The sequence below is a fragment of the Balaenoptera ricei genome, chromosome 16 (assembly GCF_028023285.1).
Source record: "Balaenoptera ricei isolate mBalRic1 chromosome 16, mBalRic1.hap2, whole genome shotgun sequence".
Lineage (NCBI taxonomy): Eukaryota > Metazoa > Chordata > Mammalia > Artiodactyla > Balaenopteridae > Balaenoptera > Balaenoptera ricei.
This window is the reverse complement of record NC_082654.1, coordinates 64,431,003-64,556,925: the sequence shown is the minus strand read 5'-3', so window position 1 is coordinate 64,556,925 and position 125,923 is coordinate 64,431,003. Positions and strand designations below refer to the sequence as shown.

Here is a 125,923-nt window from a genome sequence, read left to right as displayed (position 1 = left end):
ACCAGGGAAGTCCCAGGATCTGTTTTCATATCTCTGTCTTCCCCGTTACAGGAGGATGACCCTGGGCAGGGCTGTGCTGTCTGTAAGGAGAAGCAATTGCCAGGCTTCAGTAGCCGTGGTTCCCAGTTGACCCGCCCTCGAGAATCAGGCTAACCCAGCGCCTATAGGTGTGGGCCCTGAGTTCCAGCATCCCCGGGGTCAAGTCCCAGAAATCCCATTCTACCCCTATTAGTCGTGGGACTGTGGATGAATTACTCTCTTGACCTCAGATAAAATGGGAATAATGATAGTACCCACCTTGTTGGGCTCAACATGGGGCCTGACACATACTTGCCTCTTAATGATTGTCAGTTGCCGTGGTGATGATGATAATGATGATGACGTTGAGTGGAAAAGGCCTTTGCCCAGTTGCATCCGGCCACGTGAGGTCCTGGAAGAGAATGCACATCACGCACTGAAGGCAACACGGGAATGTGGCTGAGGCCGCAGAAGGTGCTCGCTCCCTCCCGCTTCCCTCCCTGCCCTGCTGGTGGCTAAGTCATTCCAACACTGACTTAAATTCTGGATACCTTTGTACAGGACACGGGGCTCTGCACTGCAGGATGCGAAGCGGGTGAGCTGCATGCCTGCCCTCAAAGAGGTGATGGCAGCATTTGCGGTGGGGTGGGAGCCCTCAGGGGGAACCCCAGCTCTCTATGCCTCGCTTTTGAGCATCGGAAAGGCCACTTAACCGTCCCAAGAGAAGTTTCTACCACAGTGATGCTAAAGGAATGCCGGGTGCTGCTTTGCAGGAAAGGGGCAGTAAACCGGAAGGGCCGTGGCCCTTACGAGAGGCAAGAAGGTAGGGCACGCTGGACACGTGGACACATCCCTCAGTTCTTCCTGGAGCCACCCTGCCACGCATGCCCTTGCTGGAGCCTCCGCTCCTTGTCACAGCCCAGCCAGCCTCTCAGCTACGCCCCGGCAGATTCCTGTCCACCATCAAGGCGGCTTGGACGGTCTCTGACAGCAGCTAGTCTGACTGCCCACTTCGTACCTCGTACACCTCACTTCTTCCTCCCGACCTCTCTCTGAGGTTAAGACTCACACGACCGTGTTTTCTAGATGAGGACTCGGAAGCTCAGAGCACTCCGCTCAAGGATACAGGGTTAGGGAGTGGCAGGGTTGGGACCTGACACAAGCCCTGAAACGTCAGAAGTTACTTGCTTCTAGTGTACATCTTCCAGCCACCAGAGTGCTCCCTGAGAGCAAACTGAGGACTTGGCAATGGCCACAATCTTGTCCAGGGAGGTGGTGTCAGATAAGGCTGGAGGACATTAATTAATAATGATAACAACATGTATCGAGGGCCTACTCTGTGCCAGGCTCTGTTATAAGCGCTTCATCACATTATCTCATTTAATCCTCATAATTACTTTATGTGGCAGTTACTATTATTATCTCCTTTTTACAAATGAGAAGGCCCAGAGAGGTTATGGAATGTGGCCAAGGTCACAGAACTAGCGTGTGCTGGAGCCAGAATTATTTTAACCCGAGAAGTCTGACTCGGAGCAAACCAGAGCAGTGTCAGCATGCAGACTCGCTCTCCCTCCCTCTGTCTCTGTCACTTTCACTCACTCAGTCACTCAGCAAACACTGGCTCTGTGCCGTGCCCTGTCCTCAGGAGACTCAGAGGAGCCCGCAGTCCAGGTGAAGGGATGCACAGGTAAAGCAGCAGTTGCTGCAGAGACCAAGGGCTCCGGGGCAGCCCTGCAAGGGGGGGCAGGTGGGTGCTCTGCGTGAGGCAGTCCAGCTGCAGTCTTGGGGTCACCTCTGTGAGGTGGGCCACAAGCAGGGCGGAGACCGATGCTGTTGATGGCGGCCTGCACAGCTGGCATTTGTACCTAAGGCCCTAGCCCAGGGGGGTCAGAAGAGACCCAGTAGCTCAGCTGCACCGGGCTCCTTGGTGAGAAGCAGGAGAGCCCCCCAGCTCTGCACGAGGGGGTGTGGCAGAGGTTGGTGGGAGCAGGGGAGGGAGAGAGGAGAGGATTCCCAAAGCGTCTGGCCCTGCAGTGGCTGAGTGGCAGCAGGGCTGGCCCTGGGCCTCCCTGCTCGTTCTTTCCAGCTCGCTTCGTGAACTCCTCTGCAGCCCGGCACTCCTTCCCGGCCCCTCTGGCCTTTGCCGTCGGCGAGTGTGTGGCAGGTATGCCAGGCAAGGCAAGTGGGAATGTCTCCAGTGGGCGGCGGGTGCAGCGAGAGGAGCCGGGGGCGGCTGGTCTGGCGCCCCTGGCACCGCATCCCTTGGCAGGCGAACGCCTCCGCCTGGTGGAGACCCTGGGGAGGCTCGTGGGAGCTGGAATGAGGGTCGAGCGGGCAGAGGGCTCCGGCAGTGCGGCCTGCCGCTTCAGCCAGCCCAAGTGGGGAGGAAATGCATGACCGCCTGGCGTGGAGCCGCGGGAGCGGGCCCAGCAGGCGTGGGTGGCTGAGTGGACGCCAGCTCTCCGCATAGCTCTGCGCACAGTCACGGGGCCGCCTGGCACACGGTGAGGAGGCCGGGGCAGGTCCCAGACCTCGGGGGGCAGCGTGGACAGAGCAGGGGGCCGTGGGCTCCCAGCATGTTGGCGTGGGGGGCTGTCCCAGCCGTGCCTCCAGGCTCCCTCCCAGACACCTAGGGCCTGAGGGCTTTGGCGGCCGGAATGTCCTCTTCATGGCCCTTCAGGCTTAGAAGCTGGTGCCTGTCCTCCTTGAATGAGCCTTTCCTCTCCCTCAGGCGCTCATGAGTCTGGACACTGTGGCCGCAGGGCCATTGCCACGGCCTCACCCAGTCATGGCGCCGGCGCTGGCTCCGATTGGCGGGCCTCCGTGTCGCTATAGTTCCCAGTACCTGACGGCATCACCCCGGCTGCTTCGCTCTTTGCTGATTGGTGCTCAGAGGTGTTGACCAGAACGTGATGTTCTGTTTTTACCTCAGGGAGTGGGGATGAGGAAGGGGCAGATGACTCACTGGACTGAATGTACGCTCAGTCTGAGAAACAACGCTGGAAGTTCACGGAGTTGTTTTTTTTTTTTTAATCTCTATCATGTTATTCTTTTGAAATCATGTGCCCTTGACTCTGGAAAGTCTGTTCAACTCTAGAAGAATCTGGCTGCCAAGTCTTAACAATTATAATCCTGGCATCTACCAAGTGCTCCCCAACTTAGCTGAGGAAGGAGCAGGAGGGGCAAGCTGTGCATTGAGAGAGGAGAGCGAGGAGGAGCCTTTAAGGTATGGGGTGAGATCGGCCTAATTCTGGATCCTGACCAGGTACGGAAGAGGGAGTTCCTGCAGGGACGGAAGGGGGCACATCTCCTCCTTACAGCCACCAAATCCAGACCTCGACACCAAAGGGACATCATCAGAGGCCACCTTGGGCAGGGAGGCAGCGGCAAACCCTTTCTTTGAAGGAAGCTTCCCTGCAATCCAAACTTTACCTGTCATGTAAACACAGGGGCAGAGCCCCACAGGTGGGATCGGGGTGTCCCACTGGTGACCCCTCCAGGTAGCTCGATGCTCTAGGAGCAGGACTCAGAATCCACCGGTGTCCTCCAACCTGTGCACTTTGTAGTTGGGGAAGATGAGGCTCTAGGAGGAAGAAAGGAACTTGCCCCAATCTACGCAGCCAGATGGGGAGTGGCCGCGCTCTCTCCGCCATGTCTTGTCCTCCAAACGGGTCCCCAGGGGCACACCTGGGGCCACAGGGAGAGAGAACTTTTATGGAAACTGAGGCAAGGCGAAGGACTGTAAAATAGCCCAGTGGCCAGTGTCGGCCAACACCGTAATGTGTCCTGAGGCCAGGAGCTCCCGCCAAGCTGGGTATCTGGTTCCGGATTCATCTGTCCATTAGACAGCCTGTCCTTCCTGCCAGAACAAAAGATGCTGTCATGTCCCTAAAGCTGATTGGCCCCTGAAGCCACCACCCACCACACGACTATTTCCAGGGATGAAGTCAGATCCAATCTTCTCGACTCCTTCCCTGGGGCATGTGTCACTCACCCTTCTTGCTTCTGTGGAGGGCAGTAGGTTCCTTGAGAATTAGAAATCAGCCTTGACTCTCACTTCTTCTCCATCCTCTCTGCCCATCTCCTTGTAGGGTGGACACCTATGGCAGTAGGATCGTGTTTCTATAGAACAACAGACTCAAAGATTCTGCTAAAAAAAAGGAAAGAAAGAAAGAAAGAGACATACAGAGAAGGAACAATGAGATGTTATTATCCAAAGTAAGCTCAGGCTGGGGACCCATTTCTGATGTTCATTTTAGCAGCTGTGTGGTAGGGCTGGATGTACTCATAGCATTTGCCCACCTTGACAACCCCTGTGGATATGATGAGTCACTCTCTTGGTCTTGGGAAGCTCCAAGATCCCCCAGCCCTTCTCCATTCCCGTATGACCCAGTCCTTGTCATCCAGCCAGCAAAGGAGACCAGGGCCCTGTGGACTGGTTGCCCCTGGGCACTCCATCCACCAAGTCCTGGGCAGGGCAAGGTCTGCCCCTGCTCCAGGGCATCCAGACAGCCCCTTCCTCCTGTTGCAAGGGGCCACACATCCTGCTCTCATCCCTCCCAGACTCGTGTCAGAGCTGGACAGGCCTAGACAGGATCTAGTTTGAAGTCGGGCCTTATAGACAGAGTCTAAGACCCAGAGAAGGCAGGAGGTTCCTTCAGCCATGTGTGGAAGCATCTGGACTAATGAGTGGTGGGATTGTCTGCTGGCTGAGTTCCAGGATTTGACTGTGTTACAGTTACTGGGCAAGTGACTTAACCTCTCTGAGCCTCAGCTTTCTCATCTGTAAAATGGGGATAATGACACCATCTATCTCATTGCACTGCTGTGGGCACTGAGATGTAGGTAAAGCCCTCGGCACAGTGCCGGGCACAGGGGAGGCGCCTACGAAATGGTATTGAGCTGCTGTTACTCACCTCTCCTGAACACCCACCCAGTACTCTTTTTTTTTTTTTTTAATTTTATTTATTTATTTAATTTTGGCTGTGTTGGGTCTTCGTTTCTGTGCGAGGGCTTTCTCTAGCTGCGGCGAGCGGGGGCCACTCTTCATCGCGGTGCGCGGGCCTCTCACTATCGCGGCCTCTCTTGTTGTGGAGCACAGGCTCCGGATGTGCAGGCTCAGTAGTTGTGGCTCACGGGCCCAGTTGCTCCGCGGCATGTGGGATCTTCCCAGACCAGAGCTCGAACCCGTGTCCCCTGCATTGGCAGGTGGATTCTCAACCACTGCACCACCAGGGAAGCCCACCCACCCCGTACTCTTTTGACTGCCCACATTGCCTCTCCTCCTGAGCCTCTGAAACACCATTGCCCTGGGACCAGCCCTTCCAGAGGAATCTGTTTGAACAGCTGCCTGTTGGCTGCAGCAAATGCAGAAATCTCCATTGAGCCCCTGCTGTATACAGAGCACCGGGCACTCAGGTGGATACAACATTTGTAAAGGCTTCAGATCTGCACTGAGTCCTGGCTCTTGTGAACACGGTGTAGCCCTGACTCTCTGGGCCTCGGCTCCCACATCTATAAAATGGAGCTATGACAGTCTCACTGAGTGAATCTCTCAGTGAGTTCATGTGTATGCAGCTCCTTTGAAAGCTCAAAAGTGAATTGCCATTTGCTGCAAACATACCAGTTGCTATTTTCATAATTTACACAAAGACAAGCAAGATCTTGTTCCCGCCTTCTAGAAGCTCGTCTCCTGATTGGGCCCTAAGCAGTGTCCACAAGAATCATTTCACCACTTATATCCTGCAATGTGTACATGCCAGCTGTGGCGTTTAGAGAGTGTGGTGGTCTTAGAAGCCTCTCCGGGGCAGGTGACCCCTTCATTCATTCATTCTCAGGAGCAGGCACTATGCTAGGCTCTAGGGATATAAGGGTCAAGTTGACTGACAGGCCTTGTCCTCCTGGGGCTTCCAGTCTAAAAGAGAGAGCTAATAAGCATATAAAGAAATAAATAAGAAAATATCCATTGATTATTATGATGAAAATGAATCAAAGGCCTATTTTCCATGGAGCCTGGTGGGGGTGGGGGCAATGGTATCTGTTTGAATGTGGGTCAGGGAAGGCCTCCATGAGAAGGTGACATTTGAAATGACAAGAGGGACCCTGCCTTGTGAAGAGTTAACAAATGATTCAGAACTTGAAAAGTGCTTAGACTAAGCCTGGAATAGAACAAAGCACTATAAAAGTGTCTATTAAATTAACTAATTAATTAATTGACTGATTAATTCAGAGGATGGGGTGTGAGCATTCCAGTCAGCAGGAACAGCATGTGCAAAGGCCCTGAGGTAGAAATGAGCTTGGTGTGACTGAAGAAGAGAAAGAAGGTCAGAGTGGCCTGATGGAGTGAGTGAAAGGGAGAGAGGTCCTGCCGGCAGCCCTGAGGTGCCTTGCATGACTCTGGCCTGTGGGGTTTGTAAATTTCATCATTAGTGAACCAAGAAGCCACTGGAGGGTTTTAAAAGGGGAGCCACACACTCAGAGTACAATTTACCTTCTTCTTGGCGTTGATAGAGAATGGACTACAGAGGCAGGGTGCTGAGGTAGGGAGAGAAGATCCTGCTGTGGGTGTCCAGGCAGTGGTGACAGAGGAGATGGGAAAAGTGGAGAGGCTTGGGCTATGTTTTGGAGGTGACATTGGCAGGCCTTGCTGCTGGGCTGCCTGTGGCAGGGAGAGAAAGAGAGAAGCCAGGCAAGACTAAGAGCTTTTTGGCTGGAGCCATTGCCTGCCTGGCTGGGCTGTGCAGGGCGTGGGGCTGGAGCATGGCTGCAGCCCAAGGTGCCAGGTTCCTGGAGGCATGGCATCAGGCCTGGAAGAAGAGGCTGAAGGGACAGTCAGCAGCACTGAAGGCGCTGGTTACTTAGGGGCCCTATCATTTACACGCCCCCCAGCTGTGGCATCTGTTGGCTAGAGTGAGAAGTCGGTTGAATGGCCTAGTTTCACTTCCAGTTCATAAGTTCATGCCCGGTTTGTTAGGTGCAGAGAGGGGCCTGGGTTTGGGGAGAGGGAGAGACGGGCCTGTCTGCATGGCTGTGGGCGTACAGCTTGTTGGCTGATGTGATGCAAAGGGCCCCCCGGGTAAAGATGTCCTGAGTTCCCCTTCCCACCGCACAGCTCACGGTGTATTTCCTTCAGCATTGACTCCGGACAGGCTAGGATGATAGGGCCCCTTTGAAACTTGAGCGAGGTAAGTTTAGGACAAATTAAGGAAGTCCTACTTCTCACAGTGACTCAGGAGCTCAGGGGACTGCTTACCCCTCGAGGTGGTCCAGGCTGGGAATGTCACGGGATCCCAAAGGGATCTGGGGAAAAGGACAAAATGCAGAACCCTAAATGGCTCTGGAGAGGAAACCTGGGATCTCTGTGACCTTTAAGCTGACGTCAGGGAGGAAACCAGTCCCTTGAGGCTTGTGCTGGCAATGGAGTCAGGAACCTTCCTAGTCTAGCTTCGTACCCGCCCGGGCGCCAGAGCTGGAGGGGCCTCAGACTCTGCCCCACTCAGTCCTTTCCTTTTACCCAGGAGGACACTCCTCTGTCGTCCATCTGCCAGAAAGCCCGCAGCGGCGCCAGCGCCTTGACGACAAAGTCCAGCTCGGTTCCCATCTGGCCCCATCTCTCCCCACTGCCCCCCGCCCGCCTTGCAGCCTCGCTAGGGCTCTCTCCCCCTTGCTCTGCCCTCTGCCAGGAGCACTCTTGCTCCATCTTTGCCTGTTAACTCTCTCTTACCCTTTGGATTGGGCCTTAGTTGTAATCGCCATCCAGGAAGTCCTCCCCGACTTCCAGCCCCTTTCCCACCGAATGCTTCTGCTAAAAGCTTCCTCACAGCCTGCTGGTCCCCCAAGCAGACCCTTACCCCACTGCATCATCATGGCCTGTTTAAATGTCTGTCTCCCTCTGCACAGCCAGCTCCGTGCCCTCCCCAGCACCTGGCATGGGGTAAATACTCTACAAACCATCATTTAAGGAATCAGGCCCAGAGAACAGAATTGCCTTGCACACAATCACAATAGCATCCTTTCGGACATTCATCTGTGCACGCGTTCAACTCGTGTTACCTAGCACCTGCTCCACGCCAGGACTTTCCTAGGTGCAGGGGACCCGAGGGTGTGCAAAGTAAGTCCCAGAACTTACCGTCTAGTGAGGGAGGCACCTCCATTGATCGCACTAGCAAATGTACAATTGCAGTGGTGACCAGTCCTACCAAAGGGAGTACAGGCTTTCATGACAAGCTAGAAAGAGTTCTCAGGGTCAGGGAGGTCCAGGAAGGTTCCCCTGAGGAAGTGACACTTGAGGAGCAGAAATTGACCAGGCAAAGAGGGGAGGGAGAGGGTTCGTTCCAGGCAAAGGGACCGGCATGTGCAAGGACACTGAGGTGGGAAAGAGGGTGGCAAGAATGCGGAACAGGAGGAGCTGCATGGCCAGAGCAGGGAGCTTGAGGGGAGAGTGGCATAAGACGAGATTTGGAAGGTCGGCAGGAGCTGGAACATGGCTTGTGGACCATGTTAAGGTTTTTGCCTTTATCTTGAGAGCAATGGGGAGCCACCGAAGGGTACTGAGCAGAGCCATGACCTAATCATATCGGTGCGTTGAAAAGCTCAGACTGACTTCTGTACAGAGCAGGGACCAGAACCTGGGTGTCCTCACACCCAGTCCCTATGTGACATCCATATTCTGTACCCCCGCCCCTCTGAGGTCAACGCGTCTCTCAGGATTCTCTTCCCCTCTCCCCTCCCACCTCCCGAGCATTCATCTGCCCGAGCTTCTTTGGGCACTAACATTATCCCCACCCCGAATGCTGGCTTTCCACTGCACCGCGGTCTCTACCCTCTTGTCTCCAGCAGTCACAGCAGGCTGTGGGTGCCCAGAGGCTAACCCCAGTGTGCTGCCAGGGGACCAGTGTCCCCAGCAGCAGCCAGGGGGCAAGGACTGCGTCACTCATGGTTTGCTCCTTCCAGGCCCTACTGTGTGGGGGTTTCCGACAGGGGCCACAGTGATTGGCTAGTGCCATTTGCACCGGAGCAGTGGCTCTCACAGGCCTCAGGTCTGCAAATATTGGAAGTCGGTGCCAGGACTAAGCAAGGTTAAATCTTCCCCATTGCCTGGGCTGCAGAAATGCAGTGAGAGTAAACTGTTTATATTCTCCAGCTGCGGAGCCTGTGACCAAAGGCCTCCTGCAAAGAAATCGTGGCTCGTGGGATGTGAGTGCCGGGGGATGTGGGATCATCTCCTCCAGTACTCACTGTCACAGCAGGAGTGGAGGGCCCCGGGGAGGCCCAGCGTCTCACACAGGGCAGTCACACTGCACAAACCGTCAGAGGATTCGACTGGTGGTCACAGAGGCCACCAGCCTGAACTGGAGCTGGTGTGATGATGCGAAGCTCCTCCCAACCGCACCCACAATCTGGGGCTGAGAAAAGGAGATGCAGTTAAAGCCTCGTGGCTCAAAGCATGGGTTTGGGGCCAGACAACCCTGGGTGCAAGTCCTGCCTTTATCACTTGTCAGCTGTGGGGTCTTGGGCAAGTTACACAACCCCTTCAGTCTGTTTTCGTTTACACTGAAATGTCCATTATGACTGCCACTAGCCACATGTGACTATGTTTAAACTAATTAAAATTAAAGTTTAAAATTCAACTCCTGGGTCACACCAGCCTTATTTCAAGTGCTCATGTGGCTTGTGGCAGTTGTGTTGCACAGCACAGACATAGAACACTTCCATCGTGGCAAAACATCCTGCTGGACAGCTTTGATCTATAAAACGAGGGTGATGAGGAGACTTATCCTATGGATTTTGATAAGGATTAAATGAGATAATGAATGTGAAGCAACCTGACACAGTACCCTGAGTAGAGTAATTGTCTACCGATGTTTACTGTGATGGTGAAGGTGGCGACAGGGTTGGTGACAGTCTGTTCATTTCCATGTACATTCTCAGCAGCGGGCTGCATCCACCAGAGAGGTGTTGCCCTCCAATAAAAAGGTGCTGGAGCTAGGCATCAATACACCTGGGTTTATCTATCAATAAAGTGCTGATCCTTTGCTCTGGGCCAGGCTCTGTGATAGGTTTTCGATAGGTCACAAACTGGAACAAGAAATGGTCCTCATCTTCCAGGAGAGATGCCCACAAATAAAGTATAGAATGTAAAAAGCACCCAAGGAGAGTCAGAAGCAAAAAGAAAGGAATAGCAAGCCCTGAGGGCTTCCCAGAGGAGGCATCATTGGCTCTAGGTCTTGAAGGAGGAGTGGGGCTTGATTTTTAGAGGGCAGGAGGGCAGCCCAGACCAGGGAGCAGCAAGTGCTAACACATGGGGCAGAAAAGCTGTCTGTGCAATGGAAATGATGGACGACTCAGCATGGCTGGTGCGGAGGGCATGGGGCACAGGCCCGGTACTCAGATGCCAGACACCCAGGATTTATGGAATCAGTGATCCGAGGGAAGCTCGTAACTGTATCCTGCCCCGCTGGGCCTCACATCTGCTCCGATTACACCTCCTTCTCTACCTGGATTTTACTGGGTCCGAAATGAAATTCCCCATTTTCCTCTTGAACCAGCTTATTTCTCTTGTATCCTCAGCCTCAGGGAAAAGCAGGCCGTACCACCCACTACCAAGACTAGAAACTTGACGCTGCTTCCGCCCTCTCCCTCACCCCCCAGTCCACCAGGCACCATGACCTATGGACTCAGCCTCCTTGATATTCCCCATTGTCTGCCCACCCCCCCTCCCCGCCCCCCAGCTCCTGCCACCGTCTTACTCCCACCCTCAGCCCTCCTCCAGATCCTCGCCACAGCATGCTACCAATTGCCCCTCCTCCATTCTGGTCCCTTCCCGCTACCCTCCACTTTGCAGGTAGAACAGTTTCTCAAAACTGCCAACCCAATCAAGACCTCCCTTGCTGAAGACATTAAACGCCCCCGGGATGCTCCCGAGATATCGCTTCTTGCTCAGCCTGGTCTTTTTCTACGTTCCAGCCACACCAACCTAGGCATTCACCAACCCGCAAGCCTCCTTCAACCCTTCCTCTCTCTCAGCCTGCCCACCCTGCCCAGCAGAAATCAGCTTCGGGCCACCGAGTCTGGAAAGCTTTCTCTGCTTCCTGCGCCCATCCCTACACCCTTTCTCGGCACTACCCCCATGCAGATAGATGCCCAGGGCCCACACCAGACCTTCAGCATCAGAATCTCCGAGGTTGTGGTCTAGAACGCTGCGTTTAGATAGGCATTTCCAGGTTTCCTTCTGCCCACTGAGTTCTGAACACCGCTGCTGTCTCTACGGTTCATTTTAGTGCATTGTTTTGTTCTCATCTCTCTTTTCCCCGCTGGACGGCGCATTCCTGGGGACAGGAGTTAGGGCAGGGACAGGAACGGTGCCTTGCTGTTTCCCCAGTGCCCGGCACAGGGCCTGGCCCAGAGCCCGTGCCCAGGCAGTTCTGAATGAACCATTCCTGGACGTGGCGCGGATCCTGTGCCCCCCTCCTTCCAGCCTGTGCCGGAAATAACCTTTTATGAAGGCTTTTGTGAGTGGTTTGTGATCTCTCTGGGAGACCATGCAGGTTTCCCTTGGTTACAGGGGAACCTAGATGAAGGGTGGTACAGCCCTTGGTGACGAGGGGCTGGGGGTCCCCCCCAGAACAGGGAGCCTGGATGAGGCAGGGGTCTATCATGCTAGAGGGGGGTTAGGGGAGAGTGTCCTGGTTCCTAATCAACAGGAAGGGCCTTCTTCCTCCAGGATCACTTTTCAGCCCAGCTGCTTGGACATAACCTGAGCTGGGGTTGGGACCGTGGGGGAGGGGTAATGACAGACAGGCTGATAGGGAGGCCAGCAGCTGGACAGGCAGCACGTGGCCCTGCAAGCCTGCCCAACTCCCGCACACCCCCAGTTCCCAGGGAAAGGCCAGTCCAGGGAGAAGGCTCAGCTGGTAAGCACATAACACCCTCCTGCTCCCCTCCCCCAGCCCTTTCCTCCCCTCGTTCTGCTCTCTCCAACCTCAGGGACATTCAATCCTCCCTTTGATGGACAGCCAAGAAAAGACTTCTTCCACATCCTAAATTTGTTAGCACCAGCTAATCATCTTAACCTTCCTCCCTCCTGCGCTCCCAACAGGTGCCTCCTTAAAGACGCAGGGTGCTTTTTTGAATCTCAGCAGGGAGCCCCAGGAGGGACCAAATCCCCCACCCCCACCCCCACCCCGAGACGTCCCTCCTCTGTGCAATGGCTCCTGGTGAAAGCTGGTGTGCAGGCATTTGGAATGGGGGCAGTGGCTGCAGCTCTGCTGCTTGGAACCCTCTGGTTCCCCCTCCATCATTCTTAGCTGGGGCTTCCCAGTGGGAGCTGCGGTTCTCCTTAGGGGCTCACCCGCAGGGTGCTGCCGGAAAACTGAAGCCAGGCAAATCCCAGGCAAGCGGGTAACTTCTCTTGCCCAGACACTCCTCCTTACCTCTCTCCTATTTTCTCCTCTTCTCTCATGCCCCTCTCTCCTAGCCTCTTCCTCCTCCTCCTCCTCATGACAGCCACCGTCTATCTACTGCAGCTGTACAGTGTGCCAGGACCCATGCTTGAGGCTCGGCTCCAGCTCCTCTAGAACTCCAGGAAGGAGACATTCTTATCCCCATTTTACAGATGAGAAAACTAAGGCTCAGAGAGGTGAAGGAATGTGTGTATATGAAGTCATCCCTTAAGAGTCAGAGCTGGAGATTGGACCCAGGCCTGACTCAAGAGCTGTACTGTTGACCACTGTACCATCCTGTCTCCAAACACACATATCCACACTGCTCACACGTGCACTTGCCTCAGGTATAAGTGACCTACTGTGATCTGTTCAGTCAAGTTGCCCCTGTAAATACCTTGTACAGGACCAGGCACATAGTAGGTCCTCAACACATGAGTGCCCCTTCCTCCATCCTGTCCCCGCACCTCTCTCTCTCCCCTTTCTCCTTCTCTCCCTGCTTACAACCCAGGTGAGAAGAGCCAGGACAGAAGAGAATGTGGCCCTGACCTCATCCTGGCCCTAAGCCTCCCAATAAATAATGGGACTGTGTATAAGCCTCTGGCTCTGCAGCATCTCAGCTCAGGAGGACAGGCGTTTGCAGGGATTAGGAGCCCTGGGAGGGAGGGACACGGGCTCCTGCCTAGGTGGAGGAGGGGCCCTGAATCACTCTCCCTTTACCCTCCCCATCTGTGGCCCATAAAAGCAACCAGGCAGGCCCCACAAAACCAGCCAAGAACTTAAAGTTCAATAGGTTCTTCCCCTCAAGGTCCTCAGTGGGGTGGGACTGGCCCACGGGCAGTGGGCCGGGGAGGAGGCCCTCTGCCTGCAGAGGCTGCATTCTGACCCACAGGCATGAGAGCACCTTCTGAGAGCCAATGTGCTTGGAACTCGGGCAGGAAGCACAGCCCTTCTTGCCCCCTGGCTCCACCCATCTTCCCCTTCCTAGCCTGTCTGGGTTCTAAGAGTGGGGTTGTCTAGGCCTGATGGATTCTAGGATCATTTGCTCAGGTTCTCTAAGTCGGGAGGTGAGGGAGCCCCTGGGAGCAGCTGAGACAAAGGACTCTGGGGGAGGGGGTCAGGACAAACGCAGAGGTTGCCAAGAAGGTGGGTAGATGGCCAAAGAGTATCACAAAGCCGTACAGCTGAGGTTGCTGACAAAGTGTGAGCGAACTGTGGCCTGAATTAAATTAAAATCAACCCATAGCAAACATCCTGACCCACAAGGTGGCCGAGTAACAAGAAGTAAAGCTGCCATTTACCGAATGCTTATTCAGTGCAAGACCCTTGCATCCATATGTCCTGCCCTCATGACAATCTTACAAGCTGCTACTACTAGTTCCATTTATAAATAAGGAGACTGAGGCCCCGAGAAATTAAAAGAAACTTGTGGGGGGCTCCATAACTACTGAGAGTCACTGGGATTTGAACCCAGGTCTGTTTGGCTCCAAGGCTCCAAGGCTCACGGCTCCCAGTGTTATAAGAAATGCTGAGAGTGTAAACAAAATCCCCCTCAGTGAAAGAGGGAAGAGCCCGACAGGTGTGGACTGATCTTCTGTCTCACGTGGTTGGCATCTGATTCACCTGTCTTCCCCACCCCAGACTTCCGTTGTGTCTTTCTGGGGACAGATGGACAAGGATGTTTCAGTGAACAAGAAGGGGATCCCCCTGCTCTTATAAAACCCAAACGAAGCATCCCCCACAGAAGAAACAACCAGCACCAGTGGGGAGCTTAAGGGCAAGAAAGGCTACACCACCACCCCTGACATCCCCCATCCAACAGCTCTCCTTATCCCTACGTATCACGGGCAGTGCGGACATCTGCACAGCTAAGGGCTGCCACATCCAGCCGGCATTTGCCCCTGCAACACCGTCCCCAGGGGGTATCCTGCTGTTGCCATGGTCCCCAGCCGCCCAGGGTACCGTGCCCCACTTCTCTGCCTGAGTCACACAGGCAGTTCATCTCCATATTCCCCTCCGGCTCAGATGGACTGAAATTGCCTTAACAATTTTACCAAAAACAAAGAGAGGGAATTCCCTGGCAGTCCAGGGGTGAGGACTCAGCGCTCTCACCCCGGTTCAGTCCCTGGCTGGGGAACTAAGATCCCGCAAGCCACTCAGCGCGGCCAAAAGACCCAAAAAAACAAAGAGAAATATTAAGACCATTTTTCAAATGTCTTGGAATGTTAAAAGGTTCTTAAATCACAGTGCCTACAAGGGACAGGTTCCTGACCCTAAACCCGCAGAAAGTCACGTGCAGGCCTCAGACCCATTGTCCCACCAAAGACAAGATGGGATTTCCCTCCCCTTGAATTCCTTTCCTGCTTCCTCCAGGATGGCAGCTGGGGGCTGGCACAGATGCCCTGGTCACCTGACCAGGTGCTTGAGGGGGACTCGGGCAGCAACGGTAACTCACCATTTCCTTCTGCCCCAGCACAGAGCCCACGGGCAGGGACCAGGCTCGGCAGCCCTTCTGCCCCGTCTTTGGAAAGGGTTGTGGAATTATTGCCTCACGATGGTAGGTTTCTCTTCTTGTTTTTTTTTAACGAGAGGAGAGGATGTTGTTTCTCTTTTTTCACATCTCTTCTTGATCCTGGCCCCAGCCCTACCAGCACCCCTGCCACCAACCCCAGCCCCTATTCTGCAGACTTTCTGACCCTACTAGCACGGGGGTCCTGTTTCTTCAGAAGCCAATGGTGTAGTCTTGCATCATGTTCAGGGGCTACTGACAAGGCTGGTGTCTCCTGACATCTTCCCAGGCTGCCTCAACCTGTCCCCAGGGCAGGTCACCACTGTCATCCCCAAGTGACTCTTTTATGGGTGTTTTTTCCCATCTGCTGAAGTCACAATGTTCCTGGCCTCTTTCCAGGCCTTGCCCACTGTGCACTGCCTTCAGGGGATTTCAGCTTCCCTGAGTTGTCCTGCCTCAGTGCCTGGGATGTGCCGTGGTCCCACAGCCAGCTCCCGAGTGAGGTCAGAGGTCAGGAGAGTAGCTTAGATTGACCATCCTGGGCTCCAGTGAATGATTTATTAGCCACTGTCTCTATTAGGGGCTGTTAGCACATCAAAGCGGTATTTGTAGAGCCTGGAAAAGTGGTGACTGTGACAGACGTTAGATGGTAGCTGTAGCTATACCATAACCCACCCCCCAGGTGAGGTGGTGGTTGAGAGAAGAGAGTGTCACTTTGGTTCTTGACTACAGCAAAGGTGAGATGAGACCCAAATGTCCACGTTCCTTAGCATGAACTTGTGCTTCAACACGTGACATCCTTGTGTTCAGAACTCGGTGAGTTTCGGCTGCACAGGGCAGTACAGGCAAAAAGAGTGGATTCTAGAATCAACAGGATCTGGATTCGCATCCCAGTTCTGGCATCTGGGAGCTGTGGGAAGTTGGGCTCATTATGGTGTCTCTCAAAGCCCAGGCTTTGCTTCTAGAAGGATGAGGATTACAGTGCTGCCCCTAGAGGCCTGGTGAGGGGCCCTGGGACCACATCTGTAAACCGCGTGGCACAGGAGGGCACTCAGTGAATATGGTTTCTCACCCCTTGGGGCATGTCCAATGTGAGGGCGCTTTGGGGACCTTCCGGGGGCCACCCTCACTCAGAGGAGGCTGTCTTCTGGTCAGGGCTGTGCTTGACTTAGTGCTGTCGACATGGGGACTACTTTATGCTCTGACTCCTCCACTGTCTCCCACCAGCGAGCAAAAGGACCAGCTGCTCTCCTGTGATGCTGAGGGGCTGAGGCAGACTGGGTGCCCTGGAAAGCTGGCTTTGAAACGGGTGACAGGAAGGGAAGGATGCAGGAGTGGGCAAAGGGAGAAGCTGAGCTGCAGTGTAGTCTCAAGGAAGGCCCAGCCCACCCCGGGGAGCTCTGGAGCCGGGATGGCCCTTCAGCGCCGTCCCAGGTTGGGCTCAGGGGCTGGCCTGCTGTGGCGGCCTTGGACAAAGGGCTTCTCTTCAGCCAAGGCAATCCTTGAAAAGAACTGACGGTGAGGGCTCTGTGCCAGCAGCACCTCTGCCTTCCCTAAGGGAGCCACGCATCCCCCAGGGAAATGCCAGGTCCTGGGGAGTTTCTGGGGCATTCCTGTATACGCTTCAGAACTTGTAGATTCGTCAGACTCAGTGAGTATGTCTGTTCTCCTTCAGCTCTGGCTTTGGAGGATTCCTCAGGCTCAGAAAAGGGGAGAATCAGAGGGAGCTCTTCCCGAGCCCAGTCCAAAGTCTGGACACCTCAAGGGTTTCCCAGTACACTTCGGACAAACGCCAAGCTCCTTGCTCTGGCCTTCCAGATCCTTTGAGCTCTGGCCCCTGCCTGCCTTTCCTGCCTCATCTCATGTCAATCTCTTTTTTTCCTCCCAAAGCTCTAGGGCAGAGCTGCTAATAGAACTTCCTACAGTGATGAAAATATTTTATACCTGTACTGTCCAGTACAGTAGCCATTAGCTATATGTAGCTATTGAATACTTGAAATGTGGTTAGTGAGACTGAGGAACTGAATTTTTAATTTTATTTAATTTTAATTTTATTTAATTTTAATTTTAATGGCCACAGGTAGCTAATGGCCACTGAATTAGATATCACAGCTCCAGCTATAAGGTCTTTTTTCTGTTTCCCAGACACCCAAGCTTGTTCCTACCTCAGGGCCTTTGCACTTGCTGTGTGGCTTGATCGGAATAATCATCCCTTGGATCCTCTCACACTGGCTCCTTCTCGTTTTTTAAGTTCCAGCTTAGTATCACCTCCTCAGAAAGGCCTTCCTCCACCATCTAAGCTAAAGCATTTTCTCATTTTCTCAAATTCCAGCCTCTCTCCAGTACATTACCATATTTTAACTTCAGGGCAGTTATCAATGCCTGGATTTTTCTCATTTATTTCTATGTTTGTTTGTTTCTTTGCTTGTTTGTTTTTTGTCTATTGCTTGCAACTAGAAAGAATAATGACAATGTAAAATCTAATATTTACATACCTCTTACTGTATGTTAGGTACTGGTTTAAGTGCTTCACGTATATGATCTCACTTAACTGTCACAGCACCCCCATGGTAGGTATTGCTTTACCCCCATTTTACAGATGAGGATACTGAAGCTCAGAGGTTGACTTGCCCAAGGTCACATGCCAGGACTCTGTCTTTTTCACCTCTGTAACCCCAGCACCGACTTAGGACAGTGCCAGACACAGAAAGCAAGAGCTCCAGAAGCAACCATTGACTGTGGGCTGGCTAGGACTTTGCTGGGTGGGGAGGCTGGGCTCGTGTGAGCTCAGGCTGGCCTCCAGCCCTGGGTGTGGGCACCGGCCCTGCAGTTCTGTGGAACCCCAGGCTGGAACAGTGGGCTGGAGGTGAGGTCCTGGGTGGTGCTGAGTGTGGCCTGCAGTCATACCTACCCAGTCCTGGGAGCCCCCAGTGGGCTGAGTGGGGAGAGGAGTGGGGGCTGGCTGGGCTCAACTTCCAAGCGTTCCTCCTGGGCAGTGTAGTGATACTCTCAGCCAAGGTGGACTCGTGGCAACTGAGGCAGGGGCTGGGCCAGGGACTGGGGCTGAGCTGGGGCTGAAGCTGCTCAGCCTGTGTTTATTGTGCTTTCCCCGTGCCTCAGGCAGAAAGGGACCAGAGCTTTGGAGACCACCCAGCCTTTCCCTGCACAGAGCTCTCACACGGCTTGCCCTCCCCACCGAAGCCCTGGCCTCAGGCTGTCCAGCTGCAGGGGGTGGGGTGGAGGGGCTGAGTACAGGGGATAGAGGCTTCTCCGCTGTGAGCTCCTTCATGCGGATCAGCACCTAAGACAACCTGGGCTCCCGGGGTGCCCCCCCCCCCAAACAGCATCTTCTCTTAATTGAAAATCAGGCAGGGCCTCCTGTCGGAAGGTGACCTTCCATGAGGAGGGGACACTGGTGGCCACCAGAGAGGCTTCACCCTCCTCTTGATGCCGTGTCCCCATTTCCTGTGGGCTCCGCAGCCCACCCCCTGTCCATGTGCAGTCCCCCCACCCCTGCAGGGAGGGCTTATGGGCGTGCAGGAGCTTTGGACGAGGAGCCTGAGAGGCAAGCATCGGTTCCATCGAGGCCTCTCTTCTGCTGGGTGGCCTGGAGTAGCCTTCTTAACCTCCCAGCTGAGGTTCAGTGCTCCAGAAACTCTCAAGAGTTTATACACATGTGAGGTCAAAAGCAAGGGCAAAAAGTCAGAGCGATGTTCATACAAGGTTTCATGTCGACCCAATACTCTCACTTCCTTAGCCTAAGAAAATAATTTATCACGAGAGGTGCTAAATGCACAAAGTTATTCATCATAGCATAAAATACAAAAAAATAGAGACTTCCAGATCTAGTAGCCAACAAATCTAGGCCAATCATGCTATACTGTGCAGCCATTTAAAAAACGTCACTTGGAAGGCAGCACAAGGGTGGGAATGCGATTACCTTGTCATGTTGAGTGAAGAAAGCAGCATCCCCTATTGCGTGCTCGCTAATTTCAACCCTGCCTAGGCATGCATGGGGAGGAGGATCAGAGGGGAGAAGGGAAAATGGAAACAGTTGTGTGAGAGCAGGGGGCTGGGGGATGATGCTTTTCTTTCACGAAATGTCCTTTAATGTTCCTAAAGAGCTGTTTTAACAATAAATACATGTCAGAAAAGCAAACCAAACTTTTTTTAGAAAGCAAAGCCAAATGCAAGATCCAAAGGGTTTTCACTCTTCTCAGCTCAGACGTATCCAGTTCCTTGGCCCCTGTTCATCGCAGTACCCCGCAGCCCCAGCACAGACACACGAGGTCACCCAACTCGCAGTGCAAACCGGGTCTGACCCCCAGCCTTTCTGGGTTGGGATATAAGACCACAGAGCCCAACTTCATCCTTTCTTTTTCCTTCTGCCTCTTCTCCTATCACATGTTTAAGGCCCTCTCAGTTCAGAAGATAGTGGTTTCCATCTATCTCTGCTTGCCACCAGACTCCGGTTAGCATTTCTACATCTTCAGTTTATGAAAGTTCTTTGACTGGCAGTTGTGCTAAGAGCCTGGCCAAGGATGGCAAATATGTTTCTTCATGGGAGCCAGCTGTGATTGATTGGTTGTGGCTGCCACAAGTACGAGAAGCAGCATAGAAACAGATTGGTTATGTCTGCCACGGGCCCTGGATAGATGAGTAGTGAGTGGTACATATCCCAGGTATTTGCTATTCCAGAGTCGTCTGGTACTACAAGTAGGGCTCTGACATCTGGGCTTCCATCTCAACCCTGCCGGTGCTTCCCTGAAGAATCTTGGGTACTGAACAACTTTGTCCTGTATAAGGAAGAGAGGATGTGCCCTTATTTAGGCAGTGTGCTGTGTGGAAAGAGGATGGACTTTGCAGTCTGGTGGACCCAGGAGAGAATGCGACCTCCATCATTTTTAACTATTTGACCTTGGAAAATCTATTTAACCTTACTGAGCCTTGGTGTTTTCATCTGTAAATTAGAATACGTGCAGATAAGATGTGTTATGAGGATTAGAAATAGTGAATAGGAAACGCCCAGTCTACTGTCTGGCACACACTAGCTGTTTTCCTGTTCAGAGGGTTTGGTGGTACCATCCAGGCAGGTGGCATGGCAGAAGGCCCATGCCGGGTTGCCAGGCTGCTGACCCTGAGACTATGTATGTCGTTAGGACTAACTGGCCCACAATTACATATGCACACCTTAACCATGACCTTGTGGGCAGATAGCACAGCTGCTTGAGACATAACTGAGAGACAGAGACAAGCAAATTTTTCACTTGATTATGCTATTATAAGTTAAAACAGCAGTCCCCAACCTTTTTGGCACCAGGGACCGGTTTCGTGGAAGACAGTTTTTCCATGGAACGGGGTTGGCGTCGGGGGGATGGTTCAGGCTGGTAATGCAAGCGATGGGGGTTGGCGACCCCTGAGTTAAAACACTCTGTATTATGACCAAACATTAACATTTATTAATTATTCATCACAGTATATATTTTTAATTGTGTACAATTTAAAGTAAGATTTAAGAAAAATAGATACCCAGGGCAATTAAGCACCTCATTAATTGTTAATCTCAATCACTGCTCAGCATAACCCTGCTTTACCTCCAAGCCTGAGTAGAACTCAACTTTCTAACTCACCTGCCACCCTAAGGCTCAGGTCTTGTTCAGTGCTAGTCGTCAGTTCTGGGCTTCCATGCCCAGCAGCAGGAGGAAGGCAAAGAGGGGAGGAGCGTAAACACGCTTGAAAGTGGCATAACTAAGCAATTCCACACTTGGTTAAAGCTAACTCTCAAACGTAAATTCAGTTTGCAAATACTGTTAGGACACTGTTTCTTCACAGACTTCTAGCTCCGTGATAACCAGTGGATCCAGCCATCCACCCATTCATGTCCTCAGCAAGGATCTACTGAGCACGTATCCTGGCTGTGGAATTGGAACACATCAGGCCTGGAAGATCCCCAGAGATTATGTATGGTGAATTAGCAGCTCAAGGACCAAATGCAGCTTTGTTTGGCTTGCTGAATAGTTAAAAAAATTTTTTTTAATTAGTATCAATGTTTAGAAATCAGAATATTTTGCATAAAATATCCAATTTTGGCTTTTCTTAAATATTTTCAAGATCTGACAATAGTGTGTCTGCATCCCCACCTGGCAGTACTTGGTTGGAACTGATAGGTGGTAACTCTGTTTTAGGCGCCCAAGCAAGCCTTTAGTGCTTTGCCACCGTCTCTACCACTCCCTATCGCACTACACCAGGCCTGCTTCATTCACTTATTACTTGTATGGCTGTACAGACAAGTACAACTCCAGTGCCTGTATTACACAGGCACTGGAGTTGGCAGTATCTAATCTCCCTCAGCTTCTATTAGAGTAGTGACTAAAGAGTAAATGATTGCACCCATCAAAAATCTTATAGTCTAACAGAAAAGACAAGGAAGAAAAAACATGGAATTGGCTTTTTCACATAGAAATGAGACCAATAACTAACTGAATATCTTGAGGGCTTGGAGAGAATTGTGCACAGTACTCAGGGGTCATGGTAAATCAAAGCCAGCTACCTAAAGGAGATGGTGTGGAGCTGCGGTGTACATGCGGTGACCTTTCCTGGAGAACTCTGTGTGCCTTTTGGATGTGGCAAGGGATCATCGCTTGCACACTGCTGACTTCTTGGGGAGGATCCAAGGCAAAGAGTGGGGGTGGGGCAGGAGGTAACTCTTCTTGGGAGGTATCTCCAGAGCTTGTGGGAGGATCTCGCAGCTTCCTGGAGATTCAGTCAAGGATGACAAGTTCAAGTGAGGTTCCAGATCCTTATCAAAATAAGGGTCAGAGCCAGCAGAGTCTGATGGATGCCCCAGCCCTGATTGATTTCCACCCTGACAACGCAGGGGGTGTCTTGATAGAAAACCTCTCCCCATTCCCTGGGCCCCAATCTGTGCTCGGGCAGCCCAGCCCCTCTGCCCTGTGCCGGAGGCCACTCCAGGAAACTGGCGGCCAGAGAACAATGCCTGCCCTTGGCCTCAATCTGCAGAGTTGGGCCTGCACTCTCCATCAGTGAGAACTGTCCTGAGATTTCCTCACTCAGGACTTCTGATTCTGACCCCAACCTGGAAGTGTCGGGGCCCAAGGAAGCAAGAAAATACGTAATTTGTCCCACAGGTTCAAAGCTGTTGACTTTGTACTGTTTTATTCAGATGCTTGCCCAGCCCCATCCATCCTGCTCTGCTTATCTCAGCTTACCCTGACCCCTGCCTGTTTGTTCTTCGTGGTTTCCAGTGTTTTGGGGGCTCATCTGGGAGGCAGTGCAGCACAGAGGCTAACGGCCTGGGCCCTGGAGTCAGCCTGCCCCTGCCAGCTGTGACCCCATGCCGGAGACACCACCTCTCTGTGCCTCAGTTTTCTCATCTGTAAAATGAGGGTCACAAAGGTGTTCATCTTATAAGGCTTGTACGGGCTGAATATGGTCATGTCCATAAAACACTAAGAATGGTGCCTGGCACATGGAAAGAGCTCTCTGTGTTAACCGTACCTGTGCTTAGAACGGAGGAAGGTATCATAGCCTTCTGGGATAGGATGTCATTTTTTCCAAGTTCATAACCATAGTAATTATCATAGGTATCATTTACTGTATGCTAACTCTAAGCCAGGAGCAGTGTTTAACCTTTTACCTGTATTCTCTCATTTACTCCTTGAATTCCAACAAGGTAGATACTATCATTACCCCCATTTTACAGAAAAAGACACTGGAACTCAGAGAGGTTAAGCAACTTGCCCAAGGTCACACAGCTAGCAAGTAGCAAAGTTGGAATTTGAATCTGTGGGTGTTTGGCTTCAAAGCTCATGCTCTTCCCGTGATTCTGGGCAGTTTGATAAGTGAAAAGTGCAAGTCCTCAAGTTTCTAACCTGCTACTTCTAAATAAAGAAAGGAACAACGAAGCCATGAGACCGAGTGTGCGTGTGGCTGGCTGTAGTTCCTGCTCAGACAGGCAGTGTCTCAGTGGGGTTTATAATCAGTCCTCAGTGGGGGAACTCAGGGAGCCAGCTTTAAGAGAGATGAGAGTGGTCTGAACTTAGCCCATGGATGAGGCCATGCACAGTCCTCAAAGGGACTAGAAAGGACTCATTGCAGATTTTCGTTCTCAACAGTCTAGCCCTCTCGCCCTACCACCTGTCTTGCTGACTCTTATTTGCTTTCATGGAAGCGATAAATGTAGGGGTTAAAAAGGAAAGCTTTAGGGTATAACTGATTTCCAAGTGCCAGCTCTGCCTCTTATAGCTGTCTGACTTTGGACAAATTATTTAACTTCTCTGTGCCTCAGGATCCCCCTATGGAGCAATAATAGCAATAATAGCACTGAACCTGCCTGGGTCGTGGTGGCTAGTCAGCAAGGTGATGCATAGCTTTGCAGCTAAGGACATGCCTGGGCTCCGGCTGTACGACCATGGGCTGCTAATGTGACCTCCCTGCCTCAGTTTCCTCATCTGTTAGGTGTGGATAATAATAGTGTCACCTTGCAGGGCTATTGTGAAGAGCAGGTGAGACGATGTATAACAGACTTGGCTCTTGATGGAGGTTGGTGAGTACTTGATAAATATTCGTGTTTATGACAACGATGAGACAAAAGACTCAGGATGCCAGCCTCATAATGAGTTGTCAGTAACTGTGACTTTAATATAAAAACAAAAGCTCATCCTTGGGAGGTCCAGGCCTGGTTGTAAAGACAAGACCTACGAAGCCTGTGGCCTCTCCCAGGCCTCTGGGGGGTAACGTCCCGTGTGGGTCTGACCAGGGTCTCGACCCCTGGCCAACCCCTCCCCTCTCTCCCTCCAGCAGTTGCCTGATGGGGCCCGGGCAGCAGAGCTGTGACGTTTGAGCTGCCCCGAGCAGGGCCTGCCACAGGAACTTCGGATGCAGTGGCCAGATCCGGTGTCAGGAAGAAGGTCTGGGCTCAGAGGTGTGGTGCCTCGGAGGCTTGTCCTCCTGCAGGACCCATGTGACAACCGAAGGGAGAAAGCAAGCCCCGGCTCAGGGCTCCAGTGCAGGGGGGCGGGGTGGGAGGAGGGCGGCAGTCCAGTGTCTTAAGACCACTTGCCGCTTCCAGTGCAGTCAGTGGTCGCTGGGCCCAAGTTTGCAGGCCAGCGGGCTGCCCGGGGGCTGGAGCCAGAGCGGGAGACCGGAGTTTGCTGGGTAGCACTTCCCCTGCCTGTTCCTCAGCCCCCCGCCCATAAAATGGGGCTGCTGATACCTGCTCCAACCTTTCAGGGTTGTTCTGAGGATCAAACGAGTAAAGATAAAACAAGATCCTTGAGAGGGCGGAGGGCTGAATGTCAATGAGACAGCCCAGTCCAGGCACATGGCACCCCAGGCAGGAGCTCGCCAGGTGGGTGGCAGCCAAGAGGGAGAGAGGACAGCATCCCTCCAAGATCCACAGCAAAGCCGGCTCTAATCTGGACGGAAGTCAGGGTCCGGTCCCTGAGCCCAGAGGGGTAGCCGCAGTCTGACTCCGGGGGTTCCTGGCCCCAGTCTTGAGGAAGAAGCTGGCCAGAAGCTCAGGCTGAGGGACAGGGTATCTGGGTGTCACGTGGAGTGGGGAGGCCTCTCCTGCGCTAGAGGAGCCCCTGGGAACGGGGACCGTGTTTGACTTTCACAGCATCCAGCACAGCAGCCCCATGCAGCTGGGGCCGAGCAGATGTTTATGAGAATAAACACTCGTGCAGCGAGTATGAAGGGAACACAGCTCACGTGTGCAGAGATGCGGTTGTCTTCCCCCTCCCAGTACTGCGTTCAGCTTTGCTCTCGAGCCCCTGCCTCTGCTGAGGGTGAGAGAAATAACCTAGAGAAACTCAGCCACTTCCTGTTTAATACTCAGCCCTTCAGACTCACCACTCAGTCAGTTCAGGACAACATCCCCTCCTCTCTCATCCTCCCAGGACTACAGCTGCCGTGGCGCTGGCGAGGGGACACAGGTGTGGCCGGTGGCCATCTTTGGTCGGAGCCGTTGTCCATTCTGTGGGGCCTGGCGTTGCTCTCTGTCCCTGGACAGAGCCCCCTCGGCCAGGTCCCCACGCCCGGTCTCCTCCCTGTCTGTGGCCTCCTGCTAGCCAGCAGCCCTCATGGCCACTTCCTTGAGCCTCGGGGCTGCTTTCCCAGTCACAGGGCATGCGGGAGTCTCGGGTGGTGGGAACTGCGGTAGTTGGACTGGGGTGTCCCCTCTCTCAGCGTCCTCAGCTGTGGCCTTCCTCTTTGCCTGCGCAGACTGACCCCCCCAGAGCCATCTTCATGAGGGTTCCTGGCCCCAGACACTTAACCCTCACCCATTCCCAGCTAGGCCTGGGATTGGCTTCCCCAGCGACATGGGGCTGTGTGAAGAGTGGGTGGAGACTAGAATAAAATCGAGGTTCTGTAGGAAGGAGGAAGGGAGAGTGGGTGGTGGGAAGACGAGAGAGCCTGCTACCCAGACACCCGCTCCACATCCAGAAGTGCAGGGCAGGGCACCTGCGCCTCCCCCATCCCACTGCCTCCGCGGTGAAGGGAGGGGTTCACTAAGGGCAGGGGGCTCCAAGAGCACCTGGAGCTGGCCCAAGACCCCAGCAGGTGGGAAGGCAACTTCCATGGTGTTTGCAGGAAGGTGACCATTCGAGTTGCCCTCTGGTGGCTCCAGATGTGGCAGCAGTAGGTCATCGGGGACCTCCTGGGGCCAGGACATGAACTAAACTGGAGGGGGTCTTGCTGGCTCCTGTCCCTTTTGTGCTCACACCTCCCCAGTCTCTCTGCCAGTCTTGACAACTGGATGGGGACAGGCGGAGAGGGCTGCAATTAACGCTAGTTCCTACCCCTGGCATAAGCTACAGCTGGGGGGGTCCAGGATACCCAACCTCTCCACCTCTGTTGCCCCCCAAGCCTAACCCAGTCCTCCCTGATAAGTCAGAAAATGACCCTCGTGCTTTGCCTACTTGTTTCCCTGTGTCTCACCACCCAGACGGCTCTAGTTCCAAGATGACTAATAGATTTCACCTCATGTGCCAGCTTGTGCTGATTGATAGTGGCCATGTTGGAAAAAATTGTGAAGTCTCGTCAAGGCACATTGTGGGAAGACTAGCTGTGATCGATTAGCGGTGTCTGCCACGACTGCAAGAGTAGAAAGTGTGGTGTGTGTGATTTTAGCTGCTGCCCACTCCTCTCAGGACCTGTTATTCTCCATCAGCCTGAGCTGGAAAGGTCTGGGGATGTCTTATGGCTGACATCATCATGGGACAGATCAGAGTCTCAGTGTGCTGGAAAATGGTTAACAGTTGGCTTTTGGGGTCGGGGTGAGGCTGCCTTGTAGCTTTTGTGAATTTCTGTGGTGTGAATACTCCCACCGTGGTTGATTTCTAGCTGCCAGTGTGAACACAGAGTTGGGAAGAGATGATCATGATCGGCCCTCACAAGACACCATTTGAGTACTTGTATATTTTTTCTAAGAACTATAAAGCCTGCCACCCCTCAAAGCTCTGCCAATGGTGGGCTGTTCCAGGAAGGGCACTGGACTAGAATTCAGGAACCCTTACCAGCTGTGAACCATAGGTGAGTTACATCCCTTTTGAGCCTCAGTTTCTTCATCTGTAGAATGGGAGCTGGATTGTGGTGAACCTCAATACGAGGAAGCATTGGTCACATAGCATGATTTGTGAGACATGCTCCCGTGGCACCGAATCCAGATGCTCTGCCCAGAGGTCTGCCGTGACCCCCTGTAAAGCCAGTATCCCCTCCATGGGACTGCATGGGAGAAGGACTTCCTGTTCTCTTTGATGTGAGCCTCAAAGGGCAGAGGCTGCCTCAGATCTCATTCAGTTTCCCTTAACAGGCCGTCGTGCTTGTCCCTGACAAATTTCTCTCGATGGTTTTTGAGCTACTCGCGTTTCCCTCTTTCACCGCTCCTCGAGGCAGAGTTTGCCCCCTTATTTCACCTACATGTGTGCCTCCTTCCAGCATGGGGGCCCCATGGCTCTGGGAGGCTGTGCCAGGCTGCTTGCACGCCACGGTAGTGGCAGGCCTGGGTTCAGCTACCTGCTGAGGCACATATGAGCTCCACGACCACGAACACATACTTAAACTCCCTGGGCGTCAGCTTTTCCATCTGTAGAATAATAATAGTTGCTACTTCACTGGTTTGTTGGGCGGTACATAAAGTTGTTTGCATAGTGTCAGGCACGGAATAGTTGCTCAATAAATGAATTATTATTTGTCCCAACAAGGTCTTGAGTGGAGGCAGAACAGGCCAACCTATAGAAGAAGATCCCCAAAGTTGGCAAACCATGGGTGGAGTGCGGCCAGGGCCTCGTCCTAGGGGTACAGGCAGGACTACAGGCACAGGGGGAGTCCAGAGACAGGCCTGCTCCTGTCAGTCCACGCAGGATTCCTCACTCTCGGCACTATTGACATTTGGGGCCAGATAATGCTTTGTTGTAGGAAGCTGCCTGTGCACTGCAGGATGTCTAGCAGTACCCCTGGCCTCTACCCACTAGGGACCAGAAGCAGCCTCCCAGTTGTAACGATCAAAAATGTCTCCAGATATTGCCAGCTGTTCCCTGAGGGGCAAAATCGACCCTGGTTGAGAACCCATGATCCCCCAGACAGAGTGCGACAGGCACTGTTGTTAGTCACCCAGGTCCTAGGAGAGCCAGGGTTACAGAGCATCTGTCCTGGCAGGATGGGTGGGTCGGCACGTGGCAGAGCCAAGTGGCAGGTGGTCAGCTGCAGGCAGCCTGGCAGCAGGCACCAGGCGGCGTAGGTTGGGGCTAAGACCCCAGCTGCTGGGAGCCCAGCAGTCAAGCAGGGTCAGTTCACGCCTCATATGACGTAGAACCTGGGCACACTCTGTGGTTCTCTGCTTCTCTGTCCAGGACCAGGACTGGATCCAAGGTCTGGACGGGGCAGAGCCTTCTGTACGGGGGTTGGGGAGGGTGGTAAGAGGGGAAGGGAGAGGAGGGGCCCCACCCAGCCTGATGACCTTGATGACCTCCAGTCTGGAGAGCACAGGCTTCCGGCTAAGAGAGACCAGGTTCAAACCTGTGCTCTGTTGCATGGAAATTAAACCTACAAAAAATAACAGATGCTGCCATTTAAGACAGGGAGACCACCTTAGGCAGGTTGCTTAACCTCTAAGCCTCACGTTCTTCATTTGTGAAATGAGGATAATGCCAACCTCATGTGGTTGTTATAAGGATTGCATGTGCTGTTATAATGACTATATTTAGCATTATGTCTGGCACGTCATAGGCACTCAGTAGATGTTGTTGATTGAGTGAGTGGGTGAGTCCTCACACAGCAAACCTTTCTCCCTTAAATCCTTTTGTTCGTTTTAGTTCTCTTCTCTGGAATTTCTCCAGTTCTCTGACATAGGAAACTGTTGATTTCTCAACGGGAGGAAATGAGTTACTCATCTCTGTATCACTAGAGCATCAGGCCTGGTAGATATTAGGTGCTTAAAAATGAAGTTTTCCTTCCTCAGAGGGCAATGACTGTGCCTTATTCATCTTTATAGAGCCATAGACCAGCACAGCGACTGACACACAGCAGACATTCGTTAAATGTTTGCTGAATGAATAAATGAACATACTAAAAATGGTTCAAAGAAAGGTGTGACATAGAACACTAGCTGGGATTCTTTATTGGAGTCCATCCCTACGTGTCCCTTTAGGAGGAACATGACTGTCTTACTTGGAGGAGGTCAGCCAATCCTTGGGAAGGGCAGCAGTGGCCTCACTGAGGTGGTAGGTGAGAGGATCAACTGCACAGGCCATGAGAGACAGTGTGGTTTGTTAGGAAGACCCCTGGATGGGGGAGTCAGGGGACCTGGGTTCTGGTCCCATCCCTGCCACCCATCTATGCAGTGACCCTGCATGGTCACTACCTTCCTTGGGTTTCTGTTTCCCCATCCATTCAATGGGCGCTTGGTCATGCCTTGGGGTGACTCTATCTTTTGGTGCTTGGCCAGGGTGACCAGTCAGTTAATAGCCATGTTACTGAGCGTGGCCAAGTGACCCACATTGGAGACCAACCGGTGACATCAAAGCACTACTGATTTCACAGTCGTCTCCCCAGCCACCTTAGAGCTGCTGGGCTTTGAACACAGCACTAGGTGAAGCATCTGCTCTGAAATCCAGAGGTCTGATGAAAGCTGTTTGGGGCAGGGCAGTAGTTAGATTTCCCAAGGCGCCTAAAGATTGTCCAGGGGGACCCTTGAGGATTATCATTAACAGGGGAAAAAATGTTAGTGATAGAAAAAGTCTTTTTTGATAATTCCTCTATCCCTCGCCCCCTTCCTAAGGTACAGAATCAACTAACAAACAGGGGCTTTTCACATCCTGAAGTCTGTGTAAGTGACAGGTAGGGGAACACTAGCCTGGAAGAGCTTGACAGAGCCAAATTCCTTTGCATCGGAAAAAGGGGCCCGTAAAAGAGAGATGAGAGGGTTGGGTCCAGAGAGAGGAGCCAGAGGCTGAACACAGCGGGCATCCAGGGGAGAGGATTGGGGAGGGAACAGGTCTGTGGGCGATTTGGAGGTGAGGTGAGCTGCTTTCTGAGTGAGAGGCACGGAGAGAGGCAGTGGGATGGAGTCAGGAGTTCTGCTGGTTACTGGCGGCTTGTCCCTGGGGGAGAAGCTCAGCCTGTCTGTGCCTCAGTTTCCTCATCTACAACGTAGGCATAACAGAATCTACTCTGGAGTGGAAAACACTTAGAATTGTGCCTGGCATGTAGTAAGGACCACAGAAGTGTGTGAAGTGGTAGTGATGGGGATATAAAAAAAACCTTGAAATCGCCAGTAAATTTACATCACTTGGGAGGACCCAGCAAACTGCCCTTCAGGGACTAGGCTGAGTGCCCAGTCTCACAGTAGCTGCCCGGCAACACCTGGTGATACCTGTGCGGCCGAGGCTGCTAACAGCGGGCCGGGCCATCACCAGGGCTCTGCTGTGTCACCGGGGACACCCCACCTCCACCACCACCAAGAATCTGTGCACTGGGAGCCCGGCGGGTGCAGGACATCTGCTCTCCATGTGGCTAAACCGTCCCCAAATTGCCGTGGGCTGAACTTTGTCACCAGTCTGTTTCTCACGAGGACACTTTCCCCCACCAAGAGGCACGGACTTTCCAGCTGGGCTGGCCCCTCTGGCAAGTGCACTTGGGGGATATTTTCAGATTCTGGGTGACATTCCCCTGCCCCTCAGCCTAATAGGTCCCAGATGTCCCCTCCTCCCTCGACCTCCCTCCCTCTCGCTGTTCTGAAACCTCACTGCTGGCCCGCCTGGGGCCTCCTCGCCCAGGCATTACACCCCTTGACTCTTCTTTTTTTTTTTAATTTAAAACATTTTGTTCCCCCTTAACATGACGGCTTGACAGAGGCCAGCATGAAAGAGGCTGTTTCCTCCTGGAAGGGGACCAGGATGGAGAAACAGTCAGATGAAGGCAGAGAAGGAAGCTGGCTTTGGGAACGTGAGGAGCAAGGGGAAACATAAGCAGTCTTTATTGGCTGAGCATAAAAGAAGCGCCGGGAGTAGCAGCTGTCTTAACGTGGCCAGGTCACCAGGGGCTGGGCAGACACACCGGGCCCAGCTGGGAATCCCACGGGCCCTGGGGCTTTGGTGACTCATGTTTGCAGAAATGCCTTTCAGTTTGCTATCTTTCGGCTGCTGCTTTTTCTCTCCCTTACCTCCCCACCCATCCTCCTGCCCCTTTTGCTGAACATTTGAATTTGTAATTCTCGGCTGTCCGTAATGAGATAGGGCTCTTGCTGAGGCCTGTGGGAGGGAGGAGGGAGAGTGGCCGCAAGGAGGAGGAAAGAAAAGAGAGAGCTTGGAGGGAAGGTAGGGCCAGGGCACAGAGGCGGGCAGTGAGAAAGAGGGAGTGGGCAGTGGACCCAGGAGGGCAGAAAGCCTGACTCAGAGCTTAACAGAAACCAGGACAGGCCCGATAGACATCAGGTGGGGAACCCAGTGAAAAACCTCCTTTGGCCCCTGCTGTTCCTGCCTGTTTTCTGTTGCATTTCGTGTGAGCGTGGAGAGACAACGGGCATGCTGATAATCACAGCCTCCAGGTTCTGTAACACTCTGACCCTTGGCAAAAAGCCTTGGTGCCCAGCGCCCTGTGTTCGACAAAGCCACCATGTGCCCCAGCTGGGTCGGGTCCCAGGGAGCCCGTTTTGTGGGGTCGGAAGCTGAGATGTGGAAAGGACAGTTCAGGAAGTTAGGGCCCCAGCCTGGCTGCACCTGGGGCCCAGACCTCTGGATTTCTCATCCAGTGATAAAAATACAGAGATGAAATAAAGGGGGAAGAGATTATATTGGTGACAGTGGGCCAGGAAAATACAAACTTCGAAGACCAGATGGAAACCCCTCAGCTGAAGAATTCTGGGAAGCTGCTTCTGAGCAGCCCTTATGGAAGTGACACTGACCCTGGCATTTTCTCTCTCTCTTTCAGGACCTCCTGTAAGTACTCCCTGGAAGCCTGGTCTCATGCATCTGAAAGGCCTTGGTCCCTGCTGGTAACCGGGCCCTGGGTGGGGGGATTGAGCCCCCTACACCCTCCACTGAAGACTGCAGGGTCCCTCCAGAAGGTTGACACGGCCGTCATTTTGCTTTCCACCCACCTCTGCAGCCTCCAGGGCCAGACCATAGTTGTGCCCCGGACAGAACACATCCCAGTTGCAATCTGAAAGGCTGGTTTGCCCCATTGTTAGCCTGCTCCTTTGTCCCCCAAAGAGGCAAGTGGAGTCAAAGAAGCTCCGGGTATTAGAAAGAAGAAAGAGATCATCTCTGGTCAGGTCTGGTCCTTGAAAGTCCCCTGCCCTTTCAGTAAACAGGTCGGTGAGCGGCTCTAAGTGTGGACTGCTCCTGAGGACGCAGTGTCCACACCGCTGAGTGGGCAGCTCCATCTGGCCAAATCACTTCGGGCAGGTGGTGGTTGGTGGTGGTGGCAGGGGTTTTATGTAAGAGAATGATGTCAGCGGGTTAGATTGGGAAACAACACAAATTAGAGGCAGCCTGTCGGGCTCCTTCCCCTGGCATCACCCTAAAGCCAGAGGCAGGGCGGGGGAGCTGAGCCATTTCCAGAGAACCTGAGAAGAGCCCGAGGAGACCGTCTCCCCGAAGTAATGGATCCAGAGAACAGGGGCATGTCTTCTGAGGACAGCATTCGATATCCCAACAAAAGGCCCAGAGGTCGCTGGGGGAGCTGGGTATTGGAGTTGAAAGGGCCGAGCCCTCCACATCAGATCTTTCTCAAGGATACTGAAAGCAGCCCTATCATCCCTTCCTCGGAGAAGTCATTTCCATAGCTGTTCTCTTGATCTGAACCAACAAGAACAGCCGCCTAAGTTGTAATAAGACCATGATGTTCCATTCCATCGGTGTCCTGAAAGGCACATTGAACCCGGGCTGACGATCCCGCCCAGCTCGATGCTCAGTTACAGAGAGAGAGGAAAATCCTGTCATTCCCTGAAAAGAGGAGGGATGATTTATCATGCATGTTTTGGATGTCAGATCTCAATTCCTGTCATCAATCTTCCAAAATAAACTCTGCCATAGGAAACTTCGACAGACCACCTGCTGGAAATGGGCTGCTTTTCCCCTTCTTTGTGACAAAGCCAAAAAGAGTCCTCACCTCCCCCCATTCCAGGGACCTCCCCCATATACCTCGTTCCCACAGCCAGGCTGCGGGGCTAACCCAAGTCAGCTCTGGGTCCCTGCCTGACTTGAGGGCTGCCCTCACCAGGAATGCAGCATCCTGAGAGCTTCTGCTGGCCTCACCCCACGACCTTCCCCAGCCAGGGAGGGTGCTGTCACTGCTGGCGGCTCTGCAGTGGAGAGCAGATTGGGGGTGGGGGGGGGTGGGATATGAGCGTCTCCTCACAATCCCTACCCGCCCAGCCACCACTCCCATGGACTGAGGGAGACGAGCCCAGGTAGCTTCCCTGAATTCTCAGCCTGACGCAGAAGAGTCCTGAGTCTTCACCCAACTCTGGCTGAAACCGCAAGGCAGGATGAGGAAGAAATTGGAAGCTGGCCGGGGTGGAAATCACCCCCTAGCCCGTTCTCTCTGCTTCCCGCAAAGGAAGAATGCCGCCAGCCAGAGGCAGGGAGAGGGAGATGGCAGCTGGTCACAATGCCTGTCTGCCACCCTCTGGGTGTTTTTTCAGCGGCACCTCTGGGGTGACACTGGTTACTGTGGTCAGTGCCTAGATAACACAACCATGGAGGATAGATTTAAGTAGCAGCAGGAATCATCTGAGCGGTGGGGCCCACCTCTACCCCACAGCTCCTGTCCATGGCAGACATTGCTAATCAATTAAGAGGCTTCTTTTTTTTTTTTTTTTTAAACAATTGGTTTTTTTAAATTTTATTTTATTTATTTATTTATTTATTTATGGCTGTGTTGGGTCTTCGTTTCTGTGCAAGGGCTTTCTCTAGTCACGGCAAGTGGGGGCCACTCTTCATCACGGTGCGCGGGCCTCTCACTATCGCGGCCTCTCTTGTTGCGGAGCACAGGCTCCAGACGCGCAGGCTCAGTAATTGTGGCTCACGGGCCTAGTTGTTCCGCGGCATGTGGGATCTTCCCAGACCAGGGCTCAAACCCGTGTCCCCTGCATTGGCAGGCAGATTCTCAACCACTGCGCCACCAGGGAAGCCCAAGAGGCTTCTTAACAGAATGCTTTACTCAGTCACTACCAATCCACTGGAGTCCGCACTCAAGCTGACAGTTGCTGGCCATCCCTGCACTAGATTTAAGAGAGAATTTCTTAATTACAGGAATTGTGAGACTGAAGCAGATGACCAAGGGAAGTATTCATGTGTCTTTCTCCGAAGGAATATAAGGAAATGTATGATGTCCAGCTGCCAGCCCTGGTTGAAAAAGATCCTTGCTGAAATACTAGCTAACACTTACTATGTGTTAGGAGCTCTTGTGCTTTTATGGAAGCAGTGTAATTGAGTGATCACAAGCATGGACTCTGGAGGCAAGCCGCCTGGGTCCGAATCCTGGCTCTGCCACTTCTAGCTGTGTGACCTTGGATAAATTACTTTACCTCTCTGTGCCTCAGTTTCCTCATCTATAAAATGGGAATAGTAATAGTACCTGCCTCATCCAGGTGTTGTAAGGAATATATATAATTATATGTATGTATATGTATGTATGTGTATATGTATATATATTATGCATACACATATATGTATGTACGTATATTTTTTTCCATTTAGAATGTATTAACTCATTTAAATTCTAAAAACAGAAGACTTCCCTAGATGATCCCCAAAGATTCTGACAAGTCTTTAATTTTCAGGAAGAAGTTATTATTCTTTGTATTTTTATAAATTAATTTACTATTTCATTTTATTTCTACCCCACCTTATTCCAAGAAACATTTCGGGGTGGTTTACAAACTAGATAAGGAAACAGTGGAGGGGAATGTGGAGAGCAGAGGCAAGAAAACAAGGAGAATCCAGAGCTGATGACACCACAACATCCTGTGCAGATGAGCCACAGATGCAGCTTTGAGCTTCTTGGTGGTCAGAGCAAAGAGGGAAGCAGAGCTGTTACAAGAGTCAGGGGGCAGTAAGGTAGGAGCACCGCTGGCTGTTGGGTGAAGCATAGCTTTCCCTGGTGCTGAGACCCTAGAGAAGTTCCTCCCATGTACAGGTGATGTCGGTGTTCAGTACACAGGAGCAGTGGGGAAACTGCCCCTCTGTCCCTATCGGGGTTAGACCCCCTGTGTGAGGTTGGGAACTCCCCACAGGCCCGTCTGCCTCCTGGGACGGGAGGGAGGTGGCGGCCCCTTGTTGGCCCACTCCCTGATAGCATTTAGAAATGACAGGAAGGGGGATTGGCTCAGTGCTACAGCTCTGGTTTGAGGAGGACATTGGGTGCCCGAGCTGTCTTTGCGGAGCTGGGAAAGAAGGGGCTGAGTCCCCAGGTTCGTGGTACCCGCCCTCAGTTTCATTCATTCACAAACATGAATTAAGGAGCTACTAAGAGCTCAGCACTCCTTAAGGCACTGGGGACACATCCGTGAACAAAACAGAAAGTGCCCTGCCTGCCTTGGCAGCTTACGTTTTAGTGCCTGGGGGCAAAGCAGAGTGAGAGGGTGGGCACGGGCTCTGTGCCCACGGGGCCGCTAACCAGCATCCCCTGAGCTTGGTTCTCTGTGGGGGCATCCCTCCACCCCCCGCCCCCGCCTCTGGGATGTCCTCAGGAGCAAGGGACCGGGTGGGTGGGGTGGTGCTAGGGGCATTACTCCTGGTGCTGCCTGCATTGCCTCAGCAGCCCTGAGGCAGATGGACTTGTCTCTGGGTGGGCACACTGAGACCCACTCCTGGCGCCACTGTGGGTGTATGGGAAGAGCAGGACGTCTGGAAGGAGAGAAACTCACCTGATGGCAGAGCCTCTGGAGGGAGAGACCAGGGGCCAGCTCCACGCACCTCCCGGCCAGTCCTCTTCTTTTCTAATGATCGCAGCATTCAGCGCTTGCTCCATGCCGGCCCCTGTGCTGAGTGCTCTACACAAATTATCTCGTTCAGTCCCAAGAGGTAGATATGATTGTTCTCCCATTTACAAGATGAGGAAACCGAGATACAGGGAGGCCAAGCGACTTGCCCAAAGTCACCGACTAGTAAGTGACAGCCAGGCAGGCTGACTCCAGAGCCCTGCTCTTAACTAAAGCCTGCTTCTTTCTCCCTTACCAAGACCGCATCTCTCCTGACCCCAGGCCCTGGCCGTGCCAGGGGGGTGCTCAGCTCCAGAAGCTGTCTGCAGGTGGTCCTCCCGCTCTGCACGGCGCCCCATGACACCTCACCAGGCAGCTCCTAGAGCAGTTTCTCTGCCACCCTCTTGTATCAGATCCATCTGGAAGTTGGGGGCCAGAGTGAAAAACGCATGACTTTCTCGGAAGTTGCTTTGTTCCTGAGCCCCCTCCTGTGCATATTACTATGCGAATATCTATTATGATCAACATTTTTTTGAATGTTTTCCTCTTTTCAGTGGGATTTCAGATCCATCATATGGAGTCTTTAGTCTATACCCAGAACTGTGCTAGGCAGGAGTCCTAGGGTTATAAAAAAGAGTTTGAGAAAGACATGGCTGTGGTCAGTGAAGACAGACTCCTGGAGCCACACAGGGTGGGGTCCAGCCTCCCGCTTCACTGCCAGCGCCAGCTCATTGTAGAGAGGGTGGCCTGAAGCTAGTTAGAGGCGTTAAAGGAGGGAAGTCCCACTGCCCCCTTCACCATCCCAATAGAGGGGAAGAGGCCCCCTAGAGAGGCCCGCACCCTTCCCACCTCCTGCTCCATGGTCATGGTCCATCAGCTCAGATGGGGCAGGCCCAGCAGAGGTGTCCCAGGCAGACCGGCTCCATCAGAGCTGGCGTCTGGCTTCCCCTGTGTTGTAGGACAGGGAAGACCAAGCTCCAGCCCCTTGGGCCCTTTCCCAGGCCAGGACCAGCACACATGAGTGGGGGGCACTGAGGCACAGAGGCTCAGAGACAGGGGACATGCTGGTGAGTCTAGAGCCCTGATGATCCTTGAGAGACAGAGACATGAAGGGACATTCTTGTCTTTCTGTTCCCTGCACCTGCCCTGAGCCTGGCACGGAGGAAACCGCTGCTAACTGCTTTTCTGAATGAATGAATGAATGAATGAATGAATCAATGAGTGAGTGAATGCATGCTAGAACTGAAAGGAAGCTTAGTGATTATGGCCCTCTCTTCATTTTGTTCATAAAATAACAGAGGCTCATAGAGCACAAGTGACTCCAAGGTCACCCAGCTGGTTGGGCTGTGTGGAACAATACCCTGACCTTCCTAAACTTCACTCTTTCCCCCTTTATTTCAGGGTCCTGCTGGAAGACCCGGCCTTCCGGTAAGTAGCTTTCATTTCTTTTTTCCTTTGCATCTCTCTCACCGGCTCTTTCTCAATCCAAGGACAGGAGAGGTTGGGTGGCTGCTTTCCTCCAGGTGTGTCTGGGTGGGAGGCCTCTCTCCAGCGTCTCTAACCTATAGCTGAGGGTGAAGCTCCTTGGCACCTTTCCTGGGGCCCAGGCAGGCAAATGACTGCAAGCAGGCCCATCCAGGGCCGCACCTGACTTCCGTACTGGTGGCCCTATAATGGGGGGCTGGATGGGGAGGCAGTCCCCTGACTTACTGGGTGTCCTCCTTACTGGTATGCACCAGCTCAGTTGAAGGCCACTGTCCCTGCTTTGTCCTATGTCCTCTGGTAAGAGTAGACTCAAAAACTTTGTTTTCCCCCCAGTTACCATTTCTGAGTGCTAGAGAGGCTGGGTCAAGTAACCATGGGGACTCTGGGACAAAAGTATCAATAGTACTAATAGCCATGTCTCACTGAGACCTTCATAGGTGCCAGGCACTCTCCTAATCCCTCTTTATACATTTGATTGATGAAATGGGTAGTATTATGCCCATTTTATAGATGAGGAAACAGAGAGAGGTAAAACAGCTTGTCCGATGGTCCAAGCTTCAGTTGTAGACCTGTTTGAGGTCCCGTGTCACCACACACCATCCCATACTGCTGTTTCCTGCGGTCCGTACTCGACATTTGAGGACCATCTTTAAAGTCTTCAAAGGCATTGCCCTGTGGGGTGTAGCCTGGGGCATAGATGCATTGAGTACCGGATACCGTGGGCCCTTGGATGGGTAGTGGCTCAGGCGAGATGCTGTAGCCAGCCAGAGGGCCGAGGTGGGCGTGGGGGGGGAGCCAGGGCTGGCACCAGGCTGCCCTCTCTCCCTGCACTGAAGGCCACACCCATTGGATTCCAGAGCCTCTGTGCATCCCTCTTTATCCCAGTTACTCCTCTTTTAGACATGAATTATACTGTAACCTCTTGACTAAACCAGCAGCTTCTAGAATTCATGTCCAGCAGTGACTTTTTTAATGAAATGCATGTGGGCGAATGTTTGGCGCTTGAAAATGAAAACTCTCCCAGCAAGTACGAGCCCTGGAGCAAAGGAGGACGGGGGACTCTGTCCCATGAAATCCAAGGAGGGGAAAAAATCAGATGACTGGGAGAATGTGGGCAGACTTTGTTTTTTTCTGACAATGTCCACCTTTAAAAAGCATTTGGGGGCAATTCTCAGAGCAGGGGCTGCCGCACAGAGTTTCCAGCCTCTGGCCATTCCATGCCAGTCCCTAACCCGAGCATTTTATGGCCAGGACTGCAAAGAACATTAGTTTTAAAAAAGAAATGAAAAGAAACCAAAACACACATCCTGCAATATCATTCAGAAGCCCAAGAGTGAGTGGGTTGTTGGGATGTCAGAGCCGACGACCAGCAGGCTTGTCGTCCTCAGCAGGAAGGGTCGCAGTCCTGCTCGTGCTTCCGAGCAAAGGGACCTGGGAGTGACCCACAAAAAGATTTGCTGATGCCGGTCTCTTGTGAAATACGAAAGTGTGAAGTACACACGTGCTTATAAAAATCACTTGCCTGTGGCCGTACTGGGCTCACTACCTGTACATGCAGTTTACACAGCACCCACCAGGTGCCAGGCACCTGGAGTTAGCGTTCCAGAACCATTGTCTCTTGGCATCCTCCCAGCAGTCCCGGGAGAGAGATCCAGATGTTCAGGGAGGTTCAAGAAACAGATCCATGTGTATAACCATCGCTGCAACCCTGCCACTCTTTCCCAAAGTCTGAACGCTTGACTAAAGACACCTTCAGTCTTGACAGTGTACATGTAACAGGAGCCTAATTCAGAGCTGGTTGCTCTTCCCTGGTGCGTCCACATACATCTTGGGATGCAAACCATCCCTCGGGGCATTTTGCCTAAGTGAGGTCAGCAGACACAGAATCACCCCAGAAATGCCCAACCTTCAGGGGAACCCACAAACCCAGCTCGCTCCTGCCGGGAAAAACACCGTCTGATTTTCAGCCCCTGTTGTCTTCCAGCCTTCCAGGCCCCTGGCAAACCCCAAGCCCCACCCCAGATTTTATGAGTCTGCACATATATGATTGCAAAAAAATATTCTCTACCAAAAGAGGGAGGAACAAAACTTAATAAGCAGATTTCCAGAGTGAGAAGATGTAACCCCTGGCTGCAAAACAAAGCAGTTCCCTCTCAGCAGCTGCAACTCCTGTTGTGGTTGCATCCACAGGGCGCACTATTGGCGCGGGACAGGGGGTGGGGGCTGGGCGTGGCGGTGACGAGGGGCAGGACTCTGTTGGTGGCCTTCACAGACAGAGGGCCTGGGGAGGAGCTGGGGGACGTGGGCGCCGCTCCCCAGCTCCAGCAGACGTAGACCAAGGGAAGTGATTCACCCATCTGTCACACGGGAGCTGCCACTCACCCTGCTCCGTGCCTTCAAGTTCTGCGTGACGAGGATGCGACCAGACAGTCTGGGGGACTGAAAGGGGCGGGTTCACCCACATGACGCCTGGGAATCATCCCGAGTGCCCATGCAAACCAGGTCTTGGGTGTGTAGCCAGCCATGGAGTCCTTCACGTGCTGGCCTGGCTCCAGTCACATCTATATGTTTCTGCCTCCATCAGGGGGACAAAGGTGCCATTGGGATGCCTGGACGTGTGGTGAGTTGGAGCATCTGTGCCTGTTTGGGTGGCCATTGCTTGCTTCCCCGTGCTGGCCTGTCCTGCAGACCATGGCAAGGCGTTGCCTACCCCACCCCAAGGAGGGGTCGGACCTCTCCCTTCCCCCACCCAAGTCTGCTTCAAGGAGGAGGGAAAAGTTTTATTCCAATCCTTCCGATCTTGCAATATGGCTTTACTCTCCAGAGAACTGCCATGGCAAAGGAAAAATTCAAAAATGGCATGAATAAAGCTCATCGCCAATCACTACTGAGGACTCCCACCCACTCCACTCCCTGACCTCCCGAGGCTGGCAGCTCACCCCCAGATTTATAGCTGCTCCTGCAACCATCCCCCGGCAAGAGCAGCGAAAGATGGCAAGAAATGCAAACTGAAAATGCTCTACAGAAACTGCAGTGGAGCCAGCTTCCGGAGTCATCTTCCCTAGACAGAGGCTAGTGATGCAGAAGGGGCTTGCTTCCAGGCAGGGCCTCCAAATCCTCAGCAGGAGGCTGGGGGTTAAAACATTCATCGTTTCCTGCTGAAAACAATAAGATGATGAAAGGTAATATTTGATAGGGAGCTTGTATCTCAGAAATGGGAAGGTTAGTGCTAGGCTTTAAGTTCCCAGCACCAGGGACCTGCTGGCAGGAATGGGCAGCACCTGGTGGCAGCCTAAGGCAATGCTTGCCACACGCTGGCCTCGCCAGCCCCCAGCCTAGTCTAGGATGTGGCCCGAGCTGCTCTCCCTGTCTGACCTCTAACTCCCCACGAGCCGCCAGCCTCAACCTCCACCCTGGCTCCCGGTGCCCCAACTTACCCCGTGCCATCCTTCCATGTCACTCACATGCTTTGCCTGGTAACCTCACCTCCTGGGCCGGGTTGGCCTTAGGCCTGGGTATGGCATCCTGTGTGAGTCTGCTGAGCTGGTGTGAACTCAGTGCTCAGAGAAAAGGCACCAAATCATAGGTAACACTTGAAAGTGCTGCCTGTGTGCTTGGCATTGTGCTAAGGGCCTTCCACACATCAGCTGACTCGGTCCTCACGAGACCTGCATGAGGTGGGCCCAGTTTCTACCCCATTGTTCAGATGAGAAAACTGAGGCTCAGATGTTAAGTGTCTGTCCCAAGGTCACAGGTCTAGGAAGTGGCTGATCAGGGACTTTAATCCAGGCAGTCTGACTCCAGACCTGTGCTCTTGACCCTGATAATGGAACTCACCCTGCCCAGGCCCCCCCACTGGCATCACAGCTCTAAGGAGGGTCTGATCCTTAGGAAGAAGCCACAGTCCTAGACCTAGGACCTGGGACATTTCAGAGGTTCAGCACAAGTGTTCATGTCACAGAGCTTTGAGCTCCCCAGGGCTACCCAAGAACTGTCTGTCAAGACATGGAGGCTGGGAACCCTGGGCCACCCCCGCCTGCAACTGTCCAACCACGTCCCAGATCACAGCACCGTGCAATTCCTGCCTGACCCTGTCTCTAGGCTTCAGTTCTCTAACTCCAAACCCTGAGTCCCCCAGGCTGTCACTGGGTCCTTCCCTGTGTAGATTAGGGAGACCACATTCAGCCGCCTTTCTCAGGGGCTAGCTGTGGGTGGGCCTGGGCCAGGCACGTTCTTCACCGTATCCCTCCGAGATCCCGTTTATCAATGAGCATGTTGAGACTCAGTTTGCCCTGGATTGGGGTAGAATTGGGTCTTGTACCCAAGACACCAAAGTCCTTGCTCCTGACAGGTAAGCTTCAGGAGTCTCTACCCGGCCTGCAGCTGCCAGCCTGCAGGGAAGCCTGCAAAGTGCAAAGCAATCCCTCCAGGCCTGCCCCCTCCTGCCCTCCTTCTTGGGCCCTGTGGATGTGTGTCCCCCCCCCCCCCGGAAGTTCCACCTGAGCCTCCGGTGGAGCAGGAAGGAGAGCCACAGGAGGTCTCCCCATTTCCTTCTACACAAAGCTATTTTCAAACCACTTTGGTGCTTTCATGCTGCTTGTGCTATTTTAAATGTGACAATGGACCCATTTGGCTGCCCAGTAGGGGTCCTGGCATGGACCCCCTGAAAAGAACTGGGGTGGCCAGTGGGTGTGAAATGCCTGAGTTGTTGCCATGATCCACCAGAGGTGGCTCCACGGGCTGCCACGAATGAGGGTGGGTCGGGGCCGTCTATCCACTGGTCACTGTGCGCACAGGGGTCCTTGGCCGTGACCCACTTTCCTCTGCATCCCGGCCACATCCTCCATCCCCCAGATGTGTGTGTCCTTCTATCTGTCTTCCCGTGTCCCTCCTCGCATCTTGCCTGGCCACCCCTAACGACTCCTGTCGCATCTATTGGCAGTTTTGTGCTTGGTATTCGGTTGGACCTTCAGAACAACTAGACTCCACCTCACCACACAGTCTTTGGGAAAGTCTCTCCCCTGGCCACCCCCTCCTCAAATGACCCCGGCAGCTGGGGCCACGGCTCCTGAGGCGATTTTCTGACCTGGGTGTGTTCTCCTTTCTCTATGTCTCTCTCTGTCTGTCACACACACACCCACCCACACACCCGCACACACACACACACACACACACACACACACACACACAGCTGGCAAGGGGGCCTTGTAAGGCCCCTGCCACTGTTTCCTTCTTAGTTATCTGGCTGGGGCTGGCGCTCAGGCTGAGACACCAGCCGTCCACGTGCTGTGCTCGTTGGACTCGGGACCTGTCATGTGTCAGCATCTGTGTTTTGTTTTGTCTCTTATTTCACGGTGACTTCCTGTGTTGGGTCGTTGTGCCATTAACACGAATTCTTGCGTATGTGCCTCTCTCTCATCCTTTCTTTTTTCTCTCCCTCCCTGTCTCTTCCCTGCACCCCATGTTGCATGTGGCCGCCACAGGGAGGAAAGGGCCAACCAGGCGAGAAGGTGAGTCCACACTTTCCCCTCCGCACTGGCACCCCAGCCTCTGCCTCCACCTCCTGGACTCTTGGGGGGGCTTCCAGAGGGCCCCATCCCCTCCTCCTGGCACACAGGCCCCAGCGGAGCATGCCAGCCCAGCCTACTCTGCCCTCGCAGCCTCTCACGGCCCAGTTTCCTAACAGCTTCCACACCATCGGGCAGGAGTCTTGGGATTCCTGGACTAAGGTCCCAGCTTCCCTGGCTGAGGGGGTCTCCCCTGCCCACAGAGGCTGCACGTGGCCTCTTCGCACTGATTTCAGCCTTAGGCAGTCACCCTTCCCAGAGGCAAGGAGAGCAGCAACTGCTGTTTTGTGTAGCTGGTTCTAGCCCCTCCCTAGCCCTCCACTGGTCCCTCAGACTTAGACACTCTAAGTGTCTAAGAGAATCCCCAGGGAAACGCCCAGACAGACTCCCGAGGTTATAGAGTGGAGTCTCCCAGGAAGCTAGAAACCCAGGAGACAGTCCTGGAGCATCAGCCCGGGTGGGTTCTGAGGCTTTATAACCAGCTCGCTCTACAGATGAGGCCCAGAGAGCCGGTGGGGCTCGCCCAAGATCCCACAGCCATAGTGATGATTGGGGGCCAGAAGCAGACCTCCTGATACCCAGCTCTGTATTTCCTTGCCTGGACATTGCAGCATGTATTTCTGCAATAGTCTCCGTCTCCAAAATAACAATGACAACAGTAACAATAGCAACTACCATGTATTAAGCATAAACTGTGTCAGGCGCAGTTTGAAGTGTTTTGCTCTGTTCTCCCGAGTAACACTGATATAGCCTTTCCAGGGAGGCTTTAGTAGTCTCATTTACATGAGAGGGAACTGAAGCACAGAGAGGCAAGGTCACATACCCAAAGTCACACAGCAGAAAGTGAGAGAGCTGGCGAGGAGCCCCATGGTGTCTGACTCCAAGGCTGGGGTCCCTAACCACTGTGCTATGCTGTCCTCCAAATGAAATGAAGACCCTCACAGGGGGGCTAAACCACCCAGGAGAAAGATGGGGGACACAATCACTGTATAAGGACAATAGCAGACACTTGCTAGCCCCTTCGCAGACCACGTGTTCTTTTAAGCACTTTACACCATTATCTCATGAGATTTTCACATCCACCCTATGAGACAGGTGCTATTATCCCTGCGGTACAGATAAGGAAACTGAGGCAGAGAGAAGTTAAGTAGCCCAAGGTCAGCTGTCAGGGAGCAGAGCCGGGCTTCAAACCCAAGTGTTCTGGCTCCTAACCATCACACTACACCACCTTGTATAAAAATCCTTGTGTAATTACAATGGCATAAACAGTTACTAATTTGAAATCACTCCTCACCTGCGTGTGAGGCATGACATTTTGCAAATGCATTTCCGTCCTTTGCCCTGTAAGCGCAGCAGAGCCGCTCTCAGCATCCCTTCACAGAGGAGGTATGTGGGCTCAGAGAGGTTCCATGATGGCAGAGCAGGACCTGGAAGTGAGGCCTGGGTGTCTCCTCTGCCAGGAGCGGTGGACTCCTGGTGGGAAGCAGCATCCTGCCCTCCTCCAGCCGGGCACAGTCTGGATCCTTCTGCCAGAGCATCACCTCTCACCCCCACCTGTGTTCCATACACCCTTCATCCTCCTCCTGTCACCCTTCCCCAGCCCCCAGCAGAAACACACACACACACACACACACACACACACACACACAGAGGTGTATCTAGGCAGCTGGACCACATGGTACTTTGAGCCCCCAGCCCAGCATCCACCATCCTCTCTACGTTGAAAACTCTGCCCCAGACTTAACCTCTCTGTGTCACTCTCACCCCAGGACTAGGAGCCAAGGCAGCTCCAACCTTCAGGCTCAGGGCTGCTGGGCCCACACAGCAAGTGTGTGTCTTCTCCCCACCCTCTCTTTACAGCAGCTCCAGCCCGGGGCGGGCTGCTGTTCAGCAGTTACAGGGTGTGAAGCCGTGTGGCCATTTGGGGCTGGGGAAGAAGACCTCAGGGGGTGTGAAACTTGGCTGGGGCTGGGGCAGGTTGGGGACATCCTGAGCGGGGCCCTGTGGGCATGCCTCTGGGGCCTGAGCAGCCATGGCTGAGCTGAGGCCTCTCTCCCTCCCTCCCCCTCCCCCCTCCCCGTGCCCCCTCTTGCCCATCACTGCACTGAATCCTCTCCTCCCGCTTCCCGGCCTGGGGTCCCACCGCCCTCTTTCCCTGGTCCCCACATCACGTGCTCTTGCTCACGTCTCTTCTCTCTTCGTTCCTCCTGCTTCCCCACTGCCCTTCTCAATCCTTCTCGAATGTTCCGTCCATCCCCTTTTCACCTCCTCTCCTCTGGGTCCCTCATCTTCCTCCATATCCTCTGCCCCGCTTTGTCCTCTGGCGTCTGGCTCTTGGGGCCCACCCTCACCCGCTCCGCCTTCCCCACCTGCCAGCTGCTCCCTTCTACTCTTCCCCTCCCACCCCTGTCCCCCTCCCTCTCCCCCTCCTCCCTCTTTCTCTCCCCCACAGGGCGCCCCAGGAGATGCCGGGATGTCCATCATCGGTCCCCGCGGCCCCCCTGTAAGTGGCTTTTGCCCTTCCTTGGGGTGGAGGGATGGGTGAGTTAGTGAGGAGGCCTGTGGGGGGACAGCGTGGGTCCTGGCCACGCCTCTGGGTGTGACGGCCGCCACGGGGGACGCGGTCCGCTGGGCCAGGCCTCAGTGCTGCTGTTGATGTTAAAGAAAGTGGCCTGACGAAACCTACCTCAGTTACAGCCTCTCGGGAGGGTTCACAAGGCCCTAGCCTCTAGCCGTGAAACGACAGCAGCTGTGAGGCGGCCTGCTGTTCACAGGCAGAGGGAGAAAGTGCTGGCTCCTCTCCCGGGAGGGCGGTGGTGGCCGTGCTCCAGCTCTCCCGGGGACACGTTCCAGAAGCCCAGGAAGCAGTTACCCCAGAGCCCAGTTCTCCTGAGCCAAGCACCCACCCCTGCTCTTGCCAGAGCCCAACCCGCCTCTCGCCCTCAAAGGCCCTGTTTCTGTGCTCAGTGCTGGGCCCCAATCCCCTCCACCCAGTGGCTGGGGGCTTGGGAAAAGCAGAGAGCCTTCCCCTCAGATATGCTTCCTTAGGGACCAAAAGGGGGGCGTGGGCGATGCTGCGGGAAGATAGTGTGACTATGGGAAGGAGGAATGGCTGTTTTTCTCAAAGAGCGTCCGACCCAAGGGACTTCGATAAAATCGCCAAATGTCGGGGTGGAAAGGACCTCAAGGATGGTCTAACACAGCCTTCTCAGAAGGGGAAACTGAGGCCTGGGGAGAGGAAGGGGCTTGGCCAGGGTCCCACACATAGAGGCCGAAGCAGCGTTAGAACCCAGGACCCCGGGCGCCCAGGGCTCCCCCCACAGCAACAGGCTGCAGTCTCCATGCTCTGCTGTGCTCTCTTCCTGACCTGCCGTGCATGGTTGAGGGGGGTGGGGACACAGAGGCCTAGCCTCATGCTCCCAGAGCCTAGCCCAATGGGTGATGCAGCCCCCCTACCCATTCCCCTGCCTTCAATGGGAAGCAGGAGGCTCTTACCCACTGCCTAGGGAGAGGAGAGGGGTCAGAGAGCAAATTGCTAAGCTACGTCCAAGGCCCTGTCTGCTATGCAGCCAGGAAGGGGCTATGGTGAGAGCTGGGAGCAGACAGGGAGAGCCGAGAAGGTCAGAGAGGGAGGGTAGCCGAAGGATGGAGCTGGGGAGCAGGGCTGGCGGGCAGGTCGGGGGCCTGGGCTGGAGGCAGGGCTTGAAGGGTCCTGGGCTGCGTGGACAGGCCTTCCCTGCAAGGTTTCTACCAGCTCAGACCACGCGACAGTGCTGAGGGCTGACACTTTGCACTTACTCTGTGGCGGGCGGTATCCTAAGACCTTTACACATAGTAGCTCACTTAATCCTCACGAGAACTCCACAGGTAGGTACTATTAGCACCTGCATTTTATAGATGAGAAAAGCAGGGCACAGAGAGGCTGAGTGACTTGCCGAAGGTCATACATGAGAGTGTGGCCATGGTGCTGGGATTTGACACTCAGCCCGGGCCGTGTGCTCAGAGTCTACACTCTGACCCCTGCTGCTACCCAGCCACGGGGTTCCCATCACCTGTGCTTCTGGCTCACGTGGCCACCGTCCCGATGGGCTGTAAGCCCCCTCGTGTACTGGGGGAGCCACAGTGTGGATGCCCTGAGCCCAGGTGGGGTACCCAGCCAGGGGGCGACTAGGAGATGGGAAGCTCACAGAGAAAGACAGTCCCCCAGGATCCAACGGCAAGGACTGAGTCTGGGGTGGACCTGTTAGGAGGACAGGGCAGTAACACAGAATACAGGCCCTACCCTTTGGCCACCATCTCTGTCTGCCTCCTGGTCTGACCACAGATGTTCCCTCGTGTGGATCAGGCTGGTCCTCTCACACCCTCTTAGCGGCATCTTTCAGCAGTGTCATGTCAGCTGGATACCTAGAAGTGGTTGAAAAGGCCCCACTTCTGGAGAATATGCTCCGGGGGCAGGGTCTGCCTCAGCTCCCCCTGCTTCCAGCCCAGCGTGTATAAATATACCCACTGCGCTGGACATGGTTCCAGGGGTGAAAAGTACCTTCTGTTCCAGTAATAGCAATAGCTTCCCTCTCCTGGACACCTAGGAGACATGCTAGGTCCTACGCCGAAAGCCTGTGTATGTACCAGCCTCCTTCAGTCCCTCCGGCCCCCAGGAAAGCTGCCAGCCCATTTCACAGAGCGGGAAACAGAGGTCCATAACTGGCCTGTGGTCACACGGCTCCTCAGTGCTGGAGCTTGGTTTGGGCCCAGTCGGCCTCATTCCAAAGCCAGCATTCTTTCCCCAACACCGCCTTCCACGTTGTAAGCTCTACTGTTTAAAAAGGATATTTACCTTGAAAAAACAATCCTCCCTGTGAGTGTTGTGTTGATGTTAGGAGAGGCTTTATGGCACCAGGAGGCTTGATCAAGCCCAGTGACCTCGGATTTTGGCCTGTGTGTGTGACCTTCACCCAGATGGCTGGGGCCACCCCTGCTGAGTCCTCGCTAGACACCAGGGCAACCCCCTTAGCTCCTTCTAGGAAGCCACCCGGAGATGGTGAGAGCAGGGGACCGCAGAAGACCATGGGACCGATTGCAATTAAGAGGTAGAGGTCAAGTGGGCAAGCCCTCTGCAGCCTGGGATGATGGGGAACATGTGGCTTTCCACTCAGCCAGGAAGGGCCTAGGACACATGCTGCTAATGAGAACCAGCCTTGTCTCTCTCAGGGGCCACCTGCCTCCTGTCTTGCAGCTTCGTAAACGGTCCGTGCAAAGGGGGCACCATCCGGGCACTTTGGAGAAGGATGGTTCACATTCCAGTGAGGCAAGATGCCGGAGCGGTGGGCCCCATTAAACTGAGCGGGAGGCTGGGACCCCGAGATGCTGGCTGGCCCCACAGGCACTGGGGAGGTCAGCTGCCAGGCTAGGAAATGTCCCCCATCTCAAAGGGAGCTCATTCTTTCCCGGAGACCCCAGGTTCTCTTCAGGGGCCAGGAGGAGCTGTCTGAACTTCCAGCCCTCATTCACAAGGAGACACCAGGTCAATACACCCGTTGAGTGTTTCTTCGTTTATTCATTCCATTAATATTTGTCAGGCACCTACGACATCCTAGGTGCTGGGTAGACGATGAAAACCTGACTGCAGCCCTCTTGCCCCTTTGCAGAGAGAAGCCATCCCATAGTGATTATAGTACAGACAGTCAGCGCTCAGCTGGAGACGGTTAGGGAGCTGTGGAGGATATGCAGGAGGCACCTGACTTGGGGTCAGGGCAGGCAGGGAAGGCTTCCGGGAGGAAGAGGTAACTAAACTGTGATCAAGGAGGAACAGAGGTCCCAGGTAACAAGGCTGAGGAGGAGCGCTGAGACTCCAAGGCAGGAGCGGTTCCTGTAAACTACCGGAGAAATGGGGAAAGTTCTTTCCAGAGCAAAGCAAGAGCAAGGATGGTGAGAGGGAGGTTGGCGAGGTGAGCAAGGGCCCGATCATGAAGGACACAATGTTCAGGAGTCAGGATTTTACCCCGAGGGCAGTGCAGACCCCTTGGGTTGTGTTCTGCTGAGGAGGGACACGATCAGATTTGCAGTTTAAAAAGCTCCCCTGATCCTTCCTGCTCCAGCACGGAGCATGCTTAGAAGAGGCTGCAGGTACGGGGCTGGCTGGAAGGGACTTGTAACCATCAAGGCCTGGACTGGAGCATAGTCAGTGGGGCTGGTGGGAGGGCTGGACTGGCGAGATATGTTGGAGGGGGAATTGACGGAATTTAGTGATGATAAAAATGGGGATTGACGGAGAACGAGGAGTTCAAGGTGACCCCACCTTTCGGACTCGAGTAACAGAGTGCCTGGCAGTGCCCTTCCCCAAAGGGAGAAGCAGATTTTGCGGGGGGAGATGAGTTCAATCTGAAGGTGATAGATTTGGGATGTCCTTGTAATGTTTGGCCCTCCGTTTGCTGCCAGAGGTCAGAGTGAGTGGACGCAGCTCACGAGGGTGAGTCATACACACCCCCTCCCAACTCTGCATTCAGTGACATCACTTTTCAAGCTTAAAATGGGCTGTGGTGGGAGTATTTACAGAATCACAGATTTACAGAAATTGGCAAATGCTGTACAAAGCAGGGCTCTCCTCCCCCACTCTCCCCAACATGATTAAGCATTTACCAGCAGCGTCTTGCTTAAAAGATAGCCAGCACTGACTTGGGGTAGCGGAGGTAGAATAAGGCAGGCTCTGGACAGATCCACGACTGGCCCTCTTTCAAGGGTTAGATAAGAGGGAAGGGAGAGCTCCTGGTAGCGTCCTTCCTACCAGAAACTTCAGTTTGTCTGTGTTGCTTTACTCCACACAAATGCAGGCAGGAGGAAGGTAGGGAGGAGTAGGCGTAGGGGTCCACTTCCAAAAAACAGGGATGCACTTGTCTCCCTCTCTTCCCTGGCCTTGAATTAAAGGAAGAGATTTTAGAGAGCAATGTAAAGCTTATTTCCCTTGTTCTTGTATAGAAGGATATAACATTAATCTGTAAATTAATCTACAAATAAATCTATCCATAATTTTAACATGATCCTAATACCCATGAATCTGGGGGGTGGAGTTAGGAGTCCAACAAAATAACATTCAATTTCATTTGGAAAAAAAAAAGTTATGAGAATTTCAGAAACTTTTTGAAACAGAGAGTAAGCGGGGTAGGGGAAGAAGGGTTTAGTTGTTCTACCAGCCATCAAAACGTATTATAGAAACAGAGCAATTAAAACAACAAATAGAACAGAAGTAAAGTCAAACGCATCTGGGAATTTGGTCCATGGTAAAGGCTTCATTTCACAATAGAAAGAGAAGATAGATTGTTCAGGAAATGATGCTGAGACAACTGACAAACAGTTTAGAAATCAGAGTAAATTTCAAATGAACAAAATACTCAGATGTAAAACATGCAACCATAGAATATGAGGACAAAGCATGAGCAAACATTTATAATTCTGAATTGAGGAAGTCCCTTCAAAACATGACCTAAAAAAAAAAAAAAACATGACCTAAAGACTTCCCTGGTGGTGCAGTGGTTAAGAATCCGCCTGCCAATGCAGGGGACACGGGTTCGAGCCCTGGTCTGGGAAGATCCCACATGCCACGGAGCAGCTAAGCCCATGCACCACAACTACTGAGCCTGTGCTCTAGAACCCGCGAGCCACAACTACTGAGCCTGTGTGCCACAACTACCGAAGCCCACACGCCTAGAGCCTGTGCTCTGCAACAAGAGAAGCCACCGCAATGAGAAGCCCGCGCACCACAACGAAGAGTAGCCCCCGCTTGCCTCAATTGGAGAATGAAGCAGCAGTGAAGACCCAACACAGCCAAAAATTAATTAATTAATTAATTAATTAATTAATTTTTAAAAAAATGACCTAAAACCCAGAAGCCATAGGAAAAGATTGATATGTTTGTCGGCATAAATGTAGAACTTCCATATGGCAGAAAATATACCATAAAAAAGATAAATGCCAAATTGGAAAGAATATTTGCAACACATATGACTCTCAGTTACTATTCTTGACAAAGAGCTTTACTCAAATCAGTAGGAGAAAGATAAACGTGGTAGGAATTATTGGTAAAGAATACAAACAGGCAGTTCACAAATAAATAGGATGGGTCAATAAACATTGGAAGAGATGTCCACCTTCAGTATAGATATGAAGACATGGAAACTAAAATCCATTTCCAAGCCTCTCCAAGTGCCTCACCAAGGCCCAACCTCTCCAGGAAGTAGAGTCCCAGTTTCCATTTGGTCAATGACAACATTCTTCCCAAGATCCCTGAAAAAGCTTTGGTTAGCCCTGGATTTGGCTCTGGGTTGGAGAGATGCGTCCTGCTACCAGGGACAGCTCTGTAATTAGCAAACCATGTGATTATCCCTACCATGTAAACATTACCCAGAGTGGGACTTGAAGATGTTTCTTGGAATCCTCTCCTCCTGACCTTTTCTTCAGGCCTCTCAGCATTCAGCGTAGCTGAAAGTTTACACTGGGTGGTTTCCGGGTTTTCTCCTTAGTGCTATTCTTAGCAACACTTATCCTTGAGGGAAGGGAGGCCTGGGGCCCTTCTGGTACATGAGTGGCATCTCCACCCTCTTGCCCTTTGGGATGCTTCCCACAAGCCCATCCCGGGCCCACAGCATGCTCCACCTGGCTCCCTGCCTGGACCCTGACAGCAGGGACCCCATCCCACCCAGCCTTGTCCCCTGAGCATATCCCCCGAACAGAGGCCTCTAGGCATGCATGTCCACAGCTTCAAGGAAGATCCAAGCAGCCTGGAGGTGTTTCAGGTTTACAGCAGTCGGACCCAGAGGAATCTTCCTCTGGATAAGGTCCAATTCTGAAACTACTGCTTGGCAAGGACAAACCACCATTGATCCTAAGACATAGGATCAAAGACAACCTTGCTTTATTCTGGTGCTCTTAGGTTCAGTTCAGTTTAACAAACATCTGATGATGGCAGCTACCATTTCCATAGGCTTTACAAATATAGCTGAACGACCCTATGAGCTTATACAGTTATCCCCATTCTATAGATGAGGAAACTGATGCACAGCGAGGTTAAGCCATTTGCTCAGAGTCACATAGCCATTGGTGGCAGTGGAGACACGATTAGAACTCAGTCTGCCAGAGTCAAAACCCCAAGCTTGGGAAGAGACTGAGGCCATCTCAGTCAAGGGGAGACTTCAAGCTGAAAGCTAATCGTGTGAAAGATGTGGTGTGTCCACTGAAAGGCAGGTGAGCCAGGGTGCCCAAGCAGAGAGTAGGTAGGAAGATGAGGCAGGAAAGGAGCTAAAATGGTGCATCAGGATGAGATTGAGGCTGACCTTGAATGATATGTGAGCAGAAGAGAACCCTTGCTGGTTCTTGAGAAGGGGAGTGCCAGGACCCAGGCTTCTTAGCTCTCCATCACTCTGGACCTCCTGGTCAGCCCGTCCCAGCCCTGGGTCTGCACAGCCTCAGGCTTCTTCTCACCTCCGCACTTCTCTTTTGTCCTGAATCTGGCCAGTGAACCTGCTTCTAATCTCCAACCTGAATACCGATCTGTGCACTCTGTACCTCCGGAAAAATGGACATGATTGCTCTGCATCCCACAAAGATCGGGGGACCCAGAGATTGCCCAACCAGGAGAGCCCTATTAGCCAGGGCGAGAGGACAGTGGGCAATCTGACCTGTTCCGGTCTGAAAACACATTCCAAAGGCCAATTTCCAATATCCAAACCATCCTTAGGTAGGTGGCCATGAACGATGACTGTGTAAATGAAGAGGACTTAGACGAGCCCAGACCAGGCGTTCAGCGTGCTGTAGGCTGCGTCCCCACTGTCCTTGCTCTCCATCCCGTGCCCATGCCGAGGTTCAGAGCATCCGGGCGGGCAGTGAGGAGCTCTGGGAGGCTACTTCCCAGAAAGACCCAAAGGATGCTGGCCACCTGCTTTTCCCTTCCCCACCCCACTCCCTGGAGGAGATTTCCTAGGATGGTCCATCTCCTTCTTCCTCCATCCTGCCTCCCAGCCTGTGTCTCTCACGGATGATCACAGAGGAGTGGGAGGGAAACCACTGATCCTCTGGGAGCCAAGGTGACCCGGGGACTAAGGTGTGGCTTCCTCTCCTCCTCGCCCACACTCACTCCTCTCCTGCTCTTTTCAGGGTCAGCCGGGCACTCGAGGTTTTCCTGGATTTCCGGTAAGTGGAGAGGACTGGTCAGCTGTGTCCCTGGCGACTCCTGGGCCTGGCTGTGTTAAACTTCAGGCAGGGCCGGCCCTCAAACTGCTTTTGCCATTCCACATTCCCATGGGTAAGGACCCTGTCCTGCAGCCTTTCGTGGAGAGCAACTGAGGAGAGTGGCCCAGCGCTCGGCTCTTAGTGCAGGAGGGGACAGGGACGTCAACATGGAACTAGAGGGGTGGCAGACAGCACAGGCTGGCCAGCCCTGCTTTCCAGAAACGCGCCCTCCACTTTCCACTCGAGGTGAAAAGGACTTTGATACCATGGCGACTGCCACCCGTCAGGTTCTCCCTCGTGCCAGCACGGGGCAGGTGGCATTTCGTTCACTCGCAAAGACCCCTCGTGGGAGATTCTTTTACTCCCCACTTTAGAATGGGAAACCGAGGTTTAAGCTTACCCATGGTCCCATAACAGCAAGTGGTGAAGCAGAGATGTGAACCCTAACTTGTTACGGTGCAGAGCCTGTGCCCTTAACTACCTCCCAGGCTGACTCTCTGCCAGGACAGCTGTGATGCTCGGTCTTTACAGCTGTGATGCTCGGTCTTTACATCTGGCCTCTTTCTCTTTCAGGGTCCCATTGGGCTTGACGGCAAACCGGTGAGTGGACCCTCTCGGGCTGTGGGCTCCCCCCACTCGCTTAGTCCAGGTCACTCACCCGGGGTCTCCTAGTCCTTCTGCGAGACCCTGACTCCTTGGAAGATGCTTCAGATAAAACGAACGTTCTTGGGGCGGAAAGTCGTTGCCAGTGGGAAGGGGAGGAGGGGCCATTTGAATGAGTTGCCCTGTCCCCCATGAGCCTCCCCTGGGCACAAGTCCACGGCCTCCAAGCTGCACTCAGTATCTGGAGCAAGAGCCATCCTAGAATTTGTTGATTCCGGGGCCTCCTGGAAGGGGCTGGAAGGTAGTGAGGCAAGGAGGCCGCGGGGGGGGAGAGGGCTGGAGAGCTCAGCCTGCTCGTTCTGAAAGGAGCCTGGGCTCTAGTTCACACCCTCGCCCCCAGCCCCGCAGGGCACCTTCTGTGTGCTCCTCGGAGTCTCCGTCTCCGTCGAGCCCCGACACGTGCCCAAGTCCACAGGGAGGCTGCTTCCCGTCCAGAGCTCCCCTCTGCTCATCTCAATCCTTTTCACTGGGCCCCAGACGCACACGTTCACGGGAGGAGCCCTGTGTGACTGGGGGGTGGGGCTGGGGTACTTCTGGGGTGCAAACGACTCACCCAGCACTCGTGCTCCTTTCCTTCCAGGGCCGCCCCGGACCAAAAGGGGAGATGGTAAGACCCAGCTTTCCTGCCTTCCCTCGAGGGGTGGGGGGTCAGCCTGGCCCTCACGGGCCACAGAAGCACTGCCCGGCAGCGGGAGTGGCCGCCCCACGGTCACTCCCCGGCTGGGTGCGACGCGTCCCCCTAGGTCCTCGCTCAGCGCAGGGAGGAGAGGCGGCAGGGGGCTTCTCCACCTGAAGAATGAGGAAAGGGAGGTCCAGAGAGCGTCTGCGCTTGGCCAGTGTCACACGGAATTAGCAGCTAGTGTTCCCAAACCGCCACTCTCATCCAGCACTCACGGGGGGCCGAGGGGTACCCATCCAGCACTTCGTCCTGAGCCTGATTTCCGCATGCTCCCTGCTCTGGGCCGTCCAGGGCTCCAGGCGCTCCTGCCCCAGCCGGGCACAAGGCAGACCTGGAGAAGCAGACCTCTGCCCCCACCTTCCTCCTGGCCCCTTCCCACCTTCTGGAGAGCCTTAACACAGTCCGTGCCACCCCGGAAGGAATAGTGATGGCCATCAGCAGGGCACTGCTCTGTAATCCTCCTAACAGCTTATCATCCCCACTCTATGAAAGGGCAGATCAAGGCTCAGAATGGTTGTGTGTATTGCCTGAGGTTACACAACTCCTAAGTAACAGAACAGGGAGTGAGACCCACGTGGTAGGCTCTTACCCTCCACCGTGTCTCCTTCTGCTGCCAGGGCCCTTTGTTTAGAAAGAAAGGGACCCTTCTAGGGGACTCCTCTTTCTGCCATCCCTCTGCCCCACCCCACTTCACCCCCCGTGAGTCTTCCCCATCTGTTCCAGGGTCAGAACTAACTTGAGCAGGGAAGGGTAGGGCCACCCCTTCTCCCATGAGCTCACGTCAGTGTCATAGGTCACCCGTCCACCTCATAGTCATCCGTCAAAATCCGACAGGCCACAGAGCCATTAGGCTTCTGTTTGGCTTGGCACGGGGACCCCAAGCTATTAATTCAACACGCTGTCTAGTGTAATTATCTTGGCCCGCTTATCATCTGTCCGTCTCCCACTCCCCTCCCTTCCTGGATGGTTTACCTGCTGCTGGGCATACAACGTGGGGGGCTGGGGCTCACCCTCACATGCTTATCCTGTGTCCTCACCTGTCAAAAGGGGGTCACCTCTGCCCCACCCACCTCACAGTAGCCCCGAGAATCTGATGTAAGGCGTAGACAGGATCGGGGTCCCCCAAGTGGCATAGAGGAGAACCAGGACTCTGAATTCATGGCTTGTCCCACAACTCACAGGGCTGTCCTAAGGATGAGAGGAGTTAACCCACACCAAGTGCTTAGAACAGTGCCTGGCACAGAGGAAGCACGACAGGTGCCAAGCTGGCACATCACCCTGACCTGTCCTAAAGGGGCAGCCTCAAGAGCTAATCGGTGCCATGTGTTGTTGGACCTTGAAATACTTAAAAGAAACTTGAAATTCAGATTTTTGTTGTACTCTCCTTGCTCTTCAATATTTCAGTTTATTGAAATGAAGCTGTGTGGGATCAACAAAATACCTTGGGGACCACGATTGTCCCATGGGCCACAATTTGGGACGTCTGGACTCAGTCCTCCAAGTCTCTGCAGTCCCAAGCCTTTGGGTTCTTTCTCTGGGCCCCTGGCCCTCCTTCTCTCATCATACTCCTCTCTCTGTCCCAAGAGAGGGTGGCCTGGTCCCCTGTAGTCTAGTTCCCTGCCAGATGCATCATATTCTGCTAAACTTGAGGCTAGACACTTAGTCAACCGCATAGGATGGGGTGCCACATGGATTGTCCCAAAGACCACTTGTCCCTTCCCATGAACCTCCTGGGAATTTCCCAGTTTGGTGGTCGGTCCAGTTGTCAAGTCGGGGACAAAAGAAGGCTATCCTCCCACCCAGATGGATCTGTCCATGGGCATCCTGAGGTCTTCAAACCCCAAAGAGACTGGCCTGGCAGGTGGGTCCTCACAGGCCCTCAGGAAGGCCTGCAGGATGGAAGGGAGCTCAGGGCCCCAGAGGCTGGGACCCTGCCTGTGGCTCCAGCCAAGTTTAGAAGCCCTGCCCCCTGAGGTCCAGCCCAGTTCAGAGCGCGTGGCAGAGTGGACACAGCTGGACCTTCACGGTCCCAGTGCCACCACTCACTGAGCCGCAGGGCCTTGTCTCCGTCACCTCGTCCGGGAGATGGAGTGACGCCAGCGCTTTCCTCTCGGGCCAGCGCGGGTGTGAGCTCAGCACATCCTGAAAGCCTTGCCTCCGAGGGGGTCCTCAAAACAAGGTGTGCCATCCTCCCCCCTCCCCTCCACACTGGCCGGGCGTGAAGCCTCCTCAGCACTGGCCTCTGGTCAGGGTCCTGAGAGACCCAGCTGGACACATGTCCTCCTCAGAGAACTGAGGAGGTCCACCCTGCACCCGGGCTCCTTCCTCAGCTCTGCGAGCTTGACAAGACACCCTGGATGGAAACCCCGAGGTCCCTTATGTTCCTCCGAGGAGCCCAGAATATGGCTTAAGTCGCCCACTTCCTGCTTCCTCTCTTTGGCCAAAGGTTTCTCCAAAACCCCCAAAGCCTGCAGCGCTGCCCCAGCCCCTGTGTCCCCAGAAGCCCTTCTGGTTCAGTGGGGTTGATGCTGAGGCCTCGGAGGGTAGGAGTTAGAAGGTGCTTTTGGCTCCGTGAGGACGTGGCGTGAGTGCGCAGTAGCAGAGCCCTGCCTGACGTGGCCTTGCAGCCTCCTCCGTGGCTGGCCCACAAGATGCTGGCGGTTGCGGGAATGAATGAAGGATGGCACCTGTTCTTCATCGCGGCCGCGTGCGGGGGGCAGGGCACACCTAGTCACGTCCACGGGTGGATGAAGGAGCTGGGCCACACCAGCTGGAACATCTCGGGCACAGGAAGACCTGGCGTGGGTGGCCAAGCCCAGCCTTCGGGACTCCAGGCTTTCCAAAAAGTTTCTTGCACAGTCCCACGCAGGCCTGCATCTCTGATTCTGCCCGCCTTCTGTGTGCCACTCACCTGTGTGTGTGTGTTCCTCCCCACAGGGCTTGGCGGGTCCCCCGGGATAGCCAATTGGTACCTCGTCCCCAGTGTTTCCCAGCAGAGAGGCTTTGGGCCCTGAGTCCTTAGCCTCAGTTTCTAACTGTCTCATTTCTCTTCTTAGGGACCTCCAGGACAAAAAGGAGAAAAGGTAAGCTGATGGAGGTTTTCTAGAATTTTCATCTCAAGAAGCAGCCTTCCAACAGGTAGAAAGGATTATTTTCAAACTTCAGTTTTTAGCAACAGAACCAGGGGAATCCCCTGTACCCTGTGGTACATGGTATATGAGAGAGAGAAGGGAAACTGCCCTGCGTGGGGTTCTTCTTTTGGGGGGAAGGCACAGCCTGGAGCCTGGTCCTTCTCAGCCTCTTTCTCTGCCCATCCTGCCTGCCACCCCCACGGTATTTCCTGAGCACCTCCATGAGCCTCTAGGATTTTGAGGTGTCAGTTTGTAAACCACTGGCCTGGCCCTCTTCCCAGCCTCCTACCTTCTCTGCCTCCTTGAGTTTCTGATGGGGGCTCTTCTGGGCTTGTCCCCAGGCGGATGGTGCAGGGACCTGGCACCCCCGGCTCCCGGAAGGCCTCTCCGAGGGCCCCATTGCCCATAGCCTGCCTTGGTGTCTACTGTTCCCATCCAGGGGCTCCTGTTCAGAGCCATTGGGTGGACCCACCCAGAGGGTCAGCCTTTCCAGAAGATACTTCCAGCCAGGCACGGAGCATAACTCCTGACTCTGCTGTCGTGGCATGTGATGTATGGTGGCAGAGTCCTGCCCTTGGCTCTGTAGGGCCACGTCCGGGCAGGCCCTAGAGGTTACCTCCCTGCTGCCAGCCAGGCTCGAGGGAGGGAATCAGTTCTGCTGCCTGAGAGAGCTCAGCCCAAGACAGAGCGGGGCAGGCGGGTGACGCACGTGCATGGTGCGTCCCCAAGTCCTGAGGTTGCCCCCGAGGTACAGCCCCCCAACAAGGGTCTAATTCCTCCTCTCCTTCCTTCTCTTCCCCAGGGTCAGTGTGGAGAGTACCCACACCGGGTAAGTGAACCCCAAATACTGATCCACCCCTGGGGCACAGCCTCCAGTTTAGCCTTATCTTCTTCCCTACAGAGCTTGGGGACCAGGAGCACACAGCCCCCTCTGCACTCAGCAGCCAGAGTGGTGCCGTGACGGTGGTGGTGTGTTTGGCCAGCCCCCAGGGGTGTGCCTGGTAGTCAGTGTGTGTGTGTTTGTGCAGAGCTGCGCGTCTTTGTATGTCTGCCCCTGTGCTGGCTGGGCCTGCGAGCCCCCAGCGTGTGTGTATCTGGAACTCTGCACGCCTGGCTGTGTGCTCCTCTGCCCATGGCCTTCAACGTAAGGCCGTGCGGCTTGTGCGAGTCTGGGTCTGGCTCCCTACCCAGCGTGTGTGTGTGTGTGTGTGTGTGTGTGTGTGTGTGTGTGTGTGTGAGAGAGAGAGAGAGAGAGACAGCCTGTGTGTGTCCATCTGCCTACCCTGGCGGAATCAGAGGGACTTTTGGGTTAGTCATTCTTTCAGAGGACCCAAACCTCCATGGTGGGAGATAATTGGAGGCTGACTGAATCAGTTCAAGGGTAAAGTCTCTGTTTTGCTTCTTTAAGAATCAAGAAAGCCCCTCCAAGTGGAGTGGGGGATTTCAGGGCTGGGATGGTCTCCCACTCCCCCCTGGCCCCCGCCCAGCTCCTTCCTTTCCCTTGCTTCAGCCCAGGATACAGAGCCCAAAGTCTGCTGTCGTCCAATCGGGAGCCCTCAGATGTGTGTGCCAACATCAGAGAGCCATTCTTGGGGATGGGGCGGGAGTGAAGGTGTGCAGGAGCCCCAGTGAGCTGGGACCAGAGAAATGCCCCTCGTTTTGTGGATCGGCCTTGCGTCTCTCAGTGGAGCATCTTTAGGTGTCCATCCCCCTGTCATAGGCTGCATCGTGCCCACAAACACACACACAGTGTGGCCGCCCTGGACGCCCACCCCTGCTAGGGAGTGGTCTTGAGGGAGTGGAGAGAAGCACAAGCCAGACTCTGAGTCGGCCAACTTGGCTCCAGAAGACCACTGGGAGGGCCTTGCTGGCAGGGTCCGGCCACTCAGACGCTGACCCCTGGTTCCCAGGCCAGGGGGAGGCCAAGGCGGGGACAGCCTTGAACGTCAGTGGCTGGGGTGGGGACGAGGCCAAGACTGGGCAGGGGGCACAGGCCGGCAGCAGCACAGACAGAGCCAGCCTGTCAGCGGCATGTGCTGCAGGGAAGCAGGGGCCCTGGTGTTCCGGCCAGCCTGATCCTGATACAATAATAGAAGGTCAGCTGTGTTTATTTGAAACGATGGGCTCACAGGATTGTTATGTTACCCAAAAGAAAGACAGCATCCCCCAGCACAAAAGACAACACAACTGTAGACGCTTTGACAGTGTGTCATCAGCCCCGAGAGAACGCATGGGGGCTGGCTAGGAGAGGGCTCTCTGCCCTTCAGCGCAGCCCAAGAAGAGGGACCTGGCAGGGAGAGAAGGCTGCACAGGGCCACAGGGTGCAGAGAAGCCCAGGGCGTGACTGCGCCAGTGTGGGTAACGAGTCAGGCCGGGTGAGAGTGGATTTGGGGATGCAGCCGATGGGCAGGGCAAGGCAGCTGGCACCTTCTGTTTATCTGGAAGTGGGTAGGAAAGCAGGGTCCTTCTAGGGCAAGGCGTCTGTTGGCTTTCTGAGGGGACTGCAGACCTGATGGGGGTGGCAGGCCTCCTGGCCCGCAAGATACACGATCCAGGCTGTAGCATCCCCAGGGAGGGAGGGGGAGGAGGGGTGCCCTGGGACGGGGAGCTGGTGTCTGGGCCTGGCACTCACTCTCCCCATTGCCCTGTCTCCACCTCCACCCCTACCCCACACCAGGAGCACCTAAGCAGGTCTCTAGCAGCTCTGCGCTCCAACCAGATAATTACCCTGAAGGTTTGTAGGTTCTGGAAGGTCTCCAGGCCCCTCTGCCTAGAGGCTCCCTGGATGCAGAGCCCAACATTGCACGTCCCCAGGCCCCACAGTGGGAGGGATGGGGCTGCCCATGAAGGCAGCAATGACCTGGAAAGGCCACGATTGGGCTCCCAGGTCCCTAGCTGGGTGCATCCTCAGCCCAGGCGGCCCCTGCTTCCTAATGCTCATCCCAGTGGCCTCATGTGAGTCACAATGCTTTCAAAAACGAGAGGTGGATTATATGCCATCTTTCTTTTCACATGGGTTCTAACCTCTTCCGAAAGCCGTGGAGTGTCAGCACCCATGGGTTGAGAGACTGGAAACAGCAAGAATTTCCAGAAATGAAAATTACATTAGATAACATGATTGCAAGTTGCCTCCCCCCAAAAAAGTGGTTGAACATGCAAGAGACGTCTTTGTCCAGTGTCTTATTTTCCAAGCCCACTAGCTCCAGGGTGAGACCTCAGTAGCACTTAACTGGTGCCCACACTGGCCACACCCTCGGGATCCGGGCTTGGCTCTGCTCTTGACCACCCTCCCCAGATCCGCTGACACCAGCCCTTCTCGTTTAGCCAAAAAAAGAACCCAGAGGTCGCCACACACCAGCCTGTTTCAAGTACCAATTTAGGGTGGTCCTGTGGCTCCCAAGCCAGAGCCTCGGAGTCTGCTCCCCTCAGCCCAGCAGCCTCTGTCCATGACCAGGGACCGGCGGGGCTGGCAGTGCAATGTTGGGCCGCATGTTAGGAGGCCTCTGCGACCCAGCTTGGCCATGGAGGGCAGGTCTGGCCAGGGGGGGCCACTCTCCCAGTCGGGGAGTGCTTCTGGCCAATACCCCGAGGACCCGCCTCCTTCCAGGGATGGGGTGCCATCCAAGGGCAAGCCCAGCGCTGCACCCACAAGCATCAAGTGCCCTGTCCACGCCCTCCCTCCTGTGCCTCGCGCTCGCTAATCTCTCTTCTCTCTTCCTCTCCTCCCTCCTTCTTGGCCGCCCTGCCATCCTGGTGGACTTTCAACCCTCCTGAACCCCTGCGATCTTTGGCCTTTGCCCTCTGGCCTTCCAACTCATCTTTCTCCTCAGCTGCTGCCTCTCCTCAATTCAGTGCGGCTGGCTCCACCCCCAGTCATTAAAAGGCGGACCTTCCAGGTAGACACCTCCCTTTCCCAGACCACGTGGGGCTTCCCAGGGGCTGGCGAGTCTCTGGTCCCTGACGGGCCAGCTGGGGCTATAGGTGAAGCGAGAATCTCACTGCACTCCCGTTACATTAATTTAGACAAAAATGGACTCACGAATGCCGTAGACGTGGAAATACACAACTCCCAGGCCCAGAAGCCACAACTACTACCCCACCATTACTACTCACGACAGCCATCACTGTGTGCCGGCCACTGGGCTATGCATTTTACAGGCCTCGTTTCATTTAATTCTCTCAGTGGTTGTATGAATTAGGCATGATCATCCTTATTTCACAGATGAGGAAGTAAGGCTCAGAGACATTAAGTAAGTTGCCTGAGGTCACACAGCCAATAAATTGCAGAGCACCCAGATTCTCCTTCTCTTATTAGCTGTGTGATTTGGGGCAAGTTACTTAACCTCTCTGCACCTCAGCTTTCTCATTTGTAAAATGAGGATAATAACGGTTCCTACTGCATAGGGTTATTGTGTATGCAGAGCACTGGGAATAATTCCTGGCATAGTGCTATAATTAAATTGAGGCTCAGAGAGGTGAATTTGTACCTAAGGTCGCACAAACAACAAGAGGCAGAACGGGAACTGGCAGCCAGGTCTTCAGACCCCACGTCCAGAGCTCTCTCAGTTGGACCTACACCCTTTATATTTAGAAATGCAGATTGCTTAGCATCTGATCACTTGTAACCTGAGTTTGAGAAGCGAGGGAATTTGCAGAGGAAATGTAGCCCACAACTGACAGGTGTAATCATTGTGAGCAACTGCTTCCTTCTTCCTGCCTAACTAAGCCAAGGAGGCTGGGATAGGACCAGATCACAAAGAACAAGAGACCACAGACCCAGGGATCCAGGCATAGGCATTGCAGCTTGATGCCAGGCCAGGAATTCCATGGCTGCCACCCATGCCCCTAGCCTTCCTTACACTGCGGGTCAGGGGTTACCCCCAAGGCCACAGGGGTGCTGGAAGTGGCAGGGCTCCGAGATGCTCTCTGAAAACCTGACAGCAGGGCCTGGAGCCACCATCTGGCCTGACTCAGGAGCCAGAAGCCCAGGGGCCTGCATGTTCAGGCACCTGACTGAACAAGGCTGAAAAATCACTCCAATTTACAGCTAAAAATACAGAGGGACATGTGACACACGTGCTACCCAAGCCTACATATCCCGTTACACCAGCCAAATCCTTGAGAGCCTCCATGTGCTCCGAGCGCGTACCCCAAGCCTGGCTATTCAGGGCGCCCGCTGGCAGCTCAGAGAAGCACCAGGCCCACCCCGCCCTCAGCCACCCCTACCCGTGTCAGACCCCATTTCAGGAGAGCCGAGTCCTTGCTCTCAGAGTGGCCATTCGCCTCAAGCCCCAGCAGCCACCTCCTGGCCTTAGTTGCATTCGCTGCTATGTGTTGAGCCCTTGCTGGGTCCCAAGCACTGTTGTAAGAATTCTCTGTGGATTATCTCATGTAATCCCACATGGGCCACCCGGCAGTGGAGGTGGCATCATCGCCACCTCACAGACGAAGAAATTAGGAGGGGCCGAGGCATGTTGCTGCCTCCCTTTTCAAGAGCAAGAGGTGGATAAGCCAGAACTTTTTGTGTTGCCCTGACCTGATTTGCAAAGTAGAGAGAAGAATAGGGGCCCCTGTCCTGCCTGCTGCAGATTCTGCCTAGAAAATAAGGTTTTTATGCTGTCAGCCATGGTGGGACATAAAAAGGCTTGTCCATTTCCTATCAATAAACCAATATTGATTTCACAGGCTCTATAAGATGTTTAAACATTGGGTCTAACATTAGTTGAAAGAGGAAACTTTATATGAGATATGATGTGCTTAGCAGACGGTGTTGGAAGTCTTTGCCAAAGTGCAGGAAGTTGGACTGCAAGCAGTTTTTGCTGGGGGCTTATTTGGAATGAATAGGAATAGTCTGGGGTTCTGAGTTTGGGTCCTGGCTCCCCCCAAATTCTTCTTGTGACCTTGGTTAGGGAGCTCAACTTCTCTGAGCCTCAGTTTTCTCTTCTGTAAAATGGGACTTGTGACCCATTTCTGCACCTGCCTTCTCCACCATGGACACTCTGAGCCCTTAAATGGCTTCTCAGAGGGTGTGGCAGGTTGCAGCCCAGGCCCCAGAGTGGCACTGCTGGTGGCATCTGCCCTAGGATGTCCCATCTGAGAGATGATTCAAGCAGATGCTGCTAAAATCTTTGTTCTCATTGTGAGGTTGTACACTCCTATTTGTAATCATCATTTTCCTCTATGGAGTTTGCAGCAAGCATTGTCAGCTCCCTTTTTCATATAGGGAAGCAGCAGTGTCATAGAGGATTACTGAGATCACACTGAGAAGGGTGGGCTGGCCTGGAGTCTGGCCGCCTGGGTCTCCCTGCATCCCAGCCTGGAGCGCTCACACCTGCCAGGCTGTTCTGCCTTAGTCTGTCTGCAGGGCTGGACCCCCCCCCCATCAAGAGCTGAGCCCAGAACCTCCCTGGAGAGGTCACGTAGAAAATAACATAATGACATTGGTCTGCATAGATCTAGGATGACTCAAGCTGGCCCTCAGCCCCAAGATCTGGGTCACGTGGACCAGGCTCTCTCCTCCTCCTGAGGGAGCATGATCTCACCACTACCTCCCTGGGCCCTGGGTCCACCCTGGGCACATGCACGGTGGGTGACAAAGGCTGGGGGATAAGGCAAAGGAATAATAATAGCGACTCCAGAGAGGCACAAAGCACTTTACACTTTCAAAACTCAACTGTCCCCTGAGGTCAGGTACAAATCACATAAGTGACAGAAACAGGCTGCAGGCAGAAAGGATGGGGGCGGGCCTGAGGCAGCTGGAGAGCCCAGTTGATGGCAGCCCCCCAGGAATGTGGGCCTAGGTGGCCAGGGCTCCCAGTTTTTCATCAGAAGCCACCAAGCCAAATTTTTTACATAAAATCTCTTGCCCAGTTATTTGGTGAGCCGAACAAAATTCTGTGGCCTCTGACCTAAGGATCTCAGTTGATCCTCTGGGCCAGATAATCAAAGACAGCAAAAAGCAGTGACAGGAAACAAGGAGCAGCTGCTCTCATTTGATAGTTAGGAGGCCAGCGCGCAGCGATGGTGGACTCGCCACACAGAGGGAGGGGCCGAGACATGCCCAGGCTGCCGGCCACCTGGGCTGTACCCTGGCCATCTGACCAGCCTGGGAACAGGCGTTCGGTTCGGCCGGGGGGCATCTCACCCCCTCCTCTGCCACCGCAGCAGAGCTCTGCCCTGGGGACCAGCAGCTCATGCAGCAAGTCCTCTCTGGAAGCCCTTCCTCTGGGGGCTAATGTCTTGGCCGTCTCCTCCCTGCCACCAGCCCCTGCATGTAGTCACCACCACAGCACCGTCACCATCACGCCACCACCGCCTCCCCCAGAACCCACGGCGGGGCCTCACCGGGTGCATGGCACTGGGGCGGGACCGCTCTGCAGCCTGGGGTTCTCTCTCTAACACTTGTTTCCACGAACCTCAGGGTGAACAGGGCCAGACTGGCATCCAAGGGCCACCAGGCCCTCCTGGACCGAGTGGACCTCTGGGGCACCCAGGACTGCCAGGGCCCATGGGGCCACCCGTAAGTAACTCTCCCGCTCTCCACTGCTTCCTCTCCTTCGAGATTTGTCCCAAGAATTCCCTGGAAGCTTCCCAACCTTTCATAACCAATGGGAACCTGGGTGCCCTCTGAGCAGGTAGAAACACTTGGCGAGGCCGCTGGATGTGGCTGGCCGCTGCAGGAGCTGCCTGTCGCTGTCACACTCAGCTGCTACACTCTGGTTCTGAACACACATCCTGGGACCATGTGTTCCACTCCAGTCATTGCCTGCCAGGGAGGACACCATGAACAGGCGCCCCCTCCCAGGTTCAGCAGACAGGAGCTTGCAAAGAAAGTTCCCAGGGCCATTCTGATGGCTGTCTCCTGACCCCCGGGCTTAGGAAAACCTGAGTTGGGCACAGTGTGTTCTAAGGAGGTAGCAAGGGGGCATCCGACTGCCTGGCACCCCTAACAGACATGCTTTTGCTGGTGTGTGTGGGCTTCCACTCCTGGGCCACCTTCCAGCCAAGTTACACGTCTGGTCGGCCAGGAGGGCCCTGCATCGAGCCTGGGGATTGGACCACTGCCGGGAGGGCCCAGGCGGGCCAACAGACACCCCTCCAGGCAAGACCACACTCAGGCAATAGGTCAGTCCCAGTGTCCACCAGTCATCTGTTTGTAAGCCCTGGCCAAGCCCCGACTCTTTCGCAGCCCAATTTAGTGCAAGAAAGCACCAGGGCAGAATAACTTAGCAGGCCCTTGGACTTCTTTGGAGAAAATGGGTTCTCCACCCAGAGCTAAGACTAACGTCAGCAGTTATTGGAGGGACAGGGGTTAAGGACACAGTCTATTTGATAATGTTTTTTCCACGTGGCTTTTTTTTAAAAAGTGTTTTTCTCTCTTATGACAAAGGCATCATACATTCATTGTGAAAAATTTGGAACATAGACAAAGTCTTAAATTGCATGCTTTCTCATATCCAGAGTTCCCCATCATTAACATTGTGGCGAGTACTTTCCATTTTTCTCCTTAGATCTGCACATAAACGTTTTCCAGGTTGATGAAGTTCTGAATAATATAACAGTTTGTATCCTGTTACTTTTTTCCCTTAATATCGTAAACCATGCCCCTTCCTAAGTCAGGAGTCTCCTGTGATGTGGATTTTAGGACTGCTGGGTCTATCTACAAGGTAGTTAATGAGTTCCCTTCTGTATACTCTTGAACATAAATGTGCACATCTCTGATGCTTTCACAGTGATAGATACCCAAAGGTGGAATTGCTGGGTCAGGGTGTCCCTGCCAAATAGCCCTCGATGAGTACAGCCACATTCCATGTCACTTGACTTCACATCTGGGCCCTCAGCTAACCCAGCTGCCAAAGCTGAGGTTCAGCGTAGGGTCCCCCTAGGCTGGGCGGCAGCTCTGGCAGACCAGGGTAGCCACCTTGGCCAGAAGGCGGCACAGCAGAGTGAAAACCTAACTTGCTGGGAGCCAGCTCTCCTGCTTAGCTTAATCCCCGTAACGAATTTTAAATATTTCCATGATTTCTCCCCAGAACCCTGCGGAGGGAAGTTAGTCTCACTTCCACGGGTTTCTAGCTGCAAAAACAGAAAACCTGAAAGGAAGTGAAATTTAGGGAATTGAACCAAACAAACCAAGCCAAGAAAACCAAAAAACAAGGCTCAAAATTCACTTCTTTACTGACGGCCCTTGCCCAAACACAGTGGGCTCCCGATCACTGAACCCAAGCCAGGTGGTTTTCTTTGTTAGGTTGTTTATAAAGACAAAAAACCAGAAAGCGTGTTTTTAAACCAACTGAAAGAGGCCAGACTCGAGTGTCATGGTTTTCTCCAGCCAGTGTTTGCAGTCCAGACCCATGCCCGGGACCACGCCGGAGCCCGCCTTCCCTTGTTTCTCCCTCGGGCTCCCGCGGGGCCCATGCCACCTCCCCTGCGCTGGCTGCTGTGCTCACTGTGCCCCAGGGGTGGGGGAAGGAGACAGAGGGCTCCCCCGCAGGCTGGCAGGGCCAGAGGCAAAACCCAGGCTCTGCTGGGCAAGGTCGGCTTTCCAGGGAGCGGTTCCAATTAGGAGGTGGGTGGGTGGGAATCTGGACCAAACCACACTGCCAATTTCACATGATGCCACTGACCTACTTTCCAGTGGGCGAGCGCAGCGGAGATGCCCATGGCGCCCATGTGGCTCCAAAGAGGGACATGAGCCTGTTGTCCCCACACGCCCTCAGCAGGTTTCAGATACCCTTCCAGGACCCTCTGGATCTGTTCTTCAACACGTCCAGAACCCTTTACAGCCTCCACTGGAAATGTGACGAGCCCCCACCATTTGCCAGAGGAATCCATCTCCACTCACCTTTTTTCTTGCTTCCGCAGGGCTTACCTGGGCCTCCTGGACCAAAGGTGAGGGCCCTCTGGGTGATGCATCAAATGGGCAGGAGAGTTCCCTGCAGGAGGGAGGGGGAGGCAGCATTGAAGGGAGCTGAGAGGGATCTCAGCTGAGAGAAGGATCACGAGTGGCTCATTTCCAAAACGCCACTCAGGAATTGATTGGGTCCCACCAGGATTGCATTTTTGTGGGCTCAGGCCAAGCAAGTGCTATGGCTGGTATGGAAGATGCGGCCCTGCCCTCCAAGGAGGCTATGGTCTAGTTGGAAACTCAAAGTTGATGCCCAGGACGCTGTCACAACATCCCAGTAAAACAGCATTTCATAAGGGGCCAGAACTGGAAAGGACCTTCAGGGTCATCCGGTTTCTTTGGAAACCTTATCTGGAAGCCCACGATGTCAAACAGAACCTCCCTTTGAAGCTGGAGTCCCTGCGGCTCTAGGGATGAGAAGTAGCAAAGCACTGATCCCAGCCAACCATTTCACAAATGCAGAAGCTAGAGCCCTGGGGAAAAGTGACTTGTCCAGGTGCCACAGAGGGTCCATGGTAGAACAAAAACTGACCCTCAGGTGTCCTGGGCCCCTGCCGAGCTGACCTTTCCCACCTCCCTCTGCCTCTGCAAGGCAAGGACTCATTCTGAAGAGTAGAACAGTCCCTGTTATTGTTCCAGGGATGGCTGGAGGCGGAGATCAGAGGATTTGGAGTCATTGGGAGGAGGGGGGATGGTAATATGAAGGGGGTGGCAAGAAAACCCCTCTAATGGTCTTCTCTTGGTTCCCCCAGGGAGACCCGGGGATCCAGGGCTACCACGGCCGGAAGGTAAGAAGGAGTGGGGGGAGCGGAAGACCCCACCCCCCAGTGACAACCCAAGTGGGGCTTCACCACAGTGCACACAGGGTCCGGACTTGGTCGTGTACACACACTTTTGCACACATACCAGCGGGAGCCTCAAAACCCTTGAGGTGGGCTGAACAGGGGTTCATGTCTCCACCTGGGGGAGGAAGAGGCTCAGAAGGGGAAGGGCCTTGGGCAAGTCAGTGGCCCCGCTGGACCTCAGACCCAGGAGTGTGTCCCCCACCAGCCTGGGTGGCTGTGTCTGCACAGAGGCAGGCCAGGTTCTCACTGGCCCCCCTGAGGACCTAGTACATGGGAACCAGGCAGAGCTTCTGAGCATGGTGGGAGATATGAAAGGGTCCCAACTCTGCTCTCTGGCAGCTCACAGGCCAGAGAGACAGGATTCCTGTACAAATAACCCTGGTGAAGGCAGACTGTGCTAACTGCTACCATTGCAAAGTGCTGTGTCAATATGGGGGTGGGGGGTGTGTGTGCAGGGAGATTAATTCTAGGTTGGGAGGAGTTTGGGAAGTCTTCTGAGAAGGGAAAGCCTCTGAGCTCAATGCTGGTGAATGGGTAATTGTATCGGTTATCTATTGCTGTGTAACAAACAATCTCAAACTTACTGTCTTAAAACAATTAATTCTTTCTCAGGATTCTGTGGCTTGGCCATGTGGGAGTTCTGCATCTCCTCTGGGCTCACTGATGCAGTCACATGGGATGTTGGGTGGAAAGGCTGGGTGGGGAGGGGGCAAGATGGCCTCATCCACATGCCTGGGGTTGGCGCTGGCTGTGGGCTGGGTACCTCTGTTCTCCTCCACGTGGCCTCTCAGCCCCGGTAGGGCAGAGAGGTTTCCTCACAGCATGGCAGGCCTAGGTCAGCTTTCAAAACGGGTGGGTCCCAGTGCTCAAGTGCTTTTCAAAAACATCCCTTGCATCACATTTTCTGAAGTCCTGTTGGCCAAAGCAAGTCACACAGCCAAAGTATGCAAGTCAGTGGGGCTGGGGGACTCAGCCTCCGCTTCTTCTTGTACAAGGGTCCCAAAGCCTTTGTGGCCATTTTTAAACCCCCACTGTGGTCCTTCAAGCAGCAAATTTCAAGGGAAACGGCATTTTAGACAAGAAAACAATTTGAGCAGAGGCCCAGAGGTGGTCATTACAGAACTATATAACATAAAAATCATTTTAATACTAGGCACCACTTACTAAATGCCTACTGTGTACCAGGCTGTTCTTCAACGCGACTTGCATCATACCTAATCCTAAGACCACCTTAGTAGGCTGATACTATTCTTCTCCTATTTAACAGATGAGGAAAATGAGGCATGCCCAAAGTGTCATAAGTGGCAGAGCAGGAATTCAAGTCCAGGTCCGGGTCTTTCACAGGGTGCCACCTGCCATAAGGAGCCCATCCCGCCCTCCAGGCCCCAGCTGGGAGGCTCTGGCGCCTTCCAGGAGAAGAAAAGAGACAGGAAGGAAAGGCAGGACAAGGAGGGGGAGGGATTCTGGAAAGGCAAGAATCACTCTGGAGAAGCACATTCCACACGCCCTGTAGCTCTGTGATCGGGCAGCTGCTGTCACCGCATTGTTTTACGGGTGCTTGGTGGGTGAAATGGCAGGACCCAAGAGATCTTTCATTAGTTCTGCATAAACTGCAAAGTTTGTACTGTGTCAGGAAGTGGAAATTACAGCCCCCGAGGTTGCCTCCACCCACTCACGCAGACTCACAGCATTTACTGCCTCTCCTGATGCAGCACAGCGTCGGCTTTCCCATTAGCAACCAGACTAGCTCTTTCAAACTGTGAAGAAACTTCAGGGCAGCAGTTTCCCCCGGGATCAAGGGGTTGCCCGCAGCTGGCATCCATACTATGGTAGGCGTCTGCACTCTCCTGCCAACGGGAAGTCTAGTTCATCCAGGAAGGAGGTTGGGGGTCTGCTGCCCTGAGGATGGAGAGGCGTCAGCTTGGGGCTGGGGTGTCATGGTGCTAGAGGGCCTGGTTCCATGATTTTGGCAATTCTGGGCTCAGATTGTGGGAGGAATCATTCAGCCCTGGCTGCACTGAATTTGCAGAGAAAACTAGTATGGTCCTGCGGATGGAGGGGCAGCTTCTGACCCCTGGGAAGCCTGCTCTGGGGAGAAAAGGCTCAGGGCTGCTAGAGAAGGCTCGAGCATGGAAGGGTGCATGACTAAGGGTAGAGCAGTACAGATGGCTACCTTGAGAAGGAGGGAGCTCCCCGTCACCCGAGGTATTCAAGGAGAGGCTGGATAACTATGGGTCTGGGATGTGTTAAGAGAAGCTTCTGTATCAGATGGGAGACTGGACTAAAATCCCTTCCAGCTCAGGGAAGCTACAGCTTCCTAAGAACAGAGTTGGCTCCGTACCCGCTAGAGAGGAGCAGCCCGCCACCCCACCCTGGCTTGATGATCAGGCCCCTCCAGTCCAGGCCTTTCTTCATCCGCATCCAGGGCTTGTCAGAAGCATCAGTGCTCTTAGGGCTCTCGAGGAACTGAGAAGGCCCTTCTCCTTCATGCTCAACTCATGCTCCCCACTCTTTCTTTCTCTGCTGGACCACCCCCTGCCCTTCCACAACGGCCTCTTCTCCTGGAATCCGGAGGGGCTGTGAGGCTGCTAGCCTCTCTGGGTTTCTGGAAGGATCCTGCTGCCTCCTCTTCTCCCAGCCTGTCCTTGAGACTTTTCAGTAGGCGCTCCTGGAGCCACTGGGTGGTCTCAGCGCCCTTGTCTCTATGCTGGCCCTCACTCTGCTGGGACCCTTGTCCTGTCATCCCCGAAGCCACAGCCTCCTAGTCCAACAGAGGCCAAAGGGCGTGCACTGGAGACCGATGGCCAGCAGCAAAGAGTCTGACCCCAAGGACTTGGGGGTCATTCCTCAAGGTCAAGCTATACTCAGGAGGCTATGAGTGCCCGTCCCACTGCCCCAGCCCCAGTGATCACCATGCCCAGGCAGCAGTTTGCTTCCTGTCAGAATTCTGAGATGAAGAGTCTGGTGCCCAAGGACAAGGGCAGCAATACTTCACATCTCTGGTTTAGCCAAAGTCCATTCACTCCCTCTCTGACTCATCCTCACCATGGCCCAGTAGTTTGAGCGCATTATCCCCACTGTCTAGATGAGAAGCTCAGAGAGGTTAATACTTTGCCCAAGGTTGCACAGCTGGTGAACAGTCATGCTGGAATTGGAAGCTAGGTCTCATGAGTCCGAACCTGGAAGCCAGTCGTCTCGCTCCGGTGCAGAAGTGAATGTCTGCTCAGGGGGTCTCACCCCAGGCTAAGCCATCTGTGCACAGAGCAGCCTCCCCTGTGGTTTCTCTGGAATGTGGAGGGTTAGCCCCCAGGCTCTTTCCTGGGGCGTCCATCAGATCTCTTTTTCTCTCTCCTCCTCCCTCTCTGCTCTCTGCCTGGAATGAGGCCTGGGGAGGAGGTACCAACACGAAGGGCAGCTTGGTCACGGATGCTGAGAAAATGAGTTTGCTCCCACCCACCACTCCATACTGGTGGGTGGGGACACCAAGCTGGGACGGAGGCCCCAAGACGCCCCTTGCGTTCAGGGCATGAGGGGACCCGCAGGGTAACTGATGGACCCTCCACATCTGCTTCCATTGCTCTGTCCCGGCAACTTGACACACACGCGGGGCCCTTCTTTCAGTAAGGGGTGGAATTTAACTCTCAGCAAAGACGTTTCTCATCCTGTGAGGTTTGCTGATGATTAGTTCCATCCACCACCACCACCACCACCACCCTGGCAGCTGGTCCCAGCCTGGCATCCTCTCAAAGGCCAGCCAGGCCAGCAGGGCAGCATCTCCACCAGCTCCTTGAGATCACAGGCCAGGGTCGCCCGCGGGCCCTGTGCTGCCCCAGCCCCGCGGCCTGGACACTGTGAGTATTGTTGTGTGCCCATGTGGTACCTATTTGATCCAAATTTATGACGCCAATCTACTTTAAATATGTTGCAAGACGCAAAGTGTGTTTAAAACATTACAACCTTGGCTCTCTTTCAAGAGGATCTACGAGTATTGTCAGACTGTGTGTGGATCACAAAACCTGGTGAGAGCTTATATCTAAGCACATCAGAGCTGGTCCGCCCGTCTTGGCAGTGGGGGGTGAGTTTGACGCATGTGGTGGTCTGGGTGTTAAGCCTTGGGGGTTGCATGAAGGACCAGAGCTCTCCTGCAGGCTGCAGGCTGTGCGTCTTCAGACCAGAGGAGGCAGGTTGCGAGAGCCCCGTGCTCACTCAGCCTGTAACTGCAGGTGCTCCCCCTGGAGGCTGCGGGGCTCCCCAGAAACAGGGAGTCCCGGAGAGGAGATCCGATGGGCCCTATGGTCGGCTGGCTAGGGCACTGGAGCAAGGGTGTGAGGAGCAGAAGCACGCCCACCCCGCCCACCTCCTCACCCCTCCTCAATCCTTCTGCAAAAGGGCAGGATCATTCTGACCTGCTAGTCAGAGCAAGGCGTCACGTGGGTGGACACGCTTCTGTCGAATGATAACTAGTATTATTATATCTACCTTACTGGGCCTCTTTGTGCCAAGCTGTACGGGGCACTTGGCTTGCCTCATCTCATTGGATCCTTATAACCACCCTGTGAGGGAGGTTTTATTCTTAACCCCAATTTACAGATGAGCAAACCAAGGTTCACAGAGGTGAATCCACAAAGGGCCACAACTACAAAGCAGTGAGGCCAGATCTGTCTGGCCCCAAAGCCTTGTTCTAAATGACTTTACTACCTGGGTCTTATGAACCTGGGGGGACCCATGATTTCCAAACACCTCCCCTCCCAGACCCCCACTTCCTCTACTAGAAGGAAAGTAAGAGGGAGTTGGGCTGTTTTCCTTCTTGTGAGAAGGTTGTGGCTGGATTCAGGCCCTCCTCCGAGCCTCCCAGGCTCTCTATGAGCAGGACCTGGAGCATCTAAGGCAGAGAACTTGGGGTACTTGGTGTGTTTTAGTCAAAGAACCGAGGAAGGGGAGTGCTTTGCCCATTGGCACTGATTCCACCCGAATGCTTCCCCAGGGAGCTGGCATGGTCCCAGGACCTCCAGTAAAGCCAGGAGAAGGCAGCTGTCTCAGCCCTGCACCCCAGTGGAGAAACCTCCTGAAACCTCCCTGCACCCCAGGCTCCCTGCCACACTCACGTGCAGCAGAGCACTCCATGCAGATGGAAACCGTAGACGCAGGAGCCTTCTGGAGCGGGGACAGCGCTTGCTTTCAAAGCCATGAATTCCCAGTGGGGGCATCCAGACCATTTCAATTAAAGCAGATCAGGGAGCTGAGACACGGGCCCCAGATCTGAGGCCTCGTGGGGGCTGATGGGACTCCCGCTCCGCCAGACTCCAACCCCCAGCCTGTGCTCTCTGGGCCCTGTTTCTCCTGCACTCCAAAGTCCCCAGATTAATTAGAGCTGACTTTTCTTTTTGGAACTAACTACAAAATCAACTGATCTCAAATCGAGATTACAAGCCGGCCGCCCTTCCAAAGCCCTGGCCTTCGATGGGGTGCCTGACCCCGGTAATTCCCCGGATCACTTCCTGCCGGCCCTAATTACCAGAGGACCTGGCGTTTCCGCGGTCCCAGGCCTCTCCAGTCTGGAGCTGGCTAGGGCAGAGAAGAGGGAGCCGAGCTGCCTTTCTCCCGGAAGGGAGTCCTGGGAACTCTTTAGGGAAGAGAAAGACATTAGCCCTCCTCGCCCAGCTTTTCCAACCCAGGAAAGGGCCCTGGTCCAGACTTAAGGCCTGAGTCACCTGCTGGCCTCCCCCCAGCCCTCCACTCCCCACACTTCTCCCCTGCAGAGAACAAAGAGTCCGTGAGGAGCTGCTCGGGCCCAGGGCCCTCCTCACCCGCAGCTGGGCCGCAGCGGGAGCCTCACGTTAGGGAGGTCTACGCGTCTCCCCCTGCTTCTCTGGCCTGACCTTTGCTCAGCTGGGGAGCTGACCTGGAAGCCCCCCACCTCTTTCGAGACTATGTCTTCTTGCCAAGTCCCTGCCCCGCTTGTTCAACAAACAGTAAATCACCAATTAAGAGAGCAGAGCACGACCGGTTTGTGCTCCAAGGAGCTCGCTTCCATCCTGTCATCTGGGTAAAGGATGGGTCCTCCCACCTGGAAGCGGGACCAGACTAGAGAACCTATTGATGCTGGTGCGAACTCTGCGCAGGGGCAGCTGGAGTCAGTGGCGTCGTAAAAGTGGGGGCTTGGATGGCCTTCAAGGTCATTCAGGGCAGCCACCTGTGCTCACCCCAGCACTTTCTTGGCCACAAAGACTGGAGTCCACCCCTTCCAGGGCAGCCAGCCGGCGTCCTTGGTTCTTGGCACCAAGGTTAAAGAGCCAGTCTCCCAGGTGGTAGGCAGGGCAGGGCTGGCCTGGGGGTCGCAGGCCGGGTTCCACAGCAGCTACTACTGACCATGCTCCGTGCATCTGGGGCAAGACCCTTTGTAATGCTTGGAGCGCCCACTTTCCCAGCTGCTGGATGGCCCGGATCCCGTGGCCGAGCTCCCTGCTGGGAGGACAGGAGGTACAGGAGATAAATTGGGGCCCTCGCGTTTTGGCAGACTATGAGCGCTCCCTCCCCAACTAAGACGTTAGTGAGTTAGTGGATCTAAATTTAGGACAATTCCAAACGTAAACCTTTTAAGCAAAATAACTTTTACGAAGTGAAACGGGAAAGAAGGAGCCTCTAGATGTGCTCTCGCGAAGCCATGCCACGAGGAAAAGCTCTGTGCACACGCTGTGTCAATGTCCTCCCTTTAGCAATGGCCCCGGAAATGCTCCCCATCCCCAGTCCCACCACCCCTGCAAACGAATGCCCTGCCCTCAGCCACCCTGGAGTCCTTGATCATGACTCTCAGCCTGCTCTCACCTCTCCCACCGTCCAGAATCAATGTTTTCTGGCGCAGAATGAGCCCAGCCACCGGTTCAGAGGTCAGGCTGGGGCAAGCCCCTGGAGACAAGCCCTGGAGAAGGAGACTGATGAGAGTGGAATGAGCCCGCAGGGTGGGGTCAGCCGGGGCCACCCCTGCTTCCTGCCCAGCAGAGGGGTGGGAAGTGAGGGAGGCCCCGAGATGGGGATCAAGGGAGACTGGGTCACCTAGAGAATTAAGAGACTTGACCCAGAGGGGAGGGAAGGGGCAAAGGTCAGCCACCCTAACGAGGAGGCTTGCCTCCTTCGAGGCTCCAAGGGGCCCAGATTTCCCCGGAGTGTGCGGTTGTATCTTTATATACAAACCAACATGGGCTGAAGACAACCCCGATTAGCCCGGAAACCCTCACTCCCAGGGTTCTGCTCTGCACAGCTCACGGGGAGATTGGAGAGCATGGGCGGACCCCAGCCTCCTCCCCTGCTGAGGCATCCCAGGCTGTCCTCTGGAGCAGGAGGAGACCCACTGAGCCCCTCGAAGAGCCGCAGTTTTACCCAGAGCTAACGTTCCCTCCCCCACGGAGCCTTGTTCTGGAGCTGCCAACACACCCAGTGTCAGCTCCTCAGCTTTGGCCTCTCAGGAGCAGGGGTGGGTAGGAAGTGTCTAGTCCAAGCCCACTTTGCAGACCCAGAGAGAGAAAGTGACTTATGCAGGGTCACACAGACAGCCTTTCCTGACTCCCCGCCCAGCTCCCTCGGTGGAGGTGGGAAGGTGAGGGCAGATGTATTGGGGGAAAGCTGAGGGAAAGATGGGAAGAGGAAGAATGGGGCAAACAGGAGGTCCTTGAATAGTCAGGGACGCCCAAGCTGACCTCCCACCTGTACGCCCCCACCCCAGGGAACTCTGCCTGGTGTCCTCGGTGCTGAGTCAACCCAGTTGGGTTGTTTGGAATGTGAGCAGGGGTCCTCCAAAGGAAAGAGTGATGGGGCCCTCGGCTGGCGCTCTACAGCCACTGTTGCCAGACTGCTGATGAAGTCCTGTGGCGCCCTCTGCTGGCCGTAGAGCAGAACTGTGCTCACAGGCCGGCCCCGGCTCAGCTCTTTTCCCTGGTGCCTGTGGTTAAAGACACAGCCCTGGTCTGAGCACTGACTTTTCACCCCTATGGGGCACAGACCTGAGGGCCATCCAGAAGAGAGGGCTTTGCCCTGCTTTTGGCCTGCAGAGGGTATTTAACGGAAGCGACGGAACACCAGTCCATCTGATGCTTGGGGTTGGCCGAGAGAAATGGGTACCTGCACTTGGCAGACAAAAGACCTGTGTCCAAATCCCTGCTCTGTGTGACATTGGCAATCATACCTGGCCTTCCAGAGGCACGGTTTGCTCACCTGTGAAACAGGAATAACATCCACTCCCTCATTGATTAGAGGGGATTCTTAAAGATTGAATAGAAGAAGGATGTAAAGGCTTAACTCAGTGCCAGACACATAACAGACACAGTAAATGACTGTGCCTTTCTCCACTCTTTCCCACAAGAGGGATTTACCAGAATTTAGTGCCTGGGGCAGACCTGGGGCACCAGCTTGTCTGCTGTGGTCACTCCTGAGTCCAGCTCCACCACCCCTGCCTGTGGCTCAGGGGTCCTGGTGGGTTCGGGTGAGGGAGGGCTCCTGCATTTGGAACTAAAGTTTCTGGGCCTTTTGCAGAATTCAGAGACTTGACCCAAAGAGGATGGAGGTGAAGCCATCCCCAGCAGACATGATTTGTGTATGCAGGTTACATACACACAGTGGTTCCCGCTGCACTGAGGAACCAGCACTGGGCTATGGGGCAGAGCAAAAAGCTTCAAGAGGAGATGGCATTTGACCAGCACCCCAAAGATGAATAAGCTTTTGAGCAGAGGAAATAGCAGAAAGGCAGAGAATTCTGAAAACGGGTGATGTTTTCAGAGAAACAGTGTAGGTGTCGGGATGTGAGGCGATGAGGCCGGGAAGGAGCAGGGGTGGAATGCCACGCTCAGGAGCCTGGCCCCTTTTCCACAGTCAACGCCGGGCGGTGGCAGTTTCAAAGTACGGGAGTGTTACTGTCCAGTCTGTGTGTTGGACGCTTTTCTGGATGCCAGAGTGGAGGCCCAGTCATGGAGGGGAAAGGTTGGAAGTAGCTCCAGCCTCTGCAAGAAGGGTGGGCCAGGGCTTCCTGTAAGATGTCAGGGAAGGGATGAGGTCAGCTGAAAAGATGGAGGCCAGGTGGGGCCATGTTCCCCCTCTGCCTGTGGGATATGCAGCGTGGCCTCCAGGCCACGGGGTCTGAGCTGCTACCACACATGCTGCACAGCGTCCTGAGCCCTGGCTGGGGCTTACGCTGGGACTTCTTTTGGGGTTCCACTCGTGGAGACAAAGGCCTCCTTCCTCCCCTGCACCCCTCCCTCTCTGACACAACAGGTAAGTCTTGGCTCACCTACTCTCGGCCCCCAGTTGTTGCTGGCTGTCACCTCCAGCCTCATCTCCTCCTGGTGTGTCCTTCCAAGGAGGGCAGGACATTCCCTGTTCTTCCTGAGCTCACTCCTCCCCTTAGATTTGGCATTTTCGCCAGGAAGTAAAGAGGTTGCACAAAAAGACAGGACACTGCCGAGATGGTAGAGCAAAGCCCAAGCGTGATATCCTGGAGAAGCAGCCCCGTGACTGGTGCCTCTGGCCAGGCAGGGCCAGGAATGCAGAGAAGTGGGTGGGCTCGGGGGCTCCGGGCCGCGCCCTGCCTCCATCCACAGTCCCCCACCGCCCAAAGCGCAGGCGGACCCTCCCCGACCTGGGGCCAAAGCCCTCATGTCCTCGGGAAGAGTTAGACCCAAGGAACCTGGAAGGAAAAGGACCCCAGGGAAGAGGAGAGGCCGGAGCCCCGTCGGGCTCAGCCAGCAGTACCACCCATGCAAACGTGCAGAGTGAAAATGGGCAGAAGGCAGCAGGCCAGGGAGGGAGGGAAGGTATGCAGTAGGCAAGTGGCCAAGTGGGCGGCTCAGGCCCACGGCCCTAGCCCAGGCCCCCGTCAGGCAGGAAACCTTGTGCGAGTCCGCTTTCCCCCTCCCTGGACGCAGGCTCCTGGTGGGCCTCTCTCTGGGGTTCTTTCCTGCTCTGTGGTCTGTGACTTGGGACCTTGTGCAGGTCCACCTTGCTGAGGAGAGTGGCCCACCGTGGCTGCCGGCAATGGTGGGGGCCTCAAAGCTCCTCATGGGCTGGACGGTCATCCCAAGCTTCCACAGCAACCACTCTCACTGACATCCTTGCAGGCCATGCTTCCAGGGCCAAGACCTTGGGCCCTGAGTCTGGTCCTCTTCTCACTGTTTCTCTTGTTTCTTCCTTCAGGGAGAACGGGGCATGCCAGGGATGCCGGGCAAACACGGAGCAAAGGTACGCCACCCCCAGGCAGCTCCCCCAGCCCCAGCCCTCGCTCCCAGCTCCTCCTCCTTCCCACATCCTGTCTTGCTGTAAAGACAGGAGCCGGGCTGCACATTTCTTCCCGTCCTCTCCCCTTTGCTGCCTGGCCTGTCTTCCAGGCAGGGGTGCTCCTTTTTGGCCCATGTGCCGTCACTCAGCAGTGCCCTCCCGACATGGCCAGGCCTCCTTGTGGGCATCTGTGGGTCATAAAGGTCCTCTCAGGTACGCCCAGCTCTGGCTGCAGTTCTGAGACCCATGTGGGAAAATCACCTTCACTTGGAATTTACTAAGTGGTGTGCTTGGCAGCCTATTTACCTCAAAGTTGGTGGTCTTGGGCTGATACGGAAATGGGTTTCACTCCCAGATGCTCCCCAGTCCATCAGGGCTTAGGGCCAGAGAGCTCCCTTGAGGAGAGTCCCACGGGCACCCTCAGGGTCCATGAGCTTGGTGAACTCAGCCATCTACTGTTGTCCCCCTTCCCTGTGGCTCTCCCTTTCTCCCCTTTCTCCTCCATCCCCTCCTCCTCCCTTCCTGTCCCAAGAAGCCCTCCCCGCATTCCACCCAGGGATGCCCCTGTCTAGCCCAGCCATGGGCTGCCTGACACAGTGCCCTGTGAGTCCCCCAGGAGGGTCTAGGGGCTGAGCAGGTGGGTGGGAAGCCCAGGGAGCCCAGCTGAGCTGTGCAGAGCCTCTTCCTCGGGCCCACTCCCTCTGTGCCAAGCTCAGCAACCCCCTTCCCTGTGGGCCTGGGGGCAGGCAGAAGCCTCCACATCTCGCATCTCTCCAAGAAGAGGCTGGGAGAGGAGGCTGGCCACCTCCTCTGTGCTTCCCGCTGGGTGAGAAAATCCCCATGCCTTTCCTTCTCTCTGCCAGGGGGCTCCTGGAATCGCTGTGGCCGGGATGAAGGTCAGTGGACCTTGTAACTCAACACCTGAGGGGCAGGATGGGAGGGATGGAGAGAGGAGAGAGTTGGGCTTCAGGGGCTCATTGGGTGGCCACTGGACCAAGGAGGGAGCAGACAGGATTCAGAACCACTTCTCTTAAAGCAACATTTATGCCAGATGCACAGATTGAACAACAGATGTTTAACTAAGCCTTGCAAGTAAGTGGCAAAGGTTTACCAGCCTCAACTAAAGGTCTTGCCAGCCTGCCAGTGTGAAAGGAACCTAGCACTTTCCTTCGCACTCCAAAATTCAGCAGATGGGTGGGGACACCCCGGAAGCACAAATGCTCGATGTGGATCTCCCAGCAGGTCACTTACAGGGACACCGTGTCCGAAGCAAATGCCCCTTCCTTCCTCTCCCTCCTCCTGGGCTGCCTCACACCTGCCACCCCTCTCACCTGGGGGAAGAATAAGGGACAGTCCAGGAGGGGCCCGAGTCCTAGGCAGAGGAAAGCCCTGGGCTGGCCAGACGCTTCCCCTACCCTCAGATGCCTTCACTCCTCTGCTCCTGCATTCACTCACTCTCGCTCTCTCATTTCTTTGCCTGAGTCTTGTTTTTTTCCCACACAGGGTGAGCCTGGGATCCCAGGAGCCAAGGTACTGATACAGAGACAACGTTCTGGGCTGCACCGAGCATCAGGCGTAGGGTGGAGGTGGGAGGGGCTGCTGTTGTTTTGCTCCTGGTCCCCCCCGAAGGCTAGCCTGGGGCTGGGGACCTGACTGAGCAGAGGAGAGCCTGCCGGGAGGGGCTTGCTCCTCAGGAATGCTCTGCAGATGCCTCCCCCTTGCCTGGATCCTGGCCTGGGCAGCGGTCTGGTTTGCATTCACACCAGCTCCAGTGGTGACTGTTGCCCCCTGCACCCACAGGGCTCTGTCTCTCTCATCCAGGACAATAAGAGATGTAACATGAGAAAAAGTTTCCATGGTCAAATACGTTTGAGAAATGCGGGGTTAAAACTATTACGCAGGTGTCTTTACTGCAGGCCTTCTCAGAGCCTTTACTGTGCTAAATATAAATTGGGAAACTCTAAAAAAAAAAACATGCAGGGTCTTGTGCAGCATTTTCCAACTTTCTGACCAGGGCATTCTTTTTTTAAGAGGAGCGTCTTACGAGGCAAGTATTCTGGAAACACTGGTCTATGATTACTGCCCCTCGTATCCCTCACCACCCATACCCCATCCTCTTATCAGTGACTTTCTCTTCTTACCCCAAAGGGAGACCCAGGAGCAACAGGGAAGCCGGGGCCCCCAGGTTTGCCGGGAAAGATGGGGCAGAGGGTAGGATCCTGTGTCCTTGAGTGTGTGCTCCCTTCATCCTGGCCTCTGCTGGTCCCCCACTGCCTGCCCCACCCCTATGGCTGGCGTGCTGCTTGCAGTGTACGGTGGGTGCATGTGTCTCCAGGAAAAAGGGAGTGCCTCGATGGCCTGGCAAAGCTTCAGAAAATTCACACTCAAGAGCACAGCCTTTCTCCTTGAAAGCCATTGGGTACCCAGAAGGAAAGCCTAGAAGGAAGGGAAGCTTTCCCTCCCCCCACCCCCATCCCCCAGGACCTCTGTAGGGCAGGACCGCACCCTTTCCCTTAGACCTGGCCTGTTTCAGGGGGTGCCCCAGCTAAAGGCAAAGGCACAGCCCAGGCACAACAGGGCCAGCTGGGGCCTCAGGATTCACATCCCTCTCGTCACCTGGACCCTTATCTGCCCCTCCTCTCCTCCCTTAGCCTGCCTCAGGCCATTTTGTCATTCAGCTTCTACCCAAGGGCAGGTGGCAAGGGGAAGACAGCTAAAGACTTGGTGTGGCATCTTTTGTGGCTCCAGCTGAAAAGTTCATTGAGACATGTGAGCACATTACAACCCTAGGGTTCTCAATTTATATTATTACCTATGAGAACCACTAGCCTTCAGGCTATGGAGAGTGGGGCTTCTCATGCTGACCAGGCAGGGGCCTTCTTGATACTGGACACTCTGAATCAAAGTGAAGTCTTTGTGGTATAGAAGGCAGACCTGGGTGCTGGACCTGGTTCTGTCACTGCTGCAGTGAGGGGTCGTCCACAGTCTCGGAACCCCTTCATTTCTGCAGTGAGAGCAGGGCTCTGGGACTTGTGCCATAAGGGAGAAAAAGTGTTCTTAAGGAAGAAGCTAGTTAGGGAGGGGTACTCGTGTACTAGGGCTGCCCTAACACAGGACCACAAACTGTGTGGCTTCTACAACAGAAATTTATTGTCCCACAGTTCTGAGGACAGAAGTCTGAGATCAAGGTGTCGACAGGGTTAGTTCCTTCTGCGGGGTGTGAAGAAAAATCTGTTCCGTGCTTCTCTTTTAGTTTCTGGTAGTTTGCTGGCATTCTTGATGTACCTTGGCTTGTAGAAGCATCACCCCAATCTCTGCCTTCATCTTCACATGGTGTTCTCCCGATATGCATGTCTGTGTCCAAATTTCCCCTTTTTATAAGGACACCGATCATATTGGATCAGGGGCCCACCTCATAACTTAGCTAATTACATCTCCAATGGCCCAATTTCCAAATAAGGTCACATTCTGAGATACTTGGAGTTAGGACTTCAACATATGAATTTTCATGGGACACAATTCAACCCATAATAGAAGGCAAACTTCTCAAAATATTCCTCCAAAGGAGAAGTTCTGGTTCGACGGTTTTTGTCCTCCCTAGAGGTAGGGGGGAGGTAGATGGAAAGCTCTCCCTAGAGACCAGGGGTATCTAATTGCTAGACATTACAAACATAAAAAAGAGCCAAGCGGTTTAAAAAAGCCTTTCCCAAATACTGGCATTCTGAACTGCTCGCCTGTCCCCAGGAGACCCCCAAAAGTGACTAAACGCTCCTGGCCCCTCTCCCTGCGTAAGTGCTGAGGGCCCCGCCCACACAGGACTGGGAGGATAACGACACCAGTGTGAAGTGTCCCGAGGAAGGAGTCAGGTCCCTGATGGGGTCCAGCAGGAAGCGGAGTCCTTCCGAGAAGAGCCCATGCAGGGGCAGGGAGACGAGAGAGGAAGGCCAAGGCCCGACGCTGGAGGGCTGGTGCCTTCGCCGACATCCTGGAGAAACAATTCCTAACCCAAACTGTCTGCATTTCCTCCGCAGGGTGAGAAGGGGGCTTCGGGCCCCCCTGGGCTGCTCGGCCTCCTAGGGCAGAAGGTGGGTAGCAACCAGCTGTGAATGGTGGGTTCTGTGTAAAGGCCCCAGTGTCCATTCCCACCCACATTCCTAGCCCTGCACATTCACACGGGCTCCAGCACCGGAGGTGTCCCTCCCAGACTGGGAGAAAGCAGCTGGAACACAGCCAGATTGTGCTTCAGGGGACAGAGGCATGGGCTTCCACATGGGAGGCCCTGATTGGCCAAAAAAAATGCCCAAATTCAAAGAATTTAGTAGCTATGACCTGGTCTGATTTCTTTGCACCAGCTCTGAAAGTGTGTTCCACCGTATGTGAGCTCCGTAAGATATTCCACTTAAAAAAAAAAAAAAAAAGACTTGGGTCAAATAAGTTTGGGGAAAGCTATATAAAACAGGTCCCTCAGAACTCTACTCAGTACTCTGTAATGGCCTATATGGGAAAAGAATCTAAAAAAGATTAGACATATGTACACGTATAACTGATTGACTTTGCTGTGTACCTGAAACTAACACAACATTGTAAATCAACGACACTCCAGTAAAAATTTAAATAAATAAAGCAGGCTCCTCAGAGAGTCATGGGCACCTTGGCCTAAGAGGCTCCTAGCACCCTGCAGTGAAAGAGCCTGTGAAGCTTCATTTCACTTTGCCTTTCCAACATTGTTTGGCCACCAGACCCCTTTTGTTGAATATTCCCAACCTGCGGAAGGAGTGTTCCAGGGACCACACTTTGAGAAACACTGCTCTAGATCCTGGTCCTGATGGGTGTCTTGTTCTAGCTCTACACCCGTTCTCCTTCAGTAACCAGCTCCATTCTCTCCTCAAATCCCACAGCCAGGTTTCTGAAGGCCTCTGGTCCCCAGCCATCCTGGAGGCCACAGTCCCTTAATGTCCCCCAACATTCAGCATAGACTGAGAGGCAGTCTGCTGCCTTCAGTCCTTCGAACTGTGAGGGGAGAAAAGACAGGGATCAACCACCTTCCTCCAGAGCTAGTGATGGTAACTCTACCTTCCACCCCCAGGGAGAAAAAGGTGATGCCGGCAACTCCATTGGAGGGGGCAGAGGGGAGCCTGGGCCCCCAGGGCTCCCTGGGCTCCCAGGGCCAAAGGTGAGTCTTTCCCTGGGATCAGTGCTCAAGGCAGATGTCTGCCTGTGGCCTTTATCCTTAGTCCATTTTGGGGACTCCGTGTCCTGGGCTCCTTGCCTTCTCTCCTGCTCTGTGTGGTGTTTCCAGTGGATTCTAGAAAGGTCATTTGGACCAAGCGTCTGCTTCCAAGCATCTCTAGGGCAGATGGATGGTCTCATTGATTCAAATGGCTGTGATGTAACTGACTCAAGGACCAATGGCTGCAAGGTCTTAGGACAACCAGAAAGGCCCCTAGCTTAGGCTCTAAATCAGTTGCAGGTCAGGGATCAGCTGGGCCCACCTGGTGTGGCGCACTGCGGGGAGGTAAGGTTGCAGCAGTGGGACAGCTGCAAATGGGGCTGCCCACACTTTCCTTGCGGAGGGTGGAAGCTGCAGTGGTAAGACTTGAGTTCTGCCAAGCGGATGCCTCCTGCATTGCTCGGTTTATTTTAGCAGCACAGGGAAATAAGGGGGTCTCTTGCTTAGCTTATAAGGAAAGGAGTAATTACTCTGCATGATTTGAGGCAATACCCTCATTCATTCCACCGACGTTTATCAGGGACCTGCTACGGGCTGTGAAGCTGCCGAGAACCTGCCCTCGGCTTGCCCACCATCTAGCAGGAGAAGCAAACCCACAATTCGCAGGAATATAGTGTAGGGAGCCACAGGGAACCCCACAGACAGGCAAGATGAAGTGGCAGGAAGGGTCTCGGGCGCAGCGCCACATTCCCACGTGACTGTGGTGAGAATAGAGCTTCCCTGGCACGAGCACCCAGCCTCCAGGGCATGCCCGGTGCTGAGCCTGTCCCGCTGACCCTGAAGGGCATGGATACCAGGCACGTCTTGGGTCTTGATTTGTGGTTGGGGAAATCTGGTCACTCTTGTCCCTGTATCCTAGGACAAAAGGAAGGGAAAGCTAGAAGACTGTCCCCAGACTCATGTCCTCTTTCCAGGACCAGGCAAAATCTTGAATGAATGAAGTATTTGGAGTGGGCCGCCTCCTACCTCTCCCTGCTCCTCCTGTCCTAGGCCTCCTGGGCACCCCATCCCCACGTGCCCAGGCCCCTCCCGCTCCCCTCTGTCCCCCAGACAGGACCTGATGTGGTGTGTAAGAGTTCCAGGCTCCAAAATGACCTGCCTCCTGCCCCTGGAGGCTGATGGCAGTCCACAGTTAGGGGCCTCGACAGAACTGGGCACGCGTGTGTTAACCGAGACCTGAGGAGGGCCTGGCAGCACAGAGCCCAGAGGAGGAAGGGAGTAGTCAGGGAGGGCTGCTAGGAGGAGGTGAGACCTGGGTGGGGCCCAAGGGTGGGAAGGAGTCAGACAGGTGGAATGGGGTGAGTTAGTAGAAGCCAGCAGGGAAAGAGACAGAGACCCAGAGACACTTACTAGAACATCAATAGCAAGACCATCTTTTGCCCCTGAAGCAGCAGTCCCAGCCGCCCCGTGTGCCCTCACCCATCTCTCTCCTCTTGCCCAGGGGGAAGCTGGAGCTGATGGCCAGGCGGGCACCCCAGGACGGCAAGGAGACAAGGTACAGGAGCCCCCAGATCTAAGAGCTGCAGGATGAGGGTCAGCTTGGGAGTTCAGAGAGAGAGACAGAGAGAGAGTCTTGGCCGTCCTGCTGCTGGGCCTCCAGGCACAGGGCTGACGGCCATGACTCGTGCCTACCATCTCTCCTGGTCGCCTCGGGCTTTGGAGAACTTCCACTGAGACGGCGGCCAGGCAAAGGCAGGCCCAGGGATGGGACGCTGGATCTGGGGAGAGACCCGGAGCCCCTGCTTCTGCTAGCTCCCACAACACTGGTAAAGACGGGGCCCCACTTCCCTCCAGCTACTCCCTGTGGATGGGTCAGCCTGGTGCTGCTGTGTCCTTCGCAGGTGCGCCGTGACTGAAAGGCTGTGGGCTTGGGGAGGTGCAGGGCAGGTTACCTGGAGGCGAGGCTCCTTGAGCCGGCCAAGGGCAGGGTCGGCAGCAGTTGACTTATATTAAAGCGTTTGTTTTCCCTTTTTTTTACTTTCTGTCTTGATTTTCTAAAATGTGTTCAGTGTTCACATTATCCCAGAACAATTGGAACTATGGTTTGCCTTTCACAATTTACACCACGTTTCATTTATTCCCCACAGTTCTGCCCTGTTTCCAACAGGAACAAATCCCCCCCATCCCGACCTGCTCCAGGAGGCTGGGTGTTCTAATGCCTCGCCCTGGCCCCCATGTTTCCTCCCACAGTTTGGGTCTTTCACCAGCAGACAGGAACCACCTGGGCTGTCCACGGCAATTGTCAACCACCCAGGCAATTGGCAAAAACTTTCTGAGCCCTTGCTCCTTGAGCAGGATAGAAGTAAAGAGGGGCAGAGGGTCTGGTCCCTGCTCCCAAGGAGGTGGCTGACTTAGGGGAGGGGGGGGAGGTGGCCAGACGGACATGGGTGGAATCACCAACAACTAACGTGGGACAGAAAGAAGATCTTCCAGCAAGAAGCTGGAGGGAGCTGGGAGGGAGAGGGGCTTGCTGGCCGGTGGAGGTGCGTCCCAAGGGGTGGAGCCAGCACGGGATGCACAGGGAGCCCTGCGCCTCTCAGCCTGAGCTGAGCTGAGCCTCCTGGCCCCCTCTGAGTACCCTAACACACGGCCCATCTGGGGACACCAGATTCTCTGTACCCGACTTTGTGCCCATTTCACTCCAATTTTGTCGTGCAACAGGGGGAGCCTGGAGCAGCTGGAGAGCAGGGACCTGCTGGCCCCAAGGTACGTGCATCTCTCACCCAGAGTCATAGCACCACATCTCACCTCCCTGGGGTCACAGGGTGAAGTGGCTTGTCCCCGGGGCCTTGCGGGGGGTGGGAGGAGCAGGGAAGAGCTTTCTGGCCCCAGATAGGAGGTCTGACATTGCAGCCACGATCGGACTCAGTCTCCCCCAGGTCTGTCTAGTCCAGGGTTCTCACACGGAGTCTTCTCTTTGGTTCTGGAGCCCCTGGGCATCCTCTGAGAGTGTTTGGAGCCCCCAGTAGCCGCCCCAGCTGCTCTGCATCCCCTGTGCAGCCAGTGATGGTAGAGAGCAGAGGCGCTTGTCCTGAGGTCCCCGCTGGCCCAGGCCCTGGGTGCAGGTCTCCTTTGTCTCGTAGGGCTCCAAGGGCGAACCCGGGAAAGGAGAAATGGTGGACTACAACGGAAACATCAACGAGGCTCTCCAGGTGAGCGGGGCCTACCCAGCGACGGGAGACCTGGAGGTGCTCATGGGCCTCCGGGCTGTGTGATGAGAGAGCTGAGCATCCCAACACCCTGACTCATGTCCCTGAGGCCAGGCCGCTGGGCAGAGCTTCCGGGGATTCATCCCCTTGCCTCCTCTCCTTCGGCCTCCCCCATGCAGCCCCCATGCACACGGCCCTCTCATTTGAAATCCAGATGGCCTGGCTTTGGGTCTGGGCCCAGCTGGCCAGGTACCCTGGCTCTGGGTCACCAAGAGCCATAACTGGGGATTCCTGGCGCCTGCGGGGTGCTGGCCCACTTGGGGTTCTAGGACTCCATTTCTCCAGCACACACCCTCCTCCTTCACATGGTAGAATCTGTCTTCCTGGAACACATCTACCTTTGTGTCAATGTAATCATATTTCAGGTTCATAAGGTACCCTCGTTTAAAAGCGGGGCTTCTCAACCTGGGCGCCACTGACATTTGGGGCTGGGTAACGTTGGTTGTGGGGAAGCCTGTCCCGTGTGCTGGAGGATGTTCAACAGCATGCCTGGTCTCTACCCACTAGATGCCCATAGATGCCTCCCCACTCCCAGCTATGACAACCAAAATATGCCTCTGCACATTGCCAAATGTCTCCAGGGGGACAAAATCACCCCAGATTGAGAACCGCTCCTTTAAAGGAATCTTTGTACCTATGTGAATCCATTTACAAGCTGTACCGTTATTTTTTTTAATGCCAAGAGTTGTCCCTCTAATTTATTTTTCCAGTGGTGCCATGTTTTGTTCTATTGTGTCTGTCTGTTTAAAGGGAGGTACAATCAGAACCTTAAACCTGGGTTCTAGGAGAAGAGGGAAGATCAAGGAAGGGTCGCAGTGAATGATTAGAAAGAATGGGAGGAACTTCCCTGACAGTCCGGTGGTTCAGACTCCGCCCTTCCACTGCAGGGGGCATGCATTCGATCCCTGGTCAGGGACCTAAGATCCCCCATGCTGCGAGGCCAAAAAAAACCCCAAACAAACAGAAGGAACAGGAGATGCTGCTTCCCTCCCGCTCTTGTAAAGAGACAATTTGCCGTCCATGTTAGGGCACGTAGGAATCTGTTGTAGGATAGCGTCTGGTGCTCGCGGGGTGCTCCCTGCCCAGTGACTACAAGCCTCGGGGAGGGGAGAGGTGAGGGTGGGACGGGGCTGGAAGGCACAGGCCCCCCAAGAGGGTCTACCTCTACTGTGCTCCTTCGAGGGGCCCAGCGCCCACGTTTCCAGGACTGGGCCGAGGGGACCCTCCATGTGGCTCTTATTTGCCCTTCAACTGATCGCATGGTGTTGGTTTTTAGGAGATCCGGACCCTGGCCTTGATGGTGAGTCCTCCTTCCTGATTTCCCCGGGCACTGGGCTGAGGGCTGGTGGAGGGCAGCCTGGAAGCTAGGACTGGAGGTCTCGCCTCCAGAAGGTTAGGGTTGACCCTGTAGTGCTGGGGCAGGGGCTGACCTGAGCCTGAGCAGGGTCATGGCTGTCGTCTGGAGTAGCTCTTCACCGACCCGGTGGTGCACTCCTGTCACAGGACAAATACTGGTTCTTGTTGCAGCTGTGTCAAGGAAATAGTGGTATAGAGGAGGATGTTTTCATGTTCTCCTTTTACCCAATCTTTTGCTAATAAAGTGCATAATCCTAAAAAAACTCAGTAGCGACTCTCTACCTTTCCCTCTTTCCTAGAAATCAATTTCATTCTCTGCATCTGGAAAACCTGTGAATTCCAAGCCTGGATTTTGCACGTGTGCCTACCAGTGACAGGCTTTCAGTAAATATTTGTAGCTAAAATGATTACCACCAGGTTTAACTTCCAAGGCAGAGAAGAGAGGGGAGATCACAACGTTCTCAAACTAACTCACATTTTATGTCATTTAATATTTTTAGTGGCCATGTGCCACAAAACACACTTAGACAGAATTAAGCACCAGTCGTACAGTGCCCCAATCCCAGAAACTGGTATTAACCACATGATTCTGGAAACAGTGAGCTTCATTTGGAAACATTAAAATAGATTATTTGAAATAACTCTTTGAAGCAAAACTTTCCGAAACATTTTTTTTAATTTAAAAAATCAACCTTGAATTAATCATTTACATGCAATAAAATGTACCCATTTTAGGTGTAGAATTGGCTGAGTTTTGACAAATATATATACCCATGTACCCACCACCCCAATCACTTCAGAAAGTTCCTTCATGCACCTCAGGAGTCAATCCCACACTTATGCCCAACCCCGAGCCACCACTGATCTGCTTTCTCTCACCATAGCTTAATTTGTCTTTAGTTCTAGAGTTTCTTATGAATGGAATCACACAGTATGTAGGTGTCTGCATCTGGCTTCTTTTGCTCCGCATAATGTGTCAGGGTTTCTTCCTTCTATGGCATGGCCTGTGCAGTGCTTGGTTCTTTTTTCACTGCTGCTTAGTATTCCATTGTATGAATATGCCAGATGTTCAGCTGTTGATGGACATTTAGGTTGCTTCCTGGAGACATTTTTAAGTCACTGTCAGGGAAGGTCAGATTTATCTTCTTGGAGCCCAAGGAGCCCCCAGGGTGTAGATGGACAGGGAGGGAGAGGCTGATAAGCGTGGCCCTAGGGTCCCTGCCCCCCACTTTAATCCAGACACACTCAGTGCTTATCTGCCTTACACTGTGGGGTCTCCATATTTCTTCTGCAAAAAAAAGTGTTCCTGCCCCTGATGAAATATTTGGAAATGACCAATCTCTATAAACCAGCCTCCACATACACTTCTCTGGAGACAGGCCACCCCTCCTCAGTTGGAAAGTTCTCCCATGTGTCTTTCTTTCCTTTCCTAGGGGCCCCCTGGTCTTCCTGGGCAGATTGGCCCACCCGGAGCTCCAGGGATCCCAGGCCAGAAGGTAACACTGTCTTGACAAGGGGGGCGCAGACCCTGCAGAAGCCCTGCGTGTGTCTCTGAACGTGGGACCCCACGGCTGCCCCTCATCTGTGTCCTTCTCATGTTCCCAGAGCCACCACCTCACTCCAGCCTTCAATTCTCCCCAAAGCTCCAAGGCACCGCCTGCCCACCGACTTCACCGCCGCTTCACTGCCCCCATCCTCAGCTCTGCCTTTCTTCCCTTGCTGTCTGTCTCGGGCTCCTGTAATTCACAGACCCCTCTGATGTGGTGGGGCCGGCTCTAGACGAGCCCCCGCCCCAGCCAGAGCCACAGCAGGGACCCAACCCGCCATCAGGGCACGTGGCGCTTGAGCCCCTCCCCAATCTCACCCCTCCCTCGATTCCTGCCTTTGCGCCCTTTTATCCTCTGCTCCCCACCCCTGTGATTTTTCCCAGAAGGCCAACACATTTGCCCCTCTGTCCTCTGCTCATGAGGTCCTCTGCCCTGAAGTCCCTTCCCGTTTTCCCTACCTTTCAAAGTCTTCGTATTCCAAGCCCAACTTGAAGGCCACCTCCTCCCTGAAGCCTTCCCTGATCTATCAGGAGGAATTCACTGCTCTTTCCTCTCAGCTTGCCTTGGTGATGCAGCTGGTTGTTTACCTGGCCTCAAAGCAGAGGCCGCACCTCCTTTATCTCCCTCCCTGACTTAAAGAAGGGACTCGGGTTGATGTGAAGTGAAGGGAGGTCCCCGTGTGGGGGCCAGGACTGGAAGGCTGAGTTTGGGGGGAGGGAGAACAGGGAGGCAAGCACCCGTCCCAGGGAGCGCCTGCGCTGTCAGAGGTGCAAGGTTGTGGCTAGAACGTGGACTGTGGAGCCAGAACGCCCGGACTGGGATCCAGTCTTCACTAACTCCAGGCCTTGGGCTCACAACTCTGCACTGGGGTCCTCACCTCCAGAACGGAGTCGGTGAAAGTACATACCTTCTGTGTGAGTGCTGAGGATACCTGACGTAGGAAGTGCTGTATAAATAAGTTATTGTTCTTCTCTGGCCTGAGAGTGACCTTTAGTTGTTCTGGCTACAGGGGGAGATTGGACTGCCCGGCCCTCCCGGACACGATGGGGAAAAGGTAAGGACACTCCCAGACAAACCTCTGAAGATAATCTTTGCCCTGGGAGGGTGAGGGTACAGAAGGCTCTGGAAGGGAGCCTTGTGGGGAAGGGAGAGGGGAGGGGAGGCCCGCCTCTGGAAGCCCAGCCGAGCCCCAGGAGGAGCCAGGCCGACCCACGCTGGGATGGGCTGCGGCCCCTCAGATTCCCACCGGGAGCTGGACAGGCTCTCTGGCTGGTCCAATCAAGCGCCGAAGAGCCGAGTCCTTTGTACCCTCAGCAACCCCCACCCGGCCATTCTTTCTTGTTCTTGCCCCTCGTTTCTCCATCAGTGTATCTAATACGTGTTGTTGATCTTTTCTCCAGGGACCTCGAGGCAAACCGGGAGATGTGGGCCCTCCTGGTCCCCAAGGCCCCCCAGGAAAGGCTGGACCTGCAGGACTGAAGGGAGAAGACGGCCTTCCGGGGAACCCAGGAGAGAAGGGGGAGAAAGGGGAGATGGGGCAGCCAGGCCCACCGGTGAGTGCCGGGGCCCACCCAGCATGATGTGGCTGTGTGCTGTGCCAGCTGCAGCTGGAAACCGGAGCCGGGAGCTGGGGACAGGGCGCTCACCCGTTTTCCCCTCAAGCTTTATAAAGCCCAGTTTCCCACCTCAAGAGACCTGGGTCTTGTTCTGTCATCTCCTATCTGTGTCCGCGGGAAAGTCACTGAGCCTGGCAGAGCCTCGGTTTTCTCATCTCTAAAATGGGGATGATTGGAAATTCGCTGGTGGCCTAGTGGTTAGGATTCCAGACTTTCACTGCCGTGGCCCAGGTTCAATCCCTGGTTAGGGAGCTGAGATCCCACAAGCCGCGTGGTCAAGGGAGGGGGAAAAAAAAAAAGAGATTTCTTAGCTACAACACCAAATGCATAATTCATTAAGGAAAAAAATTGATAAATTTGACTTAACAAAAAAGAGTAAAATGAAAATGGGGATGATAATGCCTTCCCTGGATACCTCACTGAGTTGTTGGGAGTGTAAAACTGCCTCTCGGGACAGCATACCTATACCCAGGAGAGTATAGGGACAGCCCTAGACCCAGGAGAGGTACAAACAAGGGACCTTAGCCCAGGCCAGCTAGGCCTCTGGCTTGACTTGGGAGGCTTCTCTGGGCTTCATGGTTTCCAGGCAGCACCCTAGACACCTGCCCTTGGAGGAAGGCGGCCCCACGTGCATGCCACGGCAGGTCCCAGACCTCAGTGTGATGACCTTGCCCTTGACTAACAGCGATCTTTTTCGATCTCTAGGGTCTAGACGGCCCAACAGGGGAGAAAGGAGAACCAGGTGACCAAGGGAGAGCTGGAGTGACCGGATTGCCTGGCCCAATCGGGCTCCCAGGATTCACGGTAAGGCGAGGGGGCCGAGCATCAGGGTGGTCAGCAGGCCTCTGCTGATGAGGGCAAGCAAGCGGGGTGCCCTCACTGAGGTCACCTGCCTGGCGGGTGCCTGGTGCTGTGATGAAGCTGCACTGGCCGCCAGCCTGCCTGCCCAGCCTGGGGATAGGAGGGTCCTCTGGATGAGCAGCTACTCCCTGAGGGGCAGTTGGGTGTCAACAGGGGTTCCAGCTCCCTCCGCTCACAGCGTGGTGGCCTCCATCTCCAGGGGCCAACATAGTTCCAAGGTGCTAGAATCTTGGACTCGGAATTCTCCTCTTAGAAGTGGAAAGAACTGCAGAGGTCAACCGGTCCCACCTCTGACCCAGTGCAGGATCCCTCGAAGGCCACTGACTGTGGCTGCCCCACTCAGCTGGGACAGGCAGGCAGCTGGTAGCCTCCTGACATGTCCCCTCCAAGCTGGAGGGAATGCTTCCGATGTGGTGTGAGGTACCCTCATCAACCGCCCTCCACCCCCTTGGCCCTGGCTCCGCTTCTAGAGCCGTATTCACTTTCTGTAGCTGCATAACAAGTCACCACAAATTCAGTGGCTTAAAACAACACACGTATTATGGCACAGCTTTCGTGGGTCAGGGGTCCAGGCCCATCACAGCTGGGGCCTCTGCCCAGTCAGGGTGCCATCCAGCTGCAGCCCCATCTAGAGCTGGGGTCCTCTTCCAAGCTCACTGCTACTGGCATAATTTTCAGTTCCTTCTATAGTAGCAACGACTCCCTCAGCTCCTAGAGGCCACCTACAGTTCCCGGCCACTCGGCCTTCCCTCTAGTAGGCAGATCATATTATAGCAGCTTGCTTTTTCAAGACCAAGGCCAGCAGGCATCTCTCAGTGCATCCTAGCAAGACAGGTGTGTGAGTGTGTGTGTGTGTGTGTGTGTGTGTAACATACTTGTAACACAGTCTTAACCTATCATTTGTATAACATGTATAATTTGTAACGTAAGCTTGTAACATAATCACAAGAGTGACATCCCATCATCTTTGCCAATAGACCATATTCTACTGGTTAGAAACGAGTCCCAGGTCCATCCTAGGGCCTCTGCCCTGCAGGATCCATACAGAATATCAGCCTCTCCTCCCACGTGCTAGAACCTCAGATTCAGGAAGTCAGTGATCACAAGTCCCCTGCCCTGGCCTTCGTCCTTCAGGCCAGCTAACTCTGCAGCCTCCCAGGTGGTCCTTGCTGATATCTAGGCCTAGTCTAGTACTGGTCAGGTTTGTCACAGATTTGAGGGTGTCTGTCCCAGGATCCCCTGAGTGCTGGCATCCACGCCATGTTGTTTTGTGCCCACAGGGAGAGAAAGGAGAACCCGGGGAGAAGGGTGACCCAGGAGTGGAGGTAGGTTGTGCCTGCTCTGCTGCTTGTGTCACAGGGATTATTTGACAGGGACCTTGTCACACCACAGTCTCTCCAGTGTGCACATCACTTCCGTGCTCTAGAAAGAAACTCACAACTGCCTGGCACAGGAGGAGTGCAGGAAGCTGAACATTTCCTGGGCACTTCAGGGGTCAGCAAGGACCCACAGGTCTGCTCCACAGTCTTCCCATTAATCAAGTCCCTCAGCAGTATTCACACAGCACCTGCCATGTTCCATTCCAGTGCTAGAGCCTGGAGACAGGAAAATAAGACCATCCCTGTGCAGCAAACAGTGCCCAGTTGTGGGCACTAGAATGGCAGCAGCTCAGGGAGTCGGGTGAGCACCCCAGAAGATGGGTCATTGGAGCAGGGTCTTGAAGACTCTGTAGGAATTTGCCTAGAAGCTCCAGAGGTAGGGTTTCCAGAGAGAGGCATTATTCTTTTGAGAAGTGTGGTGGTTAAGGGAAAAGGGGAGAAGAGTGGAGTGAGCGGTAGTCAGGATGGAAGCCAGCTTCTCATAACATGGGAGGGAATCAGGCTCAGGGTAAGAGCCAGGAAAGCAACAGAGGTCGAGGATACGTGAGGGAGAGGCTATTTGGTGGAAGGGCCTGGGCCACCCAGACACCACCACAGAGAGAGACCACCAAACCCTCGGTCACCCTTCAGTGTCACCAAACCCCATCTGCATTTAGTAACACAGAACTGATTGTATAACATATATGTTATTTATTTGGATAGGCTCCTAAAGAAATGCTCTGAAATTCAGGAAAAGCATAATATGCAAAAATGTTCCTTCCAGATGTACTTAAACTAAAAATTGGGAACAGCCTGCATTTCTAACAAGAAGGAAATGATTAAATAACTTACCACAAAATACTAATGGTAATAATAGTCCCCATGCTGGAGAGCTTTCCTTATGCCAAGCCCTGCTCCAAGCCCTGGCTAGGTAGGAATTCATTTTTATTCCAGTCAATGAATAACACATCAACATTGAAACCAGGCTTGTGGGGAACATACAAAAAATGGAAAAATGGGTTTTGTGTTAAGTGAAAAAGAGAAGAGAACCAAATTTTATATATATATGATATCATCATAAGTATAGCCATACATTCAAATACATTTTATACATCAAAAAAGAGTAGAAGGAAATAAAGCAAAATATTAGCATTACTCAGAGCTATTTATTCTTTTTTCTTCTTTCAGTTCTCCTTAATTTACTAATATGTTAATGAATTTGTATTCCTTTACGTTTTTTTATTTTTTAAATTATCATATAGTAAAATGATAATACGGTAAAATTGACTTTTTGACTGTTCTATGAATTTTAATACATGCATAGATTTATATAACCTCTACCCCAATCAAGATATATGAATTACTTGTTTATAATATGAAAAAAAGCAGTAAACTTTTTTTTTTTAAGAACGTAGAGTTTCCAAAGATTGAGTTCCCTGCAAGGAGACTATAGTATTATGGAGTTAAGAAGTCCACATGTCCCAAGTGACAACAGGGATCCCCTGTCTGCCCAGTGCAGAGGCTCCCTTTATAGTCACCTGGCAGAGGGTCCCCATGCTGGCCACCCTCCAGGGGATTCTGTCCCTGGGAAGGTGAGGTGCCCAAGGAGAGTCCAGAAGCCGAAGTGGGGGGGGGCCAGCAGGCAGGTCTCCTTCCTGCCTCTTGGGTGGCTGACTGTGGACAAATGGATGTCCGTCTTCACCAGGGACAGAATCTACCCTGCGCGGCATCCTCCGTAGAGAGGAAGACCGCCCTGGGTTCCTTCGTGTTCTCTGTCCAGTCCGAATCTCTTTGACTTTAACCTGCCCTCAAGAGAAACGGAGACCCACAGTCCCCATCCTGTCTGTTACAAACCTGGGGAGCTTGAGGAATATTCTTCAGAAGCATCTCAGTCTCCCCCCATTCCAGACAACCAGTCTCTCTTCCTTTAAGCTAAAGGTCTCAAACCCAAATGCCAACCAGGACCAGGCATGCAACAAATGAATGCAAGAAGTCTGGGTTAAAAATAATAGGGAGTGGTGAGAACTGAGGTAAACCGAAGAACTCAAGCCCCACCCAGAAGGGAAAGCTCTCATTGAGCTCCAGGCAACTGTTGCCATGCAAGAACAAGAGCCTGAGGCGGCCAGATTTTCTGGTTTTTCAAAAATATCCAGAAGAATAGACATTTTGAGGGTATTTCATGGCAATGTTTGTTTGTTTGTTTGTTTTTTCGAAACGCTGTGCAGGCTGATGAGTTGCTGTGAGTTTCTGACCTGTTCTAAGCCTTTGTTTGGGAGACTGTGTGCTGGTAGTTCTGTCCTTCGGCCTTGCAGTCCCTAGCCGGACCCCAGGCTATGGCAGAAGGCAGGACCCCTTACAGTATAACAGGGAGTGGGCTAACTGTCTCCCTTTGGCTTCTAGGTTCCTGGGCCACCAGGGCCAGAGGGACCTCCCGGACCTCCGGTAAGTTTGGAGGGCTTGTCTGTGTTTCAGTCCACTGTGATTAGGTCCCTAACATCCCCTCCCCATGGCAATCACTGGGCTTAACCTCAACCTTAGATCACTATCACCTCCTGCTTCCACGGTGGGATTTTCACATCCACAAGCCCCTCCCTGCTCCTCTTCCCTCCCACCTTAAACAGGCATCATCTCTGTGACACCAAGGAGCCTGGCCATCGCCTGGTTTCCTGGAAACAGTTGACTGGCATGGCAGCCCCGAGGTCCGGTCCCAGGGTCTGGTCCCTCCTTGCAGGAGTAGGAGTCATTCTGTCACTCGGTTCTGCCCTTTGCCATCAGACATCTGCTTCTCTCCCTCTTTTATTCCTGCTAACCAGCCAGCAAGAAGACCAGGATTAAAATAGAAAGTGACCCATTTAAAACCAGCCCCACTGGATTGGCCTTTCCATAGTTACAGATGATAAGGCACCTTTAAAGGGACCCCTATGCATTGTGCCTCGAGGGTCCCCAAGCATCCTAAACCAACAGATGCTGGTCCTTGCCTCTGCCGGGTTCACAGTCCCCGTGGTGATGGGCCACCCATTGTCATTGGTACAAGTAGTAGTAGTAGTAGTAGTAGTAGTAGTAGTAGGAGTAATAATGACAGTAGCCAAAGTATATTGCAACTTACTATGTGCCAGATGCTACTCTAAGCACTTTGCACATATTATTTAATTTTTGCTGTGTTCCCTCTGAATTTTGCCTTCATGAGACTCTGAATCTTCTCTCATGAGTCAGCTGTGAGGGCCACAGAGAGATTCTCAGTCCCTGGCTGGGGAAGCCTGGCTCAGACCCCACCCCAGGAAGTCCTAAGCTGGCCCCCCCTTAACATTCCCTTCTACCTCTCCTGGGCAGGGGCCCCAGGCCAGGCTCTGTACCCTAAGCCCTTGCTTTTTTGTGGTCCAACTTGTGGACAAGGAAGTCAACTTAACCAGAGGTGCTTTGTTTTGGTTCCAAATGCAGGGGCTCCAAGGCGTTCCTGGACCAAAGGTAAGAAGAGATCACGTGACAGGTGCTGGGTGAAGAGGTTGGGTGAAGGTGCTGTGTCAGTGAAGGCAGAAAAGAGAGAAAATGCTTCAGAGACAGGGGACCCAGCTGACCCCTTCCCTAAACGAAATCATGTGACACTTCAGCCAGTGGGGTACCATTAGGACAGAATAAAGTCCTGTGGTCCCGTTAACATCCATCATTGACACTGGGCAGGCTTTGGATTCAGAATTTTCCCATCCATCAATCAACCCTACAGAGTGACAGGTTAGATTCTTAGCCAGTGATGAAATCCTTTTTCCATGTAACCTGCCCCAGACCCTTCACTCACCCTGAAGTATAGGTGGCAGACAGAGGGTGTCATAGCAAGGGACCCCTTCCCAGGGCCAAGCCCACTGGACTCTGGCCTGGGACTCTCCCAGCTCCCAACCCCAGCATTTCAAATGGATAAGAGGGGCTGGAGGCTGCTGGCATGACAACAGCCCTTGTCTCCTACACTGGCGTTCTCCAGGGGACTATTAGGCAGTTTCCTCTCCTGGTTAGTGTGGGAGCCTCAGAGCTCCAGTGGTGGCATTTCAGGCATTCGCCATCCAGTATCTGCAGGGTCCCAGTTTTTCTGCTATGCAAATGGTCATCTATGCCAAAGCCTGACCTGGAACTGACCTATGGGTTTGTCTCTACTCCTGCCATCCCTTTTCCCTTTGGGGACCTCAAAGTTACCACAGAGATACTCTGTAGTAACTGACTGTAACTGAGGCAGAGCCAGGCTAAGAATTCAGCAATTCTTGGAGTCCCCAGCCTGCCACCCCTGGGTCAGGCACCTCTACCTCCTCCCTCCTCTATCTACCATCCCTCCCCACCACCCATCCCCATCTGCAGGACCCCAGAATGCAAGAATGAGTTGTCTGGGCCATGCCCTTCTGTGATCTCGCCCATCTCCCTTTCCTTCAGGGGGAAGCAGGACTAGATGGAGGAAAAGGAGAAAAGGGCGTCCAGGGAGAAAAAGGAGACCGAGGTCCTCTGGGATTACCCGTAAGTATCGTGCACCCAGCAAACTGGTGTGAGGAGCCTGGCCGGGTGGTCCTGACGAGGTGCTGGGCAGGGCCCTGGGAGAAGGCGACTGGAAAACTCGAGGTTCTAAAGTTCTGAGCATTCCAGAGCTCCCTGGGGTTTTGCTTTCCCACCCGGACGAGACCGTAGGCTCTAACTCTCTTACTGAGGGCCTCCTCTGGGCTGGACCTGGCCTAGGTTCTGGAGGAATGTGAATCTGAATACGACAAAGCCCCCCACCCCAAGGAGGACCCAGCTGGGAGCCAGAAGGGGCCAGAGAACAGCCTTAGGCCCTACTTGTGCTTGTTTGAGGCAATAAAAATCTGCCCTTATTGGGGCCAAGCTTAGAGGACTTGGGAGCATTGGGACAGTAGAGTATTCATGTCTCTCCTACTTTCCCAGGCAGACCCCAAGAGAGCCCCTGCTCTCTGCTCTTAAGCACTGGCCACAGCAGAAAAGCTTGCAAAAAGTCAGATCCTCTGGTCCCAGCAGGCTAAGGCCATTCACATCTTGGTTCCCTGAGATCTCTGATCTCAGCTAAAGGCTCCAGGTCAGGACGGGGGCTGCTCAGAAGGCATCTGCATCTCCGGATGTCGGGCCTGGACTGGGCGAATTCCTTTGCCCCAAGCTCCAGTGACTGATGGTCTCATCACTGCCTCACCTGTCTCCAGGTGAGCGCGTCCCTCCACCCATCCCGGAGCCCTGGGCTCCATCCTCCCTCACACCCCAGTGAGGCTGGCACTCTTTTCTTGTTTGTTTTTCAAGATCTGGAAGGGACTTTAGGATTCCCTATAATCATTTTATTGGTGGGCCCGGAGAAAAAAGTGAGTCACTTGAGGTCATATGTGAAGTCGATGGCCTGGCTACACCAGAGGCTGCTCCTTCACTGAGGCCACAGCCTTGCAAAGGGCTCTTTCCAGCCACGAAGGCTTCCTCTGTGCTGGGCACAAGGCCAGTTCCCACCCCCAGGAAGCTGTAAAAAGCAGAGGAATGATGGGAAGCCCAGATGCCCCAGCTTGGCAGGGTTTGAAGGTCTGGTTAATGTAATCACAGCAACCAAACAGCAAGAACAAAAGGTATGATTACACCTCATTAGTGCATCAAATGTGGGAATATTTAAGGAGCTGATTCGCTTGACAGACTACAGTAAACTGATGACTTTAGCAGACACTTTCCCATGTCTTAAGCTGTGTCCAAAATGACTAAGTACTTTTTACTATTAAAGCGCCTTCCTGCCCACCCCAACTCAACCACAAACCTCTCCTTGTTCACCTTCATGGCTCCAATAACCCTAGTGAACATTGGGGAATTCAGTCAGGGGTTGAAATGAAGACCATACAGGTAATATAAACAAAGCAAGCGCCAGACGAAAGAAAAAGTACCCAGTCTATCTTTAATTTTTCAACTTTTGATAGAGACATGGGTACAGAGAAGTGCTTTGGCTAGCTTAAGAAAACAACAGAGGAAGCAGTGTTCATAAAGGGCAACTAACGTGGACGTCAGAGGGACAATAAGGAGTGGCGGGGACTGTGGTAACAGCCCTACTCAGTTCAGCTGACTGTTGCTTTGGGGGAATGAGGGTCCAGTATTTCTGCATATTCTAATTTTTCTAAGGAAGCTACACATCTGGCATTTGATGGGATATCTCCTCATTTTCTAATATTAAATCAAAATTATCTGCAATACTGCAACCCGTACAAAATATGTCAGTGGCCCACGTATGGCCCCAAAAACTCCAGTTCATGCCCTCTGCGCCAGACCTCTCAAGATAACTCAGTATTAACGCTGCATAGACAAAGTATATGGATGTTTAGCTAAAGTTCTGTTTTTAGGCTTCCCCTCAGTGTTTTACTTCCTATAGCAGCAGCCTGTGTTTCCAGGCACATCCTATTGCGTTCCTCTTATTTGCCCTACAGAAGTGGTTCTCAGTGCTGGCTGCACATTGGAATCCCCTGGAGCTTTTCAAGTATGCTGTATTTTGTTTGAATTGGGCTGGGGTAGGGCCCAGTCATCTGTATTATTTAACATCACCCCGGGAGATTCTGACATTGTAGCTGGGTTTGAGAACCACAACTCTCTAGGCCATAAGCAAGATTGGTCCCAGAATTATGTGGTCCTAAGACTCAGAAGCGAGGCCCTGTAGGATCCTGCTACCCAACACCCTTCCCCCAGGAGGAAGCAGCTCCCTGCCCTCCCTTACCTGGGGGTATTCCCCCACCTTTAAAATTCTGAGGCCTAGGCTCGTTTCTGAGGCTCAGTTGGAAGCAGATTTCAAGAACTCAGTCCTTACTGGCCTAGGGTGTCCCAGTTGCTCTCTCCCTGCTTTGTCTTATTGGCATCATCAGAGAATTGTACCCCTGTTCTCCTAGGTGGGTTGTAGGGGCAGCGTCATAGCCCAGCATTGGAACAAGAGCTCTAATTCCCACTGTATATATCACTGGATGCTGCATAGTGAGTGGGTCTTAATAGCATCCCACCTGCCAGACAGTTTATTCCAAGGGATACATGGCCTTAGACCTCTGTCCCAGTCAGCTGCCCCTAAAGGCTTTTTCTATAAAAGAGGCCTTGTCTGGGATAATATGAATGGATTGAGTTTGCGTTAAGCTTTGCAAACTGTCAAATGCCAGAGGAATGTCAGGCATCATTAGTATTATCACTCAAGGCCCCAACTCCTCCCACCTAGCTGAAGTTGAAGTAGGCCAGCTTCTACCCAGATTTCAAAGCTGGATGCTGTAATTCAATGCTGAGCCTCCTGGGGTCCCCCAGTGCGGCCTCGCCTCAACAGGTATGCAAAAAAGGCTGGGAAGACCACCCTTACCTGGGCCCCACCTGCCATGTAGGCGTGTCTTCCCCAAGTAAGACTGGTCCCGGGAAGGATGCACTAGCTCTGGTTCCAGACACCTCTCCATGAATTTACTTTCTATATCTCTTTCCCTGGAACACTGCAATCCCTTGGAAGAGAGGTTTCTGAGAGAGGATGAAAGGAGAGAGGGGAGCAGGGGGCACAGAGGATCGGAACGGCCACCTGCACTGATCTCCACCCAGCTTGCTCAGCAGTTGGCCACACTGCACTCAGTGTCTCCATGTTTTTGTTGGTTTTCATGTGAATACATTACCTGTCCTCCCAAGCTTATTTCTCCCATTTTGTTTAATTACCAGCATTTATGTCTGTCCAGAGTCACTGCTTCACTCACCTCTTCCCTCCCTGGTCCCTTTTTCTCCCTCCCATTCCTCCCTTCCCCTTCTTTTGGTCAAACTGTTCCCTTTGTCCAGGGAGCTTCAGGTTTGGACGGCAGGCCTGGGCCACCGGTGAGTGTCACTTCTCCATTACCCCTCAACCCACCCCACCCCCACCCCACCCCTGGTCTGTCCTGCTGTGGCCTCATTTTTTCAGTGAGTCATGCCTTATCCCACCACCAACACCAGAAAGTGCCATCTGTGCTCAGTTCAGAAGTGCTTATTTAGGCCTCTTGACCAAAGACAGCTGGCCAGCTGGCCTTCATCTGAATTTCCCTGTCCGTAGAATGCACCCAGGGTCCTCAAATCTGAATTTCCAGAACATTGGCTGTGGGGTGGGAGGCTGCTCCAGCAGCAAAGACTCTGTTCCTAAAGGAGTGCTGACTTCAGCCTGGGACCCCAGCCCTAGGGGTCTGGGCCGTGACTCATCCCCACCAAACACAAGTGTCTGTATGTGCCCGTCATGCTGTGTTGTCTTCATGCTGTGAGCTCTGTCCATCTCCTGTCTGCCCACAAGGGCTTTCTAGTCCTGTGCAACCACCAGTCTGGTGTGTATGTGGGTGGGGGCCGCACTGATGGGTGAGGGCAGGTGTAGCACTTAGGAGCACACAGGCGAGTCCCAGCTCAGTGTTCTGACGGCATGTCACAACCACACCTTTCACTTCCTGTGGCACCACAGCTGCCCCCCACCACAGTCCCTTTCTTTCCATCCTCCTTGCACCTAGCACACCTTTCCCAGGTGGCCAATCTGGGCTCGGGGCATTATCTGTGGCTGGAATCAGAGAAACCATGACTTTCCTCTCAACTACTTATTTCATTCATATTGGACAGAGGGGAGCGGTGCACATTCATATATTCTGTCCCCTTTGGACCTGAAGGGTTTTGTTCTTATAAAATCAATAACACAACCTTAAAGGAAAATGTTTATGGGAAGAGTGATCCTACCCTGCCAGGACATTTACTGGACACTTCCTAGGTGTCAGGCCCAGCACCAAATGTGTGACATGTATTCATCCATTCTAACCTGGCCGCAACCTAGGAAGCAGACACTCATGCTATTATTCCCATTTTACAGGTGGGAAAACTGATCCTTAGAGAAGCCAAGAAACTTCTCCAATATCACAGTTATAGGCCTTTGAGGCAGGACTTGAAGCTGGCCAGTGACTCCAGAATGCTATTCTGACACTCTGTCGCAGATGTCCACAGCTTTCCTTCTTCCCTCAGAGGGGCCACCGAGAACATCTTATCCTCTTTTTTATTTTCATGTAAAGTAAATCAGCCTTTCCCCACCTTGCTCCTGCCCTGCCTATCACAGCTACATTCGGAGCACCACCGGGAACCGCCCACAGGCCCAGGCCCAGTCCTCATGTCCTGAGCAAGAAATATAATCACCGAGGCAGAGCAATAGGAAGCTTGGAAATACAGACTTCGTCTAGTCGGGCCGTAAATTAGGAACCTGGAGAAGATGTTTAATTATGCCTTAGCAAGCCCTGCTGTGTCTCTAATCAACACAGCTCTGATGCTCCAGCTGCCCCCCCTGGGCTGCAGCCCCGAGTCAGGAGTGCTTAGGACACACCTCCCTGCCGGGCCAGTGTCAGCAGGCATCCGAAGCATACTAATCCACTCTCCAATCCAGCCTGTTCCCTAGGGCCTGGGATGGGGACGGAAGGCCTGGCCGGAGGCTGAAGGCCAGGGCCAGGGCCCACAGTGGGGGCGGGTGGAGTGGGCGGTGGCTGAATGACCCTCCCACGCCTGCCTCTGTGTGTGCGTCTGCATCGGTCTCTGTGGCATGAAGACCCTCCCGCTGCATGTGGAGCTGCGTCAGCAAAGGGGTGCCAGCCCCCGGCCTCCCCACCCCTGGGATGGCGTCGACTCCCTCCCGAGCGCTTCTGGGAGCAAACTAAGCAACTGTTCTGCCGTTTTCAGCCTTGGCAAGCTTGGTTGTGAAACCAAAGGGGTACCTTCCTCAAATCTGGCTCTGAGGCAGGGGGGAGGCGCTCTCTCCCCGAGGCCCCCAAACCCAAACAGGAACGCGGCCCAGTCCAATGACCGCCCTGAACAAGCCTGGCCTCGCCAACCCTGAAAACTGGGCCTCTGGACCTTGCTCATCTCCAGGTGTCGCGCGGGGCTCCCGGGGCTCCCCTCGGCGTCAGGACCCTCACCTCTGCGCTTTCACCTCCCCAGGGTACTCCAGGACCAATTGGAGTTCCAGGCCCAGCGGGACCAAAGGGAGAGAGGGTGAGTGCTCAGCGAGCCGGGAGCCTGGACCACCAGGACAAGGGGCCCTGCTGCCCCTCTCAGCCTCGGGTCCTCAGCCCCTGCGCCTGCAGCCCACAGGGCCACCGCGTCAGCCCAGCCATCTCGGCCCCGATCCGTTCCTCCTCGACCCGGCAAGCACCTCATCCATGTCTTCTCTTGATGATCCTCCCAGCCCATGGCGGGGCAGGCAGGCCTGAGGTGCTCATTTTGTAGCTACAAGTGGACCGAGACTTGGAGAGCTTCCTTCACTCAGCTTCCGGTCACCTGGCATCGGTCCCAGGCGCCACACAAGGCCCCAGGCCCTGCTGTCACCGGACACGCCTCAATTCTGCAGTGATTTAGGGATACGGCATGAAACAGAGTGCCAGGTGGTGTTAGAAAACCTGGGAGACATCAGGAAGCCAGGAGACCTGGGCCTCAGGCCGGCTTCCGTGGGTCACGTCTCCCGCAGCCCGGGCGGCGGGCGGAGGCAGGAGTTCCGGGCATCAGCTCCTCCCAGCCAGGCCCGGTTTCCGCACCGCGGGGCCTGGGGTCGCTGGGGGGCCAGCTCGGGCGCTGGACCTCTGAGTGGCCGTCTGCTGGGCTCTCCGCCTGCGGGAGCAGCTCTCCCTCTTGCCGTCTGCCGCCGGGGGCTCTGTCGCTGGGCTCTCGGATCCCACAGCTGGCGGAGGGGAGGGAGGAGAGGGTGGGGAGCTTCTGGAGAGACGCGTGGGCTTCCCTGAGATCACCAGCCACTTGGGGAACCAGGGTGGCTGCTCCGAGGGGTGACACAGCTTCAAAGAGAAATCAGAGCTCTCTTCCTCTCCCCGTTCTCCCCCGTCTCCCTTGCCCGTTTCCTGCTCCGTGTTCTCCTCCCCTGCTTCTGCCTCTGGCCAGCTAGCACCCCCGCTAGACACTGTCCAGTCCTTCCTAAGGGCCTTGGGGGGCCAGGCTCCGTGGAGGGAGGGTGAGAGAGGCTTCCCAGCCCCCTCCTCGGGGCAGAGTCCTCAGCAGTCACCCCACCTTCACCCCGCCCTTGCTTCCTTGTGGGGCGGGGGGGTCTCTTTGAAGAGACTGGAAAGGTTTCCCAAGTTTTGTATGAAAACAGAAAATGGCTGACGGGAGGTTGTTACCATGTCAGAGAAGGCTTATGTGTTCTTTCTCCGGTTTCAGGGCAGCAAAGGCGACCCTGGGATGACAGGACCAACGGGAGCAGCTGGGCTTCCTGTAAGTCTCGTGGGATCAGAGGTTGCTCTCCACCTGCCCTGGTCCCCCACAGAAGCACTGTCAAAACAGAATACCCAGAGCCTGGGGCAAAAAATCCAGGGCCAAGCGACAGCTCTCAGTTCTGTGGCAGTGGAAGCAGCCAACAGCCACTAGCCCACGCTCTAGGACGTCCCCGCCGGGCACCACTGGAGGCAAACCCTGGAGCACACGGCCCCCGTTAGGGAGCCGTGTCTTCAGCCGTGTGCACCGTCTGACTGGCTGTAGCAAACACAGATGAGCACCTTCCGCGGCAGGGCTCTGTGCTCAAGGCAGCGGGGGTCTCACAGGTGACTGTGCCACGGCCCCTACCCTCGAGGAGGGACCGAACCAGGTCCAGATCACCATGAGGCAAGGGGACGTCTCCTGAGATGGGCAGCTTCCCACAGGACTGGCTTTCCATTTGCAGCCGACGTCTCCTTGCTGGCTTATAGAAGTCGGCTGCCTACGAGAGCCAGGACTTTGGTTTCCCACCCGCTTGAAGGTCACACACTTGTTCGTGGGTTCCATGCTCGGCTGTGCTTTGGCTAAGTAGGCACCTCCGGCCAGTCTGTGCCTTGTGCCCACTCCCCAGCTACAGACAAGGGGAGCAGCTGGCACCTTGAAAAGAGGGGCTCAGGAGCTTTGGAGTCATTTTTCTAGCAAGAGGCTGGTGGGAGAGCCATGCGAATACCTGCCCTTCCAGGAGAGGTCTCTGCGCCCAGACCGTGTCCTCAGCATGAACCATCTAGAAGAACTCGGCCGCAGGCCAGGGCATTGGTGCAGAGTGAGAAAACCAAAACTGTGTTTGACTTGACCCATAACTCGTTATCTGTCTCTAGGTCAAGTTCCTTGAGCAGTTTTCTCCTTTGTCCCCCTTCTGTAAAATGGGGATAATTAAGCCTGTCTCCGATGAATTAGGCACCGGTAAAGAGCTTTATGAGCCTGGAAGGAAGGACTGTACAGCCATCCTGTGCTTTCTCATTAACGTGTCTTCGTTTCTCTGATTTATTGCAGGGTTTACACGGACCACCCGGGGACAAAGGAAACCGGGTGAGTCTGAGTCCTCGTACTTTGGCTCTGTTTACTAATGTCATCATGGTGAGGTGGAATGACCAACTGGGGATTCCTGACCCAACATGGAAATACAGTTTTTCCAGATAAATCATCCTAAATTAAAAGGCTTTATAGTGAGGGGCTTCATCCATAGCATACAGGGAGCCCGGGACCTAATCTTGAAATTGAAGCATGTATTTTTCCGCGTGGAAAAGGGAGGCTGAATCCCAGGGCAGCCATCAGATTAGCATCGCCATCCAGTAACAGGAGTCACATGCCCGGCTCTCTCTAGGTTGCCCTGATAATGGGCCCCTAAATGATACTTTTATATCCATCGTTGCTGAGTCCTAGTCTTCTGACACTTAGTTTTACCAGGCATCCCAGGCCACTGGTGAGAGAGAAAATAAATCCCAGTTCCAAGAACAAGCAGACAGCTGTTGTACACAGCCAATCCTTTAAAAAACCATCCCAGCCATTATTTCTCTTGGGAAGAATCGGCAGGACTATGAAACAAATCGTGCCTTTCGAGGCCCCCAGCTGTCCCTTTGGTTTCTGCCATGTTCACCAGGACGCAGTTACTGAGTGTCCACAGCACCCACAGCCACCTGATGGCACATGACACGTGGCACATTTGTGCCCAGGAGAGATCATCTCACTCCACCTGACCGAGGGATGACTTTTGGGTTCCTTTCTAGAATGTCTCATTGGCTGCCTCATCACAGGGGTTCTCAGTGGGATGCACGTCCCCTAGAAGCCCAAGAGCATCTTCTAGTGGGAATAATACGCAAGGATCTTAGAGGTAAAAGAGGAGTGGGACGAACCGATGGAGAAACGAGGCCCTGAACTATGATAACGTGTTCTGAGTTCCCAGGAGTGTTAGAGACAGAGCAGGTGGCTTCCAGAACCCAGGCCTTCCACTGATCTTTGAACACCGATAGCCGTGTTTATGGCTAGAACATGCCGGAATCTGTACGTTTATATCTGGCATCAATGCAAGTCTCCTCCATTTAAGATCGATTTATTGAACGCTTCCATATTCCTAAATTTCCCTTTCTGGCAGCTGGTCAAAAGCAATCAATTTGTCCCATATATTCTGTGAACAAGAAGGAAGGGGCAGAGCGACCCCTCCCAGACCATCCATGGGGAGCCCAAGTCTAGAAACCCCTGGAATAAACAGACCTACTTCCAGAAATGGGCCAGCCTGTTCAGGCAGGCTGGGAAGCCCACCTTCGTTACTGTGGCATCCAAGAATTTAGGCCACTAAAATAATTGATCATTGCACCTCTCAGTTGACATACTAACCTCCTTTCTAATTTATGTCTGAAGTGTTCCGGTGTTTTTTGTTAATTCGACTAACACTTGTTAAACCTATCTCTTATGACTTTTTCAGTTGGCTTGAGGCACTGGGCATTTGAAGCCTGCAAAGCTAGTCCTCCCAGTGGTGGTGACTGTGCTCTAGAGGGCAGGCAGGTGGACAGGGGGCGGGAGGCTGGTGGCTCTGATGCTCAAGGAACCGAGGTCATTGAATAAGCCACTGAGTCCCCACGATCCAGTGGGGAAATATTTCTTCTCCACTTGCCGTGTCCAAGGTTTTATACACTTCCCCCCAGCCCCACATATAAATCAGCAATATGCCACTTAGTAAAAGTCAAGTCCAGAAAACAGGCAAGGTACCTGAACCTTCCTCTGAGTGCACCATAAAATACCAGTTGACTTCTTCTGAAGGGCAGGTTTCCAAATCAAGGACCAGCTTATTCTTCCGTCCAAGACATCTGACTCTCTGGATGCCAGAACGTCCTAGAAGAGTCCCACCTACATCTCACCTCCTCTTCCAGACCTCTTTATACCACCGGCCCTAAAAGGACTTCTGAGGGGAGAGATGAGGGCTTGGTAATAAAAGCCTCCAAAATGAAGAAAGGTCCAGGCAGAGTCAGCGCTGTGCCCTGACCAGTGTTTTCTGCTGCCTGGAAGCTCAGAAAGCTGACACTTTCGTCAAAGTAAAAGGCCAGGAGTGCTTAGATGACATTCTGGTTGGAAGCTTCACTGTTTCTTGTGGAGGTGAAGCTGGAGATGTTCAAAACCCCCGTGCCCACCGATGTGGAAGGGGGCTCCCAAACTTTGCCCCCATCACACCCAGGGTCGCCGTCAGAGAGGCTCGGGCGGGTGCCCCAGCGTCTGTTATCCTATCTCACAGCCTTAAAGCCATGCTTCTCCAAGTCCCGCCAGAGGATGGTCTTGGAGCCTCCTTTCTGCTCATGGAAGGAGGACGGTCCTTGTATTGATGGCCAAGGCCCAGAGCCCAAGATAGGCAGTTTTCCAAGGGGACACACATGCCAGGGGAAAAATTCTGTCCTTGTCACTAGGGGCATTCTCCTGTCCCTTAACAGCTCTGTGAATTTGGCCCAGGAGCCACTTTAAGGATGAAACAGTCCATCAGAGGATAAAGGGTGGTGTGAATTTGGCAATTTGGGTACCAGGAAAATTGGGTGTAACCGTGGAGCTGCCTGCAAGCCAGCCAACTGAAAGGTCCAAGAGCGTGCAGTGAGGCTCCTGCCACTCTGTGAGAGGTGCCATCTGGGTGTGTGTGTGTGTGTGTGTGTGTGTACATGTGTGTGAGTGTGGGAGAGTGCACGTGTGTGCCTGGGTGTACATGTGTGCGTGCATGTGTGTGCACACTTGTGTGTGTGCGTGTCTTGCTTCCCCAGGCCCCCTTACCTCCTAGCTCTCCCTCCTCTGCTCTCTCTATCGGCCTGGGCCTGCTTCTTCTTTCCTTTACTCCTTCACTATTTCTCCCTCTAGATATGTTCACCCCATTATAATAATCCCGTAGCCTGCATCCTTTCCCTTCCACTCCCCCAACTTCAATTTATTTCCTCTAAACGCAGTTTTGTACATTTGTTTATTTTTTTAAGAAACCCCTGCTGCTTGACTCTCTTTGCCCCTCTCCCGTACCAGCTAGAATCCCCTCTGCACCAGGGCCCTTTTTGTGTCCTCTTCGGGAGAGGGGAGCAGGGAGGATGGAGGTGAGGTTACTACTCTACTGTCTTCAAGGGGCACCCAATGAAGGCTATTTCCTGTGCCCTTGGAACATGACGGGCCAGAGTGCAAGTTTCCCATCCTGAAGGGACCACCGCTGACCCTCTGTTACCCACAGGCACATCATCACCGTCCCCCACTCCCCAGGAGCTTCTCTCACCCTCTGAATTTAGGGAACTTTGCTCACTTTTGCACTGGCCTGACCCAAAGAGAATAAGGGGCCACATTCCTGAGAAAGTTTCCCATGGGGCTTCCCCCTCCAAACAGCTAGTGGTTTTGCTTGTCCACTGTCTGCAGATTAATCGTGCCATGACTTCCTCACTGGTGGGCGTATCTTAGAGCCAATGAGATGACCCCCTAAGATGCATATACACGTTTCCTCTTGAACAGCTGAGAACCAGGTGCCACCTATGAGCCCTGGACACACACATACACACATGCACTTGTACACACACGTGCGAGCACACACTAGTACACGCACACACTTGTGTACACATGCGCAAGCTCATATACACACATGCACAACCATGTATGTGCACACGCCTACACACCGCATTCACATCCACATGCAGACACACACCCCAGGGCTCTAAACAAAATCACCTTGCCTCCTCATAGAATATCAAAGGGACGAAAACCAGTTGGGACAAAAGCTGTCAGGCCAGACCCTTTCAAAAATGAACCCTCAAAGAGAAGGAAGTGGGTCCCCCTGTTCATTATAGATGCACTCTGGGCTCAGAATTAGCAAAACTGGCAACCAGTATCGTCCATCTGCATTTCCTCCCACCTCTGGCTCTCAGCCCTATTGCTCCCCAGCCCCTCCACACCTGCCTTAGCCAAATTCTCAGGTTCTTCGAGGGGTGGGCTAAGGGACTGACCCCTAATCCTACTGGGGAGAATATCCTACTTGAGAGAATCTATTTCTCCCTCTTTCATTTTTTTTTTTTTTTCTGTCTCTAACGTTAACACATGAATTGATCCTAAAGTTTTGATGTTATTTTTTTTTCTTGGACTAAACCATTATTTACAGGGGGAGAGGGGGAAGAAAGGCTCTAGAGGGCCTAAGGGGGATAAGGGAGACCAAGGAGCGCCTGGATTAGATGCCCCCTGTCCATTGGTATGTTTCCATCTATCACTTGGTTGTTCTGGGTTTTTCCTTGAGGTTTGCAAGCTGGAAACAAAGAAGGCAAATAAAAAGATGAAAACCAAATGTCTCCACTGATGCTACCAAAACCAACCTGTTCATGTGACTGATGAAATTCTGCCTGCTGTTGGTGTTGCCCTAAAACCACAGCTGCAAGTAATTCCCGCTAAAGCCCTTTCCTTTGAAGATGCCGAACAATTGATGTGTGGAAACGGAGACACCACGAGGAAAGGGATTTGGGAGCAGGCCTCGGCTCTTAGCTACAGGCTGGCTTTGGAAGCCAGTGTAGCAATTGTGAAACCCACCCCCCATTTGCCTTCTTCGTTTCACGGCCACCTCTGTGGCCAGCAGTTCAAGCTGTCTGAATCCCCACTTGGTCAGGATGCAGGACACCGGGGGTTTAGCGTTTCCTGAGGGCCATCTATGCCCCAAACTGGGCAGAATGAGGCCAGAAAGGGGCTTTTATACACAGCCTCCCAATGCTCACCAGCCATCCGGCTAAAACCTGTAAAGCTGCAGACCAAAATCTGTAGATAGAACCCCACGAAGCCTTCCCAAACCAGCCAGTGAGGAATGATTCTTGGCACATATGCCGGGCTTCTCAAGTGTCCCTCAACCCATTTGAAGGTCCTGAAATTATGATGCGCTAAAGTTGAAGCTCACCTGTGTTTCCTCCAAGTGAGTCTAGATGGAGAGGGGGCTGGATGTACACGTTCCAAAGCTCAACTCTCCCAGGAGCCAGAGAGAGCACAAAAGCTGAACCGGGGAGACGGGAATCAACTGGGATCTGGGGTTTACTTGTAGATGCCTCGAGGGTCCTGCATCCTGGCCAGGGTAGCACTGGGCCTCTCCACGCCACAGTCGGAGCTGGCCAGCCTTGACCTAAATAATCATCGTGGTTGGTTTTGTGAACAGGGACACCGAGGTTTTAAAGGAGAGAAAGGGGAGCCGGGGTTACCAGGGCTGGACGGACTGGATGCCCCGTGCCCACTGGTATGGCATCACCCTCCCTTGCCTGCATGGCCAGTGTGGGCTTCCCCACGTGTGCGGTTTGTGCCTGCGTGCCTCTCCCGCTGCCCGGCACACTCCCGCTTGTCACTCTTCACTCTGTAGACACCAAGGGTCACCCTGCCTTAGCTGGTCCTCAGGGGGCTCCCGCCACGTTCCCCTCTTGCATGCAGTCTGCCGGGATGCTTTCTTGGCTTCCTCCTGCAGCTGCTTCAAAAGCCCATCACCTTGATGTGAGCGGCCCTCCCCACCCGATGCCAACCTTAGCTGCATCAGACCCTCCTTTCAGAACTGCTTCTAGACAAACCTGCCACCAGAAAGAAAGGCAGGGAAGTGGATTCTCAGGACAAGTTATTAGGATTGTGACTTCTCTTCCTTCACACACTGCAGTTAGTTGGAAAAGCGCTGGCAAAACATTTCAGTGAGATGCCTGAGTTGGCCCCATGTCCCTCTCCACTCCAGCATCGCATGATTTAGCAGAGGAAAGATGGGCACCTTATGAACACGGGGCAGAATGAGGAGTTCTAGAACCAAAGTAGAGGAGGGGGTACCCTGACTGTTCTTCCAGCATAGATCTGGGATCACTGCCCCGGTGACACCCCCAGATCCAGGGGATGGTCCAAAATTAGGATTCTAGATCCTGTAGGGTTCATCCTTTTTGCTTAAATCCCAGAAGACACTACAAGACCCTCCCTTAGTTTCCGTTTTTTTTTTCATCTTTAGGTGGTTCACAACCGAAAGGTCTGGAAGAACCTGGAAAGGTTGAGAATGTAGTTAAGGAAGGGAAGGGAGAGACAGGGAGGGAGGGGAGACATTTAGGACCCGCTCCCAAGCATGTCCCACCTAAGTGGTGGCAGTTCTGGTGCCGCTGGGCCCACTCCCTCTCCAAGCAGGGACACCCGAGGCGCCTACAGCAATCCTTTCAACATACTGCAGGGGAAGCAGAAGATGGCACTTCACTCCAAGGCAACTGGCTCGAAAACTTCCTGCTCTCCTAAATTTCTGGAGGAGGTTTGGAGCTCATGGATCTAGTTTCGTACCAGTAATTGTCAGATGAGCATTCCCAGCCTCACATCCCCACCCCAGGGTCACACAGGAATTATCTTTGAAAAGAAGAGAAAAAGTTATTTAAAAAAAAGATGCTGTGTGACCCTGACAGGTGACCACAGAGCCCCTTGAAGGGACTTTTTAGGACCACACAGGCAACACAGAGGACAGCAGAGCAAGCAGCGTCGCAAGCTTCCCATTCCCGCCGCACTCCCCACCTTCCCACGCCCGCGCCCCGCTCGCCACCTTCCCCCCCACCCCGAACCCCCAGCATGCAGCGCGCACCGCACGGGCGCCTTTCTCAGCCGTGGGATCTCCCGCGCCCTCCGCGGCACCTCCGTTAACCAGCAGCCAGGCGTCCGCTCTGCCGTGACCCTTCCCACGATCTGAACACTTGAGTTCTGCCGGCTGCAGCCCTGGCCTCCCTGCTTCTCACCCACACACCGTCACTCCCCTCTGCCTGCCCAGCCCTCCTCTGTCCCCCCCGCCACCACCCACGTGCCAATGGGAATGCCCCTGTGGTCCACGGAGGCTCCTCTCCCTTCCAGAGACGGTGTGAAGTGTCGCATTGTGGCGGGCTGGGGAAAGGGACAGAGGGCTTCATGGAACCCTGGGATGCACCACCTCGCCCTGCAGACCCTCCCCAACCCAAAAGGGACAATGAAAGTTATCTTGATTTGACCTTTAATGCAAACTGGCATTTTCTCCAGTAACATTTGTGTGTTACTTTCGCTGTGGAAGTGTACATGCCTTGCCTTTCTTGTTTCTCATTGTTGCTGTTCGCCGTCTCCTGCGCTGTGTTACTGTGGACGTGGGGCGGGGCAGGGGGGCTGTTGATCAGGAATTTTAGTACAAGGTAACTAGACTTCTGCGGCCCCCGTGCAGGGCCGGCTGTCTGCTGGATGCCAGGTGAGTGGCTTCGGCACCTGTCGTGGGTGGATGAGTAGGCCCAGGGCACAGGGTGCTCCCGTTCCGGCTTCGCGGGGGCTGACCACTTGCTGCGGTCCCCTGAAACCCCGTGTGCATCTCTTTCTCTGCCCTGGAGCCTGGAGTTCTAGAATCTGGGCTGCAATTCTAACAGACCCGGACTGAGAACCAGATCTTTGCCCTGGTTCAACCTCACCCCCCCGACCTGCCTCTCAGTGGTTTCTAGGTTCCCGCAGGGAGTGCCAGAGCAGCCAGGATAGCAGGGCCCAGGAGACTCGGGACGTCCTGAGGCTGCAGGAGCTCCGGAGGTGCACCGGCCAAGGGGACAAGCGGCACCCGGTGGATTCCCATGCCACCACTGCCTCTTCCCCCCAAGTCCCCAGCAATGGCTGTGCCAGGAGCCCTGCCTCCTTGCTGAAGGCACCTCAGGCCCACGTTGCAATGCCTGTGAAATCACCCCTCCTCCTCCTTACTGATCACCAGATGGGAATTGCCTAGATGTCCTCCCCCTGCTGCTAAGGAAGAGAGAAAAAATCAGAGAATGGGAGAAGTGGGGGGCGGTCGTTTCATAGAGCTGCACCTTCCCCAGGTTTTATGGAGGAGGAAACTGAGGCCCCCAAGCGCTGAGTGACGCCCACGGGCACCCCGCACTCAGTACAGCCCGAGGGGAGACCAGCAGGCCTCTGGTCTGTCCTCTCCACAGCATTCAGGTCACCTCTGCTTGCTGAGCCCACAGGCTAGGACAGCCCGTCTTGGCCGTGCACTGTAATTACATGTGAGCTTGGCCAGTGGGCAGATGGGCGGGCTTGCTTCCTGCCTCCTTTCGGCTCGGCCCTGGCGTAGAGAAAAGAAACAGACTATATCAGGGGGGCCGCACCCTGATCAGCTGCCGCAATGTTTGTGGCCCTTGTTCCCCCTGTCCTGCTGCTTGGTGGGCCATCCCGCAGAGTCTGAGCTGTCTGCCTTCCTTCCTCACTGCAGGGTGAAGACGGCTTGCCAGTCCAGGGCTGCTGGAATAAGGTAAGGTTTCCCAGGGTTCTAGTGCCTTGGAGCAGAGATGTCCTTGGGCTCCTTTCTCTATGGTGGGATAAAGCATGCACGATTTCCATTCTGGGCCTTTCTGCAGATGAGGTAGCAAGACATGGGTCAAAAAAGGAACGATCCCACAGGCAGGGTGCCCATTAAACATCCCACTCACTGCACAAAATTGAGAACATTTAAAAATGATTTTTAAGGCATCCGCAAACCCGAGTGTATGGAATTTCCATGTAGCCAGACAGATGACGTCTTTATGCTTTGTGTGGTTAAGTTATACAATACTTCTCCTGCAAGGAGTGCTAAACCATGTTTTAAAATTAGTTATTATTAGCTAGTCTCATAGTGCTCATAAGAGGCCATTTAAGCCCTTATCCAGATATAGGAAATCTAAGTTGTTTAAACTATAAAGTCACACAGATTCTATACCTCCTCCTAGAGATTGGCCAGCTCACCACTCTACCTTGCCCTTTGAACTTAAGCTGTCAGAGCTCCATGCTTCTGCACATGAGACCTGCAGCCCAACCTCTCTTGGGTTCCCAGAATTCCCACAAACAATGAGGTTTCATTTGTTCACACTTGCCCCTGCATTTGCCATCATTAAAGCCATCTGACAGCACTGGGCTGTGCCCTTACATGCAATCACCCCACTCCTCCAGGGCCTCCAAAGTGCAAGGTTCCCCGGCATGACCAGGGCCACTGGTTTGCTAACCCAGAGCCCAGCCTGGTCCTGGCAAAGGTAGCAGCTGCCACGCAGTCTCGCCCACGGCCTCCCTCCGCCTTGCCTCCCGCTCAGAGGCTTCTTGCCAGCCCTTTATCACTGAGGTCTCAAGGTGTGGGTTCCTCCTCCTTAAAGGGCTGGAGTCCACTACCTGCCTGAGAGTGTGCGCTTAGCTAATCCAGTCCTGCCCAGTGACAGCAGTCACACTTACAGTGAGATGAATACAATCCTCCGGCTAAGGGCCCACAATCTCATTAGTTCACGGGACTCAGTAAAAGCAATGAAACCACCCAGGTACCTAAAGCACCCCTAACCAGAGAAAGGGAAAGCTCAGCCCTCAAGGGAGATGCCTCCCCAAGAATCTGTCTCTCTCGCCGTGCCTCGCCCTCTCGGTGAGTTCCTGTAGACCTAGTTAGCTCCAAGAAGAAGGAAAGGGGTGTGTCCCCTAAGAAAAAAGATTTTCTTCTTCAAGGTTGCTGTGGATGGTTAGGAGATGGAAATGGTTGGGCTTAGCAGGGGAAGAACAGCCTACTCTCGAGAGCTACAATGTCTGGGAGAAGCCACTAGAGAGCCTGGTGTCTGTTGGTTCACACCATAAATTCATTTTGGGAAGATGCAGTTAATTCAACAGCCAGGCCTCCGAAGGCAGCATAGGGAGAAAGTGCCCTCTAGTGGCCAGGACGGGGAATGACTGGAAAGAGAAAGTGGTTTTCCACCCTCAGGATGCTGAGAGTCAGCACCAGGGTCTTGGAATGAAGGGGGTTCCTGGCTCCCCCCGTTCCCCTACCCAAAGCTCCCATCCAACCCAGGACAAGACCCACCTCGTTTCCCACAAGGGAAATAAACACTCATAGACCAACTGACACTAACTCCGTGTTGTTTTGTGTTTGTTTCTGTTTTGCAGTGATGCCTCTAACCTGGGATTGGCCTGTGTGTGTGTTTGTAAATAGAATATTTATTTTTATACAGTTTTCACTTTTTGAAAATGCCCGAAGTATGATGCATCTTACAGATTATTAAAAAAAAAGGAAAGCCTGCATATTTTGTACAGAAAATACCAACCTCTTCCCTTTTGTTTACAAGATGTTTTGTATACGTCTAAGACTCTAATACACTTTTCGTTAGTGAGTACGGCTGTACGTTTGCATGATATTTGTGCACACTTATTAAGTATTGAAGCTTAATAAATTATTGTGTTCCAGTGCCAAAGGGGGCCAACCAGCACTCAGGTGCTGGCTAGTTTAAGTGTGACTTCAGAGATACGTGGAGTTCCATGGTGTTTGCTAAGCTAGGTGTGTCTCAGCATATTTTAAACTCTTATGGATTTTCATTATTAAAAAAAATAAACATGGCAATTCTTGATCCTGATTCATCACTAAATTAAATACATTCTTTTCTTGTGAAATCAGGAAGTCCCAGAAGCGGGGGTCCTCAGAAGTTTAATGGTTTGAACCATTAACTCCAACAGAGGGAGGGCCGGGACTATATTAAGCAACGTCTATTATAATGTACCCCAAGTTCATTACAGTGCCACAGGATTGTGTAAAGTTCAGTTGTGCTGAAACCCTCGAAGCCCCCAGGGTTACAAAGGGCTACTTGCTACTGCTTTTGTGTTTTGGTGGTTTTTTGGTTTGTTTTTCTTTCTTTTGAGCTGCAATCACTAGTAGCAGCTATTGCTGATGATGGCCATTCATTTGCTATAGATTTGCAAGGTCTGCTCACAACTAGCAGTTGAAAAGTTTGCCTCACAGCCATTACGCTCCAACAAAGAACGCTCAGAAAACAGGAATCTGGGCAAGATATTGGCAATCTGAAGCTGTTTTTATTTTTTAAGAAGTAGAGTTTTACGGTTTTCTGTACTGTTCTTAGTATGGTGCTTATAAAGGTCTTGCTGCTTATAAATAAAATAAACGTATTTTAAAGACTAGGTAAGTGTTACCTATGGGGCAGCACACAGGTTTACTGTTAGGTGTTACAACATAATAGGTGCTTCTAGAGGGCTTGAAAATAACGAAGTACTTGGGTAATTTAAACACCCCCCCCCATTTTGTTTGCACTTTAATTTGTCTTTATATGTATATCCTTTCATCATCGACAGTACAAAGTCACACTGAAACGGAGACCCTGTCCACGCATGGTAACACAAACTCTAAATTAATGAGCTTCACATTCGTGGGACCCCTGCCACATTGTGGGGTGAGGTCGCACTCACAGACTCTTTTCTTCATGGGACCACCACATGCTGCCCAGACCCCAGGGACCTTACCAGCATGCTTACCAAATATCCACTCAGATATTTTGGAAATCAGACACCTTCCTCCCCTGAGTCTTGGCTTCCTTGTTTGAAAAGTGAAGCAGTTGAATTAGAGCTGCTGTCTCTGGTCATCTGTCCCCTCCACTGGTGGCAGAAGCATGAGGGACCCAGGCCCCAGCCACCAGCTGGTACACGTTGCTCTTCCTACTGAGGGAGCATTCCAGGATGCCGCACTCCCCCGATAATCCTGAGCCCGGGGATGTTCCTCGTCCTGAGCCTGCTCCCCAGAAGCTCCACCAGGCACGGTGAGGGCAAGCCTGGCCCTTTCAGGGGATAAGACAATATTTTAATTTTCATTTCTTTTAAACTCAAAAGAAAAAAATGAATATATAATCATGAATCCAGCCAGGGTTATATTTATCTTTCTACCAGAGTAGTCATAAAATATAATTTTTTTGTATTCTTCTGGAGGAAGGAATCCACACAGGCAAAAGTGCCCAGAGCCCCTGAAAGTCGTAGCACAGCTCTGCCCAGCCTCTGCTCCTGTAGATGTGCTCTTGCCCTGGCTCCACTGACTTACGGCTCCTGCAATGTCTCCCTCCGCACCGTTTTCTTTTGCTTCCTCACCTCCACCCGCTCATCTGAGGTCCTGAGAAATCAGAATGTAGCCTGGTTTTTCTAGACCCACTGCCTCATTCCCTTTCAGGGTCTCACTGGAGCAATCAGAACCCACTGATGATCTCAAAATAGAGTCAAACATAAACTGGAAAGATCCAGAAACTGAGATTCTGTGTTAGCTGAAGACCCTAAATAACTCTGAGCAAACCAAAACCTTACTCTGTTTCCATCCTGGTGTTATTATTCGTTTATTTATTACACCTCAGCTAATAAATACCACAAAGGATTCAAAGTCACTTACAAGAATACAGATAATAAAATAGAAATATGTGTAAAGAAAAGTTTAAACATCAGAGTCAAGGAAAAATAAATCAGAGGCAGTGGCAGGCGAGCCCGGGATAGGCGGGGAAGAACCTCACACATTTCACCCCCAGGGGCCTGGTGGGCAGAGAAAAAAAACAATCAGCCTGGTTTCAGCGTCCACACTGCCCTCCCCTGGGGGGCAGTTCACTGAGGCTGGACCCCACGTACACACATTGTCTTCCCCCAGAGTTTGGTGCCTTGTGTATCCTCAACCCGGACATCCTCCCCATCACAGGGCTGCGAGCTGCACACCCCCAAACCCCAGGCTCCTGACTTCAGGGAGCCCCAGGCCTCACTACTTAGACCTTAACCCAACTCAACTCATGTCAGATGGGTTAGAAGCAGGGAGACAAATGGTCAAGAAGTAGGGAGGCTTGGCACTCGTGCTGGCAGACAGGAGAACAGGAAGAGGCAGGTGCTAGAGGGACGGTGCGGGGAGGGGGCAGGTGCCTTGCAGGCGGGATGGACCAGGGAGGGCTGCACAGGGGTTGGTGGCAGAGCGGGCTTGGGAAGGTTAAAATGCTCACTCTGGTTCTGGGGACTTGCAGCCCCCTTTGTTGAGAGCTGCTCGCTCAAGGAGTGAGTGAGGCACCAAGCCCTGCCTGGGGGGCAGATCACGGCCCTGTTGGTGAATGTTCTCTGGGACCTGCAGGCAGCTGGTCTGGAGAACCACCTTCTCTGGTTCGCTCCCCTCCCTGTGCTCTGGCACCAAGCGCACCTTGTAGCCAGCACTGTCTGCTTGGAGACTTGCAAACACCCAGCTGGACAAAAGACTGAGCCAGTGCCCTCGTGGGTGACAGTGCAACAGAGTCCGCTAGGCCCAAATAAGGACTCTCATCAAGGTCAGCCACTTGTGCCTGCGCAGTCATGAGGCCAAAGGAAGCCCCACCTCGCTCAGGAGGTGACGGCCCTTCCACACACCCCGCTGCCCCATCGCAGCCTCCCCCAGTGCTTCCTTCCTGCCTGGCCTCCCTTCCCGGGGCCGTTTCACCTGGCGGAATGCAATACCACAGACGTGGGGAGGGTCAGGGTCAGCCCGTGAAGGGGGAGGGCACTGGCTAGGAGTCGGGAGCCTCAGCTCCCAGCCCTTTCTATCTGGCTAACTATCTGGCCTGCGGCAACGCACTCCAAGTCTCAGCTTCCCCAGGTGTCAGTGACAGGTGACCTCTGACATCCTGAAACCCCCTGATTCCACTGACCATTCGGCTCCTGGGAGGACTGGGATGCTGGAGCATTCCATGCCCCTCCACCTAGAGTCATTTTTGGCTGTGACAGTATCGTGCATGGAGCTGGCCTTGCAAATCTGTGTGCCGCATGCGTGTGCTTCGTAATCCTGAGTGACAAGACTCCTGGACTTGCCCTGGGGAGTGGGTGAGCCGGGTCAGCTTTCCTGGGGCAGCCGTGGCTGCAGAGGTGGTCTCTCACAGAGGAGTCCACGCTGCTGCATTCGTCAGAGTCAGCAGTACAGCTTTAACCACCGGCATGCAGCTGGAGCCCCAAAGCCCTACGAATGTACAGGGACACTGCTGCCTTCCTCACACCAGGCTCTCGGCTCCCCTCCCGGGGCTCCACACACACACCCGCAGCCTGGCCTCGCCCCCAACCCGGCACCTGGACACACTCTCAGGCAACTCGAGATGTCAAGCACCTAAGACTCCATCCACACCACCAAAAGGAGGGCAGGCCACTGATGAGTGACCCGGAAAAGAGGAGGAAATCCACACGGAGACGGAGGGCAGAGAAGGAAGGGAGGGACAGGGAGGAAAGGCAGCTCATTTCTCAGGAGGGGAACTTTCAAGGGTGAAGTTTCCTTGCAGCGGTGGAGGACGGGGAGGAGGGCGCAGGGAAGGGAGCTGGATTTTCGGCCAAGGCAGAATTCCACATGCAGTGACCCTCCAGTTCCTAGACCAGCCCCGCTTCCGAGGGGGCAGAGCTGAGCCAGGGACGTAAGCCTTGCACCACGGGGGCCTCCCCAGCAGGGCCTCCCTTTCCAGGTCTACTCGCTGGCCCCTGCATGCACCCTCTGCTTCCCCCTCCACACCTGGCCCGTGCAGGGCCCTGGGCCTGGAATGCCATGCTTTCTCACCTGTCAAAGGTATACCTCCTTCTAAGGCCCAGCTCAGACTCCATGGCCCTGGGAATACCTTTCTGGGTTCCTCAGCTAGATGAGTCTCCCTCCCTGGAATGACGAGGAACTCTGTCTGCTTTTCTTCCTCCACCTTCTATTAGACTAGGCAAGTCGGCCTCCCATATTAGACAGTGAACACTTAGTGGAGAAGGACTTTCTCATTCACTGGGCTCCTGAGGGACCTAGCTCAGGTCTTGCTGCCAGGGCCCTGGCCAGGGCTCATAAACGTCCCTGACCTGCTGAGTTATCAATCTACTTTATTAAGCACCTACCATGTGCAGGCATTGGGAGGCAGGTGGGGCCCCTAAGGACCGAAGACACAGCCGGCCCTCCAGGAGTTAACGGGGTGCCCAGCAGTGCAAGGACTGTGCTGAGTGCTAGTGAGGGCGCATCTGAGGAGGCCGCGGCCGCCAGCGTGGCCAGAAGGAAGCGAGGCCTGGGGGGTCCAGGAAGGAATTAATAGCAGAGAAGGAGGAGCTGACCGCTGCAGACAGGCAGGCCCCTCCCTTGCCTCATCCCCCTCATGGAATCTTCCAGTGAGCAGGATCCTGGGCCACACCAGCTTCTCAAATCAGGGGAGGGCAAACAGGATTGTGGTGGAAGGGGCAGACAGGTCCAAACTGGGAGGTTACCTGCTAAGGTCACCAGGTCAGTGGGACCCCCCGCTCGGAGAGGCACCCCTACATGCCCATCACCAGCAGGGCTCTTCCTCCAACACCCCCTCTCTCTGCCTCCTCAAGGGCCAGAGTCCATGGTTAGTCGCCAAGAAGTGAAGCCACGCAGCCCGAGCCTTGGGGAAAGCGCCTTCCCCTGGAGGAGGGTGAAGACGGAGCGGCCTCCAGACAGAGGGTCGCTGGCCGAACCCTTCCGGGGGGTCTGGCTTGAGGGGGTGATCAGAGGGTGACCACGGGAGAGCGTGGGACACCTGTGCTCTCTAAGGGCCAGCGCTCAGCCCGTAGTGCGCAGTCTCACCCCGCCTGTCTCCCCAGCTCTCTGCTGGGGTTTCTGCCGCGACCCTGCAGCTAGCGCCCTCTGCTGTTGCTGCACCGCAACGGCGCTGGATGCCCTTTGGTCAGGGAAGAACTGTGGATCTTTGAGAGACCTCTCTGCAGAAGGGGCCGCCAGCATCGTCACACTCTGACCTTGGAAGCCTCCCCAGGAGGCTGCGGCCAGAGGCCGGTCACCTTTCCCAGCTCCTTCTCAACAGATTTCCTTTAACTTTCTTTGGTGCTGCCACGATTAACCCTTTAACTTCCTGGGTTCTTTCAAACGTCATAAGCTGACCAGCGTACCAAGCTGCAAAAGCAGAGAGTGTTTGTCTTCGAGAGGAAGGCACAACTGTGTAGTAGAGGAGAGAAGCCCATGAGCGCTCCTGGGCGATGAGCTTGGATGTCTGGGCTGGCCCTCAGAGCCAAGGGCCTCACGTATCTGGTCTGCAGTCCTGAAACGATGGAGAGAGGCAGCAAGCCACCTATTTGCAAGAGGATCTGGAATAAACCTTCATCCTTTAGCAAAATTGTTGAAGGGACAGTGCCTGGAAATTACCCTTCACTGCCTTCCTTCTCCCTCCGTCACCATATGCAGAGGCTTGGCGGGTACCACGGGGTTTCTGCTGCTAAATTAACCAGCCGCCCAACGCTCCTTCCATCCCTGGGGCCACGGGAGAAATCAAAAGCATCCCTATATGACATGATACATGAGTGAAGGGATTTGAGGACTTTCAATGACTCACAGGATCCTGGACTTCTGCATATAGTCAAATGGTCTGTGTCACCTGCCAGCAAAGCACCAGCTCCGAACCAACAACATTGGAGGAAGACAGATCCATCATGGCCACCTTTTAAAGAGGAAACTGCTGGTGCCTGGGCTCACTTCACTGTAGAAATGCGGTGAAATCACCTGCTAAGAGACATTTTTCTTGCACTCCGCTCATTCCAAAGACAAAGTGTTTTATTGCAAAAGTCTGCCAAAATAAATGTGCCTGCAGCTCCCCCAGCCAGTGGGAAGCACTCTGGCCTGGGAGGAAGGAGGTCTGCATGCTGGACCTGACTGCCCGGGGCCGGCTGGGCGACCTTGGGCAAGAGCCTCTAGTGCTCTGAGACTCCACTCCCTCCGTTATCTGTAACCTGGGGCAGGTTCTGCCTACCTCACAGGCCATGGAAGGACTATCTCCATGAAAGGAACTGGAACACGGGAAAGGGCCATATAAAGGTTAGACAAAGAGATGGTTAGTAGTCAGTTCAGGGAAAAACCTTGCTTTCTGTAGCCAAACCTCAATTAACTGGAGTCACTTGAGAAATGGTTCATTAAAATTTCTGGCAAAATCAGGTTCAGAGCAGGCCCTCTCGTGTCCACACAGAGGGCCTGCTTGACAAACAACATGGACACTGAATAATGGAGATGTGGAAATGGTGGCCAACCTGCGGGGGGGGGGGGGCCAGGATGGATATGGACTGTCCCCGCTCCCCAGGAAGGTGCTTTTTAAAACGAAATTTCCTAAATGTTCATAGGGTTTTTTTTTTTCTTTTCCCTAAAAAGAGAAAAATCAGCAAATTTTTAAAATCTTTCTTTAAAATTCCAATTACCCATATCCCTGGTTGAATGAGGGTTTTTCTCTTTTGTTGATTCCAAGATAAGGTGTGTTTTTGGGAATTCCGTGGCAGTCCAGTGGTTAGGACTCCTTGCTTTTACTGCCGAGGGTGTGGGTTCGATCCCTGGTCAGGAAACTAAGATCCCTCAAGCTGCGCAGTGCAGCCAAAACAAAAACAAAAAAACCCACAAAGAACAACCAAAAAAATAAGATGTGTTATTGATTCTGGGCCTGGACCCAACTCCCCAGCAGCCCCGCCCCACTTCTTTTTTTTCCCCGCCCCCCCCTTCTGCTCCCCACCTGTGCCCTCTTGGACACTGAGGCCGAGATTCCCCATGCGGTCAGTCTGTCATCTTTTTAACAATCCTTACCTTGGTATTTCAGTAGAAAAAGTTCAATTGCACTGTGTCTTGCAGGAAACTTCAGTGCAGTTAATTGAAGGTTTAATGTATTTTTAAAGTGAGTCAGAACCTAATTTTCCGAGTTGCATAATGAAGATCAACAGCTTATCTGACTGATTATATAGATTAGGGAGTAGGAAAAAATGGTTTCCAAGAGTAATTCCTCAATGATAAAAGTGCTCATGAATTACTTTTTTTCCTTGTGGTAATTATTTTTGGTAAGGACCTATCCGTACTGCAGTCAGTGGGTCTTTTCTATGGAAGAAAAAAAAAATTACCTGCATATAGTTTGCTGATGGTTTAAGTTTCCTAGCATTTCTGTTTTGATGTTAAGGCGAGATGTCTTCTTTTTTTTTTACTAACTGTTGTATTTTTCCTACGACTTTTAAAAAGTTATTTCCTCCGAGCTCTCCTTTGGGTCAAAAGCGCCTCCTGTGAAGGCAACCTGGTGCTAAGTTCCTGGAGTGAAGCATCCTACACCCTGTGCCCACCCTAGGTGTCCCTAACAGCAGGCTGTCCCATCCTGACCCCTGCAGGGACTCCTGTCACATCCTAGTGCCTTTTACCAAAAAAGAGGTCATCTTTCAATGGGCAGGACCTCTCCTAGCTCCAGGTCCGTCACTGGTCTCCATGGTGCCCCATCGCCACATCCCTGCGGTGCCCTGGGCTTGCGTCTCCTCCCCTTGTCAAGCAGATGGTGAGAGCCTGGAAGGTTTCTACCTTCTTGCTGCTTTTGTCACTTTCGCAAATGGTTCCCAAGGCCTCTCATCAATCTGACACCCCCCCACCCCGGCAAGGGGTAAGACCCCCCAGGCTCTCAGCCTGGACAGTCTTCTCGGCCTTTCCTTTTGGTGTCCCCTGAGGATTTCTCACCTCCTTATCTTGCATCCACCCACGTCCCGTTTTCTTCATTTTTCAGTTCTCTCTCCATTCACTCCTCACCCTCAGACCACTTGGCTCCCTCCGCTCTCCCTCTCCTCATCTCCTTGTGCCTCCCTCCCCATCCTCTGGCCACCCCCCCACCCCCACCCCAGCTCCCCTACGCTTCCCGCAGCTCAGTCCATGAGCGTCATTTTAGCTCATTTGAGCTCACGCTGCAAAACGAGGCCCCTGGGGAGAAAGATCTGCAATCTGGTCAACGTGTGTGACAGCTTTTTTTCCTACCAAATTCTCCTAGTGCCTTTCATTTAAATAGAGTCGTTGACAGATGTATCATTTACCTATTATGTTCCCCATAAGAAAAGAAATCCACACCTTTGTTTTATTTTATTTCATTTCATGTTTCTATCCTGAGTCTGATAAAACATTGTTTTTAGGACCTACTGGTAAAGAAATGCTTCGTTTTCTTTGTTTTCTGGTTTCAGGGTCATCAGCAAAGTCTCTAGGGTTTTTTACTGGTTTAAGTTCAATAAGTCAGAGAAACTTCTCAGTCTAGACCTGCGACACGCCGCTTCTCCAGAGGAAGGCAGCAGGCTATGGCGCAGAGTTTCCGCTTCCTCACCCTTAAAATGAAAGGGTGAGACTAGATGTAATATTCTGCGATTCCATAATTCAATAGCTTTTTTGCTGATTTCAACAGATCAAATGCATTTTTCCTTATGCCTATCAGGGATTTGTTTGGTTTGGTTTGGTTTTTAACCATGTAGGTGTCTATGTTTTCTAATTTAAAGAGGGGTTCGGGGCATCCCTGGTGGCACAGTGGTTAAGAATCCGCCTGCCAATGCAGGGGACAAGGATTCACTCCCTCCAGGAAGATCCCACATGCCGCGGAGCAACTAAGCCGATGCGCCACAACTACTGAACCTGTGCTCTAGAGCCTGTGAGCCACAACTACTCAGCCCACGTGCCACAGCTTCTGAAGCCCGCACGCCTAGAGTCCGTGCTCCGCAACAAGAGAAGCCACTGCAATGAAAAGTCCGCGCACCGCAAGGATGAGTAGCCCCCGCTCGCCACAACTAGAGAAAGCCCGCGCGCAGCAACAAAGACCCAACGCAGCCAAAAATAAATAAATTTATAAAAAAAAAGAAAAAGAGGGGTTCTGGCTCAAGCCTGGGTTGAGAAACACTCCCTCCCCGCTGAACCTGGGTGGAAAGTTGTTTTGGACAAGGAGTGGCGACAATTCCCTGTGCCGATTTTTTCCTTTTCCTTTGGGAACCCACTTGGTTTCCTTCCATGCATGAATTGCTGGAATCTGGGATGAGGTCTCTAATACATGATGGGACGTTCAGAGAAACCCAGTGCCAAGTATTTGTGGCAGAAGTCATAAGAGCTGATCTTTTTCTTAAAAACCGACTCTTTAGTTTATAGCTTAGCCAAAAGCAAGCCAGCCAATTCTGCGGCCATCCAAGACCCCCATGAAAGACCCTCAGTGTTTCCCATGAATAAGCAGGGGTCTGCAGAGTTCCTGCCACCATGGCCATTAAAGTTCAGTGCGTGCTCCAGAATGATCAATGTAAGAAGGTAAATCGCTAAGTGGCTCTGTTGTTGTCCTACGGCCGAAGGGGTGTATAATTGTGTTTAAGAGAAAATAGCAGCTCTGTCTTATGTGCTACTGGAAGGCGTTACTGCAGGTTCACGCAGGACGAAGTGATGTCTCTGGGAATATGACTGTGCGTGGACCGTGTAAAAACACATGTCTTCCAAACCCCTGCCCAGCAGGGGTTGAGGCAGAAGAGAACAACGTTTAACTATACCAACTGGCCAAGAAATATGCTGTTCCCTGGCACACAGACTCGGAGGAATTGGCTGGCTCTACGTGGGGACAGAGTCTCCAGTCCCCCTGTCCAAACGTTAACCTAATCATAAACCAAGCAGGTCCCCACTTGGAAGGAGGCCCTAAAAGAAGTCTGGTTTCTTCAGCTGAGGTTTTCTGAAGTAGCCACTCATGCGGGCATCCCTCACCAAGTCCTGAGGCACTCACGTTGGGCTCTTCAGAGCGAGTGCATTTCTGAACGTCAGTGCTCCCAGCTCCATCCACCCCCAGCACTGCCCGTGGAGGAAGACGCCTTCCTGGGGCGC

General features: G+C 53.7%; 1 protein-coding gene across 1 annotated transcript; it reads left to right on the top strand.

The window, feature by feature from the left end:
- Window positions 1-36,477: 36,477 nt before the first annotated feature.
- On the top strand, window positions 36,478-116,468 carry COL13A1 (collagen type XIII alpha 1 chain). Its single transcript, XM_059899633.1, has 38 exons — window positions 36,478-36,483; window positions 36,818-36,844; window positions 39,486-39,521; window positions 42,385-42,411; window positions 44,921-44,971; window positions 52,612-52,647; window positions 53,260-53,286; window positions 53,930-53,956; window positions 57,085-57,111; window positions 57,962-57,988; window positions 60,990-61,055; window positions 64,580-64,678; window positions 67,024-67,050; window positions 67,819-67,854; window positions 78,091-78,135; window positions 79,035-79,067; window positions 79,675-79,701; window positions 82,203-82,256; window positions 83,258-83,344; window positions 84,843-84,896; window positions 86,063-86,107; window positions 86,485-86,553; window positions 87,887-87,910; window positions 89,400-89,462; window positions 90,523-90,567; window positions 90,914-91,066; window positions 91,835-91,933; window positions 93,271-93,315; window positions 95,749-95,790; window positions 96,787-96,813; window positions 97,762-97,842; window positions 101,134-101,169; window positions 103,282-103,335; window positions 104,509-104,562; window positions 105,595-105,630; window positions 110,729-110,806; window positions 113,777-113,815; window positions 115,456-116,468. Exons 1-38 carry the CDS (start codon window positions 36,478-36,480, stop codon window positions 115,456-115,458), a joined length of 1,812 nt encoding a protein of 603 aa, XP_059755616.1. The 3' UTR covers window positions 115,459-116,468.
- Window positions 116,469-125,923: the final 9,455 nt, after the last annotated feature.

What these genes read in the sequence shown, in the direction of transcription:
- COL13A1 (XM_059899633.1), top strand. An exon ending in CTGGGCCTCCTGGACCAAAG is followed by an intron (nt 67,051 to 67,818) that starts GTGAGGGCCCTC and finishes TGGTTCCCCCAG; the next exon opens with GGAGACCCGGGGATCCAGGG. An exon ending in AGGGTGACCCAGGAGTGGAG is followed by an intron (nt 93,316 to 95,748) that starts GTAGGTTGTGCC and finishes TTTGGCTTCTAG; the next exon opens with GTTCCTGGGCCACCAGGGCC.